General features: G+C 41.4%; 2 protein-coding genes and 2 long non-coding RNA genes across 11 annotated transcripts in view; 2 read left to right on the top strand and 2 right to left on the bottom strand.

The window, feature by feature from the left end:
• PRLHR (prolactin releasing hormone receptor) overlaps window positions 1–3,299 on the top strand; it is a 9,695-nt gene extending 6,396 nt beyond the window's left edge. For 2 of the 3 annotated variants that reach the window (XR_004358381.1, XR_004358380.1), the window contains exons 3-4: window positions 694–744; window positions 1,402–3,299. The gene's annotated coding sequence lies outside the window, so the exon portion shown is untranslated. The remainder of the gene's footprint in view (window positions 1–693; window positions 745–1,401) is intronic. The other variant, XM_032695511.1, reaches the window with a different exon arrangement.
• Window positions 3,300–80,959: 77,660 nt separating this feature from the next.
• LOC116790536 lies at window positions 80,960–108,929 on the bottom strand. The gene is made up of 5 exons (XR_004358392.1): window positions 106,926–108,929; window positions 101,452–101,548; window positions 100,825–100,875; window positions 100,278–100,358; window positions 80,960–81,610 (listed from the first exon to the last, which is right to left on the bottom strand). It is a non-coding gene; the product is annotated as an uncharacterized LOC116790536 (long non-coding RNA).
• Window positions 108,930–113,128: 4,199 nt separating this feature from the next.
• Window positions 113,129–129,387, top strand: FAM204A (family with sequence similarity 204 member A). 6 transcript variants are annotated; one of them, XM_032695265.1, is made up of 9 exons: window positions 113,129–113,176; window positions 113,713–114,026; window positions 114,696–114,786; window positions 115,329–115,362; window positions 115,969–116,071; window positions 117,766–117,855; window positions 126,497–126,589; window positions 128,566–128,672; window positions 129,021–129,387. In XM_032695265.1, exons 2-9 carry the CDS (start codon window positions 113,790–113,792, stop codon window positions 129,070–129,072), a joined length of 807 nt encoding a protein of 268 aa, XP_032551156.1. In that variant the 5' UTR covers window positions 113,129–113,176; window positions 113,713–113,789; the 3' UTR covers window positions 129,073–129,387. The 6 variants fall into 6 exon arrangements, with proteins under 6 accessions (XP_032551156.1, XP_032551155.1, XP_032551153.1 ...); XM_032695264.1 differs by having other exon boundaries at window positions 113,713–114,041; window positions 115,972–116,071; XM_032695262.1 differs by having other exon boundaries at window positions 113,713–114,041.
• Window positions 129,388–132,125: 2,738 nt separating this feature from the next.
• LOC116790379 lies at window positions 132,126–135,956 on the bottom strand. The gene is made up of 3 exons (XR_004358330.1): window positions 135,919–135,956; window positions 133,804–133,873; window positions 132,126–132,164 (listed from the first exon to the last, which is right to left on the bottom strand). It is a non-coding gene; the product is annotated as an uncharacterized LOC116790379 (long non-coding RNA).
• Window positions 135,957–144,179: the final 8,223 nt, after the last annotated feature.

The raw sequence follows: 144,179 nt of genomic DNA, 5'->3' as shown, positions 1-144,179 counted from the left end.
CCAGCTGATGGATGGACTGGGAAAAGCTGGTACTTCTCATACCAGCTGAACAACAGATGCTCTGCACAGTTCTAATGGAGCAAATCTTGCTGGCTGAGCTGTCGATGGTGAGTTATAATTAGATGCCTGAGATGATGCAGGGTACAGATAAAAGCTGAAAATGGTACACCTGCAGCTGGGGAAAAAAATGCAAAATTGGACAGAATTGGGCAATACATCAATCAATCTGCCCACCAGATGAGAAGAGGGTAGGGAGAAAAACAATGTGCTGGTGGTAAAGCCACAGCTGCCTTTGCCATTTCTGCACAAAGAAATGTAATACAAACTTTTACCTTCAGCCCTCCACTCTCGCTGCCTACTATCCTTTTCTCAGGCAAAAATAGTGACGTTTCTCCTCCTTACCCTGAAGAAAAGGTTGCCCAAGGGTCAAAGCAAACATTTCTGACTGATGGAAAGCACACTGAAAGCAGAGCTTTCTAAAGGGAGCTCTTCTCTCTTCTTTCTGCAAGCAGAAATACACAGCAGCTCTGCACTGAAACATGTGCTGTGTGGATCTGTAGCTGGCCTGGCCTGCCACTTGGAGCTCTGGGTTTTGTGTACACAGCAAGTAAATACTTCTCCCCATGCTCAGGGACCTCACTGTGGGTCACAACCATCACTGACTCTGTTCCTTTGTACCTGATTTCCCTCCAGATCAAGATGCTTTACTGGAAGTCCCAGAGAGGAGCTGCAGATGCATCAGAGGTATGCAGCCAACATTAATAGGACCTTTCCTTCAGAGATCACTGTCATAATCCCAGTCTCAGCAGGTCTGAAGTACATTCTTGCTGTGTACTGACATAACAGGCTGATTTCAATCAAACTTTGTCTGGTGTTTCTCTGTTCCCTGGAGGATTTAAAAGATGTGTGGATGTGGCACTTGGGGACATGGTTTAGTGATGTGCTTGGCAGTGCTGGGGGAATGGCTGGGCTCGATGACCTTGGGGGTCTTTCCCAACTTAATGACTCAGAACCAGTCAGAAGATGGCCAAGCTGTCTCCCTGCAGGGCAAAGAGTGAGAGGTTAAGGGCATGGAGCTCAAATATATCTCACTGGGAGTTATGTCCCTTTGGAATCTATAAGCTTACTCTCCTGGACAAGAAGCAGATAAGATTGACTCTCTTGTCTGTTGTTGCTTACTTTCCCTTTCTGCAGCCTGCTTTGTCAAACTAAGTTAATGAAGCTGTTAATTTATATAAACGAGAAAACACACACTCAAGAGCTCCCTGCTTTATGTCTCTGACCCATTGGAAATCAATTTGGGATCACTGCTTTCTATTTGCAGCTGACTGGGCTCTCCATCCTTAAATTATCACTTTGTAATTTCCCTGTGCTTTTTCTTTTTTTTTTTAATCTCTGCAGGGAACATCTTAAAGGGGATTTTTAATCCCCACATCTACATTTCCTGCAATTCCTACCTTTCCACGAGGCACTGGAGACCTTTCAGCAGCAGCAAGCAGGACTGCAGAGAGAAGCTTGTGGTGATGAGATCTACCTCTCCTGCTGAGCACAGTCCTTGGCTTCCAGACAACATGCTGGAAAGGTGTTGGTGACTCACAGCAGCAGGAGGGGTTTGTGAGAGCCTGGGGATGTTTGTGGTGCTGAGGGTCACTCTTGCCCAGCTCAGGTTCTCCCCAGCAGCATCACCAAGATGTGCTCAGCTGGGGCTCTGGTGAGGCCGGGCAGCACGAGGGGCTGGCTCTTTTCCTGCAGTTCCTCAGCCCCAGGGAGCTGTGTTCATTTACCCAGCACAGCCACAAGGCAGGGCTATGCTCTGCTGAGAACGGGACAGCCAAAGGACCCCGGAGCCGTGATGGAATGTGGCAGGAATGTGGCAGGAATGTCACAGGATGCCGTCAGTCACAGCTCCAGTCTGTGTGACCAGCTGTCCTTGGGAGTGGGAAGGTGAAGCTACAGCCTGTGTTGTAAACCAAGCCCATCTTGGGCTCGTGGAGAAAGAAAGAAGAAATTATTACTTTTTGGACTTGAAGCAAACAATGCCCACCCAAAGGCTAAGTCTGTGATCACCCAGAGGTGGTCCTGTGAGAATGCAGGAGTCACTCAAGCCTTCCTGTGCTCCCTCACCTGTGGTGTGTCACTTCAGTGGATTTTTGGTCGGGTTTTTCCTCCCTCCCCTCAGCCCTACAGTGCAACAGGGGCAGGCCAAGCATGTGCTTGAACCACTGGTGTGAGGTCCACATAAGCAGAGCTGTCAGTGCACAGTCTAGAGGCAGGTGAGTTTGAGGGCAGATGCACCTGTGAAAGGGTTTTTTTATAAAAATAATTGAAAGATTGGGGATGGAATTCCAGGACAAGTGTTCAACCAGCCCACTCCTCAGCAACTGGAGGCAGCTCTGCAGGAAGTAAGATGAAAATAGTTCATATATTATTTGTAAGAGTTAGCTATGAGCTGTATCACCAATATATACTATATACAAGGTATTTAAAATCATTAACAAGACAAAATCTTCAATGCTAAGCTTTGGAATTATTTTCCCTCAATTATTGGATCATTTTAAATTCAACATCTGTTGTTAATATGCATAAATTAAAAAAATAAAAATAGATTTGAAACCATCTAAAGCACTAGGCAACATATGGCAGACCTGTTTAATCTTAACAAGTCAATAATATTATCATTATGAATCACTTCTCTGTTAAAATGTGTATTTATGTCTGTTGTATAAATCATGTTTATTTGTAAAAGCCTTTTGTACCACCCATGCAATTGTCACTTGTCACAGCTAATTCTAGATTGTTTTGAAAAAACAATTTTCCTCTTGGAAAATTGCCACAGACTGAGGACAGACAGAAATGCAAATCATCACCAGTCAAAGTTCTGACAACATCACACACAAAGTGCAGGGAAAATGTGGAAGACCTGTGTTTTGCTGCAGTTAAAAATGATGGGTTTCTTTATTTTTAAGGCATTGTGGAAAGCACTGTTCCAAACACTTTTCACTCCCCAAAAGTTGTATACAGGGTCTGACAAGATCTACATTCTTTCCTGGTTCCTGACATTCTTCCTTCATTGCTAAATGAAGAAACAGGCTTTCCCATGGAAGAGTTTACAATGGCACTGCTCACCTGGAAATGCTGCTGCCCAGGGACAGGGTGAGGACACAGGAGAAGTGGGGATTAAAAGCCAGACTTCTCAGACCCTGAAATCATTAAATTATTGGTTAAGGGCAACAGAACTTTGAAAAGTTGTCTTTCAATCCTTGACTGAGAAGGTTTATCTCCTTCCCTCACACATGTTAAGGAAACATGTCAAAGGAATGAATTCACATAACAAACAATTCAATAATTCTTAAAATGCCTTGGTTCCTGGGGATTAGGTCACTTCTAAGAGGGGTAGAAGATGTTTCAATGTTTGCCCACCACTGAAGGAGGCATGTCCAAGTGGAATATTTGGTAGCCTTCTAAACCATTATGGGTTTGCTGTGTGATCAGAAAAAGGACAAAAAAATTGAGGGCAAAAAGCAAATTTTTAGTGCTAAAATGAATTAGCTGCACAAGCTGAATCTGCAATGTGATGTTCAACAAACATCCTAATTTGCAGTGCTGAAAATAGAGATAATCAGGCAAGCACTTTCACTTCCAGATCCAACATGAGGTACTTGGAAATAGGGGTGGAAGGTGGGTTGGGAGAAGGCCAGACTGGCACAAGAACAGTGTTAGACTTTCTGTCAGCAGTGAGTAAAACCAAATGAAGTGTCAGCACAGCTTTCTGAATCTGAAGCTGTTTACATTCAAATATTGAGACTCGAGGAGATGGACAATGTAGAGCTACAGTGAGTTTCACAATTCATCTATTTAAAAATAGCTGCAAAAATAGCAAGTCCTGGAGATTATTTCTAAATTGTAGATATTTGAAACACGGATCTGCAGTTTGATTTCACCTTTTATTGCAGAAAGTCCAAGCTCTTTGAGACAGAGTTTAGAGCAGAGACAAGTGTGTCCCTATTGTGTCTTCTTAAATGGAGACCAGTGATTTAACCCAGCCACTGTGATATTCTGCTGTAGATAATAGGTCCAAAATGAGCTTTGAGTTTTCTCTCTCCACAAGATTTGAATTCAACATTTGCAGCATAACCAGAGGGTAGAAAACAGCGAATCATGTAGGCAGGAACTCTTGCTAATGTCCCATTTACAGTAACTAAACAAGTTTAATCCCAAAAGAAATGAAAGAGAGAGCTTTGAAGTGCTCTGTTTAAGCTCTGTTAGCTAGAGGTGTTTTCTGTGAAATTCAAAATATGTTTTCAGGGAGAGCAACACCCTTTTAGGAAATATTCTAACTTTGTGAGCTGCATATTGCCACTTTTAACCACCAGGACATGTTTTAGTAACTGCAGAAACACAGCAAGAAAGATCTTACAACAAGATATGGCAGAGTTTAGCTATCCAGAAGCGTGATAATTTCTCTTATTAATGGCTGGGAATCCAGCAGGCACCTCTTATCCACTGAATCTCAACCCTGCACAGGTGCTTCCCAACAGGCACTAATGAGACATTTGAGAATCCACTGCACAGAAATAGTTTCATTTACTTTGGAATAAGCAGCAGCGTGGGTAAGCTGTCACTGCATCTGGAAAAGAGAGAGAAGCCTGAGAGGAACCTGTGAGGTCTCTGACTCAGAGCATTTAAGAACTGTGTTAGGCCTGGTTCCAAATATCTCCCTTCTTCTGCAGTGTATTTGGACACACTGAGCAGGCAAGGAGCAAACACAGGTTACTCCTCAATGCTTGCAAGGGGAACCACCAGCTACAGTCACACTTTGGGTTGAGAACCTTCATCCCACCTCCATCCACATCAGCAGTAGTCTTGATTTCAAATTAGGATAACAGGAATTTTACAAGGGGTCCCTCCTTTTCATTTCTCCTTCTCAACACCAGTAGAAGGAAAATAGAATAAGGTGAACTGCCAGCCTGTTAGTTCCCTGTTATACAATATTCCCAAGTGGAAGAACCCAAGGTCTGAGAGATCTCCTCCTAAAGCTCTGGCAGACTGGAGTCCATGAAGCAAAAACCACAAACTTATATAATTATCAACCTAATAAAAAGCTAAAACAAAACTCTGAATCAGAGTTAGTAGGTGTATCAAGTACCATCTCTTCTCAAGAAATTAATATCAGTTTCTCTTCAACATTCAGCATGGATGCATTTGATAAAATTAAACGAGTCTCCCAAGGTTGTGTTATTAGGAGATACTATTACATGGAGTCAGCTAGAGCCCACATAGGCAATACAGTGATTAGAATAACTATCTGATACTAGTAAAGCAGCCTGTTAAAAAAGAATTAAAAGGCCTTTCCTAATCTGTTAGGAAAATAAATACTGAAAAGAATTAATGAAAATGAATTAAAACTGTTGGGGGGGAGGCATAAAGGATTGATATTCCACCCAATCTTAGACATCCCCATTCTTCCAGAGTACTAAAAAGCTGTCCCCAGGCCATTATATTCTTTCTAAGAAACTTTCAGGTTTCATCCTCATGGATTTATTAACTCCTTTTTGTTTCAAATGGATCTCTTACTCCTACTGATATTACCTCTTCTGTTTCCTCTTGCACTCACCTCTCAAAAGAGGCACTGTGAGCCCCACCTCTGCTTCAGACTGTGTCACCTGTCTTCTGTTTGCAGACCTCCTCCACTCGTGTAAAATGCTGCAGGATAACAGGCTGCTGATGCTGCCCCAGCTGGCACAGCCTCCCATCCCTGTGCCTGGGATCTGTCTGAGCAAGAAGACTAATCAGTACTAATTAAAGGTCCCCTGGAAAGTAAATGATTGCTTGCAGTGTGCAGTGTGGCAAGGAACACTGTTGCCTGTTTGTGCCTCTGGTTTATCACCCCACGTGAACAAGGGTTTGTACCTGGAACCAGGAATCTATAGCTGACAAAGGTCACAGCTCCTGTTGGGATAAAAGGAGCCTGCAGACCTGGGAGAAGAGTGGGTTTTTCAGTTCCACACGTGCAGCAGACAAGAGCGACCATTTCAGCTGTCTGCCTGCTGATTTCCAGCAGCTCCCAAGGATTGGAACATACACAGAAATATCCAAGAGCATTATGTGGGGTACCTGGAGTGACCTCCCATTTCCTGCAGGAAGGATGCCTTCTGGTATCTGGCCTTCCTCCCTAGCAGACAAGAGCTAGAACAAGTCAAATAGAATCAGAGAAAATTACATTAAAAATCAGAAATGTTGCTTAGTGCAGGTTGCCTATCACAAGCTATGGCAGAAAATTCTGTTTCCTTGTGCCTCTGCTAAAAGGTTTGTGAAAGTGCTCCATCAGTATTGCACTGGCTTCACGTGCAGCTCAGAGGGAAGGTTCAATAGTGGCCAGCTGTAGAAAGAGGATGTTTAAAATGTGTCAGGCCTCTTAATTACAGATGATCATTTAGTGATTTCAGCTTTTGGTTTGAAATGAGTCAGTGCCATTAGTGGAGGCAGATCCTTCCTTTATCACAGTTCCTTCCAGCAAGCTTTGTTCTCACAGAACATGAACCATTTTGTTTAATTGCTCTGTGAGAGTCCAGGGCATCAGGAAATGGAACATCCCATACCAGCTCAAATGTCTGTCTGAGCGTTGAGCTGCAGGAATGTCACTCCATCACAAGCACACAGCAGCAGTTTGGGTCAGAAAACAGCACCCTGGCTTGCAGGATGATTGCTGCATGTCCATTAGTCCAGCAGGTTCACTCAGCCTGTTTGGCCTGGGGCACTGGCAGAGCTTGATGCAGAACTGACTTTTCCCCCTTTCCAATGAGAAGCTCCTTTGAGAAGGTCTCCAAGCTGTGATTTTGGGTGGTGTTTACAGTTTTCTCTCTATCCAGAGCCCATTCATAAAAAGAGACAAGTTTCTTCTGAGAGGATTTGCCATTGACAAATCCCTTTGGACTCTTAATCATTCCCTTGTTTTCTTTCATTGCTCCCCAAGATTTTGTGCTTTCCAAGATTTTTCTGGCATTTTGAAGGTAAGCTGACTGATAGACAAATCCCCCATTAGTCTTTTCCTTCCTTTCTTAGAAAATGAACATATTTGCTCCTTTACAGTCTTCTGAAAGAACTTGGGACTTCTTGGATTTTTGTGCTGACCATTCCCCTGTTTTCATTTGCTAATGAGTCAATAACTTCTTGGTCTCTTTGCCTTTATTTCTCAGTGCATATTTAGAACTTTCTTGCTACTCCTGATATCACTTGTACAATTCTGTTTCTGTACCTTCCCTTTTTACAATTTTGTCTCCTCATTCTCATGCTGTTCTTTGATACTTGTCTCAGGAGCCTCCTTTAGTTGTTACTTTCTGTAGGCATCTTCTCTGTGCTTAAGGTGGTTGAAGAACTCAAGACTTTTCCCCATGTTTTTTTATTCCTTTCAGAGGGAATTTTTAGAAAGAAACTCCCATTTGAGCAATACTGAAAAGAAAAGTAAAGAAAGATACCTTCCAAAAATATGAACTGGGAGGATTTTTAGTGTTGCTTTTGTGTGTGACCTGATCCTGGTAGTAAATGCATCCTCGACTGATAATTTACTCTTTCAAGCAAGATGTTTTAAAACTTTCTTTTGAAGAAAGAAGAATCAAAACACAAAAAAACCCCAACCCAAAATACAAGCAAGAGGCCAGTTTAATTTTATGGGATTGTAAACAAGCTCTAGCAAGTCCATCTGCATGCAGCAACTTTCAAGACCATAATATTAATCATGAAAATATAGTTAAAATTCAAGTTAAAATAACATTGACCAATAACTCTACCTGCATTTCCTCTGGAGGGTTTTTCTGGATTATCTCCTATTTAACTGAGGGCAGTTAAAAAGGGGGCCACAGAATCATTAACAAATATGGACTTAAAATGTGATGCTGGGACAATTTTGTTTAGTTTGCTTAACTGTGAGAATCCTTTATGTTTTTCTGGCAGTTGCAGTGGACTTGATATGCAGATGTTTTACTCGTTTGAGGAATTAAAGTGATTAAAACTGTCTTGAAGTCCAGTGTTTTGCAATTACACCCTCAGAAGACATTTCTCCTCCTAGTTTCAAGTGAACAACTGGGTTTCCTTACATACATCTCGGTTATTAAGTGGGGGGGGGGGGGGGGCACAGATTTTGGCACTTCGGGTATCACAGATATGGGATCTCTCTTAAAATACGGCAAAGTGCAGCTGTTTGCTGTGACGTACGATAGCCCTGGATTCTGCCCTGGCTGTGAACTGCGGGCTCTCGGAGCAGACCCGTGTTTGCGGAGCGATGGATGCTCTTCCACTGCCACCTTCTGGCCACGGCCAGGGCACCCGAGAGAGAAGGTAAGGAAAGCATTAAATGAACTTGAGATAATAAAAGTCTGACTTCTGAGCCCGACCTTTGACCATGACCTGTGACATTTTAAGTCTGTCCCTTGACCCTTTGAGTCCGACCTCCAAACAAGGCAGGGGGGGCTGCTGCAGATGGAGAGAGACCCTCAGCACCCTGAGATGACTGATCTGCCCTTCTGAAGCTCTGCCCATGAATTATAGCTTTTAAACAGCGCTTAAAATACTCAGCTTTACACTTAGAAAAGAGTGCTCATAACACACCAGGAATGGGGGGAAGGCTGGGGAGGGAGGCTGATATAAACCACTTCATTCACCACAGGCAGAGCCCAGTTAGGTCTCTGAAGAGACCCCTGTCTGACTTGGCCATCCTGGCTCTAGTGATGACTAACTGCAATCCAATTAAAACTTCTTTCAAAGGAGGATGGTTGATTAATGGCCTGGGAGACCTTGAAAGTAGAGTTATTCCTGCAAGAGGGAGGTAATTAACTTTTTCAGTCAGTGGGCGCTGACCTCAAGGCCCAGTGAACAGAGTCAGCAGCAAACTCACCCCCACAGATACACAGCAAAGCCATTCTGCAGCACTGGAGAGCCCAGGGAAAGTACTGGGAACTGGACTTGGTTCACACCAACCTGCAGAGCCGCTTCATCATCTCCTCCTCCTGGCAGGCTGGGAGCAGCCTGGGCCCTTCCCTGGGGCACAGACACCCTGTGCTTTTCCCTCCCTCGCCTCTGACGCCAGCAAAGCTTTTGCTCTTCTCATCTCACCCTGTCTCAATATGGAATAAACACCACACTGCCAGTCAGAGACAGCATCAGTCTCTGGGGATAATTCCCCCACGATCTGACAGGGCAGACCCCAGCAATGGGATAAACAAGCTCAAACACCAGGGCCAAAGACTGTCCCCTGGCAGATCCAAACGCAGTATGAACTTCACCTTCTGCTTTCTTGTATGAACCTCACCTTCTGCTTTCTCGTTCCTCCCCTGGCTGGGCTGGGGAAGCCTGACAGGCAGAGCTAATCAGGCCTCGTTTGTGATGATAACAAACTCTTGCCTTTCATGGCCTGCATCCTAAACCTGCTTTCTAGTTCCTTAAGGGAGGGGGATTTACACTTTCTGTTTTATCTCCAGTTAGTTAATGGTCCATTACTGTCAGAGGGATCGGTAGCTAGAACCTAAATCCTACAGGATTTATGACAGCAAAAAAAACAAAGCCTGCAGAAGAAAATGTACCAGACAGAGGACATGTAACATGGAGAGGAGTTTTCAGGTCCTCTGCTGTGACACTGGTGGCTGAACAGTGACTTAGTGACAGCTCTAGAGCAAGGCAGCTTACACTGCAGTCAGGTGGGGAGCACAGCACAGCTCAGGTCTGCAGCCAGGACAAGTTCAGAGTTCTCCCTCAGCCTGGTCCACACCTGCAGAAGGAGGACACATCAGGCCTGGAAAGCCAGTGCAGGAAAGCTCCCAGTTCTGAGCCCCTCACTCGCTCACCACCAAACACAGGGTGCCAGTGGTGTTGCTGGTCCTGGTGGACTTTAGTACTCTTGAGAGACTCTGCCATTCTGGAGTTCCAGTGCTGCTGCAATTCCCTCCCTGCCAGCACTCCCCACTGCCCTCTGCCTTGCCCTTTTGATGCACCCACACAGCTCTGAGGAACCCATTGCACACACACCATACAAGCCACTGCCAGCATTCAAAATTTCACTGCTGTTGCTTTTAACCATTTCATCTACTGACCTTCTAGGAGATCATAATATTTTAACTTTTTTCCCCCCATTCCCTCTTCCTGTACAGCTGGGAGCACTACCCACCACTGCAGCCCTGCCTCATACATACACACAAAATAGAGCAGTGCAAATTAGGACAGGAGGAGCCATAAAGCTCCTTTTCAACCCTCCCCTCTACCTACCAGGGAAGACAATGTGAAATCCCAAAAATCCAAGGATCATTAAAAAAAATACCAAACAAACAAACAAAAGAACTCCCCATCAAACCCCACCCTACCTGTGGGCTGCATCCACAAACAAGACAGAGGGCTTTTGGATTCTACAACTCATTTCATTTCACATGTAAGAACAGACCACTGCAGGACCTCAGGATCCAGCCTGCTCCACCCCAAAAAGCCTCACCAGGATAAACAGGAGCACTACAGTGGTTCCCACCATCCCCTCCTCCTGACTCTTTTCAGCTGCTTTCAATGTAAACCCCCTTGTGTATCTCCAAGCAAAGCCAATCAACGCAGCATTAAGAGGAATGGAGGAAGAAGATCCATCAAGTCATTGCTTTGCATGAGGAGGACACACGAGACTTCAGGGTGGTCCTTCACACTGGGTTGGTTCATATTTACAACACTTTGCTTCATTTGAAGCAAAGCTTTTTGTGATTTATTTCTAATATATTTTCAGAAATGTAGCCCTGGCCTGCCAGCACAGACGGGAATTGCGACAAAATAGGCTGTGGTTTGGTTCCTAGAGTTTATTTACTATTATTGTTGTAAATAACAGGTTACAATGTTTGTGATGTTTAGCAAATCTCCTTTTTGTTAAGCCTGTGTTCATATGTAGGTGGAGCCTTCCTCCCTGCCTGTGTGTGTGCAAGGTTATAAAGCAGTGTTTTTCTCTGGCAGTATGAGCTTTTCATTTAATTCTTACCTTTCTCATTTTGCCCATATTTCTATTCCTGTCTCTGGTTTTCACCAACAGAATTTTCCATTTTTTCCCTTGGCTGCAAATAACTTGGTCTTTGAAGGGGGGTTGAGATTCCTAATGTGTGGCCTCAGAGATACCTGTAAGTACTTCCTTCAGGTTGAGAAATAGCAAGAAGGAAAAGGAGTCTTACTGAAAAAGATGCAGGGAAACATTTCCCTTGGGTAACAGCTTCACAGATTTCAATATATTTGAGGAATATGTTTTCTCTGTTTCCTATCCTTAGCCAAGACAATGATCCTAAACATTGCTTTTTGGACTATCTTGCCCAAGACACCTTTTGACTGAAATCTGGGTCTCTTCAAAACTGAGATTCACAACACGGAAAAAGAGAAATCATGACATTAAAAAAAAAAAATCTATTCCAAGGAAAGAGTAAATTGCTGTGTCACGTTATGATTGACTCATCACAAACACCCTCCACTGCTCACAAAGAACTACATCAATAAACATAGTGTATGTGTAAGGAAACATAGTAAATAAAGTATATAAATAAACATGGTAAATTAGGTCAATCCTTACAATAAATAAACTGAGAAACATACTTGTTCCAAATGTTTCTAAGTCAACATATTAACTTAAAGAGGAAATATTTTTTTAAACAATCTCGTGTTTATAAGCCTGTTTTATAAGCTCATTTCAGGACTTTGAATCTCGGAGGACTCAGTTTTAGCAACCTAGGAGGATATTGTGATATTCAAATCTGGCCAGTGCTTTGTATCCAGGAATTTTAAGGCAATGAAAAGTAGAAATGCAGCTGCAGGCTTCAGAAGCAGAGATTAAAAGAGCTTTCCTTCCACATTTTTTCCCTACCATTTCACGTGAAGGGTAGAGAAGGGAGACTGTTTGATAAGTTGTTTTTTAAGAAACACCAAGAAGGCCACTAAAAAACAGCAGTAACTTCCTGGTCCCACACTACACAGTGACAGTAATTTTGCAAGTAAAGGGGCTAAATTATTTGTGTTTAAAGTTCAGCTCCAACATGATATAAATGCAGGAGTTAAATGGATTTGCTCAAGAACTCAGGCTGGGTTGCACCCCCTGTGTGCTGTTACCTGCTCCTCAGGTGCTGCCCATGAGGCCCCAGCACACCAGGAATAACTCTGGGATCCCTGTGAGGAGCTCCTGTGCTCTGTGAGAGTCCAGGGCATCAGGAAATGGAACATCCCACACCAACTCAAATGTCTATCTGAGTGTTGAGCTGCAGGAATGTCACTCCATCACAAGCACACAGCAGCAGTTTGGGTCAGAAAACAGCACCCTGGCTTGCAGGATGATTGCTGCATGTCCATTAGTCCAGCAGGTTCACTCAGCCTGTTTGGCCTGGGGCACTGGCAGAGCTTGATGCAGAACTGACTTTTCCCCCTTTCCAATGAGAAGCTCCTTTGAGAAGGTCTCCAAGCTCACTCTGGGATTTTAGGTGGTGTTTATAGTTTTCTCTCTATCCAGAGCCCATTCATAAAAAGAGACAAGTTTCTTCTGAGAGGATTTGCCATTGACAAATCCCTTTGGACTCTTAATCATTCCCTTGTTTTCTTTCATTGCTCCCCAAGATTTTGTGCTTTCCAAGATCTTTCTGGCATTTTGAAGGTAAGCTGACTGATAGACAAATCCCCCATTAGTCTTCTCCTTCCTTTCTTAGAAAATGAATAGATTTGCTCCTTTCCAGTCTCCTGATGCTTTTTTACACCCCATGACTTCCCTGAGATAACCCCGAGGGGCTCTGACATTAATTCTGTCCTGTTCCTCTGCCCCTCCTGGGGTAACATCCCCCAGGCTCAGATGTGTGCAGCTTCCCAGTTCTCTGGGTGAGCTGATACCTCCTCCTGCATTGCCATGGAGAGACCCTCCTGCTCTGTTGCTGCTGCTTGCAAGTCTTTGCACCTGGTCTTTCCTCTCAGAAATGCAAAACAAGACTCAGAGAACTTGGGGCTTCTTGGATTTTTGTGCTGACGACTCCCCAGTTTTCGTTTGCTAATGAGTCAATAACTTCTTGGTCTCTGCCTTTATTTCTCAGTGCATATTTAGAACTTTCTTGCTACTCCTGATATCACTTGTACAATTCTGTTTCTGTACCTTCCCTTTTTACAATTTTGTCTCCTCGTGCTGTTCTTTGATCCTTGTCTCAAGAGCCTCACTTAGTTGCTATTTTCTGTAGGCATCTTCTCTGTGGTTACACTGAAGAACTCATGACTTTCCCCCACATTTCCAAATCTTCTCCAGCACCTCTGGTTGTTCCCCAGTTGTCCTTTTCATTGTGGTGTGCTGAGAAGAGAAGGAATCGGTGTCACTGTACTGCTGAATAAAATGAGCTTATGCCTGATTCAGAGTTCTACTCTGCTTCACACTGCTCTCCTGTGCATTAAAATCTTTCCTTTCTTTTCTACATCCTGAATAAAAATTTTAAAAAGGTAACTTCAATCCAAGGAGTTCGTAAGACTTTCACAGTAATTATTTCCTGGTTTTTTTTTTCCTTTTGAAGGGAATTTTTAGAGAGAAACTTCCATTAGAGGGTGAAAGCAACCCCAAATATCCCACAAAAATATGAGGTAGGAGGGGTTCTTAACATTTCTTTCGTGTGTGACCTGATCCTGCTGTTAGTGGAAAATAAGACACACTCAGAAGGGGACACATCAGAACAACTCTGTCGCATTTCCCTCTCTGCTCCTGCCTTTTCTCCTGAGCCTGGCTATGGGGAGAATTCGGGCAGGGTTTGAGCCATCTCGTCGTGATGTGGTAAAGATGTGCAAGCGCTGTCGACAGCGGTGCTGCCCTAATGCTGACTCCCTCCCGAGAGCGAACCCTGAGCTCTGAGGAGCCCCGTGTTTGCGGAGCGATGGATGCTCTTCCACTGCCACCTTCTGGCCACGGCCAGGGGCACTTGAGCGAGAAGGTGATGAAAGCATTAAAAGAACTTCAAAAGATAATGAACCAAAGATTGAACTGCCCTGTCATTTCTACCAGCGAGCCTCACCTCACCTGGGATGTGCCCTTTTGGCCACAGCTCAAAATAGAATTATTTTTGCATAGAGCTCTAATTTTTTTAGTGGTCTGGTACTTTAGTTAAAATCTAATGCTATGAGCTGGATACTGTGAGCTAACTCTGCAAAAGGCTTTTCCAGTTTCACAAAGCTCAAGTCTATCTGTGTGTTTACAACAGCACAGACTGGGATGTTAGTCTGGAAATGAAGGAAAACCTCAGGCCCATCAGACTGGCTCTCTTCCCTGGCTAAGCAGAGCAGGAACACTTCACACCAATATAAAAGATCTATTTTAAAACTGTGATAAATTTCCTAGTTTTCAAAATTCTAGGACTGTGCCTATATTTTTAGGGTGGGTTTTTTTGTTGGGTTTTTGTTTGTTTATTTGTTTGTTTGTTTTTGTTTTGTTTGTTTGGGGTTTGTTTGGTTTTGGTTTTGGGTTTTGTTGGGTTTTTTTTGTTTGGTGGTTGGGTTTTGTTCATTTGTTTATTTTTTACTCCTATAATTCCCTATATTGCCTCAGATGCTCATCAGGTACTGCTGAAAGTTCTAACATGAAAAGGGTTGGAGGGATCTTAAAGATCATCGAGTTCCACCCCTGTGCCATGGGCAGGGACACCTTCCACTATCCCAGGTTCCTCCAAGCCCCATCCAGATTGGCCTTGGACAATTCCAGGGATGGGGCAGCCACAGCTTCTCTGGGCAACCTGTGCCAGGGCCTCACCACCCTCACAGGAGAGAATTTCTTTTTAATCTCTAACCTAAACCCACCCTCTGTCAGTTTAACACCATTCTCTCCTTGTCCTGTCCCTCCATCCCTTGTCCCCAGTCCCTCTCCAGCTCTCCTGGAGCCCCTTTAGATGCTGGAAGGGGCTCTAAGGACTCCTTGGAGCCTTCTCCAGGCTGAATAACCCCAGCTCTCCCAACCTATTTCCAGAGCAGAGGTGCTCCAGCCCTCTGAGCATCTCTGTGACCTCCTCTGGACCCTCTCCAGCACCTCCAGGTCCTGCTCCTGCCTGTGGCCCCAGAGCTGGACTCAGTAGTGCCCGGCCCCCTCGCGCTTGGATACGGAATTTAAAATGCTCAAGGAAGAAACGCCTGTCTCCAGCAGGTGTCAGTGGAAGCTACAGAATGGAGAAACTCCATCAAGGCACGGCTTTATTCACCTTTTACTCCTACAAGGTGCTCCCTGGCCAGGGGAGAGAGTGAGTGCTCCATTCCATGGAGAAACGTCATCGTAAGTCAGGTTACTCAATTATTTTTTTCCTTTGAAGTACAGGTCAAAAACTTGCAAAGTGGGATGCTGTGACTTCAGAGGGGGACAGTGATGAAGTAGTGTTAAATCATTTATTGAAGGGATACATTTGAAACATCTGAATTAGTGACTCAATTCACTCATATTGCTACAGGGAGTTAAGGATCTCTGACTTTACTCACTGGAGTAGTGCTTTACCCCTTGGAGCACAAACCCACTAAAGGGTAGAGATAAGGTTCTCTCAGCAGCTTAAATCCTGACATTTCCTAGCATTTGAGTGCTTTAGATGTGACTGATGGAAACTCTGGAGACATGCCAGTACGACATCTACCTGCCTGATGTCATGCATCTCAAAGGCAGGGGGTTATCTCTTCCCCCAGACTTCACCTGTGTTCCCACAAATTGCCAGTGCTCTTCCCACAGCCCCCCCTGACCCGTGAGCACCAGTGCTATTGCTGCTCACATAGCACCTTTCTCCTCCTTCATTCCTGCTGGCTGCCTGCAGCCTTGGGTGGTCCCAGAGACACTGTCCTTGAGCCAGAAAGGAGCTGCCACTAAAGTACATCCAGTGGTGGCTGTGCAAGCTGCTGGCACTGCCTGGCTGGTGCCAAAAACCAGCTGGGACCCAGGGCTCCATGTCAAGTGCTCCCTGTCGAGCTGCTATGGATACAACTGCACAAATACACATTTCAAAACAGGACTAGATCGAGGCTGAATGAAGATGGGTGAAGGTCAGAGTGATCTTCCCTGCTTTAGCACTCACTAGAGCACTAATGAGGACCTGATAAAACCAGAACCACCAAGATGTGCTGCCATACCCAGAGAGCCTGTGGGGGTTCTGGGAAAAAGGAGGTGTCTGTATATTTGATCACAACTGCACAGAGATGATGTGTTTTATGTTTTTTTAGTGTCTCTCCAAGCAAGCAATAATAGGTTTTCAGTAAGGCTGATAGCAATTCCCCTGGTCTCCCCCTCAATCACCCCCCAGAACAGTGGTCACTGACTTCCAGAGGCTTTAATCACCCCACACAATTTCAGGCAGAGTGATGCCAAAAGCAGGGCCAGTTTTAGCCTTGCAAATGGCATGGTCTATTCTTTTCCAAGCATTATGAACCTCTCTGAAGCCTTTCTTTGCTATTTTGTTTTACTGGTGACATTGAGTGGCAACATAACAGAGGTTTAAGAAAATGCTATTGTACAGTATAACTTCTCCATTACCATGACAGTGTTCACAAGACACGAATACATACTTGTCATAGAGGTGAAAACAGGAAAAAATTTACCTCTGCCTAAAAAGGGACCTTTTGACTGATCTGGGATTCTTGTGTTTGGCCTGAGCTACCATATGTGGACCCACACCCTTGCAAAAGCCCTGCTGAGAGCTGCTGCACAGGGACATGCATACGTAAAAACTCTAAGGGTTTTAATTTTTAGTAAAAAATAATATACAAGACAACGCACTGCTATTTGCAAACAAGTGTCCTTAGATATTTATTTCCACTAACAAGCACGTGGTGTGACTCTGGGGGATGGTCCTGTGGAGGGTAAGAGTTGGACTCGATGATCCTGGTGGGTCCCTTCCAGCTCAGCATATCCTGTGATTCTGTTAAATACATTCCAGAGTTCCCAGGTCCTCGTGGCCTTGCAGAGTATCTTCCAGCAGGGATTTTGCTGGCAGTCCCCAGGCTCTTGGAGACAGGTATGTGACAACTTGGGTGGACTATGAAGAAGGGCATGTAGGAGAAACTTTACAAGGTTGTTTGCAAGGTAATGGCAACTTTTTCTCTTTTCTAGTGTGTAACAATATTCTCATCTTAGTGTTATCTTGTTAATGAGTGACATACTCTGTCCTTGTGCTCTGTGATGTTCTCTGAACTCTCAGTTGCCTGTGTGCATGCAAACACAATCACACACCTAACATGAAGTTTTCAGCTGAGATCCCAAGAAGGATGAGAGCCTCCCGTGCCAGAAAGCAATGGTGGTGAAGAATGGCTGGACAGACCTGGAGTGAGCAGCTGCAGAACAGTGCAGAGCTGGGGTTCCTGAGCTTTGGTATAGCTGGAGGCAGCATTTCTAAAAAAAATCTATGGTTCGGCCACTTGGCTTTACTGAAATATCCATCTCCCAGGCAGCAGGTTAATTTGCACTGGATTCCAACAGAGGCTGAGCTGCTGAATGTTTTTTTTTGAAGCTTGGTGCCTGAATTCCATAATGCTGTAGGATGTATTTATTGCCACACAGCTCTGACACTCTCTCTGCTCACTGGATCCAACAAGTGTGAGCTGCTAGAAGACACAGGCTGACTGACATAGAGTTGTAGGTTAATCACCCTGGTGAAAAAAAGAGGATCACTGAATGTTCATTAGAGGAAGTAAAATGAAGAAATATCAGTCATCTTGCACGGGACAAATAGAGCTGCATACTGAGAACATCCCACTGTGTTTTTAAAGCATTTATTGAGATACCTCACTTGTGAAGAGCTGTTCTCACTTGGGGAGGAACGTTTCAAAGAGCAGCAGCAGCATTCCAATGAGACAATTCAAATAACATGCAGCACACAACACAAACACGTGGCACTTTTAAACCACTGAGGGGGTGTGTTTCCCCAGAAGGTTTTATTAAGAGAAGTTCCTACCCCATATCACTTGAAGATCATGACGGCCCAGTGCCACTTCACAGGAATATTTTAACTTTGTTGAATATTAACAAGGGGTGAACTTACCTATCTTGTGTGAATAAAACGTTTCGTGTGATGTTTTATTAACAAGTTCATCAACACACATTTGCAAAGCTTTTCATGATCCTCTCTCAATTAATCCATTTACCTATTCAGAAATGCAAATTTTTTAAAACATGCATCCATCATTGAATAATGACTCTAAAAGTCTTTAAAGACACTTGGACTAATACACAGCATAAGTTTCTATTAACATCAAGTATTGCAAAATAAATTAAAAAAGGACTTAATCTCAATATCCATTAACTTAATTTACAATTCTCTAACAAGAGAATCTCATGCTTATTTATTCCTAGATCTGCAATTAAAAATTCTGTCATAAGTTCTCAGCATCTTCATTTCTATTGTATCTTATTCAATAAGTTACATCAGAATTCAGAGCAAGAAGTTATACACGATTCTTGATGTATTTTGTAAACTTTTTTTTTTTAAGTACATTTAATGAGGGTTACAAAATCTGTCTTTAAGAAAGATTCAATAAAGTGTATGAGGAAATAATTTGGAGTTGACTGTAAACGAGAACCATTCTTACTCTCATGCAGAAAACTGCTGTCACTGGTTTCCATAAAACTGAGGAGTTGGTCTGTTGGTGTTTTGCATCTAACATTGTCTCTGGACATCCAGTGCCAACCCTTGCCTTCAAAACAGAAGTTTTGTTTGTTCAAAAGAGCAATGTGCCACTTCCAAGGTAATAGATATTCCTTCCAGGTTCCTTTCCAGGGATAGGAGGAATGGGATTTTGGGTGACCAATGCAGGGAGAGCAGTTGAGGTTTTGGTGATGAAGTGTCAGTCAACAAAGGGCTGCTCCTTCCTTTGGGAGGCTCTTACACAAGAGGTCCTGGATAGTGTTGCCAGGGCTTCTGGATCCAAACTAAGGTGCTTGGACACCTCCATGGTGCCAACATTTTATGAAATGTTAGAAACTGAAAGCTTGACAACGTTCTACATACCAGAGCTTTGCAGACACCCCCAAAGAGAGAAGCAATTCTTTAACAGTGGTCATGTGAGTCACTTACTAAAGAGAATATAATGAATTTGAGAAAAGCATTTCCCAACACCGTACTCACAAATCTCCCTTAGCTTCAGTGGGATGGGGAAGGGTGTGTCTCACCCAAGGAGGATTTTCAGAGGTGTTCTGTATCCAGCCAAGAAGGACATCATAGCAGCCAGCAGGTATGTTACACAAGATACCTGAGATAACCATCCCTGTGGAGCTGTTTCCCAAAAATTTCTGTGTCCAGTGGCCACAAAGCATGTGCTGCAGGGGCAGAAGGCAACAGGAAACTGTAGGACACTGTGCAGGTGAGAGGGAGAGGCACATCCCTGAGCTGCCCAGGCTGGGGTGTGGGCTGGGTGAGGGGCCAGCTGGGTCTGAGGTGTGTGATGGGGTTTGCTCCAGCAGTTCCCACTCTGTGACCCCAGACTGGCATTTGGGTTAGTGGCAACCACAATGTTGGCCATCTGACACAGCCCTGACCTGGGGAGCAGCATCAGAACTGCTCCCAACCAAAAGCTGCCAGCTGGCATCCTAGCAGAGAAGAGGGAAATTAGGCTCAGGAAAAGCCCCAGCTACTGAAAACAGCTTATTATGAGGTTGTAGCACTTGGGTTATGAGCATCACGTCACAAAGTGATCTGCTGCTCTCATTTTCTAGCGTTCAGTTGTGCTTTCATCTACCTTGGTGAGGTAATCAAACCACTCTGTGAGAATGAAATCTAGCAAGGAACTGTGTGTGTGTATCCACATGTTTAGGGAAAACTATTAAAAAAAAAAACAACATGTGATGCTGATTATCTGCAGATACTTGATGTGCTTATGATTTCAATCAGCATTTTGTTCATTCACTACCTCTCAGTTTATTGATTTATAAGCCCTTTAGAATGATATGATTAGTGCTAACATTTTATTCTCAGTGGGGGTAAAATGGTATTTCATTATTAACGTGTTAGAAGCTATTTCAAACTGACAGTTTGTTTTGAATCTGGGCAAGAGAAGTGACATTTATATTGGGAAGCAGAAGATTGACACAGAAATTATTCCGAAACATAATTACAGTAAAGGCAAATGCAGAAGGAGATAGAAATTCCAGCTAGAGTTTCTGGGGGCTCCTCTGCCATCAGTAAGTAACTCCTGCTCTTTTCTCAGCTCAGTGTAATGAGGCACAGCAGTGGTCCCTGTAGGCACTTAGAGGAGATGCAGCATCAAAATTTTTACGCATTTAGGAAGCTCAGCACAGGGCTGTGAGTGAGGATATGAGCCAAATGCTTGTTCTACAGCCTCTTCTGGCTATCCCAGAAAGCTGCAGTGCTGTGACAATGCCCTGGGCTGGAAAAAAACAGGAGAGGGTTAATGCCAGTAGGCAACAAGGAACTACTGGAGAGGATCCAGTGGAGTGCTTCGAAGATGATGAGGGGACTGGAGCATCTGTTTTCCCAGGAAAGGGTGAGAGAGGTGGGGCTGCTTAGCCTGGAGAAGAGATGACTGTGTGGGCACAGACTGAAGCACAGGAAGTTCCTTCTGAATATAAGTAAATGCTTCTTTCCTGTGAGGGTGACTGAGCCCTGGAACAGGCTGCCCAGGGAGGCTGTGGAGTCTCCTTCTCTGGAGATATTCACAACCCACCTGGATGCAATCCTGTGCAACCTCTGCTGTAGGTGACCCTGCTTGAGCAGGGGGGTTGGACCAGATGATCTCCAGAGGTCCCTTCCACCCCCAACCATTCTGTCATTCTGTGATTTTTGCTCCTTTGCAGTCAGGCTGATTTAGTCCAGTGTTTACCAGGGTACCTGGTGCCTGCCAGCTCCAGTAATGTGAGGGATTCGTACCCATGCCCATTCTCACATACTCAGGAGGACTCAAGAAAATTTAGGAATTTTCTCCAAAGGATTTTGATTTTAGTGACTGACCCTCCATTGCTGAGGTCTAAAGGAACTTTTCCATCGATGTGAGCAGGAGCAGAGGCCAGGGCCGTGTTGAAGTGCTGGGAGTTTCCATCTTGGCACTAGAGCTCACAAAATGGGGACACTGCAAGTTTCATATAGAAGTTATGCACAACCTATTAGTCATGGAATAAGGAATACATAGATCCAGAGAACAGCAATGAGTCAACATATTACATGAAACCAGTTGCCAAACATGACCTGATTTGTTGCTCTCTTCTCTGGAGCAGAATGAGTAAGAATACAAATTGGCCACTATTGCATTTTTTGTGTGTTGGGCCATTTTTACGGTTATTTCTCAGAGGAACATAGAATCCATTACAATGTAGTTTTTAATATTTAATATGTTGTAAGCAGATTAAATAAATAAAACCGAGGGGCTCAAAATTCTTTTACTTAAATGCAAGGGCTTTTGTTTGTGTAGGACTGAGAGCCTTACACTACACCAGTGAGCGCTCGTTTCTGCTTGAGCTTACTTGGACCTGCAGTGTTATTAAATTCTTAGGATGGAATCTGAGAATCCTCACTAAGGTCAACCAGAGCACAGCCTCTCACTCCAGCAGGACTTCCGATTTCTACCTGGTGCACTCCAACTTCACCCCTCCTGAGCTGCTGTGTTTTGGTGGCTGATCTCATGACACTGCACTGTTTCATATTCCTTTCTAATGAAAGAAGTCAAGTGTGCATCCATTATCCAGACATACTTCCTTCACAATAAAGAAAGGCAACAAAAAACAATCATTATAAATAAATGTCCAGTTTTATCTGGATAACACAGAGAAGGTAGCTTAATGACTACACATACAGAAAAACATGAATATACTTGGGACTAGAATTATTCAACTCCAGATGAAAGAGAGTTGAAGGAAGCAGTATCCAGTTAGATGCAACTATGAAAGATTTTTAGGAAATTAGAGCTGATTATAGTTTTTCCAGCTAACATTTGCCTTTCGCTGGAGGAAAACCTTTAACTGAAAATAATGACCAGAATTATGCCAGGTCAAGCAAAATGCCTATTTCTTCTTTATTGGAGAGGAAACAGCAAAAAAACCTCCAAAAATGAAACAATTCCCCCCTCAAGTGTTTTGGGGGGCAAAAAGACTGAAAGACTGAAAACTGGTTCTTATTTCAATGAAAAAAAAAAATCAGAATTTCCATGAATAAGTTCCTGGATGAAATAGCAGAACTTATCTTTATGCTAACAATGACATCTGTTTGCAATAACACTCCATGCCAGTAAACGATGTTATTTTAACTAAACTATTGGCGTGGCGATGAAAGTGACAGTAAAATGTTGATATGGAAGCTAATTTCTGTGTTTGGCCTTGAGATCCATCTTCACAGACACAGAGTGAGTGCAGAAACTATTTTTGGCAACATCACCGCAATCCAGATTTAATTCTGACATTTCTCTGCCTTCCTGAAACCCAAGGAAGACATCTGGCTGCGTTCTCCACGTGTGTTTGTGAAGGGCCATTGAAATCCTTTGCATCAGCAGCGAATTTGGAGATAGAATGTGATGAGGAGGTGCATGTGAGCAGGAGGGGACCTAAATCTCGGGTGAAGAATGGCAACTCTTCAATGTATAACGTGCTTACTGAAAGCTGGGAATAAGATGTCATTCTGAATGTGTTCCCCTGAACTTTTAACTTGGTTTGGTGCTTCTACGCTGCTTAGGCCCATGATTTACATGCAGTTATCCATGTGCATGGCATGTGAGGAACTGGAGGATGGTCCTACCTGATTCCCGGGGGAGCTCCTGCTCAGGACATCTGCAGTCCCTGCTACGGGTGTGCTTTCAGCAGCCCTTTAGAAGAATAACTGACTTTAATGTTTGTGAGTTATCAGTTAATTTAATACTATTTAGGGCAGCCACAGACTCCTCATCATACTTTTTGAAGCTAGAAACCTTTGTTTAAGCACAGAACAGCTCTGCAGCCTTTGTTTGCCGTCATTCGGCACAGCACAGCACAGCACAGCACACCACCGTCCTGCTGCCTTCCGCCAGAAGCCGAGCTTTTTAGTCACTGGCAGCGTCCTCAACCTGCAGACTTCCTAAAAACAGGATTAAAAAAAAGTAACAGTGCTGCTCATCTGCTGGGTACCGAGTGCCCGTGGCCACGGCCATGGTGGGGCGGGTGGCTCTGGTGAGCCCGGTGTCCGTGGCACCCGCGGGAGCGCCAGGGCACGGACAGCCCTGCGTGCTCAGGCACAGCTGGCGTGGGATTCTCCTGCCAGGAGCGCTGGCCGGGCCCTGGGCAGGCTCCCCACATGGCAGCCATGTGGGCGGAAGGCGGGTGAGCGGCGCGGAGAACCGGCTTGTGGCTGCTTCGTTCCGGAGGCCGCTTTTTCCAAGCGTCCTAAACACGGGCCTTAATCATCAGCACTTCTGAAGCACTCATCGTTCTTGTATCCAGGCAAGGAGCCTTGTTATTACCCTTTGAGAGATACCACATTCTTTCATTTCCTAGGGAAGGGGGCCTGCCAGCAGTATCAATACCGGCACTGCTCGGTTTGTTTCAGATTAAAAATGTCCCCAGGGATCTGAGTTCATCTTCAGCGGGGTCTTGAGCAGGTCACAGGAATAAACCCTGCCACTGGCCCACGGATGGTTACCTCCAGGGAGTGGTCACTTCACTGAATACACCTCTCTGCCTTCACCAAGAGGAGGAAATTCTCCGGGCCTGAATGGAGAAACCCTCCCTCTCTGGTTTCTTGTTGATGAAATGGTGACAGAGGATGTCACTGACTGTCCCTCACTGACTGTTCCAAACCTTCCTCTGCATGGGGGTGGGTTGTGGTGACTCCAGTCCATGGGTTGGTGGCTGCCCCTGGTTTGGACAAGCCTGTCAGCCCAATGCTGGAAGAAATACTTGGAACAAAGGGAACTGCAAAATACTGTCTGCAGGGCCTTCAGTGCAGAACTGCTCACAGCCCAACCTGCTCTGAGCTACAGCTCCCAGCCACGGAGACAGCAGGAGGAGCTGGAAGGAAAAGCTGCGTTTGCAGCAAGAGTTAAATTTGCCTCCTGTATTCCAGTTTTCAGATGCACACATTGTAACCACGCACGATCAGAGGGGTCCATGAACCCACACGCCAGGGCTGTCTGCACGGGGAAACCGTGGGATGCTGCAGTCCAGCTCATGTTTGGAAAGGCCAGTCACTGAGGGTGAAGAAAATACTGTATAGATGTGATATCACAAGTTATATAATATCACAGCCAAATCTCGGCAGCTGGATATCATCAAATCAAAATTAGAAACTCATTGGAAGCAAAGGACAGTCTTTGCACAGATTGCCTATAAATCTGCAATAACTAGTTCTCCCTGGGCGTAACATCAAAAACATTTTTTAGTGTCTCATTAGTAAGAAAATTTATTGCTCAACTATTGAACTATGTCGATTTTTGAAAACATTGTGTGAATAATTCCAGAAAGCATGTGTTTGATTTGTATTCGTTTTGTGCCGCTGGACAGAAAAAGTGGCTTTTCCCCCATGATGAAATGACACTAATCATGAAATTAAAAGGTGAAGCATGTCTACAGTTTCGGAACAAGGTGAGTTTTTATAAATATACTAATGCCCTCTCTTTTCCATAAGTCAAACTAAGACTAAGGGGTTCATACCCCAGCTGAACTTAAAAAATAAAATAAAAAGAGAAGACTCAATTACAGTTCTGTAGAGGGGAAAAGAACTCCTCCCAGCCCTTATTATTCTTTGTGCTGCAGTGTGTTTCCCAGCTGTGTCTGTTGGCCAGTCTTGTGGCTCAAATAGTCTGAAAAAAAAAAAAAGTTTGAGAAACAGGGGAGAAGTTTAAATCAAATGTTGCCCACGTAGGATGGATGGAAGGAGTTTACAAGTACCTGTGAGGCACTGTGGATTTCCTGCTGGTGGTGGCTGGGTGAGCACCACGGTGTGCAGGCAGAATGCTGTCTTTCCTCACATTTTAGCAATAAGGAGGGCAGAACAGTTGCCTCCAGGGAGATTCACTGTCATGGGTCCATGTGTGCAGAGTTCCTTAAAACACCTGGGCACTGAGGCGGGTGGTTCTGCACCCAGGTACCTCCCTCAGCTTCAGCAGGACTGCCCAGGTGAGCATGGGTGAGCAGACAGCACAGACACCTTTACCCTTCACCAGCATTCCCTGCTGGGTTTCCCTTGCCTGTAAGTGAAAGAAAGCCTCTGAGTATGAGGGTTGTGATGCTGTGCTGGCCCTGCAGGTCCCCAGGATCAGGGTGCAGGGACAGCAGGGGCATGCCAGAGCTGCCATGAGGTCTGGAGCAGCTTTTTGGGCAAGATCTGGACTATCCAGAGGCTTGGCTGGCATTCAGGCTTACGTTTAGCTGGTGAGCAAGGAGGACAGACAAGCTGTGCAATTAAACCCCCTCGTCCTTGGCAACGTGACCAGTTGTTTTCCTCACACTGTTGGCAGGGTTTCTGCAGTGCCTTTCCTTCAGCCCTGCACTCTCCCTCCTTGCACGACACACTCCCCAAATGCAAACTAACAACAGCTTTTATATCAAGGAATTTATACTGCGGGAAAATGAAAGCAGAAAGAAGAAACCGAGTCAGAGGGGCCGAGTGGTCTGGTCAGGGTTACTCACACCTCAGTGGCAGAGCCAGAAATAAACTCAGGCTGGGGAATCACAACCTGATGCCCACCAGACCATGGAAAACACAGCTAAATTCCCAGCTGTCCATGCAAAGTGACTTTTTCTTTTTTCTTTCAGAATTGAAAAATAAAGGAAAAGAAATAACTGAGTCTGTGTAGCATTTGTAGTATTTAATTCCTTCTCATGAAATAATTTCAGCATTGTGCAGTCAGGGAACTATGGAAAGGACAAAAAATAGGCATTGCTATGACACAGAGCCTTATTCAAATCTGTGAGCAGCTATATCCTAGCCCTGCCCTGGAAAAGCCTGTACCAGCATCACGGGTGCAGGTGAAGCAGATGACAAGGAAGGACTGAGGGGGTGAGCTGAGACCTTCCCAAAAAGGTGTTGGAGACTGGCAGTGCACCTGCCCTGGTTCTGCTACCAGCACTTGGCACAGGCTCTGGGATGCAGCTGGGCTCCCTCCCACCTTCAGGCACCCTAAGCACAAGCAATCCCTGTGTTACAACCATTTCTCAGCGAGGACTCCCCACTCTGTGCCGGGCTATGAATGAGGGGTGCCCTCCACAGCACTGAGGGGTGCAGGGGAGGGGTCCCTCCTGCAGGAGTTGAGCCTCTGGCCCCAACAAACCTCCCCAGAGCACCTCTCTGGCTTGTCCTACAAAGGCCTCTCAGCTGGGCTCCAGCAAACACCAGCAGTTCTCTCCTCCTTTCTTCCAGCTGTGCTTGGAAATCTCTTTCGTGAACACTCATGGGAAATGAGAAAATACAGGCACAGCCCTGGCCTTCACTGGAGCAACAGCGAGCCCCTCTGTGACCCCGCTCCCCACGCCAGGCCCCACCAGCCTCGTTTTATGGGTGAGAAGGATCAAAGGGCTCCAACTGCTCCCATATGGTAAATGGCCCTATATATGTTGTGTATAATTACACACAAGCATCCCCACGTCCCTGTTTGGTCTCCATTATGAAGATCCCTGGGCGACAGCCAGCATCTCTCTCCCAAGGCCAGAACGTCTCACGGTGGTGCCGTCACACCCTCGCACGCATGTGGGGGCAGGACACCCCCTGCCCTGGCACGGGATCCCCTCTGCTGCCCTCATCCTGCCCCACACAGCTGGGCTGTGGCAGTGCCAGGGCAGGGCACACCTTCCCTGGGACACCGGCTGGGAAAGGTGTTTTCCAGCCACAGGGTGGCATCTGGTGGAAGCGTTTGTGGGGAGTTAATGCTGCCCGGGTGAATTCGAAGCTGGCCTTTCTTTAAAATGTGATTTCCTTCGTGAATATAGCTTCCCAAAGGGGATGTTTGCTTTTTATTAAGACTGGGCAGAAACAGGAAGAAAATCAGACCTTCAGTCACTTATTTTTGGCTGTTATGATCCTTTTCTGAAGCAGGTGCCCGTGTGGTGATGGGCTGGTGCACTGGCAGCCCCCAGGGCAGGGCTCTCATCCCTCTCAGGTACTGGAACAGCACTGGTTGCAACAAAAACATCATCTGCAGTTGGAGACCCTGAGAATAGGAGTGCCAGGCCATAAGAAACAGAAGATTTGTTCTGCTTTTAAAGGCGGAACTCTCTGGAATGTCATCCAGCCTTACCATCCAGGTAGAAGGAGGTAGCTTTCTTCTGGCACCAACATGGAGAGAAAGCGAGAGAGAAATGGATGAGAGGTATGAATGAGGTCTGAGATACATCAGATTTCTTTTCCTTTGTGTTCAGTCAGCATAAATAATTTGGGAGATCCACAGGGAAGCACCTCTTGGTGCCATAAATTATGCTGGACTAAGCTGAGAGGGGAATGAAACCCCAGTTTCCATTTTCAACTTCATCATGAAGCTTTGTGATGACCCCCAGAGGTGTGTGATAGCGTAGAGTCTGCATTCAGCCCGACTACCCACACCTCCAGATTGCTCCTCACCTTTTCCCAGCCAGCACATAACAGACATAAGAAGGAAGCTTATTTTAGCAGAACCATCTTACCTGGGTAGGTCTGTCCTGAGGCAGAAGGACACTGGATGCAAACTCTAAGTGCCAGGCTGCCATCCTTGGTCATCTTTCTGGGCTGGAAACAGAGAAGTTACATCCCCATGCTGTTTCTGGGCAGCATGAACCATTGCAGAAGTGGCACTGGAGAGTACTGGGGTAAACCAGTTTCTGAGATGAAGCTCAGAGGCTGACACAAAGGTCCACATGAACACCCTGACAGGGCAGCCTCCTTTCCATAAACACAACCACGGTGAGACTTGAGTGCTGTTTGACTTTTTCAGTTTTTAACAGAAGAAATTCCCCCCTCCTGCCCCTTCCAGCTACTGTCACCTCAGGTCGCCTTCTGCAGGAGCTGGTAGCAGACCTTGTCAGGGATTTTTCTTCAGAGAAAATGTTTTCAGACAGAAAATACACTGCCAGAGCAAAGCCTGTGTTTTGCAGTGGTCTGCCAAGCTGAGAAGGAAAGGCAACCAGGCTTTTCATCTGGAGGATTCCCCTGGTTCTCAAAGGGGGACCCTGGGCCAGGAGTTCTGAAGGACTGGATTACTTCCCCATTCCTGTGAAGGCTTTCTGAGGGTCATCTGGATTCTCTACAGGGCTGGCAGTAATGAACACTTCCCTTCTTTCCCCCTACTTTCCCCTATTGTCTGTTTGAGGGTTGCAGGGGTTGGAGTGACAATGCTGAGTGCAATGTTGATACCTGGTTTGTGTCCAAGCAGTGTTTTATTCAAGTAATTAGTTTGAGAAGTAAAAAGCCTGTGTTGCTGTGCTTTTGCAGGGACTGGTGGGTTAGGTTACCTGCTGAGTTAGAAAAGTTACCTGTTTTGAGGGGTTTTTTTGCCCCAATCCAGAGTTGTGATAGTCTGAGAAAAAAACCCCTGCTTTTGTAGAGGAACCCTTTAAAAACAGCCCCGGGCGCTCCCACCTTTCTCTGCTCAGTAGCCCAAGGGCAGACTTAATTAAAAGTTACTTCAAAATACACTCCCAACCACTCGGAACTACTGTGTTTCAAAGGCTCTGGTGCTGTGCCAAAGTGGGAGCAGGCATACATTAAAGTGACAGGTACAAAAGAGGCTGTTATATTCCTTCTGCTCCCTTCTTCTCTGATCCCTCTGTGCTGAAGTCCCACAACCTAAACGTTATTGAAAATAAAGAATAATAGTCTCTCTTCTCCCCTGCCCATCTAACAAATAGATTATGGCTTAGTGCCTTTTGCATATAGCCTCCTTCAGGCACAGGTTCCCACTCCCTGTGGAGATTCAGCCCTGAAGGCCTGGGAATGTTTTCCTGGAAATAACAGCTTGGTGACACCATGTCTCTGCTGGCAGCATGTCCCATGGAAGGCTGGCACCAAGACAATCAGGGTAGAGCACCCTCATATCTACCATCTTCCTGTTAGCAGCTGAGATAATCAAAGTCACCTTGTTACTGGGATACTTTGAATTTTCCAAGAGCATCCATGCACATCATCCTTACTTCTAACAGCACATCCCAGGTGCTGGGAAATAAAGGTGGGATCTTCACTTCTCCAGCCTATGCTGGAGAGGTAACAGCAGCCATCACTAGGCAGTAGGAAGACATAAATATCCATCCATGAAGACTGAAGACCAAAGGAGCATAAATTAGAGCACATTAAGTTACTCTAACAGCTTGGCCTGGACCAGCTTCCCATTTTCACAGTAAGTGGGAGCCTTATTCTGTCAATGTGCTGAGGATTTTATTTCTAGAGATTTATAGCCACAGGTTCTGGAGTGCTCTGTAATTACATGAGTTTACACTTGCAGGGACAAAGGCTGAGTAAATATTTTATTAGGCAATTTTTTGTCTTATTGAAACTAAATACACATGTGATAATTTGCCTGGTGAATGGGGGAAGGGTAGTGAAATAAATAAGATAGTTTACACAGAGCTTTGTTTGTGGGCTGCATGCAGAATCATCACCCACACTGCATTATCCCAGCACAGGTCCAGTGAGTGGCACCCACAGCCAGCACGAGAGCCTGGCAGTCGTGTGTGAAACTCATATTTGAAACTGGGATCTTGGGAAAGAAGCAGCAGTATAACATTTTTTAGCAGCAAGACATTTAATAAACATCTTTGCAGGCAAACTTAGAACTGATAAAAAGCAAGGCTTCCTGTAGAATTTCTGAGTTTCATATTATTATTCTATTCACAAACAACTGCAGCCTGTTATAAGTCCCACGGCACAAAATTTTCTAAGAATAGTCAAGGAACCTTAGAATTAATTTATAAAATTTGGTAATCATTTGCAACTTCAATTAATACTCAGATGCCTAATAATACATTATTCTTATCTTGATTTTAAATTTTAATTGCATGAAGTTTGGTCCCTCAATAATTAACACATTGTATATCCCACCTAATTCACGAACTAATTGTAATTTCCTAGTTCTTAATGTTACTCACTAATTCTGCCAATGATAAAGAATTTTATGTCAAAACTCCAGCGTAAGTGACATTCTACATGCACAATAATGACAAAACAAGTTAATTTACTGCAAAGTTGCTGAAAGACAGAGCTTTTTTAATTGCGTATTTGTTACCTTCATTAAAAGGTAAGTGGCTCTTCAGTTATGTATTTGCCCATTTCTTACACATTAAAAAAGTGCTAATGAACCTGATTAAAATTAATTGAAAAGGTCCAAGATCTGCAAAGAGATCCTAACATCAACAGACTTCTAATTACTGCTGAAAGATGGACTTAAATGGGGTTTAGTGGTAGATAGAAAATCATTTTCTAGCTCTGTTGTGAGGAACGATACGGGGACTGCAAAAGCCATGCAGAACCGAAACACCTGGTTATGGACACGGAAAACGCGGAGGGTCTGGACACTATTTCCTCTGCCTCCTGTGTGCTGAGAGCTGCTCTTCCTGCCCTCGGCCCCTGCGCCGGGCGGGCTGTGCTGCAGCTGCACGGGAGGAGCGGGGCAGGAACAGGCGCTCGCACGGAACGGGAGCGGGGGAACAGCAGCTCCCCAGCCCCGGCCTGGGCTCGGCAGACAAGGCTGGGAGGTGGCAGAGAAGGGCTGAATTTGGGGCAGGTTGAGGCCCAAAATGCATGCCCACAGAAGTGGGGTTGCGGCAGAGGGAAGGCGAACCCAAGACTGAAATGCTGCGGAGAGAAGAGGGGAGGGATGCAGGGCTGGGCTGGCTGCTCAGCTCGGGGGAGGATGAGGAGCAGTGTTCATGGGGAGTCCTGAACCCTGCAGAAAATGCACTGTGGGGGAAATCCTGGTTTAACCCACCCTGAGCTTTCCTGGAAGCTGTTGCACTGCTTACAGTTGTCCGGGATGCTGGGAGAGAACATTCCCTGCCATATAGTCCTTGTTCACGTTGCCAAGATGAAAGCTGTGGTTGACTCTCAGAGTCGGGGCCCTGCTCAGACACCTTCCTGACTGCTGGGCACATTTCATCCTGTATTTGTGTGTTTGCAGCAGTCACAAACCCCACAGGGCCAGAAAATGGAGCTCCTTCCTTGTCGTGCTCACCAGCAGTAATGTATCTGTCTGAGGTGTGGAGAGGGTATGTTTGTGTATTTACAGCAAGAACAACGGTCAGTCTCAAACCTACCAGATCATTTTATTACTTTAACTGCACCCTTTATAGCTGTCCCTTTTCTTCTGTGCTCCCCACTATCCATTGCCTTTATTCCAGGATATTCTAATCTTATAAGAACTATTTTCTTCCTCTCTGTTAATAGCATACACCACTTATCTTGCTACCACTACATAAATGTAAAAGAAGAGAGAAACATATAAGCTATTTTAATTTTTTTGTTGTTTCGATTGAATTTAAATTGCTGAATGAAAAAATAGCTTCTCCTAGTAATTCTGCTGTAACTAACTCAGTTTGATATTGGTTCTATTAGCCTTCTAATAGCATGAAAGCTAAAAAATTAAATCGTTCCACTTGCACATTCATAATTATGTGCAATTAAAATCTTTACATACCCAAAAGTCTTATATGAAGCCCTGAACCCTTCAACTGTCACTCTTCATTATCTCCAAGCCTAACAATTTTACAGTGACACACTGTACACAATGAGATGTGCTAAAGAGGAAATATTATATTTTACTGATGTATGTGTTCTTTTAATTTCTCTGAATTAGCTTTTTGATATGGATGCTAATTGTTTTCTTTGAAAGGAGTCGCCACAGATATGTGATTTCTCTATGCCTGTTGCGCTTCAAAAAAAATACAGTTAATTGCAGGAAACAGGAATTTCTCTCTTTTTCAATATATAAAAAAATAATCAGCTGCATATCAAAGGAGTGAATCTTAATCCAACTTTCTGATTGTACATTAAAAAGAAACCTTTAGTGTTTGTGACCAGCACAGAGTATTTGGCGACTTTTGATGTTTCCCCTTTTCATTTATTCATGAGGAGAGATGAATAATTAAAACAGGACGTTTGGCAAAACCAGCGTGCACACAAAAAAATATTTCCATATGAACTCGCAGCTCCAGCCCACGATAGTCTACGAGACACGTTCCTGCAGGATTGTCCATATGGCAAGTGAGCATGGAGCTCTGACACCATGGACCTGCTGGGACGTGGGCTCCGGCCATCAGTGGCTGACAGCTGTCACTGCTGCACAAAGGCAAATGCTCAGGGGGGTGAGACAGGGGTGGCAGCCACCAAAGGGTGAGTTTAGGTCCATTGCTGGATGGTGTGATGGAGCCACTGATAACGTGTGATCACAGGGAGAGTGACAGATCTGCTCTGGAGTTCCACAGTTGTGCAGGAGGAACCTGCGCTACAGCACAGAAACATCCCTGATGGAAAAGCAGGTTGCTCCTCGGGCACGGCAAGGAAGGTCCTTTTGATGGAGAGGGAGGGTTTGGTCAGTGGTTTCCCAAAGGCACAAGTGACAATATACCATGCATATCAGAAGGTCTCAGTCAGTCTGAGCTGGTCTCCTCTGTCTCACAGATCTTCAGAGCAACCTGTGTGCTCTAATCCTCACATCCTGCTCCATTTCACAGCTCAGAGGGCCCTGCTGCTAAAAGGTATCTCTCTGTATCTAGCTCAGAAACTGCCCACTGCTTCTAATGAAGGTCTACATTCCTGTTTGCAACATTACTAAATTTATTCTTCAAAACCTTTCACACAACTCCTGATCTCCTGTGAACTTGTGCACTGCTGTTGGGATGACAAGTAGAAAGGGCTCTGTTCATGCTCAGTGGAATATTCCACTGCTATATGTAGCTATCTGTTTAACATTTCCTACTAATTCTTCTCAACAGTGCAAATTACACATATTTTATTTATTTTTTTTGATATCTGCAGTCATGATTTAGCCTCTTAAACAGACAAAAAAGACAAAGATTCCAGAGTGTTTTGTGCTTGTCTGTGCACACCTTCAGGATGCCTCTCTAGTTTTGCTCTGTTTTCTCTTGGAGCTTCACCTTTCCCTCTGCATTTCCTGAGGTGGAGTCTGTGGTTTGTGAATTGTTTTACTATGACTTTGCCTTGTTTTCCCTCCAGAGCTGTGGTCTTTGCTTACATTCTCTGAATGGCAAAGCCCATTTGTTTCTTTTTATACTTCTGTCAGCTTAAACTTCCATCAGCCCTCTTCTCTGCTTGGGGTCTCTGATCCCCACTCAGACCTTATCTCAAATTAGGGATTCCACAAGCTTCTGTAAAATGAGGATCAACTTAAAGTCTCAGATTAAGTAAGATGAATAATTAAAATAAAAATTCTGTCTCTATTTTGCAATTCCTCACCCGATGTGAGGATAATCTCCTATTTCTGATATGAAAATATAATTTTAAAAGCTAGCTTTTGTTCACTGACATTTTTGGTAGCTCCACCTGCACAGATTTCTCTCTTGAATGTTTTCCTGGGGCCTGTGGGCACTTTGGTTGGGGGAAGCTGTGTGGCAGAGATTGGTTCCATATTCTCCATATGGTCTCAGGACATATTTAACAGTGTGGTAGAAGGACAGGGGACACACAGCATTTTCCAGAGGCAGTCTTCTCAGAAATTAATCAAATGTTAATAACATTTATAAAATCAATAGAAGTTGTTTTCTTTTTCCCAGACTTCCCTTCCTCATCCTCCCAGAAAATTACAACCAACATCTATGAACAGACAAATCTTCTCAAACTGGTAGGACAAATTCAGCAGGGGTCAGCCAAGTCTCAGCATGAGGTGAGGGCTGGGGAGTGCCAGAGCTCATGGACCAGGGATGTCACACCTTTAAAAGGAGCTGCTGGCATCTACAAGGGTCAAGGGACCAAACTGGGCCACCGAGGGTGGCTGCAAAAAGAGTGATCTTGTGGTGTTTTCTTTTCCACAGAGGTTTCCTGAGGGTTTCTATGTGGAAGACTCACTCACTCTGCTTATATTGTTATCTAATATAAATAAGTTGATTAAGTGGCTTGTTTAAATTGCATTTATCACATTCCATCCTTGTTGAAAAACCCTCTTCAAAAATCTAAGTGGCTGGAGCATTTGCAGAGAAGTGTTATACTCACAAGAGTGATAATGAGTTAGGTGCAGCTGGGAATCAGGTATATGAGAGTCACTGAACACTTGGCAAAGACTGTTATTCCCTTTCTCCCGCTCTTTTCCTTCTAATGATTAAAAATAAATCAGGACAGATATTTGTACAACAATAACAGAAGCTTGTTTGTTTTGTTTTACAGAGCTCTTTCAGCTTGTAGGTTCTTATTCATTTATTTTTCTGCTTCTTAAATCACTAAGGAGTATCTGCTAATAATTCTGCATGCCATTCCTTTTGGGGAAGTTGACTGTGTCTTTGTCCCCGTGTTTCCACACAGAAACCTCGGGCTTTCCTCAGGTGTCAGCTACATATTTTCTATATTTTGGTCGACACATATATATGTTTTCCACTTTCTGACTAGGACAGTGGCCTTAAGCAAGTGTAAAACAGCTCAGCCTCCTTGCAGGAATGTCCCAGAAGGAGCTGGTTTCCCAGGGGGGGTGTAGCTTCACCGGTGTTCTCCAGCTCTCCTCCCTCCCAGCCCCAGATGGGTGGAGGCAGAAGGCGTCAAGAGCACTGAACACTCAGACTCCTCGGGGCTGAAGAGACAACTCTGCGTGGTTCTCCCACTTGGAAGATAAATGAGAACAGATTCTGGTAGTCTTCTGAAATGCTTTTGCCCAAAGAGGGGATGAATTCGTTTTCAGCGGCGCCAGAATCCGTGGAATAACATAAACAAGAGTCACGATTCCTCTTGCAGCTCCATTGATCCGCTTGTGTGGTGAGATGGATTAAGGAGGAGTTTCTTGTAGGCCCATCACTGGTGAGTTTTAACCACCTGGTGCAGGAATAGCTGTTCCATGAGTCATGTCCAACACGCACGAACCCTCACGAGTCCTCGGAGCGACTGCAGTCAGGGGATTGCACAAGCACCCTTCAGCACCACCCCTTTCATGTGGGCTCTGTCCTTCTTTTTGGCAAACTGGCTTTGAAAAGATTAATATAACCAGGAAAATGCAAGGAAGAAAAACAGCAGCATAAAAATCTGCTTTATGCTTCCTTTTTCTTGTTACTGCTGGTCAATCTATCACTACATCATCAGCTAAGTGAAGCCTAACTGAGCAGCAGATCAGCTTGGATGGCAGCTCAGCTGCTGTGCTACCAACCCAACAAACAGCTTTTTCCCTTCTAGCAAGGTGCTGTATCAGAAGGGCAACAAGGTGTCATACAGATGCCAAAAGATTACTTATTAGTAAAAAATATCCCAGACAAAGAAAGCAATATGTTGAGACAGCATTACTGCTTGAGCAACAAAGAAATGCTGTTGCAGGCATAAGAAATCATCTCAAGAGTTCCTAGGAATGTGCTGGGGTTCTTTTTTTCCCCCAGCCTAAAATCTGTCGAGCACATTTGCTCACACAGCTGCATCACTGCCACGCCACTGTGGAAGCACGGGAGGGTTGGTGGGACAGTCAGCCAGGACTCACCACAGTGAACAACTGAACCTTCGGAGACACCTGGTCAGACCACCCAGTTACTGACAACTGTCAGCAGAAACAAAAGTCCTGTGCAAAGCTCCAGTTCTGAGCCCTCAACTGAGCAAACAGAGGCGAGACCATCCCACAGTTTACAGGGTACCTTCAGTGCTCTCCAGAAGCTTCCAATCTGTCCATCTCAAAATGCATTCCCCAGTGTTATACCCTGGTCACCCCTCTAATGTGGGATATGGACTTGGAGCAAGCAGCTGAATGGCCTCAAGACCCAGCAAGATGTTGAGTCTGTCAGAAGTACCTGGTTGTGGGTTCACAGGGAGGGGATGCCTGTGGTCAGCTCTGCGTCAGGGGAGAAACCTCAAATTTGTCTCACTGGCTCTGCTTGCAAAAGTAGGGCTCTCAAAGATAAACCCCAACCACAGTGCTGCTATGGGTGGCCAGGATACTCCCTCAACCAAGAAGAAAAAAAACCTCTGCATTTGGTGGTTGAACTGTGACATTTCCATTAGACCCAAAAGAAAATATCCATTCAATTCAAATATAAAATAAATTTTAAAAAATTTAACAAAAAAATCCCTGAAATGTTCCTTACTCTAATGCAAAATCACCACTTTTTTGTGTTTTCTCTGGACTTCCAGTTTATTCTCCATTAAAAAATCCTGAAGGGCCCTGCTAGAATTGGCAATGGACAGTTTCTGTTGTTTCCATGTACGAAAAGAGTGAGTAAATCAGGTGGAAACCCCCGGTAGGAGGAAGAGATGGTTCCTGCCCTGGGAAGATATTGAGCCTGTTCAAAGAATTTTCCAAACCAGAGGTGAAGCAGGCAAGGGAATGAATGGAGAGTCTGCAAACAGGAGATGCCATGTAGGAGATGGTGTGGATCAGCAGACAGGTGAGGCAGGATCTCAGACACATTTCAAGATTGAAAATATGAAAATTTATTCAAAGTCAGAGGAGAGCTCTGGGTAGCTGCAGGAAGGCTCCAGACCTTTAGATTTTGAAATGAAGTGTTTGTAGATCGCTGAAGATCCAAATTATGCCAAAATTATGTTATTAAAGTGTAATCATCTTGTTAGCTGCTTAGAACATTTTCTTCATTATCACTTCATTCATACTTATGATGATGAACAGATGGTACCAGTGTCACAGCACAGCATAAATCACTCCCAAATGTTGTTTGAAAACACAGTCAGAAGGTGGTAGGGACATCCTCCTGCTGATGAGCCTGGCTCACTCTGCTTGCTGTAAGAGGAATTACAGAATCCTGCTTTGCCCCTTAACCTGTGTGCTGGCTGCTGGCCCCAAAACACTGTCAGTCCTCTGCCAACACAGGTTATATTTACACTAAGAACAAAGTATACTTCTTTTTTTTTTTTTTTTCCCAGCAAAGATTGGCAAACTTTACTCTTGAATAGCCAAGGAAATGGTGCAATTGGAAGTTGCCTGTTGCAGTTTTAGCTGGCACCAGCACTGGAGCTGGACCCGAGCATGGGGCACTGGGAGTATGTCCTGGATGCTCCCTGCACCTACAGCCCAGCACATGGTTCATAGGGCAAGTTCAAAGTTCAGGTTTAGCCCAGAGACCAGTGCCCTTTCAAAAAACATCACTGATTCCTGAATTACCCCACAGACACCCCACAGCTGCACAGCAGCCCTCTCTCCAGCAAGCAGCCACGAAGCTCAGTTGGTTTGTGGTTCCTCTCCCTGCTTAGGGCAGGGGCACCAGCACAGTCAGCAGGTGGAATGGAAGGGTTCAAAGCCAACACTTGTGGTTTTATTCAGAATCAGAAAACACACACACTCCAGACCCCCACCCCCAAATCCAGGAGACACAGATGGAATTGAAGCCCAGAGCACCTAAGCAAGCAAGGATGCACACAACCAAAACCCCCATGAAAGCCAAACAACAGCTACCATAAGGCTACTCGGGCCTGTTTTAAAAAAAAAGGAAACAAAAAAAAAAAAGAAGCAGGACAAGTAAGAATGAAAAAAAATTGTTAACGTTTTTCAAATTTACACAAAACAGACTCTTCATGACTTCTTCTCAGCCCTAACTCTGTCCCCCACCCACAGGCTGCACCGAACACGGAGCAGAGCCTTTGATTTCTAGGTGTGATCAGCATTACTCAGCCCAAAAGAGCAATTTGATCTCTACCTGCAGCACAACAAGAGTGAGTTTTGTCACTGCACGAGGCAAGAACTCCCTGTTTAGCTCGTTAAAAGTATTTTTGTCTCTAATCTCCCTCGGTTCCCCTTTGCAAATTTGGTTCTAGCTCTTGGAAGACTTTCCTCCTATAAATCTTTTATTAGCCACTAGAGGGGAATGTATAACACGGTGAGAAGGGAGACAGTGACACTGCATCAAAGTTGCAGCCAGTTTGCTCACTCAGATGAAGCATTCAGTGTCATGTTGGGTCTTTACAGTTTTTAGGAGCTAATTTCACCTTTATCTGGTGCCTTGTTATTTTCTTCTTTTCTGTCCTGTTGATTTCTCTCACCTTCTGCTCGTTTAGGCTAGTTTATGATAAAGTCATGGACTCTTCAGGTGAAAAAAATAATCCTTACAGACACTGAATTTGATGGTTAATACCCTCGTAAATCCATAAATCATGCATTTGAGAATGTGATCTCCACAGAAACAGTGTCCTATTCAAAATTGTTTACAGACCATAGCAAGTACAGCATTTCTATCCCAGGAGAAATGTTGACATTTCAGCCTTTTTCTCCATTTAAAACAGGATTAAAAAGTAAGATTTCAGATTTTGGATGGAAATTCCACATTAATTCCAGTTAGGAAATGACAAACAGATTCATTTGGGTGTTCCTCCAACAGAATGAAACTTTCAGCACTTTTGAAACTGATGGTTTTTTTTACTTCAGTCCCTGATATAACAACCCTAAACGTCCTGCATCAAGAGTGTGTTCCTCTGAGGCATGTGGGAAGCAGGCACTGCTGTGCTGGAACCAGGATCTGCTCCTCCCTGCAGCCCAGAATTCCCAGCCAGGACACAGCTTGTGCCATCCCCCAAAGTCCCCTGATCACTTGGGGTTACACACACCCAGGGCAGGAGAAAATCAGCTTTGTGTTTGCTCACAGTGCTCTGGGACTCAGGACAGTGGGGAGCTGTGTGGGTTTGTGCAGTGCAGGATGATGATCTGCCACCCTCCCTCCCTCTCTAAGCACTGCCTGGGGGACCTGTGGCCTGGCTCAGGGGCTGGATGAGCAGCTGTGAGCACCAGGGCTGGGCAGGGAATTGTCTGGGATGCTGGGATGCTGGGAGCTGAGCTCCTGCTGCCAGCTGGCAAAGGATCACAGGGACACTCACTCCAGGAAGACAAAAGTAAAAATAACTAAGTTTAAGAAAGACAAGGAACCACTGGAGAGGATCCAGTGAAGGACTTAAAAAATGATGAGGGGACTGGAGCATCTCTCTTCCAAGGAGTGGCTGAGGGAGCTGGGACTGCTGAGCCTGGAAAAGAGACAACTGAGAGGGGATCTCATCAATATGTACAAATACCCTAAGGGTGGGTGTCAAGAGGATGAGGCCACACTCTCTTCAGCAGTGCCCAGAGACAGGAAAAGGGGCTACAGGCACAAACTGGGACACAGGATGTTCCATCTCAACATGAACAAAAACTACTTTACTGTGAGGGTGACCTGACACTGGAACTGGCTGCCCAGAGAGGTGGTGGAGTCTCATTCTCCAGAGATATCCACAACCCACCTGGATATTCAACCTGCTGTAGGTGACCCTGTTGTAGCAGGATGTTGGACCAGGTGACCTCCAGTGGATCCCTTCAAATCCTGTCATTCTGTGAATCTGTGAAGCGATTTAGAATGTGTTTCAAGTCAGATGAAACAGTTAATTCCATTTTCTGTGGAAATTGCAAATGTTCAGTGAAACAAAAGCTTTCCAAGAGAAAATTTGGATCTGGTAGTAACTGCATTTTTATTGGGAAAAAATATTCTTTTTTAAAAATTTTATTTATCGTCCTGATAAAAGATTCCCAATCATCTCTGGTTATTTGCATCAGAGATTTACATTTCAAATATGTCTTGTTCATGAGCCAAATTTTTGACAGATAGGAATTAGCAGATTCAAGTAAATAGAGTCAGAGAGACTGACCAAAAAAAAAAAGGAAAATACATCTCTAGGTTTTCCAGTGCTCTCTCCTGACAGCATATGGATGGATGTTATTAAACTATCTGTTCTACAAAGAGGCTTTCATCAGAACAATAGAAGGTCATACTACCCCTTCAGTCTTCTCTCACAAATCCCTGAAAATCCTCCTGCATGTTCTCCAGAAGATGTGGAGCTCCCCTGCATTGCTGAAGTTGACCTCTGCCTGCAGCTCTCTGAGCCACAATCCCCAGGTTTACCTGTGATTTCAGCCCAGTCACTGTAGGGGTGATGTTGAGAAGAATTTGTTCATTTTCACCAGTGGGACTTACAGCCCAACAGAAACTTTGCTGTGCAGAAAAAGGCAGATGTTTGACTTGGGACCCTCGGCTTTTCTATTCAGAGCACGGTCTGGGAGGAGATTAAGGCAGAAGTTTCAGATGTTTCCCTCAATAATGGGCAGGTAAAACCTTTATGTTGCAATTTGCCATATTTTTGTTGTATCTTCTGCTGAAGGCCTGGTGAGACTGTTCCTGTGTGTGCTGAGTAGCCTCAAAGTTAGACCAGTGCTGTTCATTCATATTCTGCTGCTGCCAAGGAAGCACAATTAGAAGTTGATGCAACAGCAAACACACACTTGGCTGAAATTATCACATTTAGTGTGATCCCCATAATAAAAGCATGAACCAGCATGGGGAGGCTCTTTCAGTTTACACAGAGAGACTTGGGGTCTCCAGACAGTCTGAACAGAGCCAATGCTTCTGAGTAAACTTTGTTAGGAAAACAGATTAAAAACTCCAGAGGTTTAGTTAAATCTTATACAGGAAAACACCTTGTTACCCTCCTGAATTAGAATCATAACTCAGTGCCAGTGAATAATAATACATATTAAGTGGTGGTAAATATGTCTTTGTAACAAAGTTTATGAGATGAATTTTTTTCTTTTGTCTGAAACATGTAAAAGCAGCTATTGTCTCCTGATTATTATTATTTTATTGTGAATAGCTGTGCAATAGTTGCTACAATCAAGGATGGTTCATTAATGAGTCATTTACTGAAAATAGTCGAGTCTCCACATGCAAATTCTTCTGGCTGGACACATTAGCCTTGTCATACTGATGTGCCTCTGACTGGAATACTGTCACATCTAGAATTATGATTTAGGTTTTAAAATAGTAGAAATAAGCCCTCCTGTGTTCAATTGCTTTCTAAGAAAGCAGGGAGATACTTCCCTAAAATCAACTCTTCCTTTAAAAGCTGCTCTAAAACTTAATCATTCTGTTGGTGATCATTTATACAGGATGAATATAAAAGGAGAAAAAAAACCCTCCTGTAGGAGATGGATTTGCAACCTCACACTCCCATTCTTTTCTAGCATTGCCCAAGTATTTAATCCACTTTTCTTTGTGAGTAGCAGTGCTAAGTGTTGCAGTGAGTCCCCTTCTGTTGATACTCTGGAGCAGATGGACACACAGACAGACTGATGCTTCAAAGACTGTCCTGAGAGGTGGTCACCCCTTGAGTTCAGGCTCCTGGCTGCTCTCCCTTCATGGTTTCCTTGACCCATGAGAGGATCAGCTGGAGCAGGGAAGGACAGTGCTGGGTTACAAGCCCAGAAGTTCAGGTTGTATAATCCCCTGGAAATGTGAGTGCTGTGGGCAGATGTGATGTGTGGCTGTTATGATGGACATCAACTACCCCACTGTCCACTTTCTGTAGCCAAAAGAGAGAGACAATTTCCTGATGCATTATCACCCCCATCTTTATACCAGTGAAGATGGGATTGGGATGCTCATGGCAACTCCATCCAGTGGGTGATGTTCCTGCCCATGGCAGGTGCTTGGAACCAGATGTTCCTTAGGATCCCTTCCAACCCAAAGCATTCTGTGAGTCTGTACTTGCTGCTGAGTTCTCTGCCTTGTTGTACCCTCCCCCAAGCCCTGTGGTCCCCTCCATGCCAGCACTGCTGTCCCAAGGAAGGGTTACCCTCCTGACCATGTGTGTTCATCCAGACAGCCTGTGCTGTGTCTCACCTGAACTGAATTACTGTGTGTGAATTCTGTGTGGGCTGAGAGTAAAAATCTAACCCACATTCCCTTTCTGCTTGCTCTAGGAAAAAAACCAACAAGCCAACAGAAAACAAACCACCCAGATTCTTACAAATTGCTCTGCAGGGATTATTTTACCTTTTTATAACTTAATTTGATTTTACCCCCTGACACAATGTTACTGGTTTTGACAGTTAAACTTTCCAGTCTGCTTGTTCCATATATTTTAATATCCTGTTACCTCTGGCAGGGAAGAGCTAAAATTTCATGCCAGATACTGAAGGTGATGGGGAAAGAGTTTTTTTTTAAAATTTACTTAAAAATTAGAACTACTTACCTCTATCTGAGGCAACACAACTTCCTAAGCAACTACTGGCAATAGTTAGCCAAGCAAAAAATTGGAAAATCAAAGTGAACAGCCCACTTCCGCACACTCCCTGCCCCTTTCCTACACAGAAAAATGCAGATTACTTAAGAGAGCTCTGTTGTCCTTCCACTCCAAGGCAATGTGTCAGTAATGGGTGACAGAACCTGATTACTGGGAAGCACTTGTTCCCCCACTTGTCCCACTCAGTATTCCATGTTGTTAAGTTGTGAGTTGCCTCCAAGGTTCTCACCCTCCAAAAGACAGGGCTAAATGCATGTTTTGAGGCAGACACAGCAAGAGGGGTGGGGAGGGAATAGATCTTAATGTCCAGATTATGACAATCATGGCTCATTCTTTGGAATAAATACAGTCTGGGCAGGCTGAAGTCATGGTTGTACAGGCAGGTAGTGAGCAATTTGCCACACTCTTTTTTTTAAAGTCAAATTCATAATGCTCAATATTTCATACGGAGCAACAGAAAAAAATATCCACGTAATTTCCTGAATAAGTTGTTTGGATGTTTCACAGATGGTGTTAGAAAGGAGACATTGAAATCATTTGCTGAATGCAATTTCATTACTAGAAATTTTAAGAACATCCCATCTCAATTTACTCCTGCCTCTCAGATACAACTCTTCATTTAGTTATTTGAAACTAGTTTATTCAAGTATACAGAGACTCTGGGACATTGGCACAGTAATGTCAGATGCTATCTGGGAAATAAGTAGTACATTTGCAGGCTCTGAAAGTAATTTTTGATGACACCCTTAAATCAACTTCGTGGTCAGTTTTCTCATTTTGAGCAAGAACTGGGATTCCATTGTGATAACTGAAAGCTGCATGTTACTTGATCTACAGTAATGTAGAATAATTACTAGTCCATTGCACTTCATTACACTACTGTAATAGGCAGCAGGTCAGTGTTTGAGCTACAGCTGCTCTGAAAATTGAGCTGACACTGATACTATGGTAGAAGTGATAGCAAAAGGCTCTCATGCAAATTGCTGAAATTAGCTCCCACTCAATGGGTTTTGAAATGCAATACATGGCTCTGATCCGGACACCTGCCTTTGACTAACATTTTTTTTTTTTGGATACAATGGAATGGTCATGAAATAAATTAATTGTTATAAGGCAATCTGCCTTATAAAAGGTCACTGAAATGCCAGAGGGTTCTAAATACCACACAACTGGTGGACTCTGACTAATAACATTCCCTGACACATCACTGGAGACTATCTCTTGGCAGTTTTATTTTATTGAGATGATTCTCACGATCATTTGCAAGCGTTCTGCTCCTGATATTCACAGGACATTTCATGGCATAAGACACTGCTACTTTTAATCAATGCACTTTATCCATCAAGCCTTCAGGAGAGGGCAGTAGGCAGAGGCTGAATAACGAGGTGCTTTCCTGTAACAGCTGGAATCTGGGAATTCAGCTGGCTGCTGCACTGCAGGATCCCCCTTGCAGCCAGTCTTTTAGCCAGGCATGAGATGATTCTTGCTTCAAGTCAAACCTTTCTACGAGATCCCCAAAGAGCACTCAGGCTAACACACCACTGAAACACTTCTTGCTGCTATTCAAAAATAGATGTGGGTGTTTCTAAGGAAAATGAAATATTTCTGCTCTGAAACATTCATTTAATCAAACTATCCATTTCAATAAGTCAAGCTCTGCTGGAAAACAACTGTCCATGCAGACACCCCACATCTCCACTCTAGGGAATGCCTACCAGTGCTCACAAAGAAAGAGAAACTTGACACATGTGGAGAAAGAAATGTTGTCATACCTCTAGAGAAAAGTGAAGTGTTTCATAGAAAGACCATTTACGTTGCTCTTGCTATTCCTCTGTGATGTTTTCCTCACTGCAGCCTGCCCAGCCACACACCGTGTGTCTCCAGCAGAAACTGTTCAGCAGCTCCCCCTGCTCTGTGACAGTGACCTGGGGAGTCCCCCTCTGTCCCTGAAGAGCCTTCAATCAAGTTGGGGGATCCCCAGCAGGCACCTCCCTTTTTTCTGAGCTAAGACACTACAGTAACTGTTCTCTTTCTGCCTCTGGCATTTGTTGTTCAGTGTGATTTAGACAGGTCTCTTTTTTTCTCAAAAGATGCCTCAGATTGAAAAGAAATCTCTTGACACCTGCCAGCACATCTTTGATGAATAACCATGCTGCTTTTGGTATGAGGTGGAATGATTTAAAATGATGCATTTGCTGAGAATATTCTCTTGACATTTGTATTTACCAGCTCCAGTACGTACTCAAAGAGATATTGTGAAGGCAGACACAGACATTTGAAATCTTACCCCATTAATGCACTGTGAACTGCCTATAGATTGAGCAGTTGTCTGTATCTTTCCTAACCTCTTGGGGGATTATTGCTAGAATTGACTACCACTGTTTGTTTGAACTCTTTATAAATTAATAAAAAAATCAATACCTGGTTGTAAATGCCAGCTAATCACAAATAGCTTTGTACAAATTAGAGCAGGGATATAAGAAGAAAGTAAATGGACAATGCCTGTGAGGGTGAAAAAGTCAACACTCAAAGTTCATCTGCTACCTGAGTGACTCCAGATACATTCAGCCTGTTCCTGTGGTTTTGTTATTCATGAGAGATGGAAGTGGAGGAGCAGAGCTAAGCAAACACAGCCCACGCTCTATGGGCAATGAATACAAAGAGCCACTGAGCCATGAGAGTAGGAACTCTATCAGACAGAGCTGGGATGCTGGAAAATTCATCAGCTGGATTTTAAAATGGAAAAAAGTCCTTTTTAAAAACTGATTTCTGGATAAATATCTGGGAAGGAATTATCTGTCAGATCCAGGCTCATTGTTTTTCTACCTCAGCAAACACTGCTCTGTTTTGCCTGTGGTCACTGTGATACAGCTGTGCCAGCCAACAGCATCCATGGGGTGAGACTCACAGTCACTAGAGTTATTAGAAGATTGATGTATTGCCCCCAGAAGTTACATAGGTATCTGTGACACAGGAAAACCTTTCTTTTCCTGTGTATAAAGCAATTCTTTGTAAAGGGGTATTCCCTACTTTTAACATGATCAAAAGAATGGCAACCAGAGAGAACAGGGAAATGTATCCCACCATCAGCTTTGCTCCATCTGATTCAAAGAGATCCCATGGATCTGTCAGGACATTTGCTGCAGTTTTGTAAGAAAGGTTAAGTGTGTGTAGCCAAATCCACAGAGCTCTGGGTGAGAGAGCAGCCCAGGACCTGTGCATCACACAGACTGACCTTCCTGCAGGTGGGACCCTCCTGGAACAGCAGATCAACTGTCACTTCCCAGACAAGACTTGCACTGTTTTATTAATTCTTCTGATCGATGCAGATTTATACTCTAAAAATCCTTCAAAGAGGGTTTTGTTTGCTTGTTTGGGTTTTGTTTTGTTTGCTTGGGGGTTTTGTTTGGTTGTTTTTGTGTGTGTGTGATTTGTTTACCGGTTTTTCCACCGTGGTAAAATACTGTCTGAACAGCTCTGGGAGCTGTTGTGCAAGACTTGCATGAAACTTCAGTTCACCTGCTTTAAGCTGTGAAAAGCAGTTGCAAAATTTCCGTGCTCTTTTTTCTCTGAGTTCTAGCACTACAAGTTCTTAAATAAGCTCAGAATGACATGATGGAGAGTTTTTTTGTTCCACAATCAGCTTTGCTTTTGCTTAATGCAAGCCTAAAACACACAGAAAAATCATATGAATTAGCTATCATCAAATTCAGCTAAACAAAACCAATATGGAGTTTGACCAAGGTGAGTTGAAAATAAAAATGTAACAGAAGCGTAGGTACAAAGAGCAGATAAACTTGAAAACAAACATTTCACACCAGGTTGTATTTTCATGGCATCCTGAGGTCAAATAATGCCCTTTGTATGTAATTCTGTATCAGTATTTATTTTCTTAAATTTTAAGTGGTGCATAGAAGACCATGTAAGCACATCCAGAAAATTGGCTGTTTTGGACAAATTGCTGTTTTCATGTACTCCTTTTTCTCACAGTAGCCATCCTTTCAGTGTGTTTGTTCTCATTTCAAATTACCAGTTGAGCCTTTCATCTACAATACGAGGGACATTACCAAGGCATTAGTAGTTAAGCTGCTCTGTTAATTACAGCCAGGCTCCTCTTTTTCCTGCCTCTCAGTTCAGCAGCACCAACGGTGCCAAATGGCTCTGCACCTGCTCTGCCTCAGCAGCTCCTGGTCACACACAAATCTCTGCTCTCTGAGATCTCCAGGAGCTCTTCTAACTGCTGGACAGGTGGAGGACCTGCCAAGGTCCCCACAAAGTCACACAGCAGAGCAGCTCTCCGGGCTGAGCTCAGCATCCATTCAAATGGAGATCCCTGAAAAACTGTGCCCGTCTGTGCCACCTCCTCACCTTCTCCAGGTACATCCCGAATCCACAAAGGGGCACGATTGTATTTCCTGAGCTGTTCTCTCTTTCTTTCCTTATAACATCTAGCTTTTCTTTAGACCGTGGTCTGGCATTTCTGCAAAACTGATATTTCTGCAAAACATATAACCCTAACACTGTTCCTCGTGCTTGCAGACAACCAGCACTTCATTCAAGTACATGCAAAATCAAGTAGTTTTCCATTTTCATCACAATGCATTTACCTACATCAAATTTCAACATAATTTTTTTTGCCCTATCACTCTACTGCTGATAGGGCCCTTTGTCAGTTTGTCACAATTCACCTGCGTGTTTACTGCCCTGGATAGTCTCAGTATCCTCAGAAGATTTCACTAGGACAGAATTGCTTATTGGTGACTGCAGGGTCACCCCCAGACACTCTGGGAACCAGGGAGGCCCCTGAGCTGGGATCCAGCAGCCCTGAAGGCAGCCACTTGTTGCTGCTCCATCCACCCTGAAGTCTGTTCCGGTGAGAAATCTGCCAAAGCTCAGGACAGCACATTCACTAGAGTATCCAGATATAAGAGACTGGGAATTTTGTACAGCACTGCCACCTCCAGTATTTGGAAGACTTAGATAAGCCAAGATAAAGCCTTCACCTGTGTAATGAGTATTTGGGGTTATTGCTTTTGTAAACTCCAAGCATTTCTTATGCAAGTAACAATGCAATTGTCTGCAGATCACATCTGGTCTTTCCAGAGAGATTCCCTCAGTGATATCAGTATCATTACATACAACTGTGTTTCCTTATTTTTGTTTATAATTTTAAAGAAAGCTCTCACAAACTGAAAAAAAAAAATGAACAAACACTAATCTTTCAGGGCCAAACGATAGCTAAGGAAAAAAACAAAGCCAATTTATTTTTCCCTTCTGTAATTCTGTTTGTGAATAGAATGTAAATCAAGTTAGCTGGATAATTTGCTAAAACCCATGGATGCAATAATTCTTATGTTGTTCTAACAGAGAAAGAAAGTAGAAAATGTTACAGGGAGAGACAATATGCAATTATGTATGAATACTAACACCCTAAGGGACAAATTACCAACAATGACAGTAAAATACTGCATATTTCTTTTTGTGCTACAGTATAATTGACTTATACTCTGACAAGAAGAAACAGCTTAGCTTTGGAGAAAAATTTGAAAATACAAATTACGTATTCGCTGGAAAGTATACAGACTCTTTGTTTTTGCACTTTGCTTTACCTAGGATATTGACTACATTATTTTATTTTTAACTTACACGTGTGACTTTATTTCAGAAGACATCATTTTTTGTAATCTGCTCAAGAAATCACTAATCTTTCTTAATGGTATTAATTATGCGACTTCAATTACTTAATCAAACTTAGTCAATACATTCAATGCAAACACTTTTAAAATCACACGTGGGAAACCTCTTTGTTGTTTAAGTGAAGGAGAAATAAATCTTTCTGTAATGACTCACATGAGCTGAGCCTCAAGGGGCTGTTCCCATCCATCAACACCACACCTTGTAGACTCTGCTGCCTGGCATGGGACAGCAGCAGTTGATGTGACCTGATAAGCAGCAATCTGCAAACACCAATCTTGGGGCAGAATAAGGGCCTTAATTTGAATTTTATTGTTCACCTCAAGGAAGATTAAAGAAACACAGTCAAGGTTGGCTGCTCAGCATCCAGGGTACTTTTTTGAGTCATATTTGCAAGGTCCATATGATTAGTCTTCAGGTTTCCCCACCACCACCTCCTGCATAAATGCTCTGATTCTGTGTTTCTGTAGGGTGGTTAAGGAGCTGAGATGGATGTTCCCAAACAACTTTATATTTTACATTTAGAGATGTGATGCTCTCATAGATGCTGAGTACCTGGATGTGACCACGAGTAAGGTCTCCAAAGACTACTTAATAAAATGGGCAACACTGGCAAAGACACAGCAGTTTTGCTTGCAAATCAATGACACAGTGTCTTGGAATACCTTGAGCTGGTAAAGGACCCACAAGGACCATCAGGTCCAGTGCCCTGCTCCTCCCAGGACCAACTACAACTAAATCATGTGACTCAGAGCATCGTGCAGACACTCCAGGAGCTCTGACAGGCCTTATGCCAAGACCATTTTCCTGAGGGGCCTGTTCCAGTGACTGATCAACCTCTAAGAAAGGAACCCTTTCCTAATGTTCAATCTGAACTTCCCCTGACACAGCTCCATTCCATCTCCTCGTGTCCTGTTGTTGGTCACCACAGACAGGACATCAGCACCTCCCTCTCCACTGCCTGCCTGGACAAAGGGGCAGGGTCACCAAAGATGGGTCAACCCTCAGCTTTCCCCTCTCCAGGCTGCACAGGCTGAGGAACCTCAGCTGCCCCTCACGAGTCTTGCCCTGCAGACCCTTCCCCAGCTTGGCTGCTCTCTCTGGACACACCCTGACAGTCTGATGTCCTCACGCTCTGGTGCCCAGAACCACACACAGGACTCGAGGGGAGGCTGCAGCAGCACAAAGGTGAGCAGGACAATCCCCCCCTGGATGATGCTGTGCTTGATGCCCCCCAGCACAGGCTTGGCCCTTTTGGCTGCCAGGGCACACTCTTGGCTAGTATTCAACTTGCCATCGACCAGGACCCCCCCATTTGCAGGGCTGCTCTCCAGCTTCTCATTCCTAGTTGAGATGTATTCCCTGGGTCACTCCATCCCAGGTGGAGAATAAGGCACTTGATCTTATTAAATTTCCCGTGGCTGGTGATTGCCCAGCTCTCTGGTCCATCCAGATCTCTCTGTAAAACCCTCAAGGGAGTCCACAGCTCCTCCTACTTTAGCATCATTGGCAAAATTTTTAATGTACATTTGACTCCTGTATCCAAATAATTTATTAAAAACATTTAGGAACCCAGCCACAAAATTGAGCCCCTGGGAGACCCCACTATGTCATGGCCACCAGCCTGAAGTAACTCCATTTGCTATAAACCTTTGAGCCCAATCCAACAGCCAACAGTTCACTCATCATATAAAGGGCTTGTCTAGCTGTGAGCTGGACATTTTGTCCAGAAGGATCCTGTGAGAGTCAGTATCAAAAGCATTACTAAAATAAAAAAAAACCCTCATATCTACTAGTTTCAAAGAATCAAACCACACTGGAGAATTACAGATGTGCTCTTGGAGAACAGAGCACCAGATTCATACCAGGACAGAGCCAGGTTTGCCTTTTCTGTCTCCTTGATATTTTCAAGGACAGTATCTTTCTAAAGGGTGGAAGAAGAAAGGCAAATATATTTTACACTGCTAAAGACAATTAAGCTCAAATTAACTAGAAAGGTTTTGAACTGCAAAATGAGGAACTACATTATGTAATATCCAAAGGAAAATGGAAATTAGCAGGGCTTAGTCCAGTCTAGGGAGGCACAAACCATTGAATGTAGCACTGTGCTCCACAAGGAGGCACCCTGCCTCAGAGGAGTCCTTATATTAATTAATGCTGCCTCCTGACTAATCATCCTGACCACTCCTGATCATCATTAGGGTGGAGAAAAATGACAGTTTGCACAAAATGTCCCTCTGAATCATTCTGTCAGCAAAATTTGTAGCAGAGTTATTGATGATATCTCATTCACCATCTGAAGCTGTTGTAAAACTATTCAAGTCAGAACTGAAAAACATACAAACATCTGAGAGAAAATGAATGGATAAGCAAAGAGTCCTCTTAATACTCCCCACTAGTGAGTATGATATATAACTATGATTGAATAATCTCACTGCCTTTTTTAGATGAACTGACAGCCTTACCACTTTTTAAAAGTCCTAATGAACTAGTGCAGATATTACATCTTCTCAAGCCTGCTACCACCAACACCAGTGGGTAAACTAGAGGGAGTGCATGGATTGATCTACCTGCTGAAAAGGGACCAAAATGTGACTTTGGGTTAGTGGAAAATGTGGGGCAGCAATGTTTCAGATTCCTCTTTGAGGATGGGAAGGGGAAGGTTGTCACCGAATAAATACAATGTCTGATCCAATGTGGTTGCACATCTATATCTATGAGTGGTCTGAACACTGGAACAGCTTCCCTGCTCTCTGAAGAACACAAGAGTTTGGCCAGTCAAATTCATCTCATTTCTTCTCTTTCTTCCACCAGTGACTGGACTTCTAATGGGTTAAAGAGGCTGGGAGAGGTTTTACAGGCAAGAAGTGAGCAAAGTTATAGCTGCTCTTGCCTATGAAGACACTAAGCCTTTTCTCCCTTGGCTTGGGTACCCAGTTTTTGTCAATATATTCTCTTCCTCAGGCACGGAGGAGAGAGATTTTAGCCTGATAGAAGCAGACCCAGCATCAGAGAGCAGATTAGAGCCAAGAAGAAAGTGATAGAGGTGACTTCTTCAGAACGTAAGTAGTTCTCCTGTAACACTTAAGCCCTTATCAGGTTCAGGAGCCTTCTCTCTGCCTTTGACCTTAAGCCCCAACGAGATAAGATTTGATGACTGTCCCCATGGCTAAGCAAGATGTTTACCTGTTCCATTACATATGCACTGCATATACATTCTCCTGAGCTCAAAATGATTATACAAATGCTAATAATCAATTAAAGTCTCACAGGTCCTGAGATTAGGAAGGGTTATTATCTTCATTTTACAGATAGGAAAAAAAGCTTGGAAAGGTTGCATGATTTTTTCCAGAGGTCACTTGGGTTGAGATATACAAAGGGCTCCTGAATATCAAGGCTGTTCATAAGGATTCCTACACTTCAGTGCCAAGGCCTGGGACAAACTCTGATCAGGAGTTGAACTGATCTTTTAATATGCTGCACACCAAGCTCTGAGTCAGAAGATTAATGCTGATTTAGTTATATCCAACATGTTTAGTATCATTTCATAGTCTAACACTGATGAGTGTCTGAAACTTCTGGTTTTCCATCCTCTTACCTTTGTGAGACATTAAAATCTCCTTACCACCTGGTTAAACTGGCAAATATCAGCTTAAACACCTGTGTTCCTGATATATCTGTTAATATCACAGCATGCAGCACATGCCAGGTGCATTACTTTGAGAGGCTTGGGATAGGGATTCAGTCTAAAATGATGCTGGTCTCATTAAGAACCATGTTTTCCTCTTTCTCACTGTGTTCCTCTAATCTTCTTACAAGGCAAACAAGCCAGGTGTTTTCTGAGTACTTGTGAAAATACTGTACTTTGAATTAAGCTTCAGATATTTATAGGCTGAGTTTTGTGCAATTGTGGTGTTGTTTGTGTGATGCAGAGTTGAAGTGGGCCACCTGAGAACAAAATACTGCCCCTGCCCTCTTTCACATGACCCAAAGAGTAATAAAGGTTTTGTGAAGGCTCATAAGTCATTTCAAACACCCTCTGAGAGCAGCAGTGCAGCCATTTAGTAACTCTCAGTTGCATCTTAAGAAATACTTTTCAATATATACAGGCTGTACTTCCCCATTTATTTAATTTTAGGGGAAATATGCAAAGACTCTGAGGTGGGAAGGAGTTACATGGGAAACAAAGCTTATGTGGAGGACTTGTCACTCCAGAATGAAGTTAAAGGCTGTCCCAAAGTTGTGTGAATACTGTGCTAAGTCTCTCATTTTAGAAACATTGTTGGATAACAGGAGCAGATTCCAGACTAATACAGCTGCATACCCCTCTATCACACAGCTGCCAATTCCTAGCGAATTCTGCAATATAGTGACAGTAATGGAAAGCAAAATGATCTCTAAATAATGGTTTAAGATGGTTACTTGATAAAGGGCACTGCAATAATTATGATCAATGGAGCATGGACTCAATATATATTGCCCATTTAGATGCACCAGATTAGCTTAACAGCTTTCTTTAATGTTCTGAGTATTTTGTGTGTGTCTGTGTGTGTGTGTGGTTGTGCATGTGTATATGAGAGGGACAGCACCACACATCTTGGTGTATTCCTCATTATTTAACATTTATCAATGCAGATGAGCACCTTGCTGCATGGAAAAGTGAAATGTGAAAGTTAGACTGTCAGTTGCAAAGACAAAGTATAAAGAGTTGTGGGGGTTTTCTATACACAATAATTTTGTGCTCTTAGTGCCAATAATTGCAGAAATAATATTTATATGTTTAAAAAATAACACACACACACAGAAGGAGATAAAAAAAATGTGCAGCTGGACTGAGTGCTTCTTTGTTCCTGCAGACATACTGAGACAGGATGAAGGTTTGAGAAGAACCAGAGCCAGTGCTGGGTTTTGACTCACATGAGGAGGGTCTAGGGATGCCCTGCAGATTCCCAGGTTTCTGGGAATTGCATTTCTTCACAAAATACAAGGTTCTGAAATGAACCTCACTGCTAATTTTCAAAGCCCAGAAGAGGTGATTAAATTATAATCTCTAGGACAGTTTCACTGCCTAAATATTTTACCCACTGAACTTCCCTGGGTGGTCATCCCTCAGCTCCAGCCTCCCATGGAGCTGCCAGCAGGGTTGTATCATGAAGTATAATGTGCTTTGGTCAAACATGTGACCTTATTTACACAAATCTACTGCAAGAGCCCTTTCTGCTCCTTGCTGGCCATGTCAGTGCAGTCTGAGTGCCTCTCATGTTTTAAAAATGTGCAGAACATTGTTATTGATAATTTTGCTTGAGAAACTGAGGCACGAGTGGGATGAAATTTTCCCAGAAACATGCAGGCAACAAATGGCTGAGTTCCCACCTTCAGACTCAGCCCTAACCACTGGCATGTGCTGCCTCTCACTGTGCATTGAAATAAGTGTCAGATGAGGGCTGGTTTCAAACTGAATACACCTACGAGGTGTATTTTTCCATGTTTTGTGGTGTGTACAAAGGAAAGCCCTGCCAGCTGCTCCTGAGCAGTGATTCCCTGAGCAGGGATGCCCTGTGGGGCTGGGCACCACCACCAACCTCATCTGCCTGATCCTCTGCTCGGGGGGAAAAGCAACTCTGCAGGGGTGGCAAAATGCAGTGAGTCCTGTCCTAAAGGGGATGTAATTCCTCGTGTAGATCAGTTCAAGGGTCATCAGAGGACCAACAAAATGGTTTAGTTTCAAAGGTACTATAGGAGAGGGTTTGGATGAAGCCTGATGCTGTATTTAGAGAACCCAGTCAGGCACAAACCTCTCATGGCATTCACTACAAAATAATGGGCAAAGGAAATGAATATTAGATGCAGAGCTCTGAGCATAGCACCACACACTGGCTCTGTTTTGTGAAAAAACCATGGCAATTGGTGAAATGATAGTAATGTGTGATATACAAATATTTTGGGTGAAATATATAATCAGTTAATTGGTTTATTAAATTATAAAACTTTTGTTTGCTTGAAAGAGCAATAAAACTAACTGACTAAATGAATATTCGTCCCTTTGAAGACTTCTTACATTAATTATGTTTATGCATCACTTGCAGCAGTAATGTTAGACAAAGGAAGCTTTATCTTTATATGCCATAGCTACATTGTATTGTGGTACAAATGATGGCACCGACTTTGTGTCTACATAATTACTGAAATCTTATCCCTTTTGTGTTTGCACATCATTTTCAGTTTTTTGGAATAGTTAAACTCCATTTTACTTTTTAATAACATTTTAGAAATCATTCTGATTCAGGTAAACAGAATTTGATTGCTTTGATGGATTGAAAATGGTTAGCTCAGCCAGAGCTTATTTGATTTGTTTCTTCAGGGATTACAAAGAATAGGATTTTATCTACGAACTGACAAAAGAGGCAATCTCTGCATTTTTGCCTATGAAATAGCAGATCCACTAAGCCATTGCTCCTTCACATAGTGAATGTATTAGTCACGGGGTTGCTTTTTATTCATTTTCAAAGTTTTTATTCCACATTGTATGGGGTGTCAAGCTCCTTTGTTCTTAAAAAAACTAATCTGGAAAAATAATACTGTCAAATGGAGGTTGGAGAGAGTCAGTAGCCCATTAGATTTAAAGCAGATTTTAAAAACAAACAAACTCCCTCTCCCCAGTAAGGGACATCTTAGACAAACGCTCTTCAACTAATGCCACGGATTTAAAAGCCTGAAGTACCTGAATGCTGATTACCTGACAAAGTTCAGGCACAGGGTTCTCCTGTGGCTTTCCCAAGAGCTCAGTCCCTGACCCAGCCAGATTACGTGGTTTTCCTGGTACTGCTCTTCATTTTATCCTGTGTGACATGACATTTGCAAAGCAGACAGCACCAGGAAAATGTCAATATATGGCACAGAGATGATACAAGACACCCTGAATAATGTGTTTGGAATTGTTCTCTCGCTGGTCGGAGCACTCACTGAGTTCTCCTCAGAGATGCTGCCCTGACTGGGGCCCTGGGCCTGCTGGGTTTGCCTCATGGCTCAAGAGTTTGTTGATATGCAGAAAAGCATGGAACAATTTTTCAGGGAATTTGTAATTTACAAGCTTGGTGTTTGTCTCACACTGTCTCAGCCAAGTATTGCTGCAGATATATACTAATACTAAATACATTTCCATCCAAGAACCCTTCATTTTTTTTGGACTCTTTTTCCCTTTATTCCTGTTTGGAGTAGTGAATAGAGTTGTTCAGTCATTCAATGAGTAAAGTCCTTAAGTATATATTCAATTTTCAATAATTACTCACTTCTTTTAAAGAGAATTTTTTACAGGCTGGGACCTCGTCTCCTGACTGTTTCCAGATTTCATCCTCATGCTCTGACTATTGGAACACAACAGGGTTTCCTGTGTGTTCTTTAAAGCTCAATTAAGTTCTAGATCCTATACAACCTTACTCTCAAAAGAGGCCCTTAACATAATAACGGGATGTTCTTTCTCAGAATTTCCATTTATGTCCAGACATGATGGGAAATGTCCAGCATGTTACTTCTGTATTATCCCTGCTAAATGTTTTAGATTTCAAGTGTGTATTAGAAGACCAGCTAGAGGAAATCAGGTTTGATCCATTTTCTCCTTTGATTTACACTATCTGAAGATTTGGCCCAGCATGAGGTAGTTTCTCTTCCCTTTAATACACAGATATAGAAAAAACTACTGATTCAGGTAACTTAGGTTCTGGAAGACAGCTTTGGGGAGTATGAATACAAGCTGCTCTAGGAAAGGTCAGCTGTACCCTGCACCCACAGCTCCAACTTTAATAACTCCTTGCCTCTTAATAACACCAGAGATGACACAGGATTGTGTGGTTCAGAAATGAATGCAAGGAGTCCCAACACACCCAGAGCTGTTATGATGCTGCTGGATTTTATTTTAAACAGGAATGCTGTCTTTCCAAGGTTAAACATAAATTACTTATTTTAACTTTTTTTTCAGAAGAATACTCATTTTTGTGGTTATGGAAGAGGCAATTGTTTTATATACCTCATTTTTATAATTAGGCACCTTCTTATGCTGATTTATGACTTATTTTAGCTTCAACTGGTCTGTGTTTCTGACAGCAAAAATGATAATCCATACTCCCATGTAAGCTTCAAAGAAATGCTGATAATCTCCTGTGCCTGATCCCGAGACCTGGCAGCAGAAAACTGAGGAGGAAAACAGTGTGCTGAGCAGCACCAGTGAGAACCTCCCCAGAGCAGCGGGGCAGCACTCAGCCCCCAAACAGCACCTCTGACACTGAACTTCTCCCAAAGCTGTTGATGAACCTTTGGCTTCCCCACTGTTACAGGACTCAGCAGAGGCTGCTGTGGGTGTCAGAGGAGGAGAGAAGCCTCACTGTGCCCTTCAGCACTTCTCCCACATGCTCCATTCACAGGCAGGGAAAGGGTCACCATAGCAGAGTTAAAGCCAATCCCCTCTCGAAGCAACAAGCTCCATCCCACACTTTGTGCTGCTTTACAAGGCCAGGTGAGCTCGTTCAGGAACATCAGACAGTTCCCTGCCAGTGCTCTGAACTCCCTCAGCTTTAGCCCGAGATCTGAGTTGCAAACGTCTTGGGCTTAATCCTGTATTTAATTAAGTGAAGGTCAGGAGGAGGGTCAACTAGACTAGTGAACTTAATCCAAGACCCACAGGTTATATGATAGCTGCTTTGGGGAGGTATAATTGTAGATAGGAATTGAGAGAAGAAAAGACAATATAATTGAACAAGTTATACGATAAAGGAGGAGGGGAAGATTTTTTTTCAGGTACTGGATGTATTTTACAAGAATAGCCACTAGATAGCAGAACAGGCATGATGCTCGGAGAGTTTCCTGGGCCAAATGCAGGAGAAACAATGCCTTGGTCCCAGCAAACACAGCATGTGTGGCTGTGTTCAGCTGGTACCACTGTTTCACAGGAGAGAAGGATTTGTAAGATGTTGGTCCATTATGCCACTTCCTGCTGCTCTGCTCTCAGCATTTTTCTCCCCAGCATGCTGAAAGAGGAACTTATTTCCTGAACAAGCAATCAACCCTGACTTTTGCTCTAGGGAAGACTTTCTGAATGAGTGAGCTGATCATTTGCCCAGGTCAGGGGAGCTCCAGCCCTGCCTGCCTGATACCCAGCAGAGTCCCCACGAGCTGGCCATGGCAGACTGGAGACAGGGACAGGACACTATTGTGGCCCCCTGGCACTCACCAGGGTTTTAACTGGGAACTGCTGATGTCCCAGACACTGAACTAAGAAAACCTTCTTCTGCCTGTCTTCCCCTGCACCACACTGCAGTTGGTGCCCTTTAGAGGCTGCAGGGAGGAGCTCTGTGCCCTTCAGGGGCTGGCCTAAGGGCCCCTGGCAGCAATAGCATCCTGTGATGTGCCCCCAGAACTACCCAGTTAACACCCAAATACTGGTCTGGGCAGATCTCTGCTGCTGGCCTTGGTTCTAGGTGACACTGAACGAGCCTCAAAGAGTCATGACTTTAAGGTGGCTCTTGAGGGGAAAGGGGGCAGTTCACTGCAATCAAACTTCATGAGGTTCTTTTATTGCTGACCCCAAGAGCTGCTCTTGAAGCAATTCTTCCTTGTCCATCCAGCAGCACAGGATCCTGCCACAGGCAGCTTCTATAGCACAAATTACCTATTATTCATTAATCAAAACTTTTCAGAAAAAATCCTAATAGTCTATAGAGTTTTTGTTCCAGTTTAGTTAGGCAATGATAATGTTTTTAAAAGACTAATTTGTTTGCCCATAGGATATGCTCTGAACCAAACCCCCAAAAAGTAATGGTCTTCTTATATTCAAAATGAGATAGAAAGCTTCTTCAGACAGTTGGGTAAGGAGAATTTAAGTGGGTTCTCACCCACCTGCATCTGATGAAAAAATGAAAAGCTGCATGGCATTGCACGAGCACAGACATCTCACAGTCTTGCCATGAAAGTTTCATTCATGCTGAATTTGGAGCTGTGCAGCCATACTCTTGACAGACCTCAATTACAGAAGTCTCTTTAACAGATCAAAGCATTTTTGAGCATTTATTGGTGGACTCATCCAGTCCCCAGGACAAGGGTCTAGAGGAGAGGGTTGGAGCACTTCTGTAAGTCAGAGGGATGAAAAAAAGCACCGAGAGAATTTCCAGTGCTCCATGTTTTGCACCACACTGTGGCAGCCTCATGTGATGATTCAAATCCTCATCTCTAATTCCTATTCAGTCAGACTTGCTTGGGAAAGTTTAGAACTTAATTATGTAAAAACATTCCAAGATACCAATAGTAATTGATCCTCATTACAGATTCAATTTGTCTGCAATTGTTTTAACTAAATAAGAGAGCTGTTTTTCAGTTATAGCAGATGAGGGAAGGAGGGCGTGGAGACTTAAACAAGGACACACTTTCTAACTCACTGCCTCAAGGGGAAAACAAGATTTTTCCAGAAAAAAAACTGTTTTAAAGTAATTAGCTCCTGGGCTGAGATATTTTCATCCTGCTGTGAATTTTTATGACAGTGCTGTTAGACTGCTGAAAATACAGTTTCCTAGTTTATCTTCCAGAATTTTAACTATGATGTGGAAGTAATATTGCAGGAGTACTAATTATGTATCTGTAGTCATACATGCACCTGCATATACATGCCCAGATATTTAAACCTGTCACTTGCAAGAACTGAACCTCTCGTGCTCAGTGAAACAACGAACAACATTGCACTGTCCAGTTCTTTACCATTTTATCCGTTTAAAAATTAAAATTAAGGAAAATAAAGAAGATATTCTTGCTTTGAGTGTGTTGCTCAGTGAACACAGAAACTGGTGGATCTCAGAGAATTAGCTTTCAATGCCATCTCATTGTCTGACCTGGACTAGGTGTATTTGCTGTCTCAGCCTCAGCCTCCTGGTTTGCAAATCGGGGATAACGATGCCGAACTCATTTGCAAAATGCTTGAAAGTGGAGCTGGACTGAGATCAAATGCTCTTATTTGATATGAATCATGTAATCCTACCTAACAGGAAGAAATGTGGTGTTGGATGTTCTCAGGTACCCAGTGCATTCAGTGCTGAGCTGCACATTCTGCCAAGGAGCGCCTGTCACCAACACGCCCCTGCTCTGACTCCCTCTACCAGGAGCTCCCCTCGGGCTCTGCAGAGCTCAGGGATAATGCTCAGACACCCTCAGCCCCTGTCCCTTCCCGTGGTTGGAATCCCAAGCAATCCCTCTGTGTGCCATCAGCATGGGTTCAGGGCAGGACTGTGTCACACCTGGATGGAGATGTGCTGGTGGCTGGGGGGCTGCATGGGCAAAACCCCCACTTTGCAGGTATTTCGCATGAGGCTGAAATCCTTAAAGGAACTGGAAGAGTAAGTACCAGAACTATATGTTTTTTTTACAATAAGCCAATAGGCAGAGTCCAGTTAAATGAAGAGGTGGCTCGGTCAGAACAGAGCCTTTCTCCTGGAACAGCTTTCACACTGTCCACACTCCCCCATCCACGTGGAATACAAGCCTGCAGGTGACACCAAGCATCTCCAGCCTAAATGAGAGAACAGGAAGGATGAAATAATACTGTCCTGCCTGTGTAATTAGAGAAGCTGATGCGTGAATCATTGTTATAACGAGTTTAATTATAAACATGATTAAATAGGCAATTAATGCATATTCTGCCCCGGATAAACAAAATTAAATTCCTGCAATATTAACATCTTCCACAAGGTTTGTTATTAGATTGCTGTAAGTCCTGTGGCACAGGAACATTTTCATGCCCTGTATTTCTGAACAAACACTGGTTTTTATTTCCACTTAACCAGTAGTAAAGGACAAAATTTGCTGCTCCCCTACACTGCCAGGATCTCTGGAAAAACAGCATGCCATGCATTTTAAACAATGTACCATGAAATAAGGCACAGACAGTGCAGGCTTTCCAAGCTCACCTAATGACAACTCACCTCAGCTAGGACTGGCCATGGACAGGAATCCCAGGACTGAGTCCTGGGCAGGCAGCTCAGGCAGCTCAGACAGCTCTCCCTCTGCTCTCCATTGCCCCACAGAGCTGCTGGGACGCTCCCAGGGGATCAAAACGAGGGCATGTCAGGGGCAAAGCTCTGGGGAAGAAGTGCTTTGGATCTGGGGATGGAATACCTCAATTACAAGTAAAATGCATAGGATTTCCACTGAAAAGTCAAAAGGCTTTTTAGTGGGTATGTTTTACCTGTTAAAAAAGGTAGTGATACTTTCAACATATGGGCAGTCTTTTATCTGAGTAGCTTCAGAAAATAGTATGAATATTAAATACATATAAACAGCCTTTGGTGTTTAGTGACTACTGATTTGAGGGTGCTGAGGAGACAGAGAAAATGCTAAATGTCCATCCATCTCTCTGAAAACAAGGTCCTGAGAGAAGCCTCCAGTCAGCAAAATCTTGAACTAGTTCTAGGAAATGCTGAAGTTCTGTTTCTCAGATAATAAACTGGCGACAAGAAAGTGTTTGAAACTGGTTATCAACTCCAAAAGTATTTAAGGTTGTGTGTTTTTTTCCAGCACAGTCCTTGTCCATTTTTACTTTGGTTTTCCTTGAAGATATGATTTATATTTTCCCAAGCCTCTAAAGCATTTAAAATGTCATACATTGTCCTATGTTTCCTAGCCAACTGGGATGGGATTTCTCACCAGTCACTGATTTAAAGGCCACCAATAAATATGTAAGGGGACTACCCATATTCTTTATTTGCCCTCTCCAAAGCCCACATCCTCCTCATGTATGAAGCCTTGGGGGCAGTTGATTAAAAAAGAGGAAGATGCTACAGTTACATTTAGCTGTGGTATCACATGCTGTGTTATTATTCCTGACTGTTGAGATAACCTAGATTCCTTCTCTGTGCCTCTTATAATTGCCCTGTGAATCCAGAAAGGATCCAAAATAAATTGATATACCAGCCATGTGCATAAATCTGTCTCAGCAGAGATTGATTCAGCACATTTTCTGCAGTTGTGAAGGTGCCTCACCACTCCTGGACGTTGCTCATTGTACACTCAGCTTTTGGAAAATAAGCAGCATTTCTGCAAGGCTGTTATGCTGTGCAGTTAACATCTTCAGCAGGGATGGAATAAGCAAGCTGCTGGGTTATGGGGTCTAGGGAAAATCTCAATTTGGATAAGAAATTGCCACAAGTAATTTTAGCTCTACACTGCCACAGTGCCTTACTCTTTCATGAACGAGGCAATCTTCATCTAATACAGCATGGCATTCACATCTCCTGTGACACATAATGATGGTCATACTGTAAGGAAATTTGTGTCTCCATCTACAGCTGTTAGTGATGGTGCAGCGTGTAAATTCTCAGGTGGATGACACAGGCAAATTCCAGCTTTCTCCCAAATAAAAGTGAGAGCCAGGGGCAGTTTTGCTGATCAATGGGCTCTGTTGGTGGCTGGAGAGCCAGAGAACAGCGCTGGGCTGAGCTGGGGTGTCCATGTCAGGCACTTCTGTGCTGGACACTGGAAATGAGGGTGGGTAATATCCTGAGCTGTGCTGATCAGTGCAAGGGGTCAGGATTGGGATGGAAAGAGTGCTCCAGCTCCAGGCACAGAGTGTTCTCGTGTCGTGTGACTCCATCTACAGAGAAGGCAGGTACCAGCCCTGGGCCCAGTGCTGAGCTGCTGTGCTGGGGTGACCTGCAGGATGGAACAGGGATGGCCACTGCTGGGGATCAGGCAAAGAGCATTTACTGATGAGTAGGTCTGTGTTAGGCATGTGTGCAGATTTATGCCAGCAAGGGCTGCCCAACCAAGCTCCTGTTATTGCCTGAGAATCAGGGGCTGCCATGCTGAGCTTTGCCTCCCAGAGAGAGGAGGCAGAGGAGCACAGCCCTAACTCGAGGACACCTGGCTCCTCCACACACCACCTACACTTATTACACAGTCAAAATCAGCACCACTTCAGCTGGCTGATGTCAGCAGAACATTGCCTTGTCTGGGGTCAGCACTGCCTGTTAAAGAGCAGAGAGGAATTTCAGAATTCCCCAAGACATAAGCGCACTGAAAAGCCAGCTGAATCCCCAAATATGCTTTTCCTCAAAACTAACAGGTGTACTTTTCTTTCTCTTGTTTCTAATTGAACTTCTTGGCATTCTAGTCAGTGCTCCACAGTGTATTTTGGAAAACAATAAATCCTGGTAACAAGAGCCCTTGCTGCAGTATTTCACTGTTAAATCTTTGCTGAGATTTGGGAAGAGTGTACTGGGGTTTGTGTGCTGAATTATGGGGTGTGTGGACGAATGATTTTCCACCTTTCACTTTTTCTGTCACAGACTCAGCACACAGGGAAAATCTCTGATGAGTCAGATTCCTACTGTGTCCACATTTGGATGTGTACTTCAGATATATTTACATCTTTCTTTGAAAGTAAATTATTATTTGCAAGTAGAGAACATTGATGGCTTATTTTACAGGGTGAATCAATACTTGATTTTCTTTGAAATGTAATTTTGATAGTGTGTTTTCTCCCTAAAAGAAAGTGTTCTCATAGAAAAAAGATTTTTGGTTCAATTCTCAAAGAAAACCTGGAGTTTTTCTTATTAAAAATTTCTATTTATAATTTTACAATATTTTTGTAATTTCAAACACAATTGCTGGAAAGCAAAAATCTTCTCTGAAGCATTTTTTCTTTGAAAAAATCCCATCCATTTTGCCTGGAAATATTTGAGGAAAAAACCTACTTTTGGAAATTTAATTAAAACCTTTGTGTTTAACATTACTTGTTTATTTTGCACCCAAATACTTTTCTGATTAACTGTTATACCATTGCTACTGTGACTAACTGAAAAGCAACGTGGCTATTTCTGATACAGTCCATAATTTTGTATTCATGAACTTCCTGAAATTGTCTGAAATGACAGGTTATTTAGAAACATTAAAAAAAAAACCCAACCAAAAGCAAACTTGTGAAGTTTCAGAATCTTGTATGCATTCTTTAAGACTTATTGAGGCATTCTACTATGATAGTGGGTGAAACATCACTGAGGTTTTCATCTCACAAAGGCACAATGAGACAGCAAAGAGTTATCCAAGACTTTTCATTAACAATGATTAAAAACTGTGAAATTGTATTTAATAGTTTATAGTCTATATTTTAACTATAACACCATGAAAAGGAATTCTTTTTACTATTTTTTCCTATTTAACATCACTATTCTTCAAGAACCAGAGAAGCATAACTCTAATAATTTTCCTATTTCTGAGAAATTTTTATGCTGCTTTAACAGACTAAGTGAACATAACTCCTTCTGTCACAAGCTCCAAATACTGCCCAATCTTTTAACCCCAAGCTGACCTGCAAGATCAACTGTAAGCTTTCATTCCTCTAAAAGGCTTTATGATGTCAAGAACAGCACTTATAACAGTATGTTGGGTTTGTTTTACCCTAAGCATTTTTGGCCATTTACAGGGGCCTTCAAGTTCAGTCATTAATATTGGAGCTTGACCATAGCATGGCTATTAAAATGGAGTATTACTGGGAAAACAGCACACATTCTTTCCAAATCCATACCCTGTAACTTGTAGTTTCACATGTGCACTGACATTTGATGTAAAAATTAGGATATATATGAAAGCTTCAATTTTGCCTTTATCCTTGAAAGTGCACAGCCCAGAAGACCAGTTGCCAGCTGTAATATAAAGAAGGATACTACAGAAACTGAGAACTGGTTATGGTAGATATCCTGTCAGAGGAATGACTTATAATCTGGAAATACAAGCAGCAAGGGAGGCCCACCAGCTAGACCTGTATCATCTGAAGCAATCAAATCCTGCAAATATAAAGCAATTTAGTATTACCAGTTCCAAGCGCTCCCCACAATAAGGGCTCTTGTCTGCCAAAGTTTAATATTCAGAGCAGAAACCACAAACTCCAACAGCCACTTCTGGTCAGGACAGCTCATAACAGTTCCCAGGCCATGGCACAGTTGTAGCAGTACTGCACAGGCAGCTGGGGATTGACTCGTGTGTCAGCTCCTGCAGCTGAGAGCTGCAAAGCCATGGTGGGTCAGACATCCATTTGCTTTATATATTGATATAATTTCATCAGAATTTATGATGTGGGAATTATTGCACTGGCAAGAAATGTAATCTAACCTTCATCTCGCACAATGTAGTACCGATATTATGGTTTTGAAAGAAATAGACTGACTTGTTGAATCAGATTACTCCGAGCGCATTCCTAATGGATTTCAATATTCCCTTGGATAAACCAATGCTATTTGCTTTGTATTTATTACATTAAAAAAAATATACAGAAGATAAAACCTCTTCTAACACCATATATTCTTTCATTTTGCAAACTACAAACAGACATTTTTTTCATTAATTTTAATGTCTGAATTTTTCCCTGGGTAACAGTCACGGCATTTACTCAACTACCTACATTTCAACTACATACTTTAAATGTATGAAGAATTTCAAGTGTAAGTATTGACAACTGTGTGTTTTCCTCCTTCCTCTCCTGGATTAGGCAGCTTGTCCTTGCATATCTGTGAGGGTCACACAGTATAATTATTAGTGCTGGGATATTCCCCAATGCCAGGGTATGCCACTGGTAATAAGTGATATATTTGGGATATTCTTTATCACGACACTTCTAATGTAACAGAAGATTTTACCAAGAGATAAAAGTTGGATCAGTCCTGAGGCTGCTTTATATCATGAGTCAAGAATGGGGAAAATAATAATTGCAACAAAGATTTATATAAGAAGAGAGAAAAGGATCTTGAGAGCGAGTCCCCCAAACAGCTCTGAAAAGATCCCAAAAAACCCCTATGAACTCCAGTCCCTAAGCTATAGTTAGATTATTCCAAAGCAGAGCAATTATTTTCAAACCCATCCCCATCATGAACATGCCCACTGCTAAGTTACCTTCTCCAAGCTCTCATTTGCCAATAAAAAAACCCTCTCAAGTGCCCCAGAGGAAATTTGTCTCTGGTGGTGCAACACTCAGCTTGGTGAACATCATATGCTGGAGCTCTTGAGGGCCCTGAGACACCTCCTGGGCAGGAAGCACTCAGAGCAACTCGGGCCAGCTGGGAATGGCTGAGCAGGAACAGAGCTCACTGTACCTGTGTGCTCACCTCAGCACCACACCCAGCCCTGGGCAAGTCCCAAAAGGGCAGTAAGGGCTGAAGCCCTGGGTTGCAAAACTGGAAACAGACCTTCAAAGAAATAAAGCCAGAAAACCATATTTTTGGAGGGATGGAGGGAATGGAGCATTATGCTCAGCTGTTACTCCATAACTCCTGTGTGCTTAGTGTGGGAACAGAGAGCAGTGAGTGAACACTGAAGGTGTGGGGCAGCAAATGTTCTCCCAGACAGGATGCCAGAATTACCTTTTGCCTCCCTCACCTCACCTCACCTCACCTCACCTCACTCACACTCCCTCTTAATCAATAGCTACTGAGTGGAAACGGTTCATCTCCCACCCCATTCAGAGAGCGCCTCAATCTCCTGACTATTCAGCTACCAGCTTGTTTTATATTCCTGCTTCATTTTATTGTCCTTCCCTCCTGCTGTGGCGATCAGACAAAACAGAATAGGTTAGTGTATCAATAGAACTGCAAACTGCTGTGCATAGGATGTAAATATTGATATTAGGAACGGGGAGACTAAATTAATACCTCCACACACTGTTAGTTCCAGGGTACTTGGTCATGTCTGGGCAGTTTTATAAACAAATATAAAAAGAAGAAACAAGACATTCAGACAAAGATCCTGTTCCTTACTGTTATTTATGCTTGAGTACAGTTGGAATCAGAAGACAAAAACTTGCTGGTGCACAGTGCTGGAAAGTAAATTTTAGTTGGAAATTCTCCTCTTTCTAAAGAGACTCATATTTTGTACGGTCTAGTCAAACCAAAGTTGTTTTAGCATTGACACTTGGGTTATATTTTAGGTGCCAGATGATATGTGAGAATATTCATTAGAGCATTTGTAAAAAAATTCACCTTTTGAGCTCATAAGACTTCAGCCCATCTTGTTGTTGTCCAGTTCCACTGCACTCACTGTGCTGATGTGGTGATTCAGGATCTCCAGCTGAGGAGTTTCATGGGTTGCAGTGCTCCTCAGAGTGCAGACCTGAACAGAAGTCAGATAAGGGAGATGATTGCCTTGCTTGGATATTTTCTTGAGGAAAAACAAACAAACAAATCCACCTCCCAAAACTAAAACAACAAAACCCCCAAACCTTTGATAATGGAGATTCAACAACCTCCTCAAGCGGCCCAGTGTACTGTTGCTGCAGTTTTCCTGATGAATACAGCTGCACAGGACATACAGCTACACATTATTGTTTCTGGAACAACCCAACACAAGCACAGAGAACATATGTTCCCTATTCCTATAATTCCTATAATCTGTACAGGTTGTACTCGATAGCAAGTAGATCTGCAAAAGGCAAGAGTGAGTTGGTGTCACTCATTCCTGAGAATGCTGACTCACCCAGCAAGGATTGCTCTTTAGAAAGAGGTGTCTGAAAGAAACAGTTCTTTCAGGAAAGACATATACAAGCAATTTCTTCTGGATAGACTCTTACTACAGTCATTGCAGAACAACCACCCCAACACCAGCTCGGGTTCTGAACAGAGCAACCCTTTTTCCTAACTCCTACAAAGAGCATACAGGGGAAACATGTGAGCATCCCAACGTGATGGCTTCTATTCAACAGACATGCTGTGCTAATGGGTGAGAGGAGCATATTCAGCCAGTGCTGTACCATTGCTAAGTGGTAAAGCCATTATCACAGAGGAAATGGAAGATGCTTATAATTATATTCCCTGGACACAGGTGGTAGTGCTTCAGAACACAGGTATGGTGTCTCATGAGATGGTCATCACTGTTTCAGTCACCTATTCTTTATTGTCCTTTGATATTCACTGCAAAGTGGCATTATTTAATGATGCTGAAGCAATTGTAACAGACCAAACTCTCCTAATGTTTGGTTGGGTAATTTTCTTCTTGCTCCACTACACACCATCTCCTCCTCTTTGCACCTGAAATGTTTCCACAGCAAATATCACCAGCCAGTGCTAAGTAGTCTTGTGTGGGTAAGATCCTCCCTGGGAGGAAAAGCTCTGTGTTATGAATCCTGCTGAACTAAATCATGGCTAGTATTAAACACTGCACTTGGAAAAAGATTTCAGCCCCAAATTAGGGGAAAAAATAATGGTAGAGTTTGAGCATGTAGTCACATGAGTGCATCTGCCTGTGTCTTACAGAGGCAAGGTTGAGGTATTACCTAAAAGCATTCATTTCAAAGCAGTGTAGTGAAGCCTGAAGGAGCACTATTTTAAAACAAATCAGTCAGCATTTTATTGGTGTCGGCCCAGCTTTGTACTAAACACTCAGATTAATGTTAAATCACAGCTCAGGAATTATTCATGAGATCTCATACAATGTAATTGCTGATTTTGGCATCAATAGTCTGTATCCCTTTATTTCCTAGATTAGCTTCCCTTCCTGAACTACTGTATGTCATGCCAGAGACAATGATTTTATATGACATATTTAGGAAAGAGAGACCCACCTATTTTACATAAAACAACGTCTGAGAAATGTACCCTCATTGCTGAGGTGCCAGTCTGTGCTGACACATTCCTGGGAGAGGCAGAGCCTACTGGGAGAGCAGAGAGCACAGAGCTAAATGTCTCCTTTCAAACTGTTAACTGAATGGTTAGTTTTATTCCAAACCTTTATAAAAACTAATGAAATTACCCTTCACCTATCTGTAAGGATTAGCATTAATGCTCAGAACAAACTGCATGACTACTAATCTCTTAATGTCCCTAAAGATATGTACAAAATGAAATTTATAAATAATAAATGAAACCCAACTTTTCCTAGAAATCCTAAGGCATCCTGCTCTTTCCCTCTCCCTCTCTCCCTGAGAGTTGTGTGCTCTTGTGTAAGATTAGGCTGATGTGGGAGGTTGGAGAAAGGTGCCTTTGAGCATGGAAGTCAATGAGCTCCATGCTTTGGGCCTCCACCGTTTTCTTCCTCTAAAAATACTGCCTTTTCTTTGTGCAGCAGAATGTTTAGATCTGAATATCTCCAGCCTCTCCCCCCTTTCCTTCCTTCATGCTCCAAATACCTGCACCACACGGGTGAGCAATGAGAGCAGGGATCCCCAAAGACACAGAGTATTTCATGCTCAGGTTGCTACATCCTGTGGCTGCCAGAAAAGGAACACAACCACGCACGCCATTCCCCCACAGCCCAGTTTTCATCCCAACAACAACCAAACAAAAAACAAGGCTTAAATTCTCCGAGTTGATGGGAAAAAATTGTTAGAATTTGTGAGAAGTCGTCGCATGTACTGCACGAAAGAGTTACCCAAGTGAGAAACTCAACTGTTGTTCTCTTAGGTGGAATTCAAACCCAGTATTTTTCTAAAGGATGACACTGGAGGGATTAGTCACTCTGATTTTCCAGTGCCTTCAGTCCACCCACTGCACTTTCACCCCTGCTTATAGAGACTCACTCTTGCATACTTCAAGATTTTCATATCTGCTTCTAAAGACTTCTTTTTTAGGCTGTAGAAAATTATAGATTTTGAATTTCATAGTTAAAGATTTCCCAGGAAAGCTGGTCTCTGACCTCCATCCCTGGGGTGTTTGTTTGCTCAACAAGAACATCTGAAGTGCACATATTGCACATATTTTAGAGTATACCAGGTATAGAAAATACATAAGTAGCTATTCCTGAAAAATTGTGACAGCATGATTTTGATACACTTTTGACTGAAATTTGCTCACATTTTCATGTCCCTGTCATTGCATGCCTGACACAGTTTGCCCAAGAGTTTTTCCCAGGTCATTATTTGATCTACATATTCTCAATTTCTGAGAATCTTCACTCAAGGAAATGTTTCAGGTCAAAGATTTTGTCCTCTTCAAGGGTTGACTCGTGGAAGACAAAGATTCAAGCCCAAAGAGATCCAAGTTGTCTGACACTCATCCACTTGCTTTTTAATCACTGAGCCCTCCCAGCAAAATTTGGAACTCTGAACTGGACATTTAGGCTTCACATCCAAAGCAGAAGTAGGATTACATGCCTTGTGGAGGGAATACTCAAGTTATGGCCTCAGAAGTCTAAAACCCTCTTCAGTAGAGCTTGTAGGAATTGTTATAAGAAAATCATATTTATCCGTGATAGAAAAGCTTACTTTGTGGATAACATTGTCTGCTCTTACAAAGTACACGTATCAAAAAGTCATGGAATGTTCTTTAAAAATACTTCCCAAGTGATCATTACCACTTGCAAGCCAAAGAGTGATTTTGTTACAATAAAGCAGATCTGTTTCTGAAAGTTATAAGACTCCCATAGGTGTGGAGTGGAGCTTTAAGGACTCAGAACCCAGAAAAGCAACAGCACTTATTTTTGTGCTCATAATTTTGCAGTGGCCAAATGTACAGCTTTCTAACTTTACAGAAGTTGCATAAATTAATAATACAAAATAAAAATAGTAGGATCCAAATCACCTCAAGGCTCAGATACCTTGTGCCTAATTTCAGCCCAATTTTCATGGCTACGTTATCTGAGCCTGCATATTTATAATGGAATTATTGACAACCCTTTTTTCATAAGGAGTTCCTCCCGCTTTGAGACCAATATAAATAGAGTTGGACAGGTTTAGCATGCAGGAAAACAAAAATCAGTGAAGATTTTGATACGCAGAATAATACAGAAACGACAACATACTTTTGGCTCTGCACAAAAACACACCTTCATCTGTAAATGATTACACTTCTATCTGTGGTAGAATGGTGGTGTGGGGCATGTGAATCTCACCTTCAAAAGATATTCTTTCGTTCTACAAAAAAACGCCGGCGAGCACAGGAAACTTCAATCAATGTCTTATATTGGAAAACTATGACACTGTCAAACCGGTGTCATTAAAGCTAACTAACCATATTAAACGAATATTAAAATATAGGTTTCTTTGCATAACATAATGAGTAAAACTGCTTTTAAGTTTTTCCCTGTGCTTTGAGGTGTAGGTGGCATTTTCATTCCAAAACTTTGAAGTCAGAACAAAATGTACAGGTAGAGGGTACTAGATCAAATAATAATCAACTTCAAAAAGCATTTTGGCTGTTAGATGTCCCAAGGCTAATTTCCTCTAGACATTTTAAATGTAAATGTCTAAACTCATTTAAAAATTGTAAATTGGTCTAGGTTCAATCAAAAACCATCCTGACACAGAACAGGGAGACTGGGCTAATTGTCATTTGTTTGTCAAATGAATTCCATTTGGAAAGCAATGAAACCTCCAAGCTAATTCTTTTAAGGTGAGCTGGTAGTTGTATTATCAGTTAAATGCAGTAAAATGGATAATCACATGATGATAATGAAAACTGAACCTATGTTAGCACTCAGGCTTAGTCTGCCACAGGGCATATAGTGATGGAACTTAAGTACTGTAATGTTCCATTGGGCACAATGGCACCAAGTCTGCTCTTTAGCCTTACAGACACTTTCTTTGCATTTTAAAAAACTTTATCAAAGCACCGTGGCAATGTAGAAAATGTCAAAGTGAAATGCACTGTAGGCAAATTGAGATTTCATTAAGTTTAAATTTATTGCTTTTGACTGATGTATTACCATGCTTGTTAAGAACCAGTAATTTGGAATATCTGCCTGCCTGGTAAAATAGCTTTGTCTCCTTGCGTAATACTTTATATGGACTTTGAAAGACCACAGTAATTCAAAAAGAGAGTAAGTTATTTTATTTTTCTGAAGAACAATTTCAAATATTTTAAGGTTCCTGACCTAGTGGATCAATAGACTTATGTGTGTGTCCCAAGTGTGTTGTTGGTGCACATGGTAGAAAATTACAGCACTGTTATTTTTTTGCCTTGATACAGCATTGCATTCACTGACAACAGAACCTCGGGAAGCACTTAACAATTCTACTTGTTCTGTCACTTCCTGATATATTGGAATTAAATTAAAATGTTTTGAGAGATAAGATATCCAACAAACTAGTGGGAGACTGTGTGTAGATGGGTAATTTTTTTACTTAAATATATATAGAGAGACATAAATTGTGCACCTACATGAGATTGTGCACAGGTTTGTTAACAGCCAAAGCAGAGATACAGGTGTAGCTGCACCATGGCAGAACACACACAGGTATTCTTTACATTGCATGCTATAGGTGTTGTTTAGTTTGCCTCAGCTATGGAAAAAGCTACATTTGAGATGCTGACATAAAATCTCTTAATGCACTCTGGTATGTCCTCAGGAAAAGATTGAATCAATAGTGTAGGACCAGCAGAATTCCTAACTGATGAGGAAGGTTAGGCCTTTGGGAACAGACTACTGCCCTTGGAGAGAGACCTGGGTTGAATTTAGTATATTCCAGATATATTTATTTACATCATTTGCTGGGGTTTTATGGCAGAAGTGACAAAGTTTGTGAAACTCAGGAATGTGTTATCATGTTATCTGGTGTCTTAGATGGACAGTCAACATGAACAGACTGTAGACACACCTGTCCCAGTATCCAGTTCACCAAGTAATGAAATGGAAACAATAAAAGTCTTTGAACAAACAACAGACATTTGAGTCTTTAGGTTTAAACAAGAGGATTGTAGAACTCAAATGGGTTTCCTCCAGTGCTGCCAAGGCAGCCATATCTGTACTGGTGCCAACTGAGAGTCACACAACAAAGCTCAACTTGTGTCTGCCCATGTGCTTTCATCCCACAGAGGGTGGGTATATGTACTTCTTGGGGCAGGGGATGAGGGAAAGAAAAGAGTTTTAAATTATACTTATTTTATCTGCACTTTCAATGAAACTTCCAGTTGAAACCTGAGGAGAGAGAGATGTGTGGATTTCTATTCATTGAAACTGCTTTTTTTTTTTTTTACCATTTAAAAATAACATTCTGAAGACTAGGGTAGGTTGTGTGAATTAACTGAATTAAGACACAATCATTTATCACTGGAAAAAAACTTATTTCTCTCCTCATATGGAAACAACTTGCATCCCTTCTCCACAGTACTCAGATTCTCCCAAACCTTCCCTGCCTGTGACTGCAGAGTTACCAGAGCAGGACTTGGCTGCATTTGCACACCTACAACCCAAATTCACCTCGGGGAGATTCTCAGCAGGGGCACTCACTCCTCTTTGCAGTGGAACCTCCAAAAGCTTCCCTTGAACTCCTCCAGGGGACAGTTTGACAAGGGGGTCTTCTGTTCCCAGAGTGTCCAGGCTGAGCAAGGAGCTTCCCAACCCAGAAGAGGTCCATGTGCACTACAAAGTCCTGAGAGAAAAGGAATCCCACTGAAGGTGGACACAAATCTCAAACCCCACTTAAAAATAAAGGCTTTCCAGTTTTGTTTTTGCACATTGTACAAAGGTTACACCAACTCTCAATAAGAAGGGTGCAAAGTAGGAGCTAAGGTAAAGCTTTTTATTTGATAAAACATCTGGTTTTTTGCTTTAAGACACATATGTGCAGCTCTCTTTGAAGTCCAGAAGAGCTATGCAAGGATACACTTGAGGGCAGAATTTGGCCCAATGTGATAACACAGGAGCCTGCAATCTGAAAAAGGAGTGTATTTATTACATTTTAAACATTTTGTGGGTTAATTCACATTAGCCAGGAAGAACTAATGCCTCTGAATAATTCTCCTTCTCAACACACACTTCAGAACACTGTAAGAATTACAGCTAAACTCCACCTTTCTGCTTTCTTCTAAGGCATTGGACAAAATTTGCATTTTGGAGTAAGCCACTAGCTGGAGCTAAAGACCTGTAGAGCAAATTCAAAGGAAAAAAAAAAAAAAAAGAAAAGAAGGGGGAAATCCACAAACCTGAAGAGAAATCCAAACTTTTTAAGGCAGACCTCTAACAGGTTTCTGATTGAGTTGTGGATACTGTCTGTCATTTGTTAGAAAGACAGAATGATCAGCCTAAAAAAATGAAAACATCCATATGCTTGAGTTGATGTCTAGCTGAACTAAACTGGAGCAAAGTCTGGTATTTAACAGCAGAATGAATTAAAAAAAAAAACATATTGAAAAGAGCTTTTTAAAAGCACCCAAAGGAGCAGCAAAGCAATGAAAGAAAAGAAAATCTGAGATTCTAAAGAAGTAATCAAAGGCAGAAATAATTGTTAGTTAGTGTTTGGAATTGAGAAGGAATTGCCTAGGAATACAGAAAGCACCTAACAAACCCTGTGACCCATTTGCTTTCAATTATTGATATTGCAAAGGCTCTTCAATATGTAATTGTTTAAACATCACCTGGAAAGATGCTTTCATGAGAGCAGAAGAAAAGGTCTCCTTTTGTAGATAGAGATCAATTTATCTTTGGCAATCAGATACCATATATCAGGTGGGAACTGAGCACTCCCTGGATTTGAAGGGTCAAAGTGAAGCAGAGAAACACAAAGAATATTCTGCCCATTCTGCTGATTCAGTGACACACACACAGGGTTTGATCTTCCCATTTGGTGTGTGGCACTGAGATGACTTCAGTGGAGATGAGCATTGCTCTGAATCATACAGCTGCCAGCAAAATGTGTTTCAATCTTCCAAGACTTTTCAAAACATCACCAAATAAATGCCTAATATGCCAAATGGAATTAAAAGGGCCAGCTTTCCCTGCAGCTTTCCACAGAGGAAAACCAGCAGTAAAATGCCACTGGGGAGACAGTAAACATGTATTAAGTGTCTGTTTGTGCCTTCTGTACCCTGGGTTGCAGCAGATACCGAGGCAGGCAGGGCCTCACACCTGGGGTGAGGATGTATATGGATAAGTTGAATGTTCCCACAAGGGTTACACATGTCACGCTCATCTCATGCTGCCCTTGCCATGATTCAACAAAACACTCAAATAGGAATGCAGATTTAAACACTTGCTTCAGAGCTCTCCTGCAGCTGGCTGATAACCACTTGCTAGTCTCAAGCCAGGCGTTGAATATATGGTTTAGTTAGTATATGGAGGCATTTGTTTTCCTCAGTAAATTTAGCTTCCAGAGGGTCACATATGTACTACATATGTGTGTTAATTTTGGCATTGTGATAATTTTCCTAACTGAAATAAGTCCTGTTCTTTGAGCAACTGGTAGTTACTGGATTCCTAGAGCCAGTTTGCACAGGCAGCACCCACAGCAGCAGCAAAGGCAGCTCCCAGCTCCCAGAGTCAGACCTTCTGCTCTCTGAGCAGTGCTGGCACCTTGCTCTGGAGCAGCCACCCCCCTGGAGCTGTTGCCATCCCTCTGCTTTAGGGAATCGGTTTTGTTGCTGTCCCACTATGGAACCAACTTCAATAGTCTTCTGTGTGCATGTTCCAGCTTTCCTGGGGGTGTATTTTACATGACATGCTCTTAAGGTTATGCTGTTCTGAAATTCTTAGAAGTAGATTTTTCTTTCACCCTTTTCTCCAAGGATAAAAAAAAAATCCCAAAGCTGTAAAAGCACACTTTAAAATGATTGGTGGGTTTTACACACACAAATACACCATATCTATTTATTTCATACACAACATACATGATACCTAATTATATTGAATGTGACATATTCTTTAATAATTTTATTATGCAATTTTTTTTAATCTACACTCTCTCTTGACTCATAGGACTACCTCCATTAAGCACAGATAGGTACTATAACTTGAACTGGACTTTTCGTTTCACTCTTTAAACTTAAACAGAGCTGCTTTCACATGTGAACATGAGACTTTCTTTCCTGACTCAGGATAGGGGTTTTTTTTAAAAGCAATTTCCACTCAACTGCTTTCCCAAACCAACAACCTGCAGATGTAGTAAACAGCTGCATTTTCTCAACAATACCACAATTCTGACCAGTTATGCTTTTCTTTGAATTGAAAAAAATAAACTTTGAATCAACACCACCTGCAGAACTCCCTTGCAGCACTATTCTGAGTGTACTTACATGCTGCTCCATAGGATTCAGAGAGAGATCACATTGTTTTAGTGCCCCTTGGCACCATTGCAAATGAAACTTGTATATTGCTATACTTAATGATTCAGAAAAGTTTCATTCTGGGTCACTTTGTGGAATCTGTCATTAGCTTCTGAAAATCAAGACAAAGAAATACATAAGAAACACAAAGAATTCCGTGTGTACTTATGTATGTTCTACTTGGATGACTGTTTGAAAAATTCAGACAGAAAAAGTGCAATATTCCTGAACTGGTGACTGCCTTTGTTCTGTTGCACACACTAAACCAGTGGCACATGGGCTGAACACAGGAATACCTTTTTACATGGGTAGATAGGGATGGGAAGAGGGGGAATGGTTTTAAACTAAAAGAGAGATTTAGATTAGATATTAGGAAGAAATTCCCTACTCAGAGGATAGTGAGGCACTCAAATTGGTTGCCCAGATGTTGTGGATGCCCCTTCCCTAGAAGTGTTCAAGACCAGGTGGGATGGGGCTCTGAGCAACCTGGTCTAGTGAGTGGCATCCCAGCCCAGGGCACAGGGCTTGGAACCAGATGGTGTTAAATGTCCCTTCCAACACAAACCATTGTGTGATTCTCTGAATTTAGAATGGAGCAGGGGCAGACTCAGCCTTACTCGAGGCCAAAAGCTTCTCTAGGTTTAAAAAGCTGAGGTACAAGCTGGGAAATTTCCAGAGCAGGTAAACCAAGGGGGTGGGAGCCTTGGCTGCAAGACCAAGGAATGAGCCCAGTGACTCCATTTCCCTGTGCCACCATATGCACCCTTACAGGAGTTCAGGGTCCATGGGCAGTTATGGTGCACCTGACCCCAGCTGTCTGGTACATTATCACATATCATTTCCTAGAAAGGAGGGGCACAATTCTTTTATGCTCTCCCCACGTGAATCTCGTCAAACCAACACCGCAGTGTTGCGACTTTTTGGAGCACGGGTAGGAGATGACACAGGAAAAGAGAGTTGTGCTGCACAGGAAAGCACATATCGTGCAGGAAAAGCAGGTCAGGAGCAAAGCCGTAAGCCTGATGTTTGTTTTGGAGTGAAGCAGCAGAGGACTGAAAGGCAGCAGGCACAGGGCGTAAAGGAGCACCGAGGGCCGGCTGGGCAGGGAGCGCCTCTCAGTAACTCGGTACCGCGGGTATCCCTAAGAAATCGCACCTCTCACACAAAGACACTGAGTCATTTACATACCCTCATCAGCAGTGCGAAATGGCTCCTTGTGGAGTCAGACATTTGGAAACAGATAAAGCCCTAAAGAATGCTTCTTTTCTCCCTAAGAGATTAATGTAGATGTGAACACATTAGCGCTGTTTAAGGGAGAGCATTCTCTTTGACAGATAACTGGGATTGGGAATATTAGATTACCAAATAATGGACCTTTTAAATTCTGTCATCATTACTTATCAGGTACATTAGTTTAAAACCTGCAATTTTGAACTTAGCATTATTGAGCTTTTGAAAGATTAAATTACTGAGCTTTTGTTTGTGAATGGCTCTGTGAAATTTCCTGAAAAGGATAGTCCTGTCCTTCATTGTGTAAATGTGAATGCCAAATAACATACTTTATTGATATTTACAGACATACAAATGATAGGACTAATGCACCTTAATGTCTGTCTCCCCAGTGAAAAGGGTTCACTGTTCTCTTTTGTAAACCCATTTGGAAGAGTTAGTTTTTATCCCTCCCTTCTCTTCCTGAAAACCTTATTCGCACAAGCAGCTTCTCAGAGGCGGGTTTGCAGTACAGGCCTCCTTCTAAGGGTCACTTTTTTTTACTCATTAGATCAAAAAATCTATAACTCAAGTTCCAGAGGTAGCTTGCATGTATCAGTTGGCAAGAGAGCCACGTCCAATACATTAAAAACTTAGATATTTATAAGCACACCCACAACTGCATTAGATAGGGAGGATAAAGTGCCACACTCATTGGGTGATCAGCCCCAGTCAAGGGTTTAGGAACAAAACACCTGCTTTGCTGTTAAATCCCTCTACTGCCTGCTAAGCATTTTTCTCAGTGGGTTCAGGAACAGGGTGATCCTGCAAGATCTGCTCCAACAACCATCCCGAGGTAATTACTCTGATGACACAGGTACCATCCGTGTCCTGGACATGGCAACCTGTGACCTTCCTCTTCCTCACACCGAACTGTGAGATTGAGTCTTCAAGGCAGGATTTTCAGAGCTGGATAAGGAAATTAATCTCACAAACCCCTTAGACATACAGTGCAAATTGGGTGTTTTCCTTATACCAACACCTTTGAAAACTCCCACTGGGTTTCTCAAAGTTGTTTGGTGAGAGCAAGACTTTTTATTTTTCAAACTTTTCCAACTTTTTAAGAAGTCAATAGAGGAGTGAGCCAACAAATAGGAAGAGTGATAAGACTGACAGCCATGAAATGCAAAAGGAATGTTTGTGAGAATATATGTTTCTTTAATGAGGTAGGAGGTAGGTTCAAATTATGCTCATAAAACAAAATCAGAGAAAAAGAAAAGATGTACTGTAAATATCCCTGACTCTGCATCAGACCCTAAATGTAGGTACCGCCTGTGCCTAAACAACTCAAAACACTTGGAAACAGTTTAAAATATATTTTGTTTTGCTTGTTCAGCTTTTATGGGGTTTTTCTGTGGATTTTTTTTAAGTTACCATGTTTTTTCATGCCTCTGAGATAAAACCTGTTATATTTGCAAGCCAGACTTCAAATAGATGAGTGTTCTGTATATGTTAAAAGAAAGAAAATTATTTCAAAACCAAAGTCTCTTCTTCTGAATGATGCTTTCTTCCTTTTTCCCCCACAAATGAAATATACTTTCAATTCAGATGCAAAGAGCTGGACATCTATTCAACACATCAATTCAGTTAACAGTGAGAACCATAATCTAGCTACAATATTCATGAATTGCTTATCAGGTCAAGTTTAAAAGCCTCCAAACTCTTGTATGTTCTTAGGTGTCTTTGTTATACTTGGATGCTTGTAAGACTCGCAAAATATCACACAATCATCAAAAAAAGCCACGGAGCTACTCATCAAAAATGAGCTTCGTTCTCTCCTTCAAAATTATATTACTCTTGTTAGCACTCATTGAGAGGGAGAAGATCAAGATAATATACTTATTTTTAATTTAGAGCAATTATGTTGAATATCACCTAAATTGCTCAAGGTACAATTTGTGTCACATAACAAAGACAGTATTTTCTATAGATTTAAACTGCTTTAGGTGTTTCTTTGACTCCTAAACCATTGACTGTACATCACTGTACCAGTGAATTTTAAAATGTACCATCCACCTTCTAGTGGAAGATGTCCCTGCCTGTGACAGGGGGTTGGAACTAGATGCTCTTTAAGATCTCCTCCAACCAAAACCATTCTATGAGTCTATGGAAAGATAATAAAGATGTGCAAACAAAGGAAAAAACAATCAAGCCAAAATGAGTATACTGATTCATCAGCCCAAAATGAACAAAGCTATGGATAAGAAGAACACTTCAATATGAGGTTGGAGACGTGAGAGCATCATCTTTCTGTGTGACATGAGGGTTATGGATGCTTTACCATTTTTGTGCAACATGAAACAAGTCAATATGGCTCATTCCAGCCAAGGCTAATGTCTGCTTTTTTCTTTGGGGAGTAATGTGACTTGGAGACCCACAAATGTTTTTTCTTGCCTGTACAAGCTCTTTTCATTACTCTAAAAGCTCATTACCATTTCAGTTTTTAAATCATGATTCTCATTAATTGCTACTGAAAAAAAAGGCTCCAGGTTTGAGCTGTGTGTGGTGCCAGAGAGCTTGCATGAGCATCCAAACTTTTTCCCAAAGTGTATGGGAAAGTACTCGATATACTGAACTATCCAGACAGCAGATCAATATACTGGACTATCCAGAACCCCAAGGCAAGAGTGGTAAAACTGCTTCCTCCTTGAGCAATTGTTCATGAGGACCTTTTCACCTTCCTTTAAAGACAGGGATAGAAGTGGATCCTCAGATCCATGGCAAGATCGTAAGATTTTGAGGGATATGGTTCAGGGGTGATTATGATGGTGCTACATATAGTTGGACTGCATTATCTTGGAAGTCTCCTTCACCTTCTGTGATCAATTCTGTGATCAATTAATTGAAACCACTTTTCTCTGGTGTTCTCCAAAGAGGGATAAGGTCTTGGTCCCACTGGTGGCAAATGTCTTCAACTCACGAGCAGCAAAACTGTTGGAAATGAAACCTTTTCTCTTGAACGTGAAAATATACACGTGAAAATATACAAACTCCTTGACATGATCTCACCTGAATGCACAGGAACCTGTTTAAAGAGCACGTGCTGCTTCTTCCATCCCAAACAGTTTTCAACCATTTCAAGCCATATTCTGTGGACATGTACAATGCCAAAAACACCCTCTGCCCCTCAGACAGGGTAAAAGACAAGAGCATCTCCTACCCAGTGGAATTTCATAATTCTCCACTGAAAACAATGGGAAAGTAAGGAAAGTCAGCTTTTCCCTGCTGCCCCTCCTTCCACATCCTCACTTCTGCTCCTCTAAACCTTTACAGAACCAATGAAATGAAGTTTTTAAGCTGAGCTCAGCTGCACACTGGCCTTGCTATGCCCAGCAGCAAAAGCCTTTGGCTGCAGGCAGAACGTGTTCTGTGGCATGCTGGGCACCTCACATGAACAACACTGCTGCTGGAGTGATGTGTGAGGCACTAGCAATGTTATTTATGCCTATTAATTGAGAGTCTTTCAGATAATGACCGACAAATGTGCCCTAGTTTAGGACACAGAACAGAAAGATTACATACTAATAGCAACAGCCAGGAAAGAAACATGATAGGCAGGGACAAAGAAGAGCAAACAAGGGAGACAGAATTTGAAAATGGCAAAGATGCAAGCAAATATTTGTGCAGGCTAGCTAATGTCAACCTACCCTGCAGTGCCTGGGCCGTGTGGCCCTTAGGAAGGACCCTGAGCTCCATCCTGTCTGTCTCTCAAGGGGAGCAGGCTTATCCAGCTAGAAAATACTTTGGGGAAGAGGAGGTATTTCTCAGACGTGGTTTGGAGTGGAGTACTCAAAGAGATACTTGAGACACTTGAGATTGTTAAGCACAAAAAGTTAAAAAAAGCTGGTGGGGTGCTGGGCCTGACAGAAGCCTCTGTGGTGAATTTTGAGGGAGTAGCAATGCTGATACACATTCTCTGAGGTGTTTGCATTTTGTCAGATGTAGAACTAAAGTCCAGAACTAAACAGAAATAATCCACTTGGAAAAATAAAGTTTAAGTAAGTTCAGGCCTCAGATGCCTGTGTTTAAAGCTCAGGTAAATGTGGAGGTAAAATAGAGCAAACGTTATTGGGAGACAAGATGCAAATTAGAGAGTCTAATCTCTCTGCAGGGATCAGCACACTCACTTTATCTGGTTTCCATCTGTCATCTGAGCTGCAAGTTTACAGGCAATGTACTGTCTGTCCCAAAATCTACATCTCCGATAAGGCATTGGGTTTTCTGCAGTGGAGAGTCTCCTCCATGGAGATAACCAGTCTTTTTATTTGGGGAAAAAGGTAAGGGAAGTCACAAACATGCTGGAAAATAGACAGCTTTTCCATCTGTTTTCACTTTCAAAAAACCATCACATTTGCAAAGTTCTCTCCTGGAATGGGAATAAAATTTCCAAGTTCAGAAAATCCGTTTAGACTAAACAAAGTTTTTTTTCAGGTGATGGTGAAGGGTACTATGAATAGAGCTAAATGGAACTAAAAAGATCATTAGATCAACAGATTTTCCAAATAGTTTTCCTCTGATTAATTTTCCTAATAGCTCACAAAACTCACTGTTAAAGAGTTGACTGCATTATTAAATAAAAAACTTAAAAGCACAGATGAGGGTGCTGTGCTGGACAGAAGTCTCTGTAGTGAGCGTTGAGGAAGCAGAAATGTTGACATTTCTCAGTACTGTTCTAGAGTGAATTTCAAAGGCTTTTCCTCCTTTTACATCAGGTGTAATTTCAACACAAAAATTGTTCTATGCTTGCAAGAAAGCACCAAGAGTAGCAAATCTCAAACCAGTCTGTATATGACATGAGACACAAAGACACAAATTCCTGCTGCCTACACTCTGGATAGCAGGGTTTCTACCCAACTGCACCTACTGGGTCACCCCACAGGCTGGGGAAAGGCAGAAGTGTTTTGAATCAAACCTATGTAACCCCTGAACTCTGCATGGAATCCATGTGGCTTTGTGACTGTCAGCTAAGACTGGCCATAGCCAACTTGGGTATTAGCTTATAAAAAAAAAGCTGAATTTATCCATCTGTAAAATTTACAAATCTTTTTATTTATGTACATATAATTCTGTAAAAAGAAATAAACACTTCTGAAACACAGACCCTTTGAAGACAAATTTGAACCCCCTCTAAGTAAATCTGCTGCTGCTTTTTGCCCACTCATTAAACTGGTTTAAAAAAAAAAAATAGAAAACCAGAGTGCCAAAAACTTGCATAAAACTGATTAAAACTTGTAAGCCCTATGTGCACCAGGTGTCAAATCTAGATGCAATGTGCCTTATGTTACCACCTGTGCTCATCTTATTCTGGCCAAAAAAATATCCTGTGCAGATGTGCAGGAGGAAGAGGAGGAAGGTAACGGTGCTTCAGAGTAGGGGGGGAAAGGGGCAGCTTTGGCTGAGGCTTTCACAGCAAGGCTGCAGTCAAGGAGCATTGAGCTGCACAGCAGAGGGTGGCCAGGTCTGTGTGCACAGATCTCTGCAGATGTGGACACCAAGGAAATGCTTTTTGCCAGCTCAGTGTCTCTGTGTGCTGCTGCTGATCCATCTGCACATGGTGGGACGTGCCAGCTGCAGTATTTCCTGTGATTGATAAGAGGATCAGTTAGGCAGAGTCTTTCAGAGTTATCATAATCACCACATTTATGAGCTGATCCTGACATTTCGTTTTCTTTCCACTTTTCTCCTTTCCGCTGCAGAAGTAGCTGAAGAATTCTGATGAGATGGGAGTGACAGTAATTAAAGCCTTATCTGCCCCCAGTGGGTAAAGTTCAAACCCAAATGAGAGGGGTTTGGATAGAGAAGGAATAAATTTCATTGGTGATCCTGGTTTCTCAGTTTCTGTGGAGCACCAGGTCCACCAGGGGAGTGCTGCTTGCTCCATGAATACCTGGTGCTTCTTCTGCATCATCCCAAAATTCATTAAAACTAAGGATGAGACCCTGGAAGATTTTTCTTAGACCTGCTGCATTATTTCCTGTATAGGAAACATGTCATTTACATCACTTTCATTCAGATGAGAGAGGTTCTCAGCAACATTTCCCCACAGTGACCTGCATCACCCTCTACAGCTCTTTGGAAGGTAGGGCATCCAAGCCAGGGGGAGAGAGACACTTTGAGCATTTGCAAGACTTTGTTATTCAAAACACAGTTTGAAAATGGCTCTAGGAATTTAATTAGAAACTTCCATTAGGAGATTAGATGACTAGAACAAAGAAAACCAGTGAAAAGGCTTCTTATTAAAACCAGTAGCACTGCAGAATATTGATAATATAACAAAGGAATGAGTGGATATGCATAGCAAATTATTAAAGGTTACAGATAAATGTCCAAAAGTTGCTTAGTTTCTGGTTATCCCAGTACATACAGAAGCCACTGAGACAAGATGACATATGGTCCCTGCCCCTGCAGAACTCAGGGGTTGAGGAAAGCCAGAGGTGTTTGAGCACAAAGCTCAGCAGTGCTGTGTGTTACTTGTTTGCATCTTTCCAGCTCTAGTGTGTAAATGAAGCACGAACAAACACACACAAGTCCACAGGTTGCAGCAGGGATTTTAGCTCCAGAGATCAGTAAATGTAAACTCCTCTGATAAAGAATCATGCCTGGAAAAAGGTGAATTTATGCCTGGAAAAGGACTGGAGCAAGAAGAGTCTCACAGTGCTGTGATGCTGCAGAATCCCTAAATACCATTACTGGGCAATATCAGCTCAGATGAGTCTAATTTCAGCCAAAAAAACTATCTGGGAAGAATCCTTGGTGGGCTGGGAATAAAAAAAAAAAAATCAATAAAATACTTAAGGTCAAACTTGGACATAATTTGAATAAGTTCACCTTTCTAGGACTCAGATGAGTTGTTGCCATTTGTGGTAAATACTTAGAATTTACTTACAACAGTTCTACTGTTTCCATCCAAGACTGGTTCATATTCACAGTAACCATTCAACCACAAGTTCCTGTGGTTCTGCACTCTAGAACCATCTGACCTGTGCCCAGTTTTATAGTTTATACAGCTCGGAGTCAAGCCTTATTTAAATCATTCTTTATGATACAGTCTGGCCCACTTTTGAATCCACACTTCAGATTTTCAAGACTCAGCCAAGAGCAGTCAATGTGTTTGTAGCACGTATGGAACAAATGCCTGGGGTGCAAAACATCTTCCTTTTCAAATCCTCAGTGTCAGATTTTCCCAGCCATCAAGTGTGAGACTGTTGGTGATGTCTGCACAACAATACAATCCTGAGCTTGCCCAGGGCCCCTCACCATGTTGCTGTAGGTGTGTTGCTGTCAGTACCCTGGTTAGGTCATGCAGAGTTTGATCAGATATCTTGGAGTGATACTTCAGAAAATATAGAGTGATGAACTGTAATTTTCAAAACTGTCTTGCTTACCGACTGTATCCAGAGTCCATTTCTATGAACACTGACAAATATGCACTCTATTACTCCTTGAGAAAAAACTCTTGAAGTAATTAAGACAAAACCAGTACATGATTAGCCACACACTGCCTATCTCAGCCCTTAGCCTTCCCAGAACCAAAGATCCTCCCATCTTTCCCACATTCCAGTAGACTCCAGTGATCCAGCACCAACTGCCTTGTACCTCATTGCACTGCTGTAAGAGACCCTCCTTAAGGACACTAATGTGCCTTCAGACAAAGAGCTCTGCAGTGCCCTCAGGATTAGTTGCCAACCAGGTGACACTGCCAGCCTGCCAAGGGGGATGCAAAGCAGCACAGGCAGGAGCTGCCCATGGCAGCAAGTGGCCAATTTTCGTCTGCGGAAAAGGGAGTAAACCCATAAATCAGCACACAAAGATTTACAGGGACAAGTTCCCTCTTTGTTAGTACAAGACAGAATTTTAATGGTTACCAGTTACTAAAAGGTTAAAAAATTTGAATATTTCCAAGAAAAAGTAAGGGTATTAGAAGATGAACAGATAGCTAGATGGATGACTGTAAAATACTAGAAAATTGCTGATTGCTTTGCTAAAGGGCAGAGGCAAATTACAATCATTGTCTTTTGTTCTTGTGAACCCAAGGCTTTTTTTTTTTTTTTGTAGTGAAGTTATTTTAAAATGAACTATACAAGAAACTGTGGTGTCCTAGGAAAAAGAGAATATTATCCAGGATATTTAAATGGGTCACGAAACCAACCTGAAGCAATGCGAAACACCCCAACATGTTTGTGCATTTCACAGGCTTCCCAGAGTCTGGAAAAAACTGGAAGACATGTCTTTTTAGCAGTATTACAGTATCTTAAGGTCAATGATATGGTGAACACAAGCTTCCTCCCTTGGAATACAGAAAGGAAATTGTACAGCTACTGCAAGACAAAACCTTGTCTAGTTCAGTAATACAAAGATTAAAAAATCAACTCTTGTACAGTTCTTGCTGGTAAAACTAGAAGGGATTACCTGCTTAGAAAAGCAAGGAATAGGGAGGAGAAGTATGTAATGGTGGCAGAACAGCTCGAAAACAGATCTTGTTTGGTACTTATAATGTTTCCATAATAATTATTACTATTCTGCTGAAGCAAACCAACCCCTCAAATCCAAACATCACAAGCCCTTCACCTTTTCAAAAGCCTGTGATGGTTCCCTAAAAAAATCCTTCCGTTGTACTGTGACTATTCCTGTCAGAAACTTGGGAGGAGAAACAAACTTTATGTCTGAAGAAAATTTCAGCCCCCTCCAGGCTATGAGGCTGTTACACAGGAAGAGGACAGTTGCCTCAGCTGGATGCCCACAGCAGTTGTTAGTGTCTCACCCTAGCAGCAATCTGGACTAGAACACCTTTTTATTTCATTACATCCTCGTTTTGTCAAGAGGAATGATTGAATCATTGATGACAATGATCTCATGAAGGAGTACAGTAATTCATGGGACCACCAGCCCCTTCTGGCCGGGGCTGAGAGCTCCCCTCGTTTGTGAGGCTCAGCAAAGGAAGGCTGACCTGGCAGCAGCAGTGGGGAGAGCCAGGGCAGCAGCCTGGGAAGGCTCTCCTGGCACCATTCCCAGGGATGACAGTCACTGGCAGCCTGCTCCAGAATCCAGGGGTCACCCTGGAGACAGCTGGAAGTCAGCAGCTTTGGAGATCTCTCCGGCCCTTTTCTCCTTTAGGCAAGAGTTCCTTGGAACTTCCCTCAAAATAACTCTAGTATTCCCCCTACCACACAATATCTGCTTTAAACTTATGTTTATATGGTAATATTTAAATTATAAAGCACTAGCCTTTCACCTTTAGGTTCCTGACTGGATTCAAACCCTTCTCCTGTGGGAAATGAGTTTGGTGGCCTAAGCTGAGTCTCGAGTAGACAAAAGTCCTTATCTCTAAACTCCAAACATAATTCAGCACAACATGGCATGATTGGAAGTCCCTGCTCAGGAAAAGACAAGGAATGAGCTTGTGTCAAAAGTAAATTACCTAAGTAATCAAATCAATACTGAATTCAAAGTGGAAATATCAAAATTATCAGGTGGTGCTGCGGAGGCTACAAAATTGCTGTTTAGCACAATGTTTTCCAGCTATATTCGAAATGAGAAATGTCATTTAGAGCAGATAAACTACAAAAAATGAGGTCAAAGCTGCAAAGAAGCATAAGCTGAGAACCTTAATAAATTAAAAAATTTCCTTGAATAGCACCTTATCTCCCTAGGAAGAACACAGACAGTCTGGAACTGTGCACCTTCCCTACTCCCAAGTACGACAACCACGATCTTCATCTCAGATACTTTCAAAGATGGCTGAGCATGGGGTAGAAATATCATCTAGAGTTGAGTCCTTAGCAAATTTGATGAGCTTAAAATTGGACATTGCACGTCTAAAATACCTACAGATGAACTACTGTATCTTTATGTTAAAAGAAATTCAGGAAAACACAGAAAGGTACAGTTCTGCTCTCGGGTTGGAGGGGATAAAAAGGTGTAACAGGCTATGAACCTCCTCAGCTGATGATGAAAAAAGCAAAACAAAGTAGATCTTCCCCGTGTTGTGATACTTAAACCACCTCCTGGTCAAGTTAACATGACATTAGATGTTCACTCCATCCCTGGGTGCTTGCTTTCTAGTCTCTACCCTTTACTCACCACAAAATGGATGACATTTATGTTTCAGAATTGTCCAACTTTGAATTACTGATCATAAAAATATCAGTTATTCTTTGAAGGATTGTTTGAGCACTCTTTTTTTTTTTTTTAATCAGCATTACTGTTTAGTGCAAGGTACACAAGGGGTTGAGTGGGGGAGCGATGGTGGCAAGAAATCAAACCTGGCTGAAGAGCTAAGAGTTTGCAATACCCTACCCATACAAACAAGCTTCTATCGCAGTTATAGACAGCAGAAATAAAAGGGAGCTTTTTGGCTCACAGCTATAAAAAAAAAATTATCATAGTGATGAAGTTCCTCAGCCATCAACAGAGCTGTGATAACGCTGTTTGATGATGATTTTCCCATGAATGTTAAACAGCCGCCACTGCGGAGGAAAAGGAGCTTATCTGCACCTAATACTGATCTCTAATTCCTGCCCTTCTTGAACCATCCATTTTCTAACAGCATTAACTGGCAAATTTACATCCCATCTTAATGCTGCTAAAGAGGACAGGAGATGAAGAGTAAATGACAGCAGTGTAATGAGGATGGCTTTTTTCTCCTTTCTCTTTAATGGCTGAAGATTTACACAATTGTCTGTAAGCTTATATAGAGAGCTTACCTGAACCTTTTGCCAGCATGGATTCAACTTACAGGAGCTTTTGTTAGCTAAATACACATAAATATTTTTAAGGAGGTTTAATATTGTGACTTCAAAGAAAGCCAAAAGACAGGATGAGAAAAAATATTTTTTAGCATTTTGATTATGGATAAAAATTGCTAATATTTCTTTCTTAAGTAGATGCAGTTGTATTTCCAAAATACGAAAATCAGATTTTAACAAAAATTCTTTTTCCACTAAAAAACACTCGTCTTTTTTCTATCATGTGGAAAAAAAATAATTTTTTTTCCAGTTACAGAATTTTAGCGAAGAATTATCTCCAAAACTCAGAAATCAATGGTTATCCAAACCCATTATGTAGAGCTGTGTTTCATATGTCACCCACAATATGGATTGCTTTCTGATCATGTCTCTTCCATTGGAATAGAAGGCACTACCCTGCATGGCAGAAAGGAGGGTGAGAAAGGAATGTTCTAATGTAGGGAACCACAGCAACAATACTGGGTCAGATTCAGTCAAAGTATTTTTATAGATCCAAATGATAATTCCAGTGGAAATGAGAACCAGTTCAAGATGTGTTGTTGATATTCAAAAGGCTCTTGGTCTGACTCAGGCTTTTGCTCAGATACAGAAGACTAAATTTAATTAGCAAGAAATTGTTTTAAGATAACCCTTTTTTTCCCCATTCTTAATTTACTCCATATATATTATTTCTCCAGGGTGTGTAAGAAAGACTGGGGTTAAAAGGGAAAACACAAAATATTGCTTAGAAATACAAGGGTGGAGGCTTCAGATCCCATTCCATGAGTGTAACCCAGGGCAGCAAAGGTGTCTGAAAGCAATGCAAGACAGGGGCACTGCTGTTTCTCAAAGGCTTTTGTTATAATCTATTTATTCTAATCTTCAGAATTTTCAGTGTTTGTTTAATACACATTGTCACTATTTCCATGTCAGGCATGCCTCAAGTATTTAATATGTACAAGATAAATAAGTATCTGTGCATGCACGCAGATCTACACACAGATACACATAACTAAGTTTAGTATTGCATCAATTGTATGTAACAAACATGTACATCCAGCATAATAAAACAAAAAAAAATCATTTTTATTCTTTCAGAACCACTGGCATACACTTGTTCTCCCTTTCTCAGTGTAAGACTGTAAATGTACCTTGAGAAGAGCTTGTCAGCAGTGTCATTGCTCAGCTCAGGGAGGCTCAGGAGCTCTGACCCATTGTTGTGCCAGAACTGAGAGCAGGAGCAGTCCCAGCCCAGGCACTGTTGCTGTGCTCACTGTGGGGACAGATATTCCCGGGAGCACATGCATCTCAGAACACAAACTTTCTTCACACTGAGAATAATATTTGGCAGCTTGTCTAAAACATGCTTGTCTAAGGCTCCAGGGCCTACATTTTCAAAGGTGTGAAGGTTTCTAAACTGCTTTACTACCTCTGATTACTTTGGCATTTATTTTGAGGACTTTAGAACCTGATGTAGGTAGAACCCAAGACATCCAACACAAAACGCACAGGATTGATTACTGAATGATATATTTTGTCATTAGCCATAAATGAAAATTTGGGTATCTGTCTTCTGTTCCTCTACATTAATGTCTTGGTCCCAAGAGGGTGATAAAGTAAGCTAGTTTCTAATCTGTCACTACTGTCCAAAAAATGTAAACAATTTGAGCTCCAAGTCAATCTAGTCAGCCCTCAGCTCCAGCCAATTGACCATAACTTTCTTCTAACCTTTTGAAGACACTTTAATTACCTGCTATAAATAGATCTCAGTGAGTGAAATAAAAGCAATACATACACAGAATAGGTAAGAGGTTCATCTGAGTGCTTCTGGTTATTGACCAATTCTGATTACAAACCAGATTTTTTTTTCAAATAATTAACAGTTTTAAGTAGTAGTTTGCTATGGCCCAACACTACTTAAATTCCAGAGTCACTAAGGGAGTTGTCACATAGAATTCTCCACAGAAGAAGCAGAGAAGTCTGCATTTTGTGATGTACAGATCAAACCAATTTCAGAGGCTGGGAAGGTCTGTATAATCCTGTTTGGGTTTTGATATTCCTTTGAGCATCATCCAAGCCTTCACTACAGTTGGCTTTTTTTGACAGATAGAAGTGTCCTGTCACAGACTTGTTTGCCTCTTCCAAATAGGTCCCAAATGGAACCACTTTTCCCACCTTTCAAATATGAAATCACCACATGCCTATTAATCCAGCTATCTCCATGACATATTAGTACTCTCCAATCTAACTTTCCGGGCAGCCCATCCTTCTACATGGCATAAAACTTCCTGAAATAACAAGGGCACAAAGGAAGAGGCCTAAGCTCAGAAGGAAATGAGAATCTTGATAGATACCAGGATATAGATGTAGAGGGCACTGGAAAAGAATCTAGGAAAACCAACTGCCATTCATGTCTCACTATCTCTTCAAGGCTGGAATCACAAAAGTGTCTCACTACAGCTAGGTGAGAATTTTTTACAAAATGCTATTTCCAGGAAAAATAGCTTTTTTCATAAGAATCAAAATGTTATGATTTTCTTATAGAACCAGAATATATCCATCAGGCAGAAACTCCCTTTGAATAATTGGAGGAGGTTTGGGGTTTATTTTGTTTTTAAATAAACTGATTCATTTAAAACATCTGAATTACACTTCCCATAAATCACTGCAGTATATTATGCTAAAAACCTCAGTTCAGTGTTAAACTGCATCATAGAAAACATTTGTTTGGTCTAGTAAAGTAAAATGGAACATTTTAACATTTTTAAATTGTTTATATTGTTTATATTACACTGAAATATCAGTGTGATATAATGAACCTAGGAGCATCAAAACTTCAGCATGGCAGACATTTCTGGTTTGAGGCAATTCCTCCACCCATGCACACAAACTTAGATCCAAAATAAAATTGGTTTAAAGTTGGGTGAATGGCAAGAAGGCCAAAACAGAGGTCAGCATGGCAGTGTTCCCAATGACCAATTTTCGGTTTGCTTCCCACTATAAATAAATTGTATGAAAGAAAGAAAACTAGTGAAGCAACTGTACATGTCCACCTACAGTGCACATTTGAAATGAGATTCAAAGATGAAATACAATCAAAATATCACAAAATTTCACTGTCTTCTCATGTTGCAGCATGTACCATCAGAATGGCTGCTGGAAATGCAGAATGCCAAGGGGAGGAAAACTCTACCTTGCTATAAACTGCAGGTGTTTTTGTGTGCATATAAAGCAAACATTTTAGCATAACAGGACATGGTAAAGACAGACCTTGAACTGTACTTCAAAATATTCTCTCCTGGGCTGCATGTTTGGGAAGAGTGAGGACAAGTTAAAAATGGAGGGAAAAAATACAGTCAGAAATAGAGAAAAAGTAGACACACCCTTACAACAACTAAAAACCCAAAAAAAGCTTTAAATGCCATCCAAATTGCTTGAATACATCGTGAAGCTCCATATCCTGTTAACACTAAGCCTTACAGAGAGATATGGGAAATGTGATGTAGCATAACTCTGCATTTAATCAAGGTGAATCGCTCTCTGATGATTATCAAGTGAGGATGGATTTCTTGCTCCACTCTCTGTCCTTACACGCGGAGAAAGATACTGTGACAGATAACATCTAAAACCATAATAAGAAAAAGAGATTATGTTAACTCTTGCTTAAGAAGTTTCTTTGTACTAGGGAAACAAACAAATTGAAGGCTTTAAAAATCAAAGGGCAATTTAATGTTGCAGTTCTACACAAAAACAAAAGGACTAATAAAGAGCTGCCTCCCCTTGTTGCAGGTGGATCACAGAACTCTCACTGCTTCCAACATGTCAGCAGTGACTTCCTACTACCACCACCTTATACCAGCCCTGGGAATATATGACTGACCAGCTTTATCTTCAGAACTGGGTTATACACTGTCTATATTTATTATTGTACCTGATAGAAGAAACATGCACTGTGACTATTATTGCTAGAAGAAAACATTCAACATATCTGCTTAAGCAAGGTCTGTTATTTATTTGTGGTGTTTGTGCCCTACCACCTATCTGGAACACCAAGCCAGAGATCCCTCCCAGACTGCAATGGCACTAGATTGTATAAGAGAAATGGATTTTATTTGGCAGAAAAAAATAAGCTAAATATAGAACGAACAGTCTGCATCAAAGAGCCCTAAATCAGGAATCAGAACCATAAAAATGCCAATATGCTTGACTGAACTGAAAATTGCTTCTCACATAAAGGCTGTTCTGGGGAATGTCTGAAGCTATAATATTGAGAAAGCCATGAACAACTGGATTCTGCTGTAGTAAGAAACGTTTCCGACTACAATGCAGCCAGGAAGGGATTTGCAGGTGAGAGATAACAGTGACTGTCCCATGGTCCACAAAACTCTGCAAGGACATTGCAAGATTACCCTGCACAAAGTGTGCAGTTCATCTCAGGTATCGCCCTGATCTTTGTCTCTCTTTCCTTCCCACACCCTGGCTCAGACATGAGGATGTGGATATCCAGAAGGTTCAGTACCATCAGCTTCACTGTTTGTCATTTGATACAGCCTTAGTATGCCCTAGAAATCTTCATAATCCTCATATGGCCACCCTTCTACAGTGTGTTAAGATATCTGCTCCACCTTATCTTGCAAACTGAGGTATTAATTTCAGTCAATGTGACTTGGAAATAGAAGAAAAAGAAGACAGAGGGATTTGTGCTGAAGAGTGACTTTATACCTAACCACTCAATCCTGGGCATCCAGACATGGTCAAATGGATGGAAGCTGTAAGCAGGAAGCACAACAAAAGATTGGAGCAAATATTAACCAGTCTCAGTTAATTTTTTACACAAAAAACCCACAGTGTTTTGCTTGTAGCTGCAAACCTACATTCATTTTTGTGAATGTGTCAAATTATGATGCTTATAATGGAGTATCGTGAATTCAGCCTCTGCAAAATATCACCAATGGCATTTTTAGTGGTCCAGTTTGAAAATGTGACCCTTAGAGACTTGATGAATAAAATTAGTCAACTCTGTAACTTTAAAATAGCTCTTTTCTAATTAAAGTGTGATGAAGCTTTCAGCCTATCTAGCTAGGGATGCAGAGTGCACAAGCAAACCAATTAGAGATAGTGGCAAAAACAAAATGGTGTCACAAAAAGATTTACCACATCAGTCCCTCCAGTAGCTGCACCATTTCTGCTGATAAAGGTGAAACAACAGCTACTGCTGCAGCTGAGGCTGAAGCTAATGTTAAGCTGACAAATCAACTTTTAGAGTCTTGGGAGATTCAGCAGAGCTATCAAGAGGCACAAAGGCTACTAATGCTTATGTCATACTTCTCAACTCTCACATTTTACCCAGGAGACACCAGATTTTTTTGGCTTAAAAATTTTTTGATTTTTGTATTCTCTTGGGCAAAAAATCAAAGAGGCCCATTAATTCAATGAGAATTTCACATATCTTACTGTTTGATTTTTTTTTTCCACAAGACTCACACTGTTTGAGGTTGAGAAGTATGCTCTACTTTGATAATGACACCCTGAAGGATAGCACTGGTAGAAGGATGAACTTACAACTAAATCCCAGCTGCTGCCATTCAGTGCAAACATTCAGGACATGTCAGTGCTTGAATTCAGGTGGTGAGACCAGCAGGTGTGACTGCACTGCCCTTCTGGGAAGTGTACACAGCAAGACACAAATTCCCCTGGTGTTTGAACCCACACAGCACAGGGAAAAGAACAGACTGGTCTGACTCCTGCGAGCCAGGATAGAGCCAGTAATGATCTGTCAGACATGTGCATGCCTCGTGCTAATCTGGTTCACCACTTCTTAGAGGACGTGATTACATGCTTACTTGAACAAATCTCCCTGCCTGTCTAGTGTGAGCATTAGTAGCAACGGGAAGAAACAAACAGATATGATGCTACTAAAAGAAAAAGCAATGATTTTTATGACAGACTTTCCTTATGTTGTTCCAGTATCTCATATCTCACAGTACTGGGGGGGGGGTGAAAATAACTTTCTGCAAAAATTGAAGTTCTAGACAAAAGCCAAAAGCAAAGGAAGGTTAGGGGATGGAACAAGGTCTCGTGAGTAAAGTAATTCTCATGTTAGGCTCTAATTATGTTCCAAAAACCCCAAGAATACAGCTCTATTGTGGCCAAAAGTACATGTGTTTGGGCACCTGAGGGCAGAATTACTAGATCTTCTGCAAACCGTGTGTTACCAAAACAACCCAGCGTACTCTGCACTTACATTCAATGATATTCCATGTGGCAGAATCTCAGTAGTGTAAGATGAGTGGTAAAGATCTGGGAAAAGTCCATGGCTCACACTTTAAAGATCTATATCCAGCTTCAAACAAATCTGTTCTCCTTTGCTTCAGTTACAGATAATTTTGTAAAGAAACAATAAGTGCCTAGTAAATATATGTTATTCAGAATTTAAGGTGAACTATAAATTGAAATACAGATGCCAATTTTCAATATCCTAGTGTAGTTCTGGGATGATTCTGCAAAGTTCAGATTTGAAAACTAATTCAAACTGTATGTGTGGCTCTTCAAAGCCATAGATTTATTTCAAGCTCAAGTGAAACATTATTATTATGAAGAAATAGTAATTAAAAGACTAAGTTAGCCAGAGGAATTGGGAAAAAATGTAAGACAAAGCCTAATTTTAAGATGTAGGTAAATATGGTAGAATGATGTCTAGTTAATTACATGCAGGAGAATAGAAATAATATGAGTTAGGTGCATGACATTATTGAAGGTAATAACATCCAGTAATACATCATAGATTATATGAGATAAGTTGAAGAAGAGTAGACTCTTTTCAGGTGCAATCAGAAAAGGTTACAAGGAAGTAACCACCCTATAGTTTACCATCTATGGATGTGACATGAGAACTGGCCTTGCTTTAGAGAATAGCACAGGGGTGTGGTTGAAATCCTGTAGAATTGCCACCCAGTTTTTTGGAGGGGGCAGAACAAAAATTGTCAGAAGATTTTCTGACTCATTGGATTAGCAATACTTGCAAAGAGTGGTGAAAACACCTGCATTTGGCACAAGATGATGTAATCATAGTGGGAGAGACCTTTGGAAACAGGGAACTGTATTGTGGACCTGGTGTTGGAACAGGAACTAGAGGGGGAGAGTTCCTAAACTCTTAAAGACTCAGAACAAAATGATACATTTCCCAATCCGATATTTGATTTGCAGTCTGTAAAAAATAGAGGAAAGATGTCAGAAGAAAATACTACTAAATGTCCAATAGAAATATATTTCTTATTGACTGAGGCCATTCTCCTTTCATAATGCTGATATCTGTGTTTCTGATTTTGTCTCACCTAAAACGTTTTCTAAAACCGTCATTTTGAGCAGCACGTGCAAAACACAATCTGTTTTTTCCTGGGGCCAGCGTTTCTTTCTGGGCTCTGAAAGCCCAGCCCTGATACCAATCTCCATCTCTGTGTGGCTGCTGCATTAGTGATCACACGCCATGGCCTGTCTGCTGGGCGAGATTATGGGGATACTGCAGGCAGGGGGCACGGGATCAGCCACGATGTGTACAAACTTCAAATTGCTGGCTACACCCCTGACTGAAGTCTACATAAATTATGTCCACCACGTTCCCATCATTTATTTCTTTTGTCATTCCTTCAAAGAACTCGGTCATATTCTGTCTGACAGGATTTATTCTTGGTAAAACCATTGCTGATCTTCTTTTAATAACCCTTTCTCCGATAAATACCCGGTGCTTTCATCCCTAATGATTGATTCTCGTATCTTAACTTTCAGCAATATATCTGAGGATAGCTATTGAAAAGCAAGTTTCATCTGCCAAGGCAAGTATAAAGATGAACTCAGGTGGCTCTCTGCTTAAATGTCTATGTATCTATTTATCATCTGTTAAGGTACAAACAGCTCATCATTACAACAACAACCACTGAAGATGAAAACGGGATCCTTCACTCAGTCAGCTCTAAAGCAGGAATCAAGTGTCTGGAAATAACAGTTTAACTTTTTTTGAACATGAAAAGGAAAAAGAAACCCTTCATCACAGACATTTTTTTCTGTCAGAAAACCATTTCCCACCCTGTCCCTCAATACATCCCTACTACAGCTAACACATACATACTGAAAAAGGTGACTAGATTGTTCTAACACAGAATCCCAACTTTTATAGTTTCAAGGTCCAGAAGACACTTGTTTAACTTTTTTGATTGGTGAGATTTTATGATAAAACAGCAGGCAATAATTGAGGCTGCCATATATTCTAGTATTCGTGTTCCTTTAGTTACTGACAGTTTTATTTCCTCCTTTTTTAAAACACAGAGAAGCAAACCCTGTTGTCTGCCCCTGCTGATGCAGGTTTGCTGCCTGTGCCCACTCTAGAACTCGCTGATGCAGTTCCATGTCAGCGTTTTGTCGCTCTCACTGTTGCACTGAGGAAAAACTTCAGTTACTCTGGAACTCGGCTGCTGAAATTTTGACTGACACCATGCATGAAAATCACATTACCCTGGTTGTGAAAAACCTTCTCTGGCTACCTGTAAAGTACAGGATTATGTGTAAAGTCCTAGTTATTAACTTACAAGTCCTTAAATTGACTTGGGTTTGAATACCTCAGAGACATTCTGGAACCATACATCCCCAGTCGTTTTCTTTGGTCTCAGTCAATTGGATTAGTTCTTTTTGGCTGAAGACATTGAGCTACAGGGCATTTTTAGTGTTTGCTCGCTCCTCATGGAATTCATTAACCATGGAGGTCAGACTGGCTGACTCTTTAACATGCTCTAAATCTGAACTTAAGGTACACATTTTCAGATTGCTTATTAGGAAGTGTAAGAGTTATATGGTTCCCTCTGTTAGGTTGCTATAGTCTTTTCAAATAGGAACAGAACCTTGAGTGTCAGTATTTGAGAGCCAGAATTAGTGTTGTCTCAGGGTTATTTTTGCTCTATGCACTGCAAGAAAAAAAATCAATTTTTAGCATTGCAACTTTTCCCAATAACTTTGTAAGGATCTGCAGAGAAGAGACGTGGCAGATGGAAACCCAGTGCTTAGACAGGACATTCCTACTTCTAAAGCACGGTTGACAATATGATCTAGATCAATATTTCCAGGAAGCACAGCAGACAAAATAGAGAGCAACCATCTTTTTAAGTTTTTTTTTTAAGTGTTTCGTGCAAATACTATGAGCATTTGCTTTTAAGATATTTATAACTTTTCCTTTCTTCCTTTTCTCATCAGCACACACCCAGAGAAGCTTCCTTGGTTTTAGCTGGTCTGCACCACAGTAAATGAGCACTGAATTCAGCCATTAGATCAAATTAAGCTCTGATCTAAATAATTAATAAGACTAGATCAGATAATATTTTTACTGTAATAACAGGCATTGTTATGAATGCCTGTGTGGTGTGATGATACTTTCATTCCACAGTGGTACTGCAGGTGGACAAATTCCAAATTATAAAAGCAGAACAAACTTAAAAGGTTGACTAACAAGAGTCTAAAGGGATTTGATTTGACCCTTCCCCTGTGTCCTGGGGATAAATCAGCTGCTATGGAGAGGGTGATGCAATCAAAAGAGGGAGGCATGGATGCAGTTAATCCACGAACGTGCTCCCTATATTGGTATAGCACATATAAAGAACAATTCCCTATCAGCAGTGTATGAATAACTGTGTCTTGAGCTTGCATGCCAACAGTTATGTGTGGATGTCATCACTTTAAAAAATAAAAGCTGTTTCTATAGACATGCAAGACAGATTGGTGAATTTGCCTGGTTTAAATTAGGCTGAGTGGTTCATGATGGTGCAAGGAGAGGAAAGATATTTTAATAAAACCAGCCAAATCAAACCTTCCCTGCCCAATCGACTTTTCACAGAACAGGTTGACAGGGTATTAAAAGCTGTTCCATTGCATTCTGCATGTGAAAAGGGTGCCTAGCATCTAGATTTAATAGAGCCCTAAATAGCTATAGATAATTTATTCTAGTTATAGCTTTAAGTTCTGTTTTTCAGAGAATATGAGTCTTACAAAAATGGTTTCCATGCAAATCAAAACCAGCTGAAAGCTTGCCAAGGCCAAGATGTAATTTAAGATGGCATTTAAGCTGCTCTGTCTTTTCTGTCTCTAGAGATATCATCATAAAATAAAAGAATTCATCAGGTAATGTTTTCTTCATTATTCAACTGCACAATTCTGAAGTGAAAAAGATAATTAGACATACAGTGCTGTCGACACATAGTTTATTAGGAGATTCTGATTAATTAGCTATGGTAAAAGGTTTTTATATAGTCATAATTAATTTATATTTCAAGAAAAAAGGCAAACAGACAGTACACAGATTTTAATATTACTTTCCTCTGACAAATTTATCAAAGTAATTCTGAAGTTCTGTTGAACCTACTGCACTTCATTGTTGCTTTATAAAGTGGAAACAGACATCTAACAGCACAACTAATGCTGGCTTCCCTGGGAGTCATCTTAACACCCTCACATCAGTTTGAAAAATTCATCTTTTTCTCTGCTGAACCAGCAAGTGAAACAACTGTGAACTGCTCACCAAGACACATCCTGGTCTGAAATACATAGAATAAGCAATGCAAAATTTGGATGTAACACACAAGTTGCCTTCTAAATTCTCGTATTTCCTTCTACCCAATTGACCTGATCTACAGTAGGACTGAGGGCAAAAGCTGATTATTCTATGCTTCCTTTACTTTTGCATATTGTGGATTATCTAAAAGAGCTGGACATATTCTCTCCATGCATTGTCATGGTATCTCCAGACTTGTGCTCACACTCAAACCCAACCTCCCTTCACAGACCTCTCAGAGGATACACTTTGATTTAGGCTTTGGTCAGCACAGGAATGAGCCAACTGCTGCAGCAGGCAAGGGGAAGGATGAGACAAACTCAAGCAAATTCAAGCACAAAGAAGAAATGCAACTTGGTCAAACCATTTGGTACAGAAAAAACCCTCACTGATCCTTGAGATGATTTTTGAACTGCATCATTGTGTATTCAGGTTTATTAGCCATAGCACCTCTGTTCTAGGATATAAAGTTCCATTTTTTGTGAAACAAACCATTATGAATTCCTGTTTGGATATGAGGCTAGATGTAAAAGCACACATTCCATCACCAGTACTGATCAAGTGACTGCAGGTCACTTATTCTGAGAGAGACTTAAAGGTAAAGTCTTCTCTTGGGGCCTTCATCAACAACCACTGGAGACAGCAGGAGTCTCTCCAATATAATTTGGCTTAATCTTTTAAAAATGCTCAGGTGGCACTTCAGCTATGGGTAGAAACAGAAAGACTGACACAAACCTTCTCTTGTTTCAGTAAAAACCTTAGGGATAAAAAGTAGCTGAAAACTAAACTGCAAGATTCCAGGTAATGTCCATTCCATTTCTGGTTAAGCTTATTTAATGCAGTACATTACTCAGAATGATTTGGAGCTATAAAAAAGGTTACAATAGTGAAGATTCCTGAATAAATAATTCTCAATTAAGTGTTAGCACCTAATTATATTAACTTATAGTAATTACTGATTCAATTATGAAATTGAAGATTAACCTGAAAATGCAGACTGGCTAATTTATTTTTATGATAGCTATACACCAATAGCACATGTAGTTGGGCTTCTCTAGGCACAAGCAAGGTAAGGGTTATTTTAACACTCTTTTAGATTGTCCTGCCACACTTGAAGAATATCTGACTGGAATACACACTGAATTGTGTCTGACACAATGTTCTATTCATTATTCTATAGTCTCATGTATCCTGCACAGAAGTAAGGGAAGAAATAGGCCTTGCTATTTATCATCTCTGTTTATGGTTGGGGGTTTTTTCAGTCAAAATTTGCATAGGACATTTCATGTCTTATACTTACTTTTATAGTAACTACAAGAAGAAAACATATTTCCTAATACACTTGTGTTTGAGTTTTATCTTGGGAACAAGAAAGTTTGAGAATGCTTTATGGTTCAAATTTGGATAGAGGGGAGAATGGGGTCAATTGTCACTCTAAATGACATCAGTTAAGTATTTAAGGAAAGCTTTTGATGTTCAGAACAGTGAGGAGTAAGATGAAGATGACAGAGTAAAGCTTCCTTTGGGTCAGAGAAGATGGACTAGATGAACTACTTAAGCTCCTTCCAGACTGTAGATTTTATGGAAGTGTGTAAAATAAGACTTTTGGTGTTCTGATCTCTCATGTAATCTCATGATTACATTTTTTCTTTCCATACTGGGTGTGACTAAGCAAAGAGTTTTGCCACATATTCGTACTTTAAAATCACACGATTAAAAAAAGAATAGCAGCATGCCTTGGAACCTTAACCAGGTGATTTCTCCCAATCCCAGTTTTCAGTGATGATTTACTTAATGTGCATGTTACAATAAACATCATGATTCTCAACTGCAGAGCTAACAAGCTGTATTTGTGAGTCGTGCATGTGGCATATGGAAGAGGTAACAAAGCAGCAAAGATTACTTCACGTGGACAGATTATGTATTATTTGTTAGTGTGTCACTTCCAGGGCTCTTTCTTTTCCAAGTGAAAGTATAAAAAACATGTGATTAGCTCTGACGCTTTATGTGTTAGCTTTTACCCAGATAAATGTCAGATTTAGATAATCCTGTAGGATCTGCGCTTCAAACGCTTGGAAACATGACTCTGGAAGTTTAAGAAAATATATACATACATATTATTGAGATTAGTCCAGCAAACAGCACAGTCCTGCAATAATAATGTGTGGGGCAGATTGAGTTTATCAACCATCTCCAAACATTTCCTATGTGAATTAGTGGAAACCAAGCATATGGGAAAAGGGAGTGGATTATTCAGTAAAGATGACTAATAAATGTATCATTTCTCCCTAATCCATCTCTGTCCTAGCATGTTTTTTAAAATTTCAATCTCAAGTATATTTGTAACTTTCAGGAAGATAAAATATAGTATATATGGCTTCCAAAAGTGACTGCTGTGGATAATTTTTTTTATTCCAATTCTTGGGCTTTCACACATAGTTGACCAAAAACCAAACATAGTTGGTTTTTCCTCTACCATTCCTTTTTGCTTATATTTTTCCCATTTTAAATACCAAATATCTATATAGCACTCAATTAAAAAAAAATATCATTTTGAACGGCAATGCTGTAAAATCAAAACATTTTTCTATTGTAAGAGGAGTTTCTAAAACTGATCAACTTTTTGGTCCATCACAAACTAAATATCTGTTAATTGTCTGCCAGCCCTACAAAGTATCATATTTATTAGGCATGCCATTCTTGGGAATTGAACACTGCAGGAAAACGTTGTAACTAATCCTCAGGCATTCAAATCCTTTTCCAAAATTAATTTTGCTTTTGAATTTTGTCCTTTAAAACACAAAGTGCACTATGACACTACCTCAAAGAAAGAATTTCTTCCTTGCAGAGTATGCAGGGACACAAACAGTTTTAAGTGCACACTTACTGAGAGTTCTGCTGTATACCCAGATCTTACTTCTTTGTCACTTACCACATTGTTATACAAGAAAGTAGAAAATTTCAGACCCTGGCAATCTGTGTTTTGACTTGTTTTCCTCCTCAGGTTGTCAAACTGCAAAACCACAAAGAATGTAAAGTCAATTTTAAAAAAGAAGTAAAATTTTTTGTAAAATCTCATTTGTATTTTGAAGAAAGTCCAATTGTTTCATCTTTGTACATAAACCTGTCACTACCCAACACAATGTAGGTAAGTGATATAGGAGCTCACTGTCTCTTTTCACTTCATGACTCAGGTACCAAATGTTTCAATTACTTTCAGTGCACACTGTATTATCTACATTCTCATAAACACTAAATATTTTAAGAGTTCTTTACTGTTAAGAAGTTGGTAAATTAAAGGCATGGAGGTATTGAAGGAGAGGCAATCAAGCTTTGCAATACAAAACAGAATTTGTCACTGGATGTGTAGAAGAAGTGTGAACAGCAAGGTTAACCCTGTACTCAAGTCCTCCCTTTCCCATTGCTGTTAAAATCTATTTCTTGCTAATGGTGAACTCACAAATGCAAAAATTGCCCACCTGTCTGCCCACTCCACACAGCTGCAGAGATCTGGCTGCTGATCCAACCATCTGCAAAATGCAGCAACCAGTTAATGAAAGAATTCAGAGCACTCTTAGAAAACGATGTTTAATTTGCCAGGTGTTGCCTGCAACTCCAAAGAGACATCCATTCTTTGGGATTCTTGATTAACAGCATTGAATTCAACTTGGGAACTTAAATGGGCAGGCCAACCAGCTTTAGTATTTCTGAGTTGCATCAAGGGCCCAACACAAACCAGCCTGGTTTAGATTCCGACACCAAAACAGACAGACTAGAAAAATCAACCTCACTGGTACCTACACCTGCAAACCTTAAAAAAAATCCACTCAGAAATCCACATCAGACAGACTTCTGCTGTTTACACACAGTTCACTATTTTCATAGAAAATATGTGACTGGGGCTTCCTGACACTTTGAGATATGTAAAACTAAATGTACTGAGAATTTGGAGTGGGAACACTAAATTTAGAATTTAGAGTACTCAGCACTGATGTAATTGGGCCCTTATCAAAACATTTATTTCCCCAGTAAAAAAAGAAACAGAGCAATGCTGTGCAGTTTTGAGCAGGAAAAAAAAGGATGAAGAAAATATACTGGGTACTTACAACACAAATGATGGGCTGTTAAGAGATAAGGGATGGTATAGATGATGTCTCCATCTTTTAAATTACATCCTTCTCTTGGAAACAAGCTCTGTGTAAACTGCAAATAGACAAGACAACACTTAATGAGAAAAGAATAGGATTCTGCTTATTCTAAGTCACACGTCTAATTTTTTAGCAATGTTACAAACCCAAAGCCTTTGGAAAATTACTACTGAAAAATGAGGTATAATAAAACTATAGTTGAAATGTGCTAAATTATGATGATCTGCCTGACACTCTCATGTAGAAGCAAGAAGAAGTATTTTCCAAAATGCATGTTGATTTACCCCCATTAATTCCTTTTTTTAAAACAAATAATCCATCCTGAAGTGTTTGTTTCCAATCTAAAGACCATTTAAGATATCAAAAGATTGCAGTCACTTAACAGTGTGTGTTCAGTAGACTCTTTCATCCCCCCAAATATACACACACCAATTACCTTACCTTTTGCACTGACTCTGCTATCCCAAAGCATCCCAATGTACTTTGCAAATATAATTAACAATATGGCCTGTCAATGTCCACTGTTGATATGCAACTGCTGGTTCTGAAACCATCAGCACTTGGCAACACTGTGTAAATGTTTAAACCAAAAGTGAAGAATTGCTTATCAGTCTAGGGGGCAAATATAACCACTGAACTTGGAATTTGATTGGGATTAAGCCCCAGGGTTTACAACCCTGCTCCTATTATTGCATTCCCATGGAACCTTGATGGTTAGCACCCTTTAGCTGTGCAATAGATAATAATGCTTAATTGAGTGACTGTATCAGAAGGAAGGGTGCTACACCATGAATAAGCCTGGGTTTGGTTTGGTTTGGTTGGGCTTTTTTTAATGAGAGAGTTCAAATATATTTTTCCAAAGTATCTATTTGGTATAGAATCATAGAATCATAGAATCAGCTGGGTTGGAAGGGACCTCTAAGATCATCCAGTCCAACCCTTGATCCAACCCCGCCGTGGTTCCCAGCCCATGGCACTGATGCCACATCCAGTCTGATCTTAAAAACCTCCAGGGACGGAGAATCCACCCCTTCCCTGGGCAGCCCATTCCAATGGCTGAGCACCCTCTCTGCAAAGAAATTCTTCCTGATATCCAACCTAAACCTCCACTGGCACAGTTGAAGACCGAGCCCTCTTGTCTTGCTGATGGTTGCCTGGGAAAAGAGACCAACCCCCCCCTGGCTCCCCCCTCCTGTCAGGGAGTTGCAGAGAGTGAGGAGGTCTCCCCTGAGCCTCCTCTTCTCCAGGCTGAGCCCCCCCAACTCCCTCAGCCTCTCCTCCCAGCACTTGTGCTCCAGTCCCTTCCCCAGCCTCGTTGCTCTCCTCTGGACCTGCTCCAGCCCCTCAATGTCCTTCCTGAGCTGAGGGCCCAGAACTGGACACAGCACTCCAGGGGTGGCCTCACCAGCCCTGAGTCCAGGGGAAGAATCACTTCCCTGGACCTGTTGGCCACACTGTTCCTGATCCAGACCAGGATCCATTGGCCTTCTTGGCCTCCTGGGCACACTCTGGCTCCTGTTCAGCTCCCTGTCAAAGTCAGAAGGAAAGCAGTTTTGGGGTGGAGGTAGGTGGGCTGGTTGCAGCAGCTACAGCATCTGGAAGCTGCTCACACTCTGTCCTGTCTGGATGTCCCCCCTTTCAAGGGGTTATCAGGCAGCAGCTCCAGGCAGTGCTCTGGGTATCAGCTGGCATATTCCTGACATGCTGCCTACAGTCAAAGGAGTTGGTTATTGTAGCTACAGACACCTGACACATTAGAAGAATCTCCAGCTGGTCACTCAGGCTGTCCCTACGGCCTGGTACCCTGGTAGCCCAACAAGGACTATCCCAGGATATATTAAAACACAGCACAAGGCAGTACAGCTAGAGTACATAATGACTTTATGGTTCATGACTTGTGCTTTATGAAACAATAAATTGTGTTTACTTCCCCTGGTTATAAAAGAGGATAGGAGAATTCCTAGGTTGTTCCAAAAATGTAAAACAGGATCAGCAGTAAAAGATGTTGAAGCAGCAGCGTTTCTCTGAGAAGCAGCCAACTTAGAAGTGGAATATGGATTAGTGTCATCAGGAGCAGCAGCAAGAGCTGCACAGGCAGTCTGATGGGGCACTTTCTTTGCACATCATTCTGAGGCTCTACAGCTGAGCCACTCAGAAAATCACAGCTGAAAAATTTTGTCCAGAACTATCAAGCAGATTTGCACCTTCTCTACACTCTGAATTTTACAGGTTACTGAATAAAGATGAACGAATATCTTATGTAGCAGGTGTAATTTCGATATTCAGAAAGGAAAAAAGTAGCTCCACTACCATAAACAGTAAAGGCATGAACTAGAGTTTGATGTGCCATGCAGGGTCTTTGCAGAAGGCTGTAATCTCTTGTCAGATGAGGAAAATAAAAGCTCTTTTTAAACAATTCAGTCAATCTCTTCTTCATATTTTTTTTTTATTTGCAAAAACGGCAGCTGGGAAGTCTCTAACGTGCTCTGATATAACAAGGGAAAACTCAATGAATTTTCTTCTTTAATGTGTCATTTTGAGATTATTTAAATACTGTCATTAATTATAAACTAACACAAAATATGCTAGAAGTCAGTCTTCCCCCCTAATTCAGAAGTAGCATTAATTTCAGTCTCTATCATTTCCTGTCTGTAGTCAACAGCCCTTCAGGGAGCTTGTGAATCTACTTCTCTTAGTTGAAACTGGCTGTCAAGTCCAAAAATTATGAAGGCATAGACTGATAGTCTGACTACCTGTATTTTCTTCAAAAATACAGAAGACCAACCAATATTTATACTTGGAGTTTTTCAAGTGGCAAAAATATTTAAGCTCCAAAAGCTCAATAATGTATTTTGTCAATTTTAGAAAATTCTGAGTTACTGTAAGCCAGATTTAGACCACCTGACCAGGTTCAGTTTCAAAAAATAGTTTACAAGTCTGGGTTTACTTTCCAAGATGTCTCAAGGCAGGCACCTGAAATTGCACATACCAGGAGTGACAGCACACTTTTGAAAACATAAGCTTCTATTTCCAAAGCACAGAAAGTTATTTTTCTTACTGACTTTCGGACACAAAAAAGCCTTCTTTATTCACCCCACATACTCAGAACCACGTGAGCAGTTTCTTTGTTCTTGTCTGGATTGAATTGTTTTTTCAAAATATCTTTATTTTGGTCACTTAAGTTTGCTCCTATATATATTTTGTGTTCTTATTAACATTCTAAAGAAGTTGAAGAATTCAAAGTAATAAGTAAGTTTTCCAACATGAATATCTATGGTATTTATCATTATAACATTAGCTTCAGAAGGCTTTCATGCTACCCAAAGAGTTGATAATTCTTTGTTTTGCAAAGACTCCTTGCCTTGACATTGAAAACTTTCTTGTGCTCTTCTACTGAAGGTGAAATAGCTCTGCCCACAATAAACACAGCTCTGCAAGATTTTAAGGTAATGATACAGTAAAACACTTTTTTGTTCACAGACTGTCCATTCCATGGTGTAACACAACCCCATGGCTTTTACTACCCAGCACACTCTAGGAGCACATGAAAAATAAGACAATTCCTGATTTTAATACAAAAGAACAACTCTAACCAGATATAGGTTATTCCTTTATGCCATCAGGAAACAAGGCAAACTTTTTATCCCCACCCTACAGATGGGAATGAGCACTGAGGGAGCAAGACCAAAAGACCTATCAAATCTATGGGTGATATCAACATCACAAGCAGAGCTTGGAACTTCTAAATCACTTCTTAGACTACTGGCCAGTGGCCCCAAATGGTGATCATGCAAATAGTCAAACTGACCATCCAGTCAAAATAACGATGCATTTAAATCAGCCAACTAGTGATTAGAATTCCAAGTTTAATTTGTATTCTGTGTGCATAATAAAATTTAGAACTACCCAAAATAGGTGTCTCATAGTAGATTGCAATGTTTAATTTCCTGACACTCCGTAGATGTTAGGGAAGGGTTACTGTGACCCCCATGTCTTTTAATATGCCCTAAAGATAAGTGAATCGAGATGAAAAAAATCCAAGAACCATAGGCAATCTCATAATCCATACTCTTTGTGCTGTTCATTTCCTAAGGACTGTTCTATGTGGGGGCAATTATCCATATTCTATTTATACTATAGCAGGAGACATCTATTTTCCAACTGCTACATTTCCCCCTCTCCAAATTGTACTCCCTCTGTTGGTATAATCAAAATGGTCATTTGTCCTTAGAGAGAAAAGTATAGTAAACATCTGAATTTATAGATTTCATCCTGTATTTTTTAGCAAAACACACCAAAAAATCAAAATAATTATTATAGACTCTTAAAAATGAATTAGGCCTTGACAGTTAGCTACCTCATTCTGTTCTAAAATTCAAGAAACTCTGAGAAAATCTCTTTTTTTATACAATCTTTTGGATGTGTCATTTGCCATTTATATTTGATGGCCTTAAGGAAAAAAAAAGTTACAAAAAGGTATTAATGCAAGTAGATAATAAAGCTGCATTCTATAAATCTATAGCAGCTTACAGTAATCATTAAAGCATGCAAAACTCTTTCATCTATTCAAAAATATGCAGTGCACAGAATGCCTGCTAAGGTGCATGACAAGTCAGAGTTAAATATATATTAATAAATGAATTAGCTTCATAAATAATAGCCATAATGACATTTTAGGAGACAATAAGTCTGAGGATTGTCAGAAAATGGTTGATGTATGAGCTTCACGTCTCAGTGATTCTTCAAAATGAATAGGCTTTGCGAGATAGTTCAGACCCACGACCAGCCTATTTCCTTGAATAATTTACTTGTTGTCAATTTGTACAGCCACATTACACATGCAAATTGTGCTGCCTGTGCAAACACCACTTGGAGATGATAAAAACAAATTTACGAAGGCTATAGAGGAAGGATTTATTTCACTTTCTCGCCCAGGTCAAGCAATACATGTATCTGACGATTGTGTGTACCCAATTTTGTTGTAATTATATCAGCAAATTATTCTTTATAATCTTATTATTTTTAGCAGTCTCCTTGTGCTTGGGATAATTAGCTTTCTTCACTCAGTGTAAAAACAATTCAACTTGCCAGCTAGGCAGGGCACAGCTCCATTATCTGTTTTGGGTTTAAATTTATTCCCTATATTCTTGGACACTTTGTGTAAATTAAAAATTTCATAGTCCCTAATACTGTACACGCTGTTCATTCAGTGATGAATTAAGGTCCCTAAACCTCTACGTTTGCTATTAGATATCTCACCCACTTTATATGTTAATCTGTGCTAATGAATTCCACAACCCCTAGCCACAGCGAGATGACTAAAATTATTACCACTTACAGAGATATGCCTTTTTCATTTAAAGTTCAATTCAAATTGCTCCCATAAACAGTCTGCCACACAAAGATACCTCCTTTAAAGAAGAGTTACTTACCTGTAAGTAGAGTTCTCGGAAGGTAGCCCTATCTTTGGATACACATTCCTCAGCCACGTGACCTCTGGTTTGTGGCAGGGGGAGTGGATCTATCCCTTGATAGTTAAGACTTTTTCCTCAAGGCACTTCATTACCTCTGCAGCTCCTGTGCCCCCGGGGTTATTTGTCCCACAGCCTGTCAACACAAGCACCCCTCACTTTTGGAAGGCCCAGGACCGGGGGAAGCGCAGAGAGGCTCCTTGGAGAGGTGGCCGTGGTGTTGGTGGAACATCTGCACAGCAGCTCTCAGGTAACTGCCTTCTTCCCTCTCCAGACCTACCTGGGAGCCTGTCATTCATGGCAAGAACAGCAAAGCCAGAGAAACGAAAACTCAGAAGGCAACACAAAACACCTGGCACGGTGTTATGTGTGTGCAGCATGACAAGAGTCACCCAGGTGTCACCTGCCCATGGTGCAGCTCCTTGCACTTCACAGAGAGCTCGGCTACACAACCAAAACTCTACTTCTCCCCAAGGAAAATCATCTAAATATTAGTTTCCTGCAATACCCTCTGCTGAGCGATTGTGTTTCAAACCAGTAGAGGGCATTGGCAGACGCAGACACTAAACAGGTTCGTTACAGGAGCTTGAAAAGTCAGCTGTTATTTACAGAGATCAAACAATAGCACACTTCAAATACAGCACAAAGTATCAAAACTAACCCTTCAAAGTTAATCAACGCAAAATATAACTAAAACGATCGAGATTCTTATAAGACTTTCCAATTATATAGACCTTTATTGCAGTACAAACACTAATTAATTTTATCTAATATCCTTGAAAAGTAGTTAAAATAGTGTTGTTTGTTTCACAAACTAAAGTAAGGAGAGGTTAAGTGCCTTGCCCTAGCTCCAGATCCGAGTGCCACGTGATGGGACTCCTAGCTTAAGAATCACTATTGTGCTTCTAAATAACACCAATTAATACACAAAGAAAAACTCACTGAGAGGTTAAGAAAACTGCTTTCTGACTCTTTTGTGTGAAAACAGTCGGATGATATTCCATTTATTGATATGGCAGAAGGGTGTTTCTCCTCTATTGCCAGAGAAATGTATCCAAGATCCCAATCCAGTATCCAGACTTCGTGTTCATCACCACAAAATTGGGACTGATGCGTTTGGATCTCTGAAATTTGTCCCATACTGGGTGAGGACCCTGACATTGGGCTGATGTGAACATTGTGGGGAATTAGGGCTGCAGGTCCCATAAAACATATCCTGTACTCAAAGTAACAAATGTAGTTGTGGCAACACGGGTCAGGTCAGAAAACACAACAGTTCCCAGCTCCCAAGGGGATGAATAAATGCTATGGAACAACAAGAAATGAACTTCATATCCTCATTGGCCTGTCATTGCTGGGATCCAGTTAAAAGTGGGTCATCTGCAACAGCTCAGTTGTTCTTTTGCCTTCTGCAAAAAACTTATTCCAAGAACCCAGAGAACCTACAGAGTTTATGCTTGGAATAGATATAGGTGATAAAAACTCTTTTCTACCTGTGAGTCACTAAAATTGAAAATATCTTCTTCATTCCTCACAGGAAGCCTGTGGTAAGAATAATAACTGAGTACAGATCTTCCAAGCTTCAATCTGGAATTTTGGACAAAAGCTCCTACTTCCTCTCTGAATACTGTGTCCTAGGGCTTTAGAGATGCCTTTTTCTAAAGAGTAGACAAAGCAACTTGCTCATGGGCTGCTGATGCTTAAAACCACAGACATTTCTTTCTGTTTCTATGGTCAGAATTTTCATCAAAATGCAAACCTCAGAGGAGCAAGGACATTGTAAATGGTGCTATGACAATATCTTCACTAAAAGTCAGGGCTGGATACTGAATTATTCAGTTTTGTACTTCTCTCAAACAAGAAAATTTAGGAACATCTGAGCAGATCTGTTTAGATCTTATATGGCAGAGTATGTGGAAAAATGCCCTCTGTAAACTTTTTAATTGAGTTTAAATGTCCATTTGAGTATAATTATTTTAAAGGATTGATAAAAAGTATATTTTAAGTTCGCAACAAATTAAAAGTTTAGGAAGGAAAACCCAGAGGCTATTTTATTGCCTTTACATCTCTCTTTAAAATCATATTAATTTTCCTCTCCAACACTATTTTATTGTATTAAAATATAACCATGCTAGAAAAATTTCTCATTATGTTAGCAAAAATGAAGACAAGGTAGATAGTATACCAACACAATGACTGTAATCTGCTAATACAATAAGACCTTCCTATTATGTTTAAACAAGAATCCAGTTCTTGATCATTTTGACATGGTTTGAAAACACGGTCTCGAAAGGATAAAATGTAGCATTTTTCTATGCTTAAGACAAAGTTTCTTATGTCCTCATTTACTGCTAAAAAGAAACAAGTAATAATGCAAAATGTGTGTTGTAGGAGATTCCATTTCTGCTCTAGGAAACTGTATATTTTGCAGAAATAAGATGTGTGGGGTTATTTGTGATTAGCTGAGCATGGTTTCGGTCACATATCCAAGGGAATAGTTCAGGTCTCCACAGTGTCCTGTGTCTGATCTGAGAGAAAGACACTGTGAGAAGTTGCAGTTGGTACCTGGCCTGTGCACAGCCATCAGCTTTCCTGGGACCTGACAAATTTGACCACTTCTGTTACAGTTACCCATTGAGAGAGTTTCAAAAAGAACCCAAACAATGTTGGGGTTTGTAGATGGCAATCCATACTTTTCACCCAGAAAGGAGCAGGACAGCCTGTTTCAGTGCTGCTCCATGAAAACAAGCAAAGGTATGGAAAAATGCCCAGTTCAGGCTTGATACAGTGCACACTGCCAAGTGTGGGGGTGGGATGAAGAGTCCATCCTAAACAGTGCCAGGGGTAATAACAGCACCAGAAGCTCAGGCTGACTGCCCAAAGGAATACAGGATATCTTCCCAAGCAAACTTGCTTAAGACCACCTCACACAGCATGAACGAGGCGTACCACAGCACTTACATGCTGATACTTGGCTACTGTGCACTGATGATAGAAAGACCAACACCAAAAGCTGCTGTTTCCAATTCCTGAGCACACCATGTGCTTTGCTCTACAGAGATTCCTGCAGCAGGAACCTCATATTCCTGTTGCCACAAGAAAATGCACGTGACAAAGTACACTATAACAACAGGGACTCACGGTGGTATCTGTGTAAAGGAAGGTAACAGAGATACAGAGAAAATTGCTTAGAACCTGGAAAATCATAGACATCATGGAAGATTCAAATTAAACTTGATGTTACATCTAATTGCAATAGTCCTTCCTTCTAAAGTTCAAGTAGTTTTTAATAACGGCGTCAAAAATATCCAACCTCTAATTACTGTGTTGTGCTAGTTTGGTGTTCCACAGGAATCTCAGAGGCATGATTTGTTTCATTTCTGAGAGTCATTGTTTGGCAGGTCTCCAGGACAGGAATTCAAGTGAGAAAGGAAGTTAGATCAGTTGACCAAAAGGAAATAAATCAGATTATTTGAATATTTGCTCAATGGAGAACAGAAAATTGCCATGAGAAGAATTTGACACTGAATCAAGTGTTGGACACAATAGCAGCTCTCATGATTTTGATGTAGGAACATGAGTGTTGGTCACAAGGTTGTGCTGCCTTCTATTTCCTTCTTGAAATAAAAAGACTCTACACATTGTTTCAACAAAAAACACCCTAACAAATAAACAAATAAAAAAAACCAAAACAAAACACAAACCACAGCAAATAGCAAATTCTGTTAAGTAGCCAACAATCTCTTTTGTGGTTTCCTCAAGCACTGACTTTGTGAATACAAATGCTTCTGGTTTGATGAAAGTCAGGCAGGAGCTCTTGCCACCATTTTTCTTTCATGGAAGGACCTGTGAGAACTCAGAATTTATTGTGGGAGGACTGGAGATCATCCTGAAAATTTGGCTTTTAAAATTACAAACACAACTAATTTGCAATTATAAAATGAAATTAATGTGAATATTTGAGTACTTCATTTGTGTGCACTACCAGTGCCATTGGCTTGTGGATAATAAATAAGGAGCACAATGTTTGGATACAAATTGTGTCACACAAAATTAAATTTGCCTTCTGAAAATGTATCCCTATCAAACATATAAATTTACAGGTCATAGAGCTGTCACATATTTTTCAATTTTTTGAGTGTGTTGAAATTAAGAAAACATCATGCAGCCCAGTGGTCTAACAACCTACTAGAACAAACAGCAGTGAATATCCAGTATCAATACAGTTATTAATTACCGATTATCTGTATACCAAATATAACCAGTCATTAAATGTAAATAAAATAACTCTCTTAAAAATTGATTTCCCAGATGAGAGGAAAATCTAGTTAGCAAGCTGAGTGTGAAATTTACATGTAGTTCATGAAAAAGTGATTACTTACGGAATTAATTGATTTTAGAAATGAATCTAAGGATGTAAAATTATGGCATAAAACTGAAAACAATCCGAAGATCTGTTTTATGTCCATGAGAAAGGCACTTAGTTCTCCCTTCCAAGCACAGCCAATCCCAGAAGCTGTGATCCACCAAGAAATCCCTACTCAAAGCCATATTCCCTATTACCCATCTTCATAGCACTTACCCTCTTCCTATTCCACTCAAGTATGTCTACAACTGGGTTGTGTCCTGATTTGGGGTCAACAATTCTTTCCCCAGAAGTCTCATACTGAGATACAGTTTTCAACCTGTCAAATTGTCACTCAAAAACAGATCTTCTCACAAATTATCTGAAAAATGGGAACCTTCCCCTCTTTCAGACACATTTCAGCACTAGTGGTGTCAGCCTCACCCCTTCACCATCTCCTTGCAGTTTCTCTGTGCCTCCCTTCCTGTTGCTCCTCTTGTGCAAGGTGCTTTTGCTGAATCATATCCAGGCTGCTCCCAAGGATGTGCTTGTGCTGTGCTGGAAGAGAATCCACAAGGAACGACCTTGTAAGATTTGTAAGTTTGCCTTTCTGAGGTTTTCTCTTTACCACATTAATCCAAGGCACTAGGGGAAACCTTGAAAGGACTTTTCAATTCTTGAAAAATATATCTTTTTAGATCTTCTGCTCTCTTCAGAGAATTACAGAATCACAGAATCAGTGGGCTTGGAAAAGACCTCTGAGACCATTGAGTCTAACCTATGACCTATGACAGCATCTTGTCACCCAGCCTGTGGCACTGAGTGCCATGTCCAGGCTTTCCTTAAACACCTCCAGGGACGGTGACTCCACCACCTCCCTGGGCAGCCCATTCCAATGTCTGATCACCCTTTCTGTGGAGAAATTCCTCCTCATGTCCAACCTAAACCTCCCCCTGTGTCCTGAAGAGTATGACCACAGTCATTCTGTCCCAGCATAAATGCTTTGGTATGGCATGATTTACAAGGTTTACTCTTGGAACCGATGCCATATTTCTTTGTGTCAGCTGGGACTGCTGTACAATGTGTTGCCTGTCTTTCTTCTGAAAGAAGTATGAGTCTCATGAGGAGCAGCTGAGGGAGCTGGGGGGGCTCAGCCTGGAGAAAAGGAGGCTCAGGGGGGACCTCATCACTCTCTGCAACTCCCTGACAGGAGGGGGGAGCCAGGTGGGGGTCGGGCTCTGCTCCCAAGGAACAAGGGAGAGGATGAGAGGAAACGACCTCAAGATGTGCCAGGGGAGGTTTAGGTTGGACATGAGGAGGAATTTCTCCACAGAAAGGGTGATCAGACATTGGAATGGGCTGCCCAGGGAGGTGGTGGAGTCACATCCCTGGAGGTGTTTAAGGAAAGCCTGGACGTGGCACTCAGTGCCATGGGCCGGGTGACGTGGTGGTGTTCGATCACAGGCTGGACTCGATGACCTCAGAGGTCTCGTCCAACCTAACTGATTCTGTGATTCTGACAACAACCTCAGTGGCACTTACTGGGCCATCTGCCCCTTTGGGAGCTCTTACGGGAGCCTGGAGGTTGCTCTGTTCCCCTCACAGGGAACACCCCACACCTTCCCAGGGACTATCCCACACTATCCCAGGGAACACCCCACACCTTCCCAGGGACTATCCCACACTATCCCAGAGAACACCCCGCACTATCCCAGGGAACACCCCGCACTATCCCAGGGAACACCCCGCACCTCCCCGGGGGACGCTCCGCCCTGTTGCCATGGAGACCGGTGCGGCTGTTGATTGGCTGCACCGCACAGCCCAATGGGCGGGCGGGGTGTTCCGGCGGTGCCAAGATGGCGGCCGGGTAAACACGGCCGGGCGGGGACACGGCGGGGATACTGAGGGGGTTTCGCGGGGGCTTTGCGAGGGCTCCACGGGCTATTGGCAGCGCCGCCGGGCCTGCAGGGGCCGGGGGGTGCCATTTGCCGTCCCCCACCCTGCGGTGGAGCCGTTCCTCCTTCGGAGCGGGTGCCCCGCGCTCCCCCGGCCTGCCCCGGGCGGGCGCTTCTCTGTCGGCCCTGCCCGGCGGCGAGGGCAGGGGCTTGTGCTCCCCTGGGAAGCTGCTCCTGGGGAGGGACGGGAGGCGTTTGCTCTGGTGTCGCCCCTAAACCGAAAGTAGCCGTAAACAAATGCGAAGGGGCATACCTTTAAAGGACGAGGAGAGGGAAAAAAATGAACTATAGCGTCAACCTGTGGACTCAAGTCGTCTACTCCTCTCTGATACAGTAGGTAGTAGAAGCTTTATAATGTGCTTTTCTAAAGCATGTACTGATAGTTGCTTGTGAGAAGCTACAATATTTCTGATGAGGTGTTTGGTGTTTCTGTTTCTCTCTCCTGCAGGTTGTTCTCACCTCGGGATGGGTAACCCGGTGTCTCTGCAGTGACTTGAAGTGGTTTGGACTTGCTGAAACTGGAAGATGTGGAGTGGGCTGTTACCTCCGGGAGTGAATGAAAGTGATGTTGATTTGAGTTCTGATGGTGGAGACGATTCTCCTGCTTCCTCTTCAAAGAAAGAAGCACAAGAGGATACCGAAGGAGCTGAGCTTTCTGAACTCCCAGGGAGTGGACAGGAGAGTAGTGCCAGCAGTGAACCTGTTGTGATCCCAGTGGCAGATGAAGAAAGCGAGTCTCAAACGTGCCCTCCTGGAATCTCTGTAAATATCTGGAATGTGCGTGTCTTTGCAGGTTTCAAATGAGCATTAATACAACAGACTCAAAGCCCAGTGGCTGATTTTTAGATCAAAATAACTCAATGTTATTTTCATCTGACATGAAATATAATATGATTGAAGGATATACCTGAGATTGTTTCAAGTGGGGAGAGCAGGAATTTAGGTAGGAAGTGACTGGGTAGTTTGGTGGTGATTGAAGGCAGAGCAAGGAGTTTTTATAACTAGACAGCTGCATGAAACTTGTGTTCTCAGTGGTTTTTGGGCTCTGAGCTTCTTGGTAGCTGCTTTCTGCATCAGTAAGGATTCACAGCTCAGTATACCAGCCATGGTAGGGGTGCTGCATACCTGGAAAGGGTACCAGTTGAAATGTATTCTGTGGCACATCCCATGAGAAAACTGTCAGATTTGAATAGTCCTGGCATGTAGGGAGGGCAGAAAGTCAGGGAGAGGTGGTGAAAGATTAGAACCAATTCTGTTTTAACACCATCAGAGTTGGATGTTCTTGATTTATAAATTTGAATGTAATTGTTAACACCAGGTACTGTGGATAAGTAAGATACTGTCACAGTGTTTCTCAGCACAGTATGTAGTTTCTTAAAATAGGGGGGAAAAAAATTAAAAATACTGATTTGCTTTTTCTTAACCTTGTAGAAATTTGTGGAGCTTCAGAAGAAGCACTGTGAAATGCAAATGGAAGCAGAGCAGGAGAACAGATGCCGAAAGAGAAAGCGCCACCGCAAAGGTGTTCTTTGTAATTATGGAATTTACTTCCTCAAAATTGAACTGTTATCAGCACATGCTGGGTTGGGGGGGGGGGGAGGAGTTGTTGGTTTTGTTTGGGCTTTTTTTTTTTTTTCTTTTTAGTGAAGGAATGAAAGCCTGAGTAGAAGTATTCTATCTGTTATCCAGGATTTTATTTTTCCAGTTGTATACAGCACTTGCAGGTCCAGGTTGTAAATTGCAACCTGCAAAATGCAAGTAATATATTTGTCCTCTTCTTTAAAAGAAGGTAGAACTTACTCAGTTAATACTGATTTATAATGGTTAAGTGTGTTTCAGTAGTTCTGTAAATCACACTTTAGTGTATTCTAGTTAAAACTTCTTCACAGATACTGTAGGAGTCTCTTACAGATGAGTGGTTTAAAACCACACCATCATTGGGTAAAAATGTCAGTGTGTTGACCTTTGAAAGGAAATGTGACCAATTAGAGCTCTGTAAGTTCCCTGGGTGCTGTGGGGTATTACTGTGTAATGTTGGATTTCTCTTTTCTTTTCTTCCCTTAGCAAAACAGAAAAAGGCTGATGAAGTGACTAAGAGGTATAACCAGGTCAATGTGATTTCCTGAGGTCTGTTTTTAGTATCAGGCAAAACTTGTAAAAAAGCTTGACCACATGCATGGCTAAAGCCTAAATTTGAACACCATGTTCTGCTGAATGTTTTCAGTATCTCTGTTGGACAGACTGAGTTTATATCAGTGAATACTTAATGGACTGTTACTGCTTGATTTTAAAAATCAACATTAATTATTATTTACTGTAACTTAAAATAGACTTAATGTTGTTCCTGATTATGTTTTGCATGTAACTACATAAACCTCCTGTTCAGCCTGCTCCTTCTCTTTTTTTTCCTTCTTGCATTGTGTTTCCTTCTGTGTTGTATGTACAGTTGGATTCAATGATCTTAAAGGTCTTTTTCAGCCTGAATGGTTCTATGATTCTATCAGCTTGCTTTCAACATTCTGGAATTATACTTACAGAGGGGGAGGAATAATTAATTTCACTTGAATTAAAAACTGAATGGGTGAAGAGAGCATGCCTGCCAAATGGAAGAGTTTATTCTAGCACTGAATCCTATTTAGCATAGAATATTACAAGTTGTGGAAAGGGAGCTGGTTACATTGATGACTTGTTTGTTTGTTTTTAGTAGCCAACAGCTGGAAAATGAAGAGAAATGGAAAGAACTGACACAGTACTTTGGAATCAATGATAGATTTGAATCACCTGTGGATAGCAGGGCCCCACAAAAGGTGAATGTTGCTACAAAGGCAGTGTCAGCTTGTACTTGGTGGTAAAAGAAGTTAACATTAACTGAGATAGGAATAAAACTGAGTCTATTTGAGAGTAAATGATCAAATCACTCGGGAAGGGCAAATTTGTGACATTTTTAATAAATGTTTTTTTGAATGGTTGCTCTGCTTGCTCTTGAGACAGCATCCAGGCTTGTTTCCTGTCTGGTTATGTTTTCTCAGAATGCTTCATATGTGTCGTTTGACTTTTTATTTTCTTTTGTTTAGTCGTGTTTTAACTTTAAAATGTGTCACAAAAATCCTTCAGTTGGCACGAGTGCCTTTAGGAGTTAAAGGGGCAAATCTTTCATGCATTTTAGGTGGGATTCTAACACCTTCTGTTCATAAATACTGTGTAAGTAGTCATATTTGAACTAATTGGTACCCATAATGGACAATTAAGAAACTTCATATATTGTGAGTTCCTGGTAACGCTATTTGTTCTGTAGTTTTTCTGGTAAAGTCCTGTGTGAGTTCTGTGACATCAAATGTCCAGTTAGCCTCCTTTAGGATACATTTGGGTTTTTTCATTTGCCCACAGTAGGTTTCTACATGAAAGTCATGAGACATTGTTCACTCCTTACTTTTGGTGGCTCTTTAGTTGTCAGTAAACTGGTCAGGATAGATCTGGAGTAAGGCCCAAAGTGTTAAAATGCAGATGGTTTCCACATAAGTTCAGGTACTTTAGTGGAAAGTGTGTCTTATTACTTTCAGAAAACACATCTAGCAGAATTGGCTATCACTGCAATTTCCAGTTGTGCATTTGGTTTTTTTAGCTACCTCCTGCCATAATTGAAGTGCAGAGTTTGCATATCACTGTTTCTCCAGAATTGTTGGCTTTTTTGTTTTGTCTCTTAAAAAAGTGTTTGTTATGAAACTGTCAAATGTGTTTTCTTTAGCATCCCTAATATTTAAAACCAGTGAGGCTGTAAATTGCCTTTTGTTATGAGAGTGAGTTTCTTTGTGAAATTCTGAAGTCTGTGCCCTCTGCTATGTTACCCTTCTGTGTTCCAGCAGAAGTTTCCAACTATAATTTCCAGGAAATATTTACTTTTTATGGTTGTCTTATTTGTAAATGTTGCTGTTGAACAAGTTATGATACACTGATCATAGCCTCTGAAAATAACCTTTAAATTCTGAAGCTTTTTCATTGTTTTCCATAGGGCTGCTAGAATTTTTAATTTATTAGTACAGGGAGTGGCATCGTGCCAGAACTCAGTTTTTGGAGGCAGATAAGATCTTAGAACTGTAACGATACAGTGGTAATTGCCATTCTTCATGTTACCTGACACATATATTTCACATTTTGTTTAGAAAGCTCCAGGGATGGAAGAGATAAGACAGATCTTCAGATGAAATTTCGTTGTGACAGGCATAAACTAGTCCGTGTAATTTTTTTAACCTATAGTATTATCCTGCACATAAGGTGGAACTAATGCAGTGATTTGTGCTCGGGCAGCCTTTCAGTGAGTTCTTAATTATACTGTCCATTACAGTACAGAGACAGAGTGGTTTGTGTTACATAGAAATTGCAGGTTTGTGCAGTGTCCTAAAGAATTTTATTGAAGAAATGCTTTTAGAAAGGATGTGCTCTCTTTAAATATGTTCTTTTTGTCTTAAAGATATTTACCTTTTTTTTTTTTTTTTTCCCCTAGTCTGGCCTTGAACTTAGCATAGAGAAGTGCGTGGCTGAAGGGGACATTGCCAAGGCTGAGGAGCTGAGTGACAGACTGGCCATGCGTGAGGTGAGTGGCTGTTCACAAAAACTCCCAGGGGATGTTGAGTTCTGTGCAGCTGTACAAAAGGTGTCATGGCTAAAATGGCATTGATTGTTTGCTCCATGTTTTCTGAGCAGAATCCTGTCAGTGACTGAAGGACTTTGCTGCTGATCTAGTAGTGCTTGGGCAGCTGGAGCTGTGTTTAAGACTTGGAAATTCAACCACAATGCCAAGGAACTTTGCTTTAAAGCCTTCTGCTGACTCCACGAGTCAGAGGGGTTGGTAACTGCTCATCCATAATGAGCCTTTGACTTCTCTGCATGTTGCCAGCCAAGAGAACAGGAGTAGGATGTTCCATTCCTCTCAGTTCCCTGTGCCTCATATTTTTCTTTGCATTGCCTCTTCAATAAGCTTGGGAAGCCTGAAGACAGGTAGAGATTTAGCAAGCTTAGAGTGAACTGTGTCCAAATAAGGACATACATACCCCAACTTGGGTTCCAATACTTTTCTTCCTGTGTATTCATGTTTTCAGGAGTTGATGGCTGGAAGAATTTGGAAGAAGAATGGGAGTAGATGGTTGTCAAATATATTGCTGTAGCCTTAGAATTGTCTTGGATTTTTTTTTTTCTCCTTGTCATAACTTTTTAGTGTATAAGTGCATATCTAAAAACAAATCCAGGTGAGAAAACCACAATTTTTTCAAGATGTTGTCTTGTTTGTTGGTGTATCTGAGAAATTTCAGGAAGGCTGTGCTGCCCTTTGCTACAAAAATTGGACCCTTCTAAGTCTGTATGTAGTTCTTAGTGAATACTTAAACTGGTGAGGAATCTATCAGGTAGCTCTGGTAATTTGATGTCAGAAATACTTGAATAGGTGCACATAAGGTAGGTGGTAGCAGCTGAAGTATGTAATTTAAATCCATGAGGTCTGTTTTACCCACTGCTAGTTGTACATGGGGGAGAAAATGCAGAGGAAGAAAACGAGGAGAAAAATATAGTTGGAATAGCTTTGAAGCCAGTTAAGGAAAAATCTAAATAAGTATTATTTGAGTGGAGAAGCGATCATTTTTTAACTAATCTGATTTGTACAATTTAGAGATTCTAGATGAATGCTAAAAATAATTATATAGTTTTTGCTTTCATTCCTTCATTTTGCATATTCCATCTTCACACAGCTAGTGAGAGTTTTCTGTCCACTGTATATGCTTTCCAAATTCAAACATATTAGAAGAGGACTAAGAAAGCAAAGACAAATTTTGACGAGTACTCATTCAAATATTTTAAATAGGGTTTTAAAGTAAGCTTTAATGTAAAACTGCAGATTTAAATCTGTTTAATGCAATGTATTGCAGTGTTGTGGTGGCTTTAAAAAGAGAGGGCTTTTGAAATGGGAAATACAGTTCTTAAGGTTCTGTAAGGTTGGGTAAGACAAACTGTTCCTCAGGGAGTGTTCTTACACAATCGTTAAACTCCTCCAGGTAGTCACTCAGGGCAGTTTGTAATGACTGGCCTCTTATCTGCCTTGTCACCAGTGATCACAAAACTTCAATCTGCAAAGATAACAGCCACTGACAGCGATAGGAATGTGACCTGATGTTCCCTTTAAGTCTGACCAGCTTCTGGCTGTTCCATTACTTTCATGTGTACAACGTGAAAAAACACTTGCTGTTCTCCTTCACAAATGTCATTATCCCATCAGCTCTAAAGTGGTTAGAGTATCATAATCAATAAAACATACTGAGGTTCTAGTGCAAATTGTTTGACTATAAAAACAAATTAATGTAAGAAGTTTTAAGGTTTTGTAATATTTATGATAAACTGTTATCTGATTTTGGTAGCCATGGGATTATACAACATCTAGCACATCCCAGGTGCTGCAGCAATGTATTATTATTTGTGGAACATTAGCTCCAAATTGTTGACTTTCAAATATTAGCATGTTGTAATTCTGAAAACAAAATGCTTGAAACGTTATTAGTATTCACAGCCTTGACTTGGTTTTGGTTAAGTGGGTTTATCTGAATAAATAGTATGTTGAAAGAAGGAAAACTCAAATGGCTGGCTTGATCTCTCCTGAGGAGTTCTGCAGAGGCAGATTCCATGTGAATTCACTGGGGTTCTCTGCTGTTGTAAGGATGTGTTCCATTACTCACTGCAAGGTTCATTTTTCTTTGTGATTTTCGGAAGCTGTATGTTTTTTAAATGGATCTTTTAAAATACTTTTTTTTTTTTCCTAAGGAAGTTGTTCTAAGAGTGACTGATTCAGTGAAGAGCTATAGAAAGGGATTTGATTATGGAAGAGGTTGATTCCACAGTCATTGCTTTGTATACAAGTACAGCTAATATTGCTTTCATGTTGTGCAGTATTGATTCAATCGCTGCTTTCCTTCTCTTAGGAAGGAAACTTAAAGAATTGAAATTTAAAGAAATGTCCCTTTTGAGACTCTTTTTATATAACGCTTCTAAGAAGTGAGTTTAATTAAGTATGTGGCTATTTGTATCCCTCTAACTTCCAAATGCAACACAACACAGTGAGCAAGTCAGGCATGGAGCTGTACTATGGCTGTGTTGAAGGGCACCACTTCTGAAGCCTGGAGTAAGAAATGGATGAATTATTGTTCTTTTATCTCGACTCCATCTCTTTATGTATAGTTTTCATTTTTCTTGGGCAGTGTCACAGGGCTGGGGACAGGGAGTGTGTGCTGTTTGGGGTGCAGCCCCCCTTGCAGCCCTGGGAGAGCTGTTCAGTGGGCAGGTGTTGTGTTTGAAATCAGGTGTGTGGGGTTTTAATCGGCACCATTTGCTTTTGCGAGAAGCAGTGACTGGAACCTGCTGATAAAGCTTTTGCTTTGAGGCACAGATCCCAGAGTTCTTAAAGCCGTTTCCTGCCTTAATAAGTGAAACTAATTTTTGATGTATAACATTTATAAGCCTGTGAAACTGATAGGGCAGCTTCAGTATTTAGAAAAATGAAGCCAAAAATAAACAGATGATGAGTAGAGACAGTAAAAGCACGTCCTGAAAAGCAAAGGAATGTCAAAATGATGCTGTCAATATGCTATCATGATGACACAGTGAGAAAAGGTTTTTTAAAATCAAATTCATTCAAAATCAGTGATGACTTAGGCAATATGCATAATCTAGCAGCTGTGAATACATTACAGAATTTTACATCCTAAAAACCTAAATGATACCGCTTCAAGGTTTTGGGTCTCTTGCTTTCCAAGTGATACTTGTTGCAGGTTCCATAAGGAAAATGTTATTGTACTGCAGTAAATGAGGCAATGGGCAGTATGTTATTTGTTGTTTTCTTCTGCTTTGACAAATATGCACAAATGCTGATTTTTGAAACAAAACTTCTCAGTCTGGTCGTGTTCCAGGTTTTGGACTGAGAGTTAGAGCTTGGATACCTTATGCATGAGGGTGTATTTACTAGCTTTTGAGACTAGCTGATGTGTGTTACCCCTGTTTTACTGGCAGTTGATTCTGTTATAAAAATGAGTTGTACTTACATGTGTGTTAGCCCTTGCCTCCTGTTGTCAGTTACCAGAGTAGCAGATCCTTAAACGTGGTGTCCTTGGCCATCTCCAGAGCATGTCCTCATGTGGGATATCCTACTTCACTGAGAGATCTAGTGATCCTGAAATTCTTGATCTCATTCTTTTATATATGAGTGAAATTCTTCCTGAAAAAATGCAGACATGACTGCACTATGTTGTCCAGAATAATTTAGGCCATCAGTAGCTCTGCTCCTTTAGCTTCTGCTGGAGCCCCTCAGTCTGTGATGCAATGAGTGTACAAGGTCAGCGCTGCTCTGATGAATGTACTGAGCAACAACATACTGCACACAGGTCATACTGCTTAATCCTAACTCTCTGCAGATCTTCAAGCACAGGTAGACTACTGCATTATTTCTTTCATACTTGCAGTACAGTGCCATTAGTATTAAATAACTAGCAATTCATTGCAGTGTGCATGGTATAATATGCACAGTTATTGTTCATTGTTGTAATCCAGTTGCTGTCTTTGTTATCACATTCCAGGGCTTCCAGCATAGGCAGAGTCCTTCACATTTGAGAGTTCTGCTTCTCAAATGTAGACTGGAACACCTAAAGGTGTTGTTTGAACATTGCATTTAAGGATGACTTCTTTAACTTGAGGGATGCCAATAGAACTGTTATTAATAATGTAAGAGTTACCCAAAATATTCTGAACATTTTAGGATGAATGAAACTTAATTGAGAGAATAAAGTTTATGGGGACACTTACCTGGGCTGAAATAAAATGGTTTTTTGGTGATGCCCTAGGGTGGGATAGCTGAGATCCAACCATAGCAGGTACTTGGATATGTAGCTTGGAACAGATATTTGGAATTATGTCAGCTTTTTAATGCTTTGTAAAAATCTTCTTGGAATAGTATCTTGAGATGTAATTAAGTTGTTCCTGCTGTGTTTGTGGGAATCTGCCTAGATTTTTTTTTTTTGAAGAGTAAATGTTGATAGAGCACTGTGACTGTGCATGGTTGGATGTGTTCATCCCTTTGAGTACGGGTGGTATGTGGAGATACCTGGTAATATCACTTTACTGTAAATCAGTTTTAGTTGGGAATGATACTTGTAAAAATTGTTTACCTAATTAAACCAAATAATCTTAAAAGATTCCCCACCTCGACTCCTAATATATATTTTCCAAACTTTTTTCCCCCTAGGGGAAGAGGTTTTTTCATAGTGCTTCTGTACTCAAGTCATGGTGTGGTGTCTCAAAAAGCAGAACACAGATTTCTTATGGCTCTAATATTCTGAGAACTAATCTGACTAAAGCTCAAACTTTACATTTTCCTGTGTTTTTTATGTTAATTGCCTGGTAGGTAGGTGCCATATTGTCTAAGAGCACATTTGCCTGAGGACTGTAACTTGAACACGATAAAATAATCTTGACCATATTAGACTTACCTGTCAAAAGAAACTTTTAAAATATTTTGTAATTTAGTGTGCTAAATTGCTGCAGTAGTTGTCAGTCTCTAAAGAGCACGGACTTTTTGACAGCACTGAGTGCTCAGCTTAGTGGCTTCTGACATTTTGGTGAAAGATTTTTAAGAAGCTGCAATTTATAGGGACACTCTGGTATTTAATCAGGCTTAAATGACAGATCTGCATCATAATTGGTGAAATTAATTGGCCATTCACGGAGATATCATTCACACGTTAAGGCAAGATCAGTCCTGCTGTTGTCTTCCAAATTTGATGCAGCAGTTTTGACCATTTTCTCATGATGAAATTAGCATCTGCTGCCTGTACATAACTTCTGGTCACATCATTTAGACAGGGAAGTACAGCCAAGGCTGTAGGTCAGAACTACTGAGAACCATTCTGGAAACTGGTTTCCATTTCTGGATCTGGGTCAAAGATGATTGACTGTGGTGCCATTGCTGTTAGAGGCGTGCAGGTGTTAGTGCTTGATGACATTCTACTGGTAAAATAAAATGTCTGAATTCTGTGCAACATTCACCATTTCTCACAGAGTTTTTGGGAGCCTAAAGTGAGTGATGCAATTTTATGTATAATGTCACCAAGTACCAGTTAACTTGGAAGTCTTGTCTGTTGAAGAGCCCAGAAAAAAAAAAGAGCTTCTGTTCTTATCTCTGGTTTTCCTTTCTTACACTTAGTGGAGGTGCTTCCAAATACCTCTCTTCATTGAGGTGGTTTTCTTTTAACCTTTAGAACATGGCAGGGTTATCACCTAGAATTACATTCTTATGCTCCCTTAATTATGTATATCTTTTCCTTAACAAACCTTAAAAAAAGATTTCAGATGTTACAAGTCTAATTAAAGAGACAGACAAAGCACAGTTTATACTGTAGATTTTTTCTGCAGTTCAATTAATCAGCATGTTTTCTCTTTTAATTAAAACCATTTTAGTAAATTAAAGCCCACAGCAAAACACATATATAATTTGTTTGTAATTAGCTCTTAATTGGTGGTAGTTGAAGCTTAGCACCCTTGGTTTCTTTCTTCATGATTGCCATTTTATTAGCAGCCAGTCATTAATTAATCTTTTTTTCTAATTAGCTTATAAAACTGTTGATGGCACATTATTGTAAATGTGATTTTAAGTTCAAAGCTTGTTAATAAGCTTTCTTACTTAGAAGAACAGAGATAAAGAAATTGCTGAAAACAGTACTACAGTTCTTTTTTTAAAACTGCCTTTGTTATAAGGGGGCTCTGTAAAGCATCTAACAGCTTATGGTTAATTTTTTAATGCTGTGTTTTCTCATGAATGGAAGAAGTTACTTGCATTTAAATGTTTAAGTCTAGCAAAGAGCTTAATATTAGAACAGTTTTCTGTCCTTCCTCCATTACTGTGTCATCCAAATATAATTTGATGTTGTAATACACAGCATAAAAATATAACAAAGGTATTACAAAGTATTTTACAGTGGAAGTTGAGCACATCATTGAAAGGGGACAATTTTCACTGCAAAATCCACTCGGTATTCCTGTTTGCTTTATATATTTTATATACGTCAGCAATGGATAACATTCCACAACATAAAAGGAGAAAATCATTGCTACAGGCAAGCCTGAAATAACTAGATTCATATTTGATGAGAAACTGTAACACTGCATTAAAAGGCTGTTTGGCTTCTCTGCTATGGTCATAGGATATTTCAGGACCTGTTTGAATATAAATGTTTTGTTGGAGCTTTTGTGGGTTTAACGTTTTTTATTTCATACCCGAATATTTCTGGAGCAGTTCTTGAGTCAGCTGGGTCAGTGCTTGTATCATTCAGCATTTCCATTGCACAGTCCTGTCTGAATGAGAGCTCTTTGCTTTGTGATGTTTAATGTTTAATGTCTTGATTTGCAGGGAAGTTTTCTGGAAGTTACAGTAGATTCTGTTGCAACTTAAGAAAAATGTTTACTCTTCTGCCTGAACTTTACGTTCTATTTCAACTTGAGCCATTTCTTTGCTTGTTTTAAAAGTGTTTTATGATGCCAGGCGAGAAACACTAGAAAGGGATAGCTGACAAGGAAAAAATTAAAAATTGGATAAAAAGTAAATGAATAATGTCATATTACTAAAAAGATGAGAGGCTAATTTGTGCCGACTTTTTGCTAATTTTGTTCAAGCCTCAAAATGAGGAGCTGTCACCCGTTCTGTGTAGCACTGATGACAGTGCCAATGATCCATGAAATAAGCTGCCGCTGGCTTTGTTCTGATAAGAATGAACAAATCTGCACAATGTACGGCTCCCAGAATCTCATTTTCATACTTGCATGCAGGCTAAAAGAAATAAGCTGTTTGCAGGCTTGATTAATCAGACATTTGAGGGGTTTTTGTCTCTTTGATCTCTTTCGTCTCCTAGGTAACTTGCTTGACATTAATGTTGAGCTCGAGTAAAGACAATCAGGAATTGTAGACCAAACTGATATAAAAATTAAAGACCTTAACACTTTAAGTACTCCAGTAATGGTTCCGCTTTACTTCAGAAAACATCTGTTTTCATTTAATTAAAGAACAAAAGAGAATGGCATAAATATTTTTCATAGAGACCTGTTATTCCGTAAAAAGTTAAGGTATGATAATTGGTATTTTTAAATAAACGCCTTGGAAGTGTTCAAAAAGAGGCAAAGCTTCAGATATTTGTTACAAGGTAACAATTTCAGATGGGTGGAAAATTTCCATTTATGCTGCATTAAACATCTAGAGTTAGATATTTGACGTGATTTTTGGTCAACTTCAAAATAGAAAGGTCTTTGCCCTGTAGAAACTTAAGGGGTTTTTTTGTGTGTGTGTGTGTTTGTGTTTGTCTTAAAATATATATACATATATAGTGTTACAAGGATGAACCATTATATCAGCTTTACTACCCGGTATGATTTACACACTTTAAACCTGTAAAATTGAAAGGAATTTAAAAAAAAAATGTCGCAGTGCGTTTGCTTGAGGTTATGCAGACGCTTTTACAAATCTTCCAAGTGGCTGTAAAGATGAATGCCTCAAGGGTCTAGCCAGGGCCCTGCTTTTCCAACCAGCTAAAGCCCTTATCTTAAATCCAAGCAAAGTACCATTAATCTTTTTGAAAGACCTTTTATGGCTTTTAATATATCCCAAATTAGAACATTTTACACCCTTGGTTCCTGAAATATGGTGATAAAAAGCCTTTAGAGCTTAATTTTCCTTACTGCGTGCTCTGACCAATTTGCAGTTCTTTGTGATAATGTTTAGACACCTTAATTAAAATGCAGCAAAATATTGGATGTTCTATATGGAAAATGCTGATACTTTGACTACACAAGAAATTGTTGTATATATTTTTATTCATGCTTTCTTACTTCTTTTAAGATTGTATTTTATTGAGTTATCTGATGACCTGAAATGTTAGCAGTTTCTTTTTTTTTTTTTTTTTTAATATAAAATCCATTGACCAAGCTTTTATGGATTTCTCTTTGGGGGGGCAGATGTATGTCTGGGTGTGGGTGGCAGCAGAAGACATTTAATCTGACTGAAATGTTTATGTCTGTTTATATGCAACATTTGTTTTCATGTCTTGAAAATTTGACTCTCTGTAGCCCAGAAATGATAACAAGGCTGCAAAATGTTTCTCCCTTTACTTCCCCATATGCTGCAGAGGATCTTATTATCCTATTTTTTCTGTACTTTTCAGAGATGGAAGAACTCATTCTGTCTTCCAAGAAATGCAGACAAAAAGATTTTTCTGCAGCACTTGTGTAGACCTCACTTGTGTATATTTGTATGTGTGTAAGTGCTCAATAGGCCACTAGAACAGAAGGAGATGCTGTTATTCATCTCACAGTGAAAGTTAATTTTCAGGCGTGTTAGGAGGTAAAACACAGTTAATAAAGGCATGGTTCTGCTGATTGACTTCAGCCATCAGATTGCTCTGTTGTTTAAGCTAATAATTAGTCCTGTTTCAATTTAAAAGTAAACATTTTTGGAATATTTTAGGTGAGTTTTCTTAGGCATTTTTATACTGCAAGTATATTAAAGTTAATAGCTGCTCTTAAATATTAAGTGACAATGCAAATAAAAGAATGTTATGTTTTAGTCTTTGACCTGAGATTTGGCAGTTCAGATGTTGGCATTGAATTACTGATTGTATAAAATGTTAATGCTCAGGGGGGAAATTACGAAGATAACATAAAAGTTTTGAAATAGCTGCTCGCATTAATTATTTTGTGCATCGAGATGATTCCATAGGTACATATTTATGACCTTAAAACATGTACAAAAAGTGAATGTGAAACTTGTTTAGCATTCTTTTTTTCCTTTTTAAAATACTGTGCTTGTGAAAACGTGTATTTTCCTTTTAAAATGTTATACTTAGCTCTTAGCTGCTTGTGCTGTGCTTACTGCCTTTTCTTAAAACCTGCTGCAGGAAAGCTGCTTGCTTGATTCTTGAACCCTGAGAGGACCATAAGGTAGAACAGCTTCTAGTGATGCTGGTTTGGTTTTTTTTTTTTTTTGCTTTGTTACCGAAAGGATCACCTACCTATGAGGTGTTTGGTGGGATAGTCGTAGAAAATGTGTCATCTACACCTGAAGATGTGTTCTGGAGTTCTCCCTGACCTTCTCTGGATACAGCATTTCTCAGAGTAAATCACTGTCTGTAGAGTTGCTGCAGATTATTCAAGTGTATGACCATTAATCATGGAACTTGAACCCGAGTGGTGAGGGGTGTTCTTTCACCTGTGTCTCCCATGCCTCTATTCTTTGATGCTCCCATGGCATTTTGGGGCAATTCAGACTGTCCAGTCAGAAACATGTTTCCTAATTGCAGTAGGGTTTGGGGTGGATTGAAAGAAAACCTGTTTGACCACATCAGCTTGTAGCAATTTTGTCTAAATGAATTGCTCACTTGTCTTGGAGAATAGCAGTAACTTCTGAGAACAAATTCCTCCATAATTCATAATGTCAAGTCATGACAGCAACCACAAAATGTAACTACAATGAACAAGTTATGGATGCTGATTTAAGGAAAATAAACCAGTCATAGTTAACAGTACCTTCTTCCATCTCTTTTGCTTTATTCTCTTTTCCACCCCCTTGACATTCATTGCAGTGAACTGAATTCTCAGTTTCAGTAAGGGAAGTGGTATTATGGAAGGGAAGTGGTGTTCACCTACAGCCTGTTACAACCTTATTTCAACACCATGTGTGTTATCACACTTACAATCTAAGAGTAGTAATGTGAAGACTAAAGGGCACAGAGACAGTAAGGACACTGTTTTATTTATCTTTGGACAGACTGATTAAAAATGGTTAGTGGTTCTACTGGAAAAATGCGTGGTAGTAGCAGCTCTTCCTGTATAAATTGCATTTTTGGGTGTTTTTGATGCTGGTAAGACCTATGGTGATAGCACAGCTGAGGTCACGGACTGATCTTAATAAAAGAGACTGTGTTTGCGTATTCCTGTCTGTTTAAAACAAACAAACAAAAGGATCTAGTGAGCTGTTGCCCTTTGCTTTTATTTTTGAAAATCAAGGGTTTGGTGGAAAGGATTTCTTGTCCCAGGATCCTCCACCTTTGTGTTTCTCTCCAGACATTCCCGTTTGTCCCATCTAGCACTACATCATCGGCCTAATATTTGAAAGATATTTTGGTATCTGTTGACTTTTCAGAAACAATATCAGACCAAGTAATTTGTGAGGCTTAAATTTCACGTGAGCCATTTGCATCTAATGAGTTTTCCTTTGTTCCTTTTCATGTCTTAGCTTGGTGTGAAAATTGCCAAAGCAGCTGCTTGCCGCAACTTCGTCAAAGCCAAGCAAGAAGCAGAGGCTGCCCAAGAAGCTCAAAAGAAAAAGAAGCTTGCTTGGGGGTAAAGTCGTTTGAGTATGGAATTAAACATTTCTGGTATCACTGGCACTAAGTGTATACAATGCAATCTCAGTGAAATGTTTTCTTAGTTGAAATAGGCTTGTGCTAATCTTATTTGTTTAGTTTAACCTTGTTGGGTTTCGGTGGGGTTTTGTAGCTGTGTATCAGACTTCAGCACAGAGGCTTTATCACAAATAATGTGGTGGTTATATGGCTGTATTTGTCTTCAGGTCTTTATTACAGTATTAAAAATAAGTTTTTATTTTTGTCGTTGTTAAGAATAACATGGTTAAATAGCTGAAACACACATGCTTGTGATTCCTAATGTGGTTTTTGTGTCCTGTTTCAGATTTGAAGCCAAGAAAAGATGGGAAACAAAAAGCAACATGGGATACATGTAATCTGTCGTGTTTTCAGAAGTCAAATACCTGTTGTTACTTGAAGAATCTTTGTAGGCATCTTGTTAAATCTAAGCATAAAAAACCCCAAAACAAACCCCAACACATCAAATGCCTTGTATTTATCCTCCTGCTGTTAGACTGCACTGGCTTGTTTTGGTACTCTCCTATAAAATAGTAAAAAATACTGTTTAATCATCAATCCTATGTTAAATATAGCACTTTTCTCATAAATATGAAAAACTAAGATAATGCATTTCAGAATGCATTTAGAGTCTAGAAAACTCCCTGAACTTGGAATAAAACACTTGGTCCAAATGTGTTTTGTGTTGTACTGCAGTTACGATGAGTGGGTATAAGGGGAAGGGTAAGTTTTCTCTGCTGGGGTTACACAGACTTAATGCAGCAAGTACTACTTTTCTGCTTGAAAGTTTGGGGGGAACACTAAATAAAGAAAAGCAAAACAGTCCTACCTGTTTTAAATCAATATTATTCATGCATTTGTAGCCTTAGTAAATAGAAACACAAAACATTTGTCTGAAAAGGTCCATCCTCCCTCTCCTGGAAGGATCTGGTACTTTTTGTCATCTTCTGGTGCCACATTCTTCAGAATATTTCAAATTCCCATTTTTCTTTCCTTCCCAAGAACACGTTTTAAAAGTACCAGTTTCTTTGAACAGATAAAATATAGAAATATGTATCTTGGAAAATTATCTGAAATGTGTTATGTTGTACAGTTAACTGCACCCAAGATACAAATGCAGATTTTACTCCGAGTCAAATGTTTTACAGATCAATTAGGATTTGAATGTTTATGTTATAAGATTATAACAAGAATTGATGATAATGTTTCTTGGAAATTGTTCTCGGTGAAAAGTAAGTACACATTCAGAACTAATAACTTTTCTCCCTGAAGCTCTTGCATATATGTGTTTAGTCACCACAAGGCCTGAATGGAATTGGTAATGTAAATGTCAGTTATTGTTAACCGAGATTAATATGGCTGAGGCCAAAGGTGTGGTATTAGCGTAATGCTGATTTACTGGGGAACTACTGGAGGCTAGAACACCTTGCCAGCAAATAGCAATTGGAAGTTTTACAGCAGCAATTCAGAGAGTTCAGCTTCGCAGTCCAGGCTGGAATAGTGCATTTTTGTTCATTAGCCCTCGGGATATTTGATTCTCTTTTCTTTTTTAGCAGAACATCGTATTTCTTTCACGCAGATGAGAGTTTGCAGCATGGTAATCTGCAGTTAGCTGTAATTAGCTGTGATGACAGAGTTGAACACAATTGCCAGGACTGTAAATCAGGGGCTAAACAGGTTTCTGCAGTATAACATCATAAATCTCACACTAGGCTTACAAACTGCGTTGCTTTAGAAACTTGTGCGTGGAAGGAAGCAAGTGTTATCTCTAGGAAAGTGGTTAGAGAGGTAAATTGCATGGTTACCTGTGCAAACACACAGGTTACACCAGGAACCTTCATCAAGGTTTTTCTCAGTTCCAAATGCTCCTGTCCCAAAGTTCAGACACTCTGTCCATAATTTCTGTTATTTTTTTAAGCAGCTGGCAGATAGGTGTTAGATACAGTTGACCTTTCTGCTTGTTATATACTGAAGAGCAGAGTGATGCTGATAATGTAGTGCCAAACACATCAGCAATGTTCCATTAAACATTTTAAATTACTAATAGAGTATATTAAATATGCTGTATATATATTTGCAGTAATTACTCTCAATAGTAACAGTATTTATTTGTCAAATCAAGATCTTGATCTAGTTACAGGGATCAGTGATTTTTGTTGTGAAAATGTGCTATAAAAGAAATGCAAACCCTCAAAAAACAGCTATTGCCCAGCCACCTGTAATACTTTGCACTTTACCAATTAGTTTTTTGTTAGGCCATTAATCATGTAACTGTTTAGGAAGTATGCAGAATATTTGCATTGGGTTACTTGTATGATGAATTTAGAATGATCACATATCAAGCATTTTTATCTACCTAAAGTATTTGCTTATTAGAGTTAATTCCCAGAGTTATACCATGTTGAAAAATCTCTGGTTAACAGGGAAAATTCCAAGGCCTAATACAGCTTTATACAGATCATGTAAATACATAATAAATGAATGCATAATTGTGCCTTTAATAAGCATCCTCCTGAATTGGTGATCTGTTTTGAAATGTTTTGCATTCCTGACACTTTTTTTTGTAGTTTTGCTCTGTGTTGCAAATTTTGGCCAAACAAGTAAAAGTGCATTCTGAGACTTAACTTTTTCTGTTTAATGGTGTTAAAAAAATCCAAACGCTTGGTTTAGTTAACTTTACTGGTTAAGCTTTTTAATCAGCTTAAATGTATAATCTCTTACACTGAACTAAATTTGAGATGTAATAATAATAATAATTCTAGCAAATGAAAAGTTTACATTAGCTTCTTGTCTGACTGAAATCTAGAGGAATGTGCTTAAATTATAAATTTTGGTATGAATCTGTTGTGAAGCCAAGTATTTATTAGGAGCTTATTTGATGCTATCTTGAGTTGGGCAACAGTTAAAAGGCAGCCTTGCCTGAGCACTTTCCTCCCCTCAGAAGTCTTGAAAATCATAGCTGCCTGCACTAGTTTTGCCCCAGTTTTTTCTCCACCACAATTTCATATTTTGTCTGACATTGGTCGTGGTACTGTCTTGGGTATCCTGAGTAGCCTTAACTCTTTTGAGGAAAAATCTTGCAGCTGCCCAAGTGTAGTTCTCTGGAGTCAACAGAAAAACTAACTGGAATGTTAAAAAGGGGAATGTCCTCTCACAGTTACCATTGTTCTTTGAAGAAGGTTGTACCTGGAGCATCCTGGCCTGCTCAGACACCTCTGTTCTGTGCCAGACTTTGTCAGTAGGGCCTCTTAACTGAGCTGGTTACCCACATGCTGTAACATAGTGAGGTGGTTGGATTGCTTTTGGGTTTCCAGTGGCCTTGGCTGATGTCAAGTTGATGGCTCTGTGCACAGCTTTGACACTCCATGTGCACTTTTCCCTCCCGTGGGTGTCACACGTTTTCATTTCTGCTCCCATCTCGTGTTCTTGCAGTTCTGTTGTGTTTGAAGGCCTGCACAATCAAGAAATTCTTTTATCAGCTCCTGTGATAAAATACAGCCAGTTTGAAGTTTGCAACAGCATACTAATACAATTACTAGTATTTCTTAATACCACATTCCTGAGCTCCTTAACCAAAGAGTGGCTGCAGGGACAGTTTGACAGATAAAAACATATATATAGTTGTTCGACTTTTAATAGTTTTTTGCCTGCAACCATAATCTGAATCATTATTTTTTTTAGTTTAATTCTGTTGGACAAGTTTCAAAGATAAATATGGTGTGTAATAAGTCTTTGCAGCCTCTAATTTGTGAAGGAGTGTCTGTCCAGTTAATACTTGCTCATTGAAGCAAGGGGTTTTGAAATAGCTGCAGTACGAACTGTAATTACTGATGTCTGTTTCCTATTCACCTATGGCTTCTGGCATTTGATCAAAAACTGTAATGTATTGCTTAATCTCAAAGCATTCCCCACTTTCAAAAATATTTACCTCATGAGAATTGCACAGCGCTAAATGACCTTAGCAAAACCATAGTAGATTTTTATTGGGCATTGATCATATGTAGCTAATCCACCAACAAGTATTTTTTCCTGTTATTTTTGAATGTTGGTAATTTAGATATGGATGTATTTATAGTGTACCTCTACTGCAAGCTCAAAGCATCTTAAAAAATATAAAATATATTAGTAAAGGGGTGGGTTTTTAGTTCACAAATGGGGTGGCTAAAAAAGGGAATACTGAGGTCGACCAATTTATGTGAGGGCAAACTGGTACCTGGCAGCAGAGTGGCAAATGGAATCTCCTGGTTTGTAGTTTTTCAAAGCTGAGAATAGCACAGAGAAGTCAGTCTTGAACAATTATGAGGCAGGTGCCTAAATCTTATTGAAGGGCATTGGGAATTGGGCACCTCATTACCATCTGTCCCACCAAGAGAGTAAAAAACCTGGGCTATTGAGCGCAGTGTTCCGAGCGTCACAAGAGTAAGTAGAAACCTTAATTTCATTTGAGAAAAGTTGTCATCTTTCTTGTTGAAAAATGCCTGCACTGCTTTGATCTACCTCCAGCTGTGTTTATTATACCATCAAATCTTGTCTTCCTCGTTTCTGTGGAACTGTTTGTAGCAGAATTGAGAGTTCTTCTATTTCTTTCCTTGGAATCAGACCTGGAATATAATGTTTTGTCCTCAAAAAGCATGAGAGTTACGAAGACACTAAGAAATGCAAACAACCAGCTTTATAAGAGGAGCTCTGCAGATCTTGCATGCGATTGCTCATCATGCTCTTTCCTTGATTATGTTCAGAAATACGAGGGGCACCACCTGAGGAAGGAGAAGGCTGTTTGCAGTGAACAGACAGTGTCATGACAAGATGTTGGCTGAGTTCCAAATGAGAGCAGCATGTCAGTCACTGAGTCATCATCCTGACTTGAACAGTGCTTTCATTTCTCTCGGAGGTTCCCAGGTGTGCTGAGTGCTTGACTCACCCAGATGGCAGTGACTCCAGGCCAGCACAGAGAGACCACAGGTTGAAATGAGCGTCTGTGTTTCCATGTTACATGGCCTAATGAATCAGCCTTTGGCAACTTGGGCTGGAACTGAGTGCAATACATGCAATGTAGAAGAAAAGATAGGTGTGGAAATAAGGATTCTTACCCAAATGAGAACTGGCTGCTTTCTGGTAGCCAAAGAGGGAGTTTTGTTCATCATTTTGTTCACAACCTGTCTGAAATGAACAACATTCATATATAGCCCAAACAGCAAATTTGGATATAGAGCAAAGTGTAATGCTGCCTGTGGACTCTTAGCTAGATAGTGTTTATGGTATTTTAGGGCTTTCTATGTAGAGAACTTGTCAGATCTTCTTTAAGACTGAAAGGCTAGTTGGCCTCTACTGGTAGAGACCATTAATTCCAAACTGCTAGCACTGTGAATTTACCAGTGCTGCTCAAAGAGATAAAGGAAAACAGTCTGCATCGTCTCTGATAATGTTGATTCTGTCAAATCTGCTGTATCTGCGATGAAAAATCATCATACTTTGTGAATTGAAAAGATTCCCAGCATATCCAAGGAACATGGAGATTTTTTTAACATTCAATTCCTCTTGTGTGGAATTTATAAAAACGCCTTCTCCGCAATTATATTCCAAGTGTGTCACCAGCTCCTCAAACTACACTCCCTGTAATAACATAGGTTTCTAAGAAAGCCCTAAACAAAACTAGGTGTAATATGCCAGAATAAACTGTAAACACCCAAAGAACGTCAACAGGTTGACACATTTCCTGATTCAGCTTCTAATTACCATCAAACAGTGTCGAACGGAGCTTTTATTTTTCACAGAGTTAATGAAGAGCATGTGGAGAGCAGCCTGCTAGCAAGAGCTGTCCTCTCTTATCTGCTGAAGGAGTACACAAGCTGCAGAGGGGGAGAGTCAGCCAAACGGGCTTTTCCAATTTGAATACTTTTCTGTTTCTAGAAATACATTTATAAAATGTCCTCTGCTCTCACCACAGCAATGCCAAGGGCCTTTCTCCCAGAAATGCATCACAGAATACTCTTGGTTAAGAATTATTTCCTTTGCTTCTCTTGCTGTGTTTGTTTGTTTGTTTAACAAACAATGCTTTAAAATATGCTTAGCTTCGGGTCACTTTAATTTTTAAAGAACAGCTCAGGGAAGGGCTTTGGGTGCGCTTTGTCAAGCAAGAGCGTGTTTTTCCAGGCTCTGTGGGGCTGCCATTTCATGTCATGCCTTCAGCAGGCTTTTTAAAGATCTGTTTTACACCTCACAGCCTGGTGTGGACTGCCTGCCTTTGGGGTCAGGCCTCAAGGTTACCTGTCTGCTGTGTTTGAGCAGCTTCTCCTTGCTTTCCAAGCGCTTCTTCCTAAAGGAAAGAGTGTGTATTTTTAAAGCAGATCCTTTCCGTGATCTGGTTTAGAGTGCCTGTCCACACATAGCTGTGTAGAGCTAATTGGGGGAGTGGAGGTGAGAGCAAAAGGAAGGATGAGATTCCTTTAGAAGAGGAAAGAGGGAGGGTATAAACCCCTTACCCTGACATTATCTCAGGTCGTACTGTACCCAAGGGCTCAGTTCTAGTCTCACAGCACTCCCATTGGAATCACCTTCCCTGATTTGGGTAGCTGATGATAATGCTGGATGTTGTTAACTATGGATTTGAAGCATAGAATTATCTGATGTAATTAATTTTCTTTTTCTTTTCTGATTCAATCAAGAAACCCATGCACTAGGAATATATTGCCAGACTCTTTCATCATGAAAGTGCCACAATTTAGCCACAGACTACTCTCTGGGGATCATATTCTGCTGCCCTCAATCAAGAAGATCCTTTACTCCCAAACTGGTCAGACTGGAACAAATAAGGGTGACAAAATTTGTATGAAAACAAAGGATTGGAGACGTGGACCTGCATTTGCTAAGGGGTATGGAAATTAGCTCCTACTTCAATGCTGAGTGCAGAAGGGTGTATAAATCTTTAAACTCTGAAGGCAACTGTTAGGTAAAGCAAATTAAGCTGGGGACTGCTGTGCTTGGTGCTGCTGAACATAATCTAGCACTTAAGTGCTGACACAACCTGTATAGAGAGAGCTCTCCTACCTGCTAACTGCTTTGCTGTGCCTGAGCTCAGTTCTTCTGCATTAATATTCATTGGCCCCAGCATTGCATGTTGCCAGAGTTCTAGCAGGTATTTACAGATCCTCAAAATGGGATTCTCACTGGATTTAATGGGCTCCATCAAAAAATCTGGGTCTTACCTCTGAGGTTTCTGGAATGTTTGCTTTCTCACAACCTTGAGTAAGCTGCAGTGGAGTGAGTTGTGGAGAAGGGAGTGTTGTGAGATTCCAGGCTTCAGATCCTGTGGCTTTGATGCAAGGAAAAGGGGATACTGAAGTGTGGGAAAGAGGAAGGGAGGAACTGAGAGCAGAAAAGGCTGCAAGAGCAGAGATAAAGAAAGGCAAATGTGCTGTGGAAACTCTTCCAGCTCCTCTGCTGTCAGTGGTGAGAAAGTTTGTCTGTTAAAAAACAGATGCTTGGTTTCCTCAAGTTGAGGGTGCATCGCTTGCTGTTGTTTGGGTACAGGGAGGTGTTAAACAGCTTACTCAAGGCTGCCTGGTTGTTGTTAATATTTCAACATGTGAGCTCTGTAAAATTCCACACAACTCCTGCTGTAATAACAACATTTCTGGGAAGGTCATTTTTGTTATGTGGTTCAACGGGAGTTTATCACAGCCCATGTGTCCCTTCCATTACTGTCACATGAGATAACCAGATGCTGCTACCAGAGATGTACCAGTCACTGCTGCCAACACTGGAGACAGGCTGGTGAGAACTGGAAGAACTACCAAACAGACCATTTGGCAGGGCACATTTTCAATGCCAACACAGAGAGCACAGACCTTCATCAACACGGTTCCTTACTTTGGAAGGAGGAAGTTCCTGGATTGTACCAACCATTCAGGTCAGCAGTGTAATCTGGTGGGACTGCTTTTGTAATCCTGAGTGTCTTCTGAAAATGTCTCCCTGTGGCCATGCAATGTGGAAGATCAAGCTGTAGCATAACCTCTGCCTGTCGTGTCTGAGCTCCCTCTGGTGTAGGCAGAACGTGTCCTGCTTGCACAGGTGTGAACAAAACACTCCTGGAGCTGCATTGCCCCTGAGTCAAATGCTGTTCATCACTGTGGCCATGCACACAGCTCAGAGTCAGGACTGCTCACTCACGGGGGTGCATTGGGGTAAATACACCTTTTTCCCCCCAAATAAGAGCACAGACAGGTTAGGAAAGTTGGCCAAGGCTGTGGAGAATATGACAGGATACAGAGAGTTGATCTCATGCTAATCATAACCAAGCACAGGCAGCCTGACATTTGACTTTTATACAGGGAAAACCTGGCTGCAACCCTTGTGATTCACACCTAATCTGCTCCAAGCATCTCCTTTCCACTGCTCATAACCCCCTGGTCTTACACGTTTTGCATGTCTTGTGTTGAATATTTCAATTGACTTAATTATTGTCTTAAGTAAATGTTACCTAGAAATTTATGAACCATAATGACATCTAGGATGTGAATGTTTGTAAAAATAGGTTTTGGGGAATAATTGTTAGAAATTCGCGATTCTTCCCCTGTCATTTATTTGTTGTGAAATTCCTGCACTTTGGTGATGTTTCAAGAGCATTATAATCCTTGGTGCACAAATTTGCTAGTGCAATATGCCTCAGACAAAAGATTTGCTTTACCAAGACTGAGCAGATGCTTTGTTTGAAATTTCCTATATAGCCCAGTATTTCAGATTTAGCACAATGGCATTGCAAATGTTAATGTACCTCAATTGATCCTCACAGCACTGCTCAGCAATGCAATTCATCCTCTAAGCACAGGATTTTACTTCTAGAAAAAAAATAAGTGGAAGTGCTTAGATCACGTAGACTCCATTAGAAATAGGATGTCCATCTAGTAATAGAAAAAAATGTGTGAATTCATCCTGAGGATAAATGGGTACAGATCTATGGAAGCAAGCAGTCTTTTTATACAAGTGGAGTTGCACATGTTTTCTCCAGGGATCGGTTCAGTCCACTTTGCCTTTGTAGTTTATGCTGAAATTCTTCAAGATAGGGAAAACTTGCAGAGTATTTTTATGTACTAAGTGCCTGGCATAGATCAGAGTCTTTACTTTCCACTTCTGCTAGCAGTACAATCATTTAAAATTAAAGAAAAAAAAATAAAACAAGTAATTAATCCTGTATGAATGTTCAAACGTTCGGTTACTAAGAGTTATTTTCTCCCTCTAGACCTTGGACTTCCTCTGTGTGTGATCCAAGAAGGCAAGTAAAAGTCTTTTTCAGGAAAATACAATTTTCAAGCACCCTGATTGTGCTATGATACTTGCTCTACCTGAATCTTTTTAGATAACAGGCATCATGCTGCCTCTCGTTTATTTATCTCTGATCGAAGAGCAGGGGAACACAGAAGTGGCATTCAAGGAACATGTTGGAGGTGTATATACAGTTTGTGATAGTAAGATCAAGCAGAACTTGTGACAGGGAGAATTTTCTTCATCTAGAAAGTCAGCTCTGCTCATAATAAGATCCTCCCTCACAAAGGAAGAAAGAACAATCTGGAAAACTGTCTCCCCCACCCCCTTGCAAGGGCAGTCTGATCTTGTTTTTAGGGTGCAGATTGGGACACTGGAAGGACTAAGTCTGCTTTATGTAGGCAGGTAAGTAATGGTACATGGAAATTCCAACTTCCAAATCCTTTCAGAATGACATCTAAGGAGACTGCTTAAAAAATACGACTTTTTTTTTACTTTTTAATTATCATTAATTAAATTTTGGCTTTCCTCATGTGGGAAGAAGGAATGTAAAGGCAATTCAGTTAGCTTCTTGCATAGCATCATGCCATAAGTACCTCTGCAGAGGGCTGCAGTCAGTTCAAAAGGGGCATGCACTTGAGAGCTCATAGGCTGCTTCCAAACTGCATTACAAGCTGGGTTTGAGTTTTCTCCTAGTTCTGAGACAGAAGATCAACAAGACAGAGTTATTTGCGGGAGATATTGGACACAGAGTCTCACCTAGAAATATTTACCTGATCTCTTTATGCTTCTTTAACAATAGATACCCATGGGGCTGAAGGGGTTGAAGGAATGACCTGTGTTTGGGGGAGAAGGGAAATGCTCCCATTTGGCTTTTCCTCCCCGGGGAGGCTGTTTTGCCCTTTCTGAGGAGCCCAGCACTGCACAGTAAACAGCAGGGAGGTGTCTAGATCAGAGGGAGGGTGGCTGGGATGCAGGAGCAGCCCGTTTTTTGCTTCAGCATAGCCTGGAAAGCAGCTCTGCTGCGAGGAACAAAGGCTGTGGCTGGCACACCTTGGGGGGATGGCAGCACCCACACAGACCACGGCTCCTCCCTGCCCCTGTGCCAGTGCAGAGAACCCCTTCCCTGGCTTCCCCCAGCTCCCTGCAGCTCTGCCATTGTGATTCTGCTGCAGTCGTGCTGCCATCGGAATTCATTTGTCATATGCTAGGAACTGAATCCATCAAAGCGTGTTCACCGGCCTTTTAATTAGTGTTAGATTAGCATTTTAAGATATGGGTAAATTCCCAAGTCTAACTTTGTTTAAAGGTGCATATTCAATACAGTAGCCAGGAAATCATGTATTCTCATGTACTTATTACCTTAGTAATGTAATGCTGTGAGGGGAAAAAGGCAGATAATACTTCCGACAAATATTAAATGTTATTTGTAAAGCTACTGTCTGTGAATTTAAACAGAAAACCATTCCTCGCCATGAAACACACTCAAATTTCTTTTGTGGCTTTCATGTTTCATTAAAGCTTTGTATGTGGAGGAGAACAAAATCTAAATTGCTACTTAATTAAAGGGATACTGTCAGATTAAATATATTTTGAAGAAATGAACTTTGCTTTTTACCTGGGTTGTCAGTAACACCCAGGATTATTGAAAATGAAATATTTTTTAACATCTAATATACTTCTCACCATTTATCAAGCTGGGTCTTTTCTTCTCCTTGGCTGGTGAAACTAAAACAGTCTCTTGCTTTTCCCTGTAGTCAACTCCGTTGTCTGGATCCTATTAGCTAACCCAATATTGGAGAGCTTCAGGTTGTAAATACCAGGAGGTGAAGCTTACAGCTAAACCAAAAAAAAAAAAAAAAAAAAAAAAAAGAAAATGTATGGCTCTGTCTTTATTCCATTAAAATATTTCTCTAAAGCTGGACATAATGTAATATATGCTCCTTTAATCATGTTTTCATCACCACACAGCATGTGCAGAGTGGGCTAAATCCTGCAAAGTGCTGAGCAGTGCTGGGTGTGTACCTTTGCCTCTGACTGAAGGCCAAAGGCTCTAAATTTGCTCAATTGCATGGGAAGGGGTCAGACATCCCTGTCACAGTGCGTGGAAACCCGAGCCCAGTCCCACACAGGGAGCTCCCTGCTGCTGCAGTAAAGGCTTAAATTAGGACCAGAACGTGAAAGTACGTGGGTCCCTCTGACAAGTGAGAATGAGAAGTGGTGTGGAGCCCCCCCAGCACCTTTGCTTTCCTACAACATCTTCGTGGTCCTGTGTAGAAGGGCAGACAAAATCTTACTGAGGCAGGTCCAGGGGCAGCTGTAGGGGAGACTGGATTCTGCAGGGATGGTTTTGTTGTGGATTTTACTGGAGCTGCAGGAAGAGGACAGAGAAGATGTGTGTTATGGGTTAATATTATTATATTTGGCAATAATAATATATGCAGCAATCCCAGAATTCTGCAATATCAGAAAGGGCATTATTTACAAAATGGCCCTATCTACCTACACCAGTAGAAAGCTGGTTTTGGAGTTTCATATTAATGCACATTAGCATCCTCATGAACCTATCTGATAATACTTATACATGGAGACTTAAGCTCCTTAAGCAATGTTCACACCTCCATGAAAAATAATACAGTTAAGTTCTTCCTTTAAATAAACTTTCTAAGCAAGTCTATTAACAGTTATCTGCTATCTGCCACAAGGGGAAACATGTAGACAGTTCTGTAGTGCCTTATAAATCTTGGGCTGCTGAGTATTAGGTAGTGAATTAAATGAGAAGTGAGAGCTCCTTTGACTGGATCCTCCCACTTCATTTTACCACATGGGAATGTTTGAGTCCTGAGGAAACAATCTGCATCCCCAAGGGATGTGTTCCTGCATTCTGAAAAATAAGCCTTCTGTGTAAAAAGCACGTTAGAATGTTTTTGTAGTAAAGATTTACCATGGTCTGGGAGTATAAAAACCTGCCCTGGTGTTGTTCAGTGTTGTGTCATTCTAAGATGAGCGTGTTCATGGTGAGACCACTCATAAAATCTGACTTCAAATATCTGGAGATGTCCACAGGTTTCAAAAGCAAACAATAGCCTGTGGTTTGGCTGCTGCTGGAGAGTTGGGCAACTGCAACTCGATTCCCAGGTCGACTGTTTCCTCTGACTGTGAGCAATTCACTTCATCATTCCCTGCTTTGCAGTTCCCTCTCCTAAGGGGTGGTGAGGGGAGGGAAGGAATACATTCCCAGCCTTGCCATGGCTGGGATGGACATGGATGTCCGTGGTGGAAACCACTCGAGTCACTCTGTGGACAGAGATTCTGGGCAGGGCCCATGATCAGGGGCTGATGGGAAACTGTCTACCATGAAATGCTATCACATGATTAAAACACAAACTCTAAAGAGGGGCTGTCATTGTAAATCAAATTCCATAGACTTTTTGTTTTGTGTTCCATACATTTGTATGAAAGCTTACTGTTTTCATCCCATTTGATGCTGCATGAATTTTCCACAATGGCAGTGGAATTTCATTTTAGTAAAAAAACCACCCTCAAAAACTGGAGGATTTGGATTCCAACCATAAAAGTTAAGCTAGCTGGATTTATAATATGCCATAATCGAGTAAAAATACATAAACAGGGAATCAGTCATGTACAGACAACACAGAACATAGATAATGCCTTTCAGGATTAAGCATATGGCCAGCAGCTGGCAGATCTCTGCAGATCTCTGTGAGACTAAACGATAACGTAGACATCCTTTGCTGCATGTTCCTGGGTGACAGTAACTGGTAGGAAGGAAAAGACTGGCCATTCATAATCTTTATTTTATTCAGTGAGACTTTTATTTCTGTTTTGAAAAGGAGAAGGACGACAAGTAAAGGCAGAAGCTTCCTGGAAAGCATAAGCCTGTATAAATGGCAGCAGTGGGAAAAACAGGCTTTTATTTTCTTTCAAAGGCATAAAATTAAACAGAACTTTCCAGCATATGTTAGTACTCATAACTCTTGCAGACCATGGATCAGAACAGAAGACTTGTGATGATTATTAGTCCTTTGTATTGCGGTAGGTCCTGGAGATCAGGGTGCTATTATGCTGGTTGTTCATAATTAGAGATTGTGTACTCCCTGGAGTAGTGACTATCTCAATAAACAAGACAAAGGATGAGAAAAAGGAAGTGGTATTGTTCTCATTGCACAAACAGTGCACTGAGAAACTGGCAAATTAAGTGCTTTGCCCAAGTTCATGGAAGAATTCTTTAGCAGAGTTTGGGAGACAAAGCTTATTGTAGTGTTTGCCATGTAGGTATTTAGTGGATAGACCCCCTTCTGCAAAAGAAAGGAAATACTGTTTGAAATGTCAAAATATTTTCAGACTTGAGAAATAAATTAATGGTTGCCTTCTAAATCTATTACAGTCACATGAATGTCAGGTTTTTATTTTTGAAAATTTTGGTTTTCTTTTTCAGTTTCCCCAGTTTTTTTCCATCCATCTTTCTCTTTAAAAAGATCTTAGTAGGAAAACTAGGAAAGGAAAGAGTCAAGAGACCTCAGGAGGAAAAAACAATAAGCCAAAATTCTGATAAAAACAACACAATCTCCCCACAGTTACCAGCTTTACTTAAAAACCCTGACAATTTGTCAATATGAAAAAAGACACAATTTGTTCATGACAGACACAATTCATTTAGTCTCTTGTTTTCCCCTCTTGTACCACAAACACATGGAAGCCCCCAAACCCAGTCTGAGACAAGGGCAGAAGAAATATCTGGCCATGCCCTCATGAGGCTGCCCAGGGAAATCAGCCCAGACACTCCACACGACTGTTCCTGCTCATCTGGGCTGAGCCCCAGGGCTCCCGTGCCCAGACTGCCCAGGTGGGACAGGGCTGGAGCCACGATGGTGCTGGAGCTCCCAGGGCACTTGGACATGTGAGAGTCTGTGCCACGGATCTGGGGCAGGGATTGGGAGCTGAGGGTCCTTGGAGCTGGGGCTGCAGCACTGGGAGCAGTTCGGGAGGGTTGTTGCCAATGCCTTGTAACAACCTGTGATCCTGAGCTCTTGCTTCTTTTGGGGTTTTGAGCCCTCAGCTCTCTCTCTTCCCTACAGGACCTAAAACAGGCTTCTCACAACAGCCTCCTGTCTGCACTAGTCAAAACCTGCCCTGTGGTTGCAGAGCTCTCAGAGCTTGTTTCACTCTTCCAGTTCTTCGTGGGATGTCAAGAGCCCAGAACACCCATGGGGAGTTTGTTGTTGGTGCTTTTCAATAGGAACACATGAAATAGAGATGTAAGATGCACAGCTTTCTTTTGTGCACTCCTTCTTCCACCCCTTGATCCATCCTGTCTCTCCTTGAGTATACTGGAGGCAAATAATGTAGTTGTTTCTTTTTATCCTGGTTTCTTAGTGCCAGGATCAGCGTGGAATGACTCCTGTGCTCATACTGAGCTCAAGGGTTTCACCTCCAGGCAGGGTTGGGGGTCCTTGGACATCATCCTGCAACGTCTTATGGCATAAACAGGTTTTAAATATGGGCTGAGACCTCCCATCATTTGAATGACAATGATGTAACATTTTTATAACACTTACCAACTTCAAAACCTGAAGGAAAAGCAACCAAATTAACAAAACAAAACCCTTTGCTAAAACCTAATACTTTTTAGAACACAAAGTTGCCATAACAACTTGATGCAAAAGTCTTTGGTGGCAACTTTGTACTTGGTCCTATTGAGGCTAAAACAACCTTACCCTTGTGTTAATACTTAGCCAGCATAGTAAATACTATTGGTTACAGAAAATTAAAACTTTTAAATAGTGAAACTACTTTTACTGAAGTAAAAGAAACCTCTTAAATCTAAGTGTTTTTCTTCTTTTAAAAAAGCATAATTTGTCAGACATTAAAATAACAAAAGGTCTTTGAAAAAGGATTATGGTTTCTGATGTTTCACTAAGAGAATGGATTTACTTTATATCCTACTGATGTTGTAATCTTGAATTCTGAGGTAATGTTTTAGCCCTTTCTTTTCACATAAATAAAGATTTCAATGATAGCACTTCATTTCTTCTGTAGAACTTTCCTTTATTTTTCAAACTACTCATTTTCTCTCGCTTAAACCATTTCATCAGAATAACATACAAATTGGATGCAGTGCTTATTAGGAGGAGGGGAACAGTTAGAAAGGCATTTCAAATCAACACACTGCTGGCTGTGAGGT

This window comes from Chiroxiphia lanceolata, chromosome 8 (genome assembly GCF_009829145.1).
Source record: "Chiroxiphia lanceolata isolate bChiLan1 chromosome 8, bChiLan1.pri, whole genome shotgun sequence".
NCBI lineage: Eukaryota > Metazoa > Chordata > Aves > Passeriformes > Pipridae > Chiroxiphia > Chiroxiphia lanceolata.
The sequence above is the reverse complement of the archived record's forward strand: the minus strand, read 5'-3'. Positions and strand labels throughout refer to the sequence as shown.

Coding starts and splice junctions, on each gene's coding strand:
- FAM204A (XM_032695262.1), top strand. CDS start 113,790: ATGTGGAGTGGGCTGTTACCTCCGGGAGTGAATGAAAGTGATGTTGAT. Junction 115,363..115,968: donor GCTGATGAAGTGACTAAGAG/GTATAACCAGGT, acceptor GTTTGTTTTTAG/TAGCCAACAGCTGGAAAATG. Junction 116,072..117,765: donor ATAGCAGGGCCCCACAAAAG/GTGAATGTTGCT, acceptor TTTTTCCCCTAG/TCTGGCCTTGAACTTAGCAT.